Source organism: Nyctereutes procyonoides, unplaced genomic scaffold (genome assembly GCF_905146905.1).
Source record: "Nyctereutes procyonoides isolate TBG_1078 unplaced genomic scaffold, NYPRO_anot_genome, whole genome shotgun sequence".
In the NCBI taxonomy this organism is placed as follows: Eukaryota; Metazoa; Chordata; class Mammalia; order Carnivora; family Canidae; genus Nyctereutes; species Nyctereutes procyonoides.
This window is the reverse complement of record NW_026575146.1, coordinates 8052860-8159084: the sequence shown is the minus strand read 5'-3', so window position 1 is coordinate 8159084 and position 106225 is coordinate 8052860. Positions and strand designations below refer to the sequence as shown.

General features: G+C 40.5%; 1 protein-coding gene across 5 annotated transcripts; it reads right to left on the bottom strand.

Moving 5' to 3' along the window:
- Positions 1-3053: 3053 nt before the first annotated feature.
- CCDC170 (coiled-coil domain containing 170) lies at positions 3054-101815 on the bottom strand. Of its 5 annotated transcripts, XM_055311556.1 has the most exons (13): positions 101718-101815; positions 79608-79722; positions 61423-61551; positions 59425-59681; positions 55141-55285; positions 48619-48804; positions 38909-39226; positions 30944-31144; positions 24226-24399; positions 21470-21712; positions 7370-7606; positions 6129-6165; positions 5063-5081 (listed from the first exon to the last, which is right to left on the bottom strand). In XM_055311556.1, the coding sequence occupies exons 2-12, from the start codon at positions 79638-79640 to the stop codon at positions 6145-6147; spliced, it is 1944 nt and encodes a 647-aa protein (XP_055167531.1). In that variant the 5' UTR covers positions 79641-79722; positions 101718-101815; the 3' UTR covers positions 5063-5081; positions 6129-6144. The 5 variants fall into 5 exon arrangements, with proteins under 5 accessions (XP_055167528.1, XP_055167529.1, XP_055167532.1 ...); XM_055311553.1 differs by lacking the exon at positions 6129-6165 and having other exon boundaries at positions 3054-5081; XM_055311554.1 differs by lacking the exons at positions 6129-6165; positions 101718-101815 and adding an exon at positions 85193-85242 and having other exon boundaries at positions 3054-5081.
- Positions 101816-106225: the final 4410 nt, after the last annotated feature.

The window sequence follows — 106225 nt, the reverse complement described above, 5'->3', positions numbered from 1 at the left end:
TAGGTTCTTAGGACTACAATAACAAAATCCCAAAAACTGTGTGGTTTAAACAACATAAACGTGTTGTCACAGAGGTTTGGAGGCCAGATGTCTGAGATACCAGCTGAAACAGTAGAAGCAGAAACAGAGGGAAGTTGAGTCTTCATGGCATCAAAGGAAACCAGGATGTATAGGACAAGCAAGAGCATCCAGCCATGAGAGCCTCACTGTATCCTGCATTTGGCAGTTGTTGGACCGTCAACTACATTCTGGTTTCTGAGATGTTAACTGATCCTCACTGAGTTCTGACTATGAGGTCAAGATTCCCACCCACACTTATATCCATACTTCTCCTTACTTTAAACTTTCATTTCACTTCTGCTTCTTATAACCTTAAAATAATTTGACTTAAGCACCCAGAGAGGCAGGGGGATATAAACGAGTGAAATGCCGCATCATAGAAGCTAATGAGAAAGAATGGTTGAAGAAGGAAATGGTCAATTGTATCAAATGTTACAGAAAGACCAAGATAAGCACATTAAAACTAACAGAGGTTTGCTAACAAAAAATGTGAGAGCTGGGTGAGTGAAGACCAAAGCCATGGATGGTGGCAGGAACCAGTTGACCAGAAAGACAGCCACAGAAACCACTTTCAAGTACCTTGACTCTGAAGAAAAAGAGGGAAGTATGGTCCTACATAGATGTTGTTGCCGAGTAGAGGGACTGATTTAAATGAATACATTTAAATGCAGAGGGCAAGGAGGCATAAACAAACATGAGGTTGAAAACACTTTGGAGGGAGGACAACTAGGGGGTGAAGTTGCTGAGGATTTGAGCAGCTGGGTGGAAGGAAGAGTCAGAGACAGGAATGGGGAAGGAGACAGTGATGGGTGTGCACACACAGCAGGCTATTTTAGGATCTGATATTGAAGATATTTCCTGTAATGACTTCTATTTTGTGGGTGAAATAGGAGACGAGATTATCTGCTGACAGTGAAGAAAGAGACAGATTAAGAGCCTTGAGGAAGTGAAGAAGATTTGCAACAGTCATTTTGGAAAATGGCAGTGAGCTCTAACTGGAAAAGTGTGAAAGATTACCAGTTAGTACAGAGGGCTCAGGTGAGACCACAGGCTTGAGTCTGGCATGCCCACTTGTGATTTCGTTCAACTTCATCTGACAGGGAGGGAAAAGCAGCAGAAACATTGTTAGTTGGGATTAATTGAAATCTGAGGGGAAAGGGGCTAGGGCACAAGGAGTTCAAGGTGTTGGGAAAAGAAATAATTGAAGAAAGGAACCAGAGTATCTAGACAGACCCCAGATGGCAAGGCTACTAAAGAGAAAATATGAGAATCAAGGAGACTCAAAGAATAGCTGTGTGGGAGTAAGAGATAGAAGTCTGCAATAAGACTTTACGGAAATTTGAAGATTCCAGAGGTGGAGAAGTTGTGATTAGAAAATCCTAAATTTGACCATGTTTCATAGATGGGTGCTGTGTGCCTGTCCAGCTTCTCTTCCTTTGGGGAGCTTTCCTTCTGTCATTGCTGAACAGATCACCCCAGAACCTCACCCCACTTCACCTCTGCTACAGAGGGGTTGGCATGGGATGCAGGCCAGTGAGTTCATCCCCTGGCTAAAGTGCTTAGTTCAGGGATGAGTACATGACTAAGAAAAGATGACCACACTATTCTTTCCTGACATCCCTTCCCTGAATGTTGGAGGTGGACAGTCTCCCATTTTCTAAGCTCATGAGTTGTAAAGACCATGTAGCTACTTGTGACCAACTTTCCTGGCAGCATGGAGGAACTACCTCCAGAAGGAGAAAGTGAGACCAACATGCAAAGATAAGCAATCAAGGAGAAATGAAAGATGGGTAGAATCAAGAAAAATCCAAATAGCAATTTGAAAGTGCTAGATCTAGCCATGCTGAAGCTAGTCTACCCTCTGAATCTTTCCAATGAGCACCCCCCCCCCCGCCACCACCACCAATTCTCTGGCTTTAGGTAGTCTAAATTGGATTACTATAAAACTGCAATCTAAGGTTTAAATAACTGAAACAAAATGAGGTAAAGGTCTGAGGGTCAAGGTCAAGAAAGCCAAGGAACTAAAGACAGAGTGTTGTATGAGTTTTCCTTATGGGCACTAAAGTCATCCAAGATGAAGGCAGTATTTAGTGGGGGTGAAGAAGACACCTCTGAACCACCTGAAATGTCTTAAGTAGGAAGAAGAGACAGGATGTTAGTAGGTAACTACAATGAGGGCAAGAAGAAAGTTATATATCAGTCAGCAGGAGCCTCAAATGAGCAATGGTTTTCATACAAATGTGCGGGCATAACAGTATGGAGGCTGCATAGGAGAGAAAGAAGTGTCCAAACCCCACTTACTGACAAGAAGCTAAATGGAGTTGTGCATACAGTGGGCAGAGCCTTCCTGATCCAAGGTTATATAGCCATGAAATGCTTCCCAGTGAAAAATAAACTCCACTTCTAAGTACTAAGTATTATAACAATATAAATAACAGACACCCTTTAACCACTTTTCAGTCCACCACACCTTGACCTTGAAACACTCATTGCTCATCTGTAAGACTAGAAGGTAGAACAGAAAATTTAGATGGCTGAGGCTTAATTCTTTTTTTCTTCCTAATTGAGGTTTTTATGCATACATTTAAATGTCTCAGACAATGACCAGAATAATAATCTCAAAGGCAATTATCACTCAAGTGTATTCGGTAGGAGAGTTAGTGTTAAATATTTTAAAGCTCTATTTAGAAAAATCTCATCAGCCTAACACATTTTATTGGCCAACATAAAATATACATGGACATTATGGAAGAACAAAATCTAACACAAAAATGTGAGGCTGGGCTGCCAACTCCAGAGTGAATGCCACAGAGAGAAAGCCAATAATCAACTGGCATTTCAACAAGGAGGGAGATGGATTTATTAGGGATTTCAATTTGTCCAAATGACAAATAGTTAATGTGCATATGGCCTATATACATAGGCAGAACTTACCTTTCTTATGCCATGTAGTCTTTCTGCCAGAAATGGAAAAAAAAAATTATGACAGTTGATGTTTTTTTCTTAAAGATTTTATTTATTTATTCATGAGAGACATAAAGAGAAAGAGGCAGAGACACAGGCAGACGGAGAATCAGGTTCCATGCAGGAAGCCCGATGTGGGACTCAATCCCAGGACTCAGGGATCACATCCTGAGCCAAAAGCAGATGCTCAACCGTTGAGCCACCCAGGCATCCTGACAGTTGATATTTTTAAAGTGATGTTGTCAAAAGTGTCTTTGAAGAGTGTTGAAGATGAATTTACGGAGAAAAGAAATGAAGTTCATTAAAGATTGTATTTGGAAAATGAAAACAGAGGGAAGGTATAAAAACAATCCCTGCATCTATAAACACCTCCACCTTTCCATGGTGTGGAATGAAGCAGAGCTATTCAGCAATTCAGGCCTCCAGAGACCCACATGGTAAAATCGCTTCCTCCACTCTGGGTGAATGTGGCTTCGAGCAGCAGCCACTGTATCTCTGGATCATGTGAGGGGTCTCCAGAGACTGCAGGTCTTCTGCTGGGAAAATACAAGGCCACCTCTCCTGCCTGCTGCAAATCTAGCTCATGTCCTCAATCAGGGCTGTGCAGGTATGTGTATTCTATCATAAATACTATTTCATACTGTCCTTGCACAAGAGGAAGAGGCTGGGTGACCATGATCCATCCCCCAGGGAACACATCCTTGATCACTCTCCCTCTGTGTGATCTGTCATTCAAACTCTAAGTGTCAAATGCATTTCCTTTCCTCTAGAATTTGCTTTTCCTCTTAATTTTGGGTCTAATCTATTTTCCCCTTTCCCTTAATCAGACCCTAGTGCTTTCTTTAGAGACTCTTAAAAAAATTCCATATGGCAAAAATAAGACAATCACCCCCAAAACATAAAAATTTCTGTCAATAAAGTTAAGAATACAGTTTCCTAAAAAAATACTTGTGGAATAGAAATTTAAAAAGAATGCAGAAAGCGATGGAAATTCATAATAAAATCCCGATCCTTAAAAAGTACTCTTGCCGTCAGTACATGTGATATATTGGGGAATAAACCTGTGCAGGATTCCTTCATTTTATAAGGTTTCACATTAAAGGTTTCATTCTTAAAGGACAGAGACCAACCCTATTCAAACATGAAAAATTACCACCAAAGGCAATCTGGCAGCAACATTTAAAACAGGTAAGTTTCCTATAGGACCTCAGACCTATGTATGTTTTATCCAAATAATTAGGTATACTGCTTTTTAAAGAAATCATATGGGTAGCAATCATGAATCTCAGTCACTTTTCGGACATCCTCAGTCCCTTATGGGGGCAATTTTCACCAGGATCACAGGATCTCGGGAGAAGCTAGAGGAGCGTGGAATAACAGAGAAGGCACAGCCTTTGATTCAGAGCCAATGTGGTAAGACTGTTGGTTCAATCACCACCAATTGCGATCTCAGAGTAGGTAACACCTTCTGAGCCCCAGAGAGGTTGTAAAATGAAACATTAAAGCTTCTCCATGTGGCTATTATGAGAATTAAATTGGGTAGTAAAGCCCCTAACTTATAAAAGTAATCCCATAAATGTTAATTCCCAACTGCCACTGCCCATCTAGATATTCAATCTACTGGAATCCTTCTGGGTCCCATAGTGCTAGCAAATAAAATAATAGGTGTTTTTAGTGTGAAACATTTACCTACAGCTGGAACCTCTGAGATCTTCTTTTGCAAATGATGGATTCTCACTCCATCATCAAAGTATATGGTATTCACACACTGATCACATTTCAAAGGTTTGGGGAATTTGTGAAATCAACAGTTGCATCCCATCTCTTAGCTCCACTTCCCCCAAGAGAGATGGTGTTTAATGAAGAAGTTTTAAGTGGCTCTGTGTGTGCCTCTCTCCTCTAGGTGGCACATCTTGGAGGCAGGCACAGGTGACAAAATAATGCTGATGTGAATGGATCAGTCTTTCAAGACATCTGATGATTTCATAGTCAGGAAGTGCAAGACTGGTCATGTTCAAGCCCAGCATCTTGGAAATCACCTCTCTGAAGTCCACCAGCTGCAGTATCAAACACACACATTAAGGGTGAGGACTACTGCTAGTCCAAACAAACAAACAATTAAAAAAAAAAAACCTGTGGAAAACCCAGGTGTGCATGAGGTAGGTAAATTACTCACCATCTTTAACCTTAAAATAAGAAGGCACATCTACTAAATTACCTCTAAAATGCTTTCATCCCCAACTTTCAGTGATTTCATAACTTCTTTTCTGATGAGCCAATTAGTGTAGCATTGGCTACCAAGTCAAGAATCTCAGTTAAGCAACCATGAATGAGATGCTCCATATTCTCACTTTCAGGTGGGAATAACCATATGTCTACTTCCCAGGGATGTTCTAAAATTTGGATCAACTGAAACAATGACTATGTATGTGTTCTGCATATTAAGAAGTGTTTTACGAAGGTGTGGTTGTGTCCATGGGTGATAAGTACCTACCCACTGGAATTTTATTTATTTTTTTAAAGACTTAATTTATTCATTCATGAGAGACACAGAAAGAGAGAGAGAGAGACGGGCAGAGGGAGAAGCAGGCTTCATTCCATGCAGGGAGCCTGACTTGGGACTCGATCCCAGGTCTCCAGGACCACATCCTGGGCTGAAGGCAGCTCTAAACCACTGAGCCACCCAGGCTGCCCTGGAATTTTTTTTTTAAGATTTTATTTATTTGTTCATGAGAGACAGAGAGAGAGAGAGAGGCTGAGACAAAGGCAGAGGGAGAAGCAGGCTCCATGCAGGGAGCCCAACCTGGGACTCAATCCTGGGTCTCCAGGATCATGCCCTGGGTTGAAGGCAGGCACTGAACCACTGAGCCACTCGGGCTACCCTGCAGTGGAATTTTAACTAAGCATGGAACTTTTTTTTTTTTAAGACTGATTGATTGACTGATTGATTTTAGAGAAAGAGAGCACATGCATGAGGGAGAGGAGAGGGACAGATGCAGAGAGAATCTCAAGCCGACTCCATGCTGAGTGTGAAGCCTGGTGTGGGGCTCGATCTCACAACTGTGAGATTATGCAAGAGCCATAAGCAAGAGTCAGACACTTACCTGACTTGAGCCACCCCTATGCATGGAATCTCTTAAACTAAAAGAACAAAGGGCAAGAAAGTCTTAGCTGATAAACACAGAAGGACTTCTAAATAATGACCAGATCACATCACATAAACAGCCTCCTTCACAACCCATAACAACCATCCATCATGAGAGGAAAAATGAAGAGGTAGGGGGTTGGAGACAGTGGATGAAGATGTACCTCATACCCCTTCAAATTCTCGTATACTGGTTGCTGTGATTCTGTGCAAAAACGGAAGCAGGTAAGTCAGGGCTATCTGGGTAACCTCTTGCTAGGGGTACCTTCCATTTTAGAAAAGATGCAATACGACAGATGTTCCCCTCCAGGAAAACTGCCTTCCAAACATTTTCACCATGTGTTCATTCACTTCCCAACCTCCTTCCTATGCTGAGTCCAATTTAGGGAACATAATACTCTCTCCAGCCTAATGTCCCTGATGAAAATGTTCCCCTCAAACTTTTCTCCACTTTCAAATACAGTCAAAGCTCTTAATTCCTGGGAGGTTTCCCTCTGAGAACACGCACTTTATAGTTTAGCCTTCCTCAACTTTGCCTGACACATGAGCCAAAGCAGAGGCAGTCAAAGAGAAAAAAATATCCTAGGATCAGAGTCCACTCCCTGCCCTTTTCAGCTTCAGAAAGAGAGGGAGATAAAAGCCAAAAGCAACGGGGGTCAGGCTGCCCAGTACAGTCTCTTTATGACTGACCTCCCGATGTGCTCACCAGATAAAACTCTCCTCCTTGCAACCAGCCAGCGAGTACTGTTTTATGGCTTACATCTGGGCTAGATTGGCCATTGAGTCTCAGTGCCACTGTTTCAGAGTTGGGACTGTTTCCTGCCACTGATCTCTCCTGGAGATAAGCTTTCCATCCTAAGGTTGAAGCCTGGGATGATGCAAACTTCAGAGGTCATCAGTGAACATAATCAAAACCTCTCCACTACCAGAACCTGGCTCTCCATAGGCTTTCCACTGCTTTGATGAGAATGTCTTTTTGTTTCCTAAGATTCGTGTCATGAAAATGTGAATTGCTTTTCTTAGCAGAATAAATCATAATGGTTATTTTAATTCTAAAAAGATGCTAGAGGGCAAGTAGATACATTGGAATGATAAAGCAAGCTTTGTAAATTGTTTTTGAAGAAACCTATGAATAATTATCTAGCTTTCGAATTGTCCTATCTTTCCTAAACAAGATTTCACCCCCAGATTTCTACCCACCTGCTTTTCTCTCCTTTCTACTTCTTCCAGAGATTTTTTTAGTGTCTTCATTTCGCTGGTTACCACTTCTATCATGTTCTTGGCTCTCTCTTTCTCCTCCTGAGCCTCGCGCTCTGTGGTATCCAGTTCTGACTTGACAGACGTTAGCTTTTTCTCAGCTTTCTCCTTCATCTTCTCAAGTTTGTCTCTCGATTTATTTAGATCTTCAATGGCTTTGGTCTGTTCCAAAGTTTTAATCTAAGAAATCAAGGGAATTCTAATAATTTTTTTCATATTTGTTTATGACAATTGTATCAACAGGATACACTAGAAGTCAATGAGATTCATTTAATAACTTCTTTATGAATTAAGAATGGAATCCATCCCAGTTAAACAGACTTTGTTAAGCATACACACTGGACAAACATGTCTTAAGGCAGTTACAGTTTATCAACATGTCAGAGGACCATTATTTGGAAAATCAATGAGACAAATGATTCTGGGGTTAAATATTAAAATAACGTCTGCTGGTACTTATACAGACTCTCATGAGCTCCATAGGCAAAAGCAACTTGTACTTTTGGCCCTACCAAAGGGTCATCCCTGCCATAGAAACACTACAACAGTAAAGTATCTCCCCTCCAAGTAGTCTATGACAAGGAAGCTCATCTAAAATCCCCTCAGTTAAGTCTTCATTACTGATGTAAGGAAAACTTAGAACAGTGATATTTCAGAAGGTCTTCTGAGTTTACCAATGAGTATGGAAGGCTTGAGGCAGCCATAGCATTCCACTGCAAACAAGGGGGGAGGGGTCTCTCTCTAGGAAGCTGTCCCAGGATCTTAAAGCCAAAACAAAGAGCATCCTGGAGCATGAGGTACATTTTCTTTATTAGCTTAGTATTTAAATTTTTGCCACATCTGTTTACAAAAAGAATTTGAATTTGAATTAAAAAGAATTTGAATTAAAAAGTTGAAATTCTGACAAAATTCAAAATTCTGACAAATACTACAACATGGATGAACCTTGGACATTACAATAAGTAAAATAAGCCGGACACCAAAGGACAGATATTGTATAATTCCATTTATATGAGGTACCTAGGATAGACTAATTCATAGAGATAAAACGTGGAATAAAATTCCATCCCCACGGGAGGAAGGAGGAGTTATTTAATGGAAACTGAATTTCAGTTTAGGATTATTAAAAAGTTCTGAAAACGGATGGTGGTGATGGTTGCAAACACTGTGAATATACTTATTGTCACCAAATTGTACACTTAAAATGGTTTAAATGGTAATTTTTATGTTACAGATATTTTACCACAATTAAAAAAAAAGAATTGGAAGTAGTTTTATATATCTGACACAAAATTTTTAACACTGACCATTAAAAATAAAAATGAATGGGCTACCATTTAACATCCACTATGGCCACAGTCAAAAAAGATAGACGGTGACAAGTGTTGGCGTGGGTGTGGAGAAATCAGAACCTTCACGTTCTGCTTATAGGAAGGCAAAATGGTGCAGCTGTGAGAAACCATTTACCAGTTTTCAAAATAAACACAGAGTTAACACATGAGCCAGCAATTCTACTTCAAGGTTTATATATTCAAGATAATCGAAAATGTCTGTCACACACAATCTGTACACAAATGTTCACAGCAGCACTATTCACAATCATCAAAAAGTAACAATAACCCAATATCCATCAACCAATGAGTAGATAAATAAAATGTTGAATATCCATGCAACAGAATATTACTCAACAATAAGAAGGAGTGAAGTACTGATACCAACTATGGATGAACCTTGAAAACCTTCTGCTAAGGGGCAAAAGCCAGTCACGAAAGACCACTCCTTGTATTATTCCATTCAAATGAAAGATCTAGAAAAGGCCAGGGACTGGAGGGAGGGGAGACAGGAAGGAACTTGGGTTGTTTTCAGGGATGATGAAAATGTTTTGAAATTGGATAATGGAAATGTGCTTTCATCTACTATCATACACACAACTTAAGATATTTAGCTCCTTTTCCAGCAGACAGGAGGCCAATGGCAACCATACTTTGAACAAGTTCAAAGCTCTGAACTGATTTCATTCAGGAGAGAGGAAATCCTTGGGAAACTGCCAGCGGCCAGAAAGGTGGAAAGCACCACTGCAGCTTGAGAAATCTGCCAGCAATACTATCCCAACAATAGTTGGGGGAAGGAACACGGACTCAGTTTTTGAGCCAATGATGTGACACTAGAAGACCCAGCACCTGAGCCAAGTTAATGCCACCCACTAAGCACAAGTCTATGAAGCTGACCTTGAAGATCATTCATGGATTCCAAGCTATCAAAACCCATACTGGAAAATGAACAGCACGATGGACACAGTATAATAAACAATTGCCCCAGCATTGCTTCCTGGGTATGACGATGTATAGGGGTCACATCGGAGAATTCTCTCCTTCGTGCCACTGTTCTATAGATGTGAAATTTTTCAAAATAAAAAATCAAGAAAGGGAACTGTCCCATGCATGACCAATACAACGTGAATCCTGCCAGTAAAGATTTTGAATATACATGTATGTTTATTTATAAATTACATAAGCAACTGTTCTAAATAATATAGTCTGTAGATTATCAAACATTTTACAAATTGAGGGACATTACTTGAATGAAATCTTTATCAATTTTAAAACAAAGTTATCTCACTTTAAAATAAGGAGCTTCCCTTCGTGTGCAAACTATCACACTGTTGCAAAGAAAATATGTGGCCAAGTGGGAAGTTGCTGGGAATGGAATATTGAATTCAAAACCTTGTATTAACAGATATGTTCAGCCTTTCTGCTCAGATTGGAAAAACATTTACAGTGGGCTATCTACCAAAAGTGATGGAACACAGCTTGGAGAGCTAGAAGTCCATAAATCAGGTCCTAATGAGAAGAATCCATAGCCAAGAATGTCTGAAAAATATGAGACTTTATCACAATCTTAAGGGCTGCCTCAATACTTGTCATCAGTGAGCAAAGGCAAGTAATAGAGCTCTGAGCCAAGCCACCAGAACAGAACTGAAAGCCCGGGGATGATAGAGACCTCGGATTCCTAAATCAAATCCAACAAACAAGATTCCTGGAAGTGGGGCGTGGCTAAGGAGCTTCCCAGATCCAGCCCAGAGTTCAACAAGAGCCTGTGCCCCTAATGTTCTTCTAGGGGGGGCCAGAACTGGTCATAAAGAAGACCAATGTGCCACCCAGACCCCCCAGCAGAGATGGAGAAGGCTCCAAGCGTGCTTAACTTCCAGTAAACACCATATGTGGTGTCAGCCTCCTGGAGTGAAAAAAATTCCAAAATCTGGTGAATAATTTTCTCTCACGTTAAAAGGGCCCAAGGCCCTGAAAGAGGTGGTGATTGAATTTAAAATGTAGTGTGCTGAATCCCCCAGAGGATCTGAAGCCTCTAGCTGGAGGGTTTGAAAATGCAACCCTGCAGGAGTGAGGCAATGTCCACAGGCTCCCTGAAGACAGTGGGACCACCAAGTGGGAGACTCTCCCCTAGGCCCAAATACATGCGGTGTCCCTACTAAAGAGAACCATGAAGATTTTACCAGAAGGAAACTGAGGCAGACCACAAAGGAAGGTGTTTGACTTTGCAGCCTAAGCACACTCCCATACCATTCTACAGCCCAACGTTCTTACTGTAGGGTTCTGCTTGGTAGGGAGAGCTCAAAGCAAGTCCAGGTCCAAGATGGTAGATTACAAAAAATGCATATAAAGAAAGGCTGCACTGACTGGGCTGGAGAAGTTCTAGAGCAGAGAAGGAGCATGGGGAGCAGCTGTCTTGCGTGGGAGATTATCAAGAGAGGTAGCAAGGGGAAGAGACCTTTGCTGTTGGCTAAAGGATGTTATTCCCTTTCAGTGTTTCCTTGGGATACTACAGGGAAGATAACAATGACTTTCCACTAGTTTCTGGTTGTCTGGCTACTGATTTGGGGGCACAGCTCCCTACTAAAATCAGGCCATGTGATACAGACTGAAGCTGACACCTCGCCACCAAGTATCTATTCTTTTGTTCTTACTGCCCAGGATAGATCCATTTCTCAGCCTGATTTCATCTCAGTGAGGCCCAGAGACGAAGGTCTGGCTAGTGGGATACAAAGCATTGTACTGTTCCTGGAAAGTGGCCTACAGCATGTCCTCCCACCTCTCCTCCGTGCTGGTGGCTGGGATGAGGCCAGAGCCCCAGCAGCAAGCTTGTGTTAAGAAGCAGCATTGAGCAGGCACCTGGGGACTCAGTCTGTTAAGCATCTGCCTTCGGCTCAGGTCCTGATCCCAGGGTCCTGCATTAGGCTCCCAGCTCCACAGGGAGCCTACCTCTCCCTGCCTCTGCCTCCTTCTCTCTCTCTGTCTCTCATGAATAAATAAAATCTTTCAAAAGAAGAAGAAGAAGAAGAAGAAGAAGAAGAAGAAGAAGAAGAAGAAGAAGAAGAAGAAGAAGAATTGAGGATGAAAGCTATCACTAGGACAGTGAAGGAGAAAGAACAAGCCAGGGTTGCTGATGACCATAGAGCCATCCTGCTAAGCATGGCAGGTCTTCTTTTCGGTGAGAAAGTAATAAATATCTCCTCTGCCTAAGCCACTGTTATTATGAGATGTTTAAATAATTTTAGTGGAAACAAATCATAACCAATGCAGGCTAAGGGGCAACTAGTGTTATATGAGTCACACAAAGCATTTTCTGGATCCTCTGGAGTTCTATCATATGATTTCAGTGTCTGTATTTGCATTTGTGCAAAAATCTGTTTGTGCCAATTAGTAGTACTACTTTAATTATTCTAGATTAATGAGAAGAGCAAAGGTGGAGTTAATACATAAATAATGTATTCATGCCAAGTGAAGGCCAAACTATGTCACGGTACATATACAAACAAAGTATCTGCAGCATTCCATTAAAGCACAGAGTAGAAAAAATGCTCTGTCCTTAGACAATACAAACCACAGGCATGCCAAACTCAAAAGAACCTGTACCACAAGCAATTGATACCACACATTCTTAATGGTGACTGTAGTGAAATAACATAATCTAGCATATTGAATCAATAGCATTAATATTTTTAATTTGATTTTTACACTTCATTTTGTTTTCCAAATTGGTTTGAATTTTGTAATGGTAAAAAATTAGCAAGATTGGAGCATTTATGTGGCTCAGTCAGTTGGGCCTATAGCTCTGGGTTTGGGCTCGGGTCGTGGTCTCGGGATCATGGGATGGATCCCCATATCACACTCCATGTTCAGCAGGAAGTCTGCTTGAGATTCTTTCCCCTTTCTTCCCCCTGCCCAACTTGTGTGCTCTCTCTTTCTAAAATAAATAAAATCTCTAAAATGGTGGGGGGGAAATCTGCTGACCACTTTTAAAAAATGTAGCAAGATTAAGAAATTTTTTAAAAGATTTATTTATTTATTCATGAGAGATAGAGAGAGAGACAGACAGACAGACTGATGGACAGAGGGAGAAGCAGACTCCATGCAGGGAGCCCAACGTGGGACTCAATCCCAGGTCTCCAGGATCAGGCCCTGGGCTGAAGGTGGCATTAAACTGCTGAGCCACCCGGACTGCCCAAGCTTAAGAAATTTTTATATGCTATTAAATTTGTATATATGAAAGCAATACTATAATAAAATTATTTTGACTCAACACAGAAAGGGCAATCCATGAAAGAATATTTTTCTTTCCAAAAGAGATTTTCTACAATCATCATGTTTGCCTGCCAACTTAAAATTTAATAGTTTATCTGGAAAGGTCCACATTTTCCTGGTTGAGAATTCAGGGAGAAATGTACTGCATGAGTCTTAAAAAGGAAGACTGGGATGACCTAGAAGTCAAGGTCTTCAAGCACAGTTTTGCAACAGAGAAATGCACACAAAAACTCCATACAAATGTTCCTAACAGCCTTGCTCATAATAGCCAAAAAATGGAAACAATCATGTCCATCAGATGCTGAATGCATAAATGATGTATGGTATATCCAAACAATGGAATATTATTGAGCATAAAAAGGAACTGTGATGGCTAACATTACATGTCACCTGGGCTGGGCCACAGAGCCCAGATATTTGGTGAAACTTGGATATTTCTGTGAGGGTATCCAGGAGAGAGATGAACATTTAAATTAGTGGACTTTCAGTAAAGCAGATTTCCCTTCCATCGTGTGGGTGGGCTTCATCCAGTCAATTGAAAGCCTGAATAGAACAAAAGTGACGCGCCCAGAGCAAGAATGAATTCTACAAGAATCCAATCTTTAGACTTGAATGGCAACATCAGCTCTTCCTGCCCGTCTATTCTATAGATTTTGAACTTAACAAATTTCATTATAATGTGAGCCAATTTCTGAAAATCAACTAATCCCTGTCGCCTTCACTATCGCCCTCCTCTACTTCTTCCCTCCCTTTCTCTCTGATATAATATATGTGAAATATATATATATATATATATATATATATATATATATATATATATTAAGCCTGCTCCTCTGGAATGTTTGGATGAAATACATGTTTCATATATATATCAGAGATAGATAGAAGATATAAATAAGTATATAGAGAAAAACCCTATTAGTTCCTACATATCCTATTAATTCTGTTTGTATGTAACAGACAGGGTGGGGAGAGACAGACATCTCCTATTAGTTCCGTATCTCTGGAGAGCTCTAATATAGGAATGAAGTCCTGACATGTGCCCAATGTGGATGATCACTGAAAGCAAACTAAGTGAATGAGGCCAGAGGCAAAAGGCCACATGTTGTACAAAACATTTATAGGAAATGCCCAGAATACGTAAATCTATAGAGACAGAAAATAAATTAGTGGTTTTCAGAGGTTGGGGAAGGGGAAAATAGGAAGTAACTGCTACAGATATGAGATTTTGAGGGGGAGGTGGGGGCAGAGTAGAAATGTTCTAGTGTTAGGAAGTGGTGATGTCTGTACAACCCCATCAATGTATTAAAAACCAGTGAATTGTGGGGCACCTGAGTGGGGCACCTCAGTCAGTTAAGTGTCTGCCTTCAGCTCAGATAATGACCCCGGGGTCTCGGGATAGAGTCCTGCATCCTGCTCTCTGCTCAGAGGGGATCCTACTTCCTGCTTCTCTCCCTCTCCCTCTGCTCCTCCCTCCCACGCTCTTTCTCAAATAAATAGAATATTTTTTAAAGTGAATTATACATTTTAAAATGGCAAATTCTATGGCAAGTAAGTTATATCTTGACTTTTTTAAAGGCACAGAAATGTAGTTCAAATTATTATCTTTTGGGATCCCTGGGTGGCGCAGCGGTTTGGCGCCTGCCTTTGGCCCAGGGCGCGATCCTGGAAACCCGGGCTCGAATCCCACGTCGGGCTCCCAGTGCATGGAGCCCGCTTCTCCCTCTGCCTGTGTCTCTGCCTTGCCCCTCTCTCTCTGTGTGACTATCATAAATAAAGAAAAAAAATGTTTAAAAAAAAATTATTATCTTTTATATCAACCTCCATAAGTGGTGAAATTCATTTTTTTTGGAATATGAAATTTTTTAATTTAAGTTAAATTTGCCAACATATAGTGTAACACTCAGTGTTCATCACATCCATGCCTTCCTTAATGCCCACCACCCAGTTACTCCATCCCCTCACCACTTCCCTTCCAGCAGCCTTCAGTTTGTTTCCCATAGTTAAGAGTCTCTCATGGTTTGTTTTCCTGATTTTTCCCCATTCAGTTTCCCCTCCTTCCCTTATAGTCCCTTTCACTATTTCTTATATTCCACATATGAGTGAAACCATGCAATTGTCTTTCTCCAATTGACTTTGGTGAAATTAATTCTTAACTTAATAAGTGTAGTGAGCTGAAGTGTGTGTCTCCTTTCTCCCAAATAATAAATATATATCCATCCAGAACCTCAGAATGTGACCTTATTTTGAATAAGGGCCTTTGGGGGTATCATTAAGGCAAGGATCTCACGATGAGATTATCTTGGAATAGGGTGGCCCGTAAAACCAATGATGGATGTCCTTATAAGAGACAGAGAAGGAGGGACACACAAGTGGATGGTCATCTACGGGTGGCAGCAGAGAGGAATCCTGCAGGTGCAAGCTGAGGACTGAAAGCAGCAAGCAGAAGTCCAGAGAGAGGATGGAGCAGATGGGCCCTCAGCCTCCCCAGAAGGAATCAACCCTGCCAACACCTCGATGTCATATTCCTGGCCTCCAAAATTACGGAAGAAAAAGTTTCTATTGTATTAAGCCACACAATTTGTGATCACTGGTTATGGCACCCGTAGAAAATTATACAGAAAAGCCATCTTTGCTAACATTCAGAAATGTTACCTTATGAATAATAAAGTCAATACAAGGACAAGCACAGACAACATACAAAGATAAATAGTTGATATTATTAGTCTGTCCTGAACACTAATATATGTCTCAAACAAAAAAAATAAAAAGTCATTTGTAGCTAAGATCTCTGACAAATTCATGAAGTCAGCATTCACCATGTTAGTAAGTTAGAGAGATCTCTATTCTCTAGTGGAAGGCAGACTTAGCATCCTATTTGGCAAAGGCCTGAATAATTCCTGACTCAGTCAAATCACACCTCTCCTACACCATTCCCATAATCTTAGCTATAAAAACGTGTGGATCTCTTTATGCAACATAAAGCAAATAAACAAACAAGCCAACTTTATTTTCCCGACTCTTCCCCTTTTCATCCAAGTATCCCAGAAGAGCAGGCCACTGACTTTTGTTTCTATTTCTCCTTCATCCTTCAGCATACTGGAATTTGGTCTATTCTCAATGCCCTCACCCACAATCCCAACTATCTACACTACAGGTGCTTGAGCCATAGGTGTCCCAGCGCCAAGTATAGTGGATAGTTGTTCAACCTCTACCTTACTGCTGCACATGATGCTGTTGGTCACAGCCTCATTCTGGAGACCCCCTGCTCTCCCATGTCTCTGTTTCCTTTTTCATAGTCTCTTCCCCAATGATTTAACTCTCATGCCTAAAAGTCTGCAATGGCTTTCAGGAACCAGAGGACAAGTCCAAGCATCTTAGGAAACACATGAGGCCCTGTGTGATCTGGCCCCTATGTGCTGCCCAGCTGCTTCTTCCACCACTCCCTGACTCTGGATATCATCCTGGTATCAGCAGCAACTGGCCAGAGCTTCTGTTCACCTGCTTACTGCATCTGGTTATCACTGGTATCATTCCCTTCTCCCATCTATTTGTCTGTAGTTCTGTTACTCCCATTCCACACTCACAATTCTTCCCATATCCACATACCACCTATGATGATAATTTTTTAACTCAACCACCTTTTGAACTTACTCAAATTTATTTCTAGTAAAAGGAATTCTGTATGATTTCCATAGAATTTTCCACAACTGGAAGATAACAAAAAAGGAAATACTATACAACATACCATGGGGAGCACTGAGTAATGTATGGAATAGCTGATCACTATATTGTACACCTGAAACTAATGTAACTATATGTTAATTATTCTGGGATTAAAATGTTTTAATACAAAGAAAAATGGGTGCCTGGGTGGCTCCGTGGTTGAGCATCTGCCTTTGGCTCAGGTTCGGGGTCCTGGGATCGAGTCCCACATCAGGCGCCCCACAGGGGCCTGCTTCTCCCTCTGCCTATGTCTCTGCCTCTCTCTGTGTGTCTCTCTAAATAAATAAAATCTTTTAAAAAGAGAGAGAAGAAGAAACCACTGTATAATAAAAATAAAACAGTATTACCAGGTACTATTGCTTGTTCCCAGCACTGAGCTTAAAGGCTTATTCTTTATTTAAAAAATAGACTAGTAAATGTTCAAGGGGCATAAAAACATAGTAACCTCTACGATTTTTCTCCTTCATTGTGAAAGAATTGGAAGAAAAATGAAAGGGAATCCATTTTTCACCTCATGACTGAACTCTATAATGCACCACCTAGAAGCATTTTATATGCCACAAGAGCTATGTGCCCCACACTTGAAAACGTTGCTTTACACCACTAACACTGGCATAAGAAATTGTTAAGCCTGACACTGTCAATAGAACTACATGTTGTGTAATCACATCACCCAAAGAGCAAAATTTACTTACAAGAATCAAGTTTGCTTGTGAAAGGTTAAGTGGAAAGACCACTTGTACATAATTACAGTAATCCAGGGAAAATATGATACAGATGTGCAGCAGATGTTGTTGGGACCAAACAGGAACATATTCGAGAGATACAGGGCTCAATTCCCACTAGCTGTTTCCCTTCTTCTGCTACAGAAGAAAGTGTGGGCTACTCTCTCCCCAACACCACTTCCAGTTTATGGGGCTGTCTTGACTAAGGGTTCCCAGCACTACTCTCAATACACTTAGCCTAGAAGACCCCCTCCTCAGACCTACACCCCCAATGGACCCCCCCACACTGCCATTCACCAAGAGCTGCCCCACTTCTAAAACCACTCTTTATCCATTCTCCCCCAGCAGATGCTGGGCCTGGTTCCTGGGTGTTACCTAGGGGGAATCTTTTGTTCTGTCATTACCTCCTTAGTGGCTGAACTGTGTGGGCTGCTACACTCCACACAGGCCAATCTTACTCAGGATCCTCAACTGTGGCAATTCTAAGGGCTCCTCCAACAGTACAACTGCCACCCTCGGCAGTGATAAAATTAGCTATAATGGCAACTAATGTTTGTACCAGCTTTTATAGTATCTTCATTCACCATATGATTCTATTTTAGCTTTCCAGTATCTAGAAACATGCAGAAAATGAGCTGGAACCTGCAAGGTAATGTCACGGAGTCCTGACAGCCCTTCTTGGGCCCAACCCACTTCATCCAGAGACGGAATCTCCATTCTTAGCAACTGGCAAAAAGCAAGGCAGGGCTCTCCTACCAAGGGAAACAAGGTTCTCTGTGATTATAAGGGGATGGGCGGAGTAGAAAGAACACAACAGCCACCCAATTATGGAGAATAGATGCTCAGCCACGGAAGCGATGCAGATTTCACAACCAAGGTTAGCAGTAAAATACACAGTGAGGTTGAGTCAACCCTGACTTTTTCAATTAAGCTTCTTAATTTCTCCTGAGGACAGAAAACCACAGTATATGAGAAGGGAAAAATTTGTTGGTAGGGACCAGATGTCCCTAGCTATAGGGTGGAGGGAGCTTGGGATAAGAAACCAGGCAGCTCATACTGTACCTTCCAGAACCACTGCACCTTGTTTCAGAAACACAGTGTGGTCATTTTTTTTTTTTTTAAGATTGTATTTACTTATTCATGAGACACACAGAGAGAGGTAGAGACATAGGCAGAGAGAGAAGCAGGCTCCCTGCAGAAGAGCCTGATGGGGGACTCAATCCCATGACCCCGGGATTAGGACCTGAGCCAAAAGATGCTCAACCACTGAGCCACCCAGGTGCCCCACAGTGTAGTCTTATTAGGAAATCCTCACTCAGGCCCTTCCTCTGGGAAGTGCTAGTGCCCCCCCCACCACTGCTTAGTTATCCTTAGCAATCACTCAGATTGTTCCATGTCACTCCCTTCTCCTTGGGCTTTGTGGAGTTCTGCAGCTCAGTGTATAAAAATCCCCAGTGCTATTTGCCCTTTCTTCCTGTCACAGATTTCTTTGAAGAATTTGAACTATTCCACAGATATATGCTTACAGTGAAACATGTCCCTTCCTTTATGGCTGAATTTACTTCCCTGTTTTCAAATCTAAGTTCACTTTGTTTATGCTTCTAGTCTGTGTTTTGCTACCTGCATATTTAACACCAATTATGGGAACTGTTCTTATCTTTCCTTCACCACGAGGAAGCCAATGAAGAGAACAGATTCTTCCTAGGCCCAAGGCCAGTGGTACAGCAATAGTAATAGTAAAGACACAATAACTTCTAATTAACATTTTCTCCTTGACAATGGAAGAATTAGAAGAAAAAAATTAAAGGAAACCCATTTATCATTTAAGGACGGAACATTATATTATGCCCCATCATGCACCACCTAGAAACACTCTGTATCCACCATAGGACATTTGAAAACCTGGCTTTACAACACAGATGCTGCCTCAACACCTCCTGCAGCCCCTTCCAGACCTTGCTGGGAGGGGTGGCTTGCTGACTCCCCAGCACACCGCCACCCTCCCCCACCCCCACTGCAAAGATCAGTCTCAAGGTGTGAGAGGGTGTGGAAGACATTTACCCTGATATTTGCTCACCAGCTTTTGCACCCCATCAGATGCTTGCTTTTCCTTGCTTCTTGCTTTCCTTATTTTTAATTCTGTTCCCTCCCATGGCCTATGTCTGCCCTTTTTTCTCTAGGGAAATAAGCCTCAACTTAGAACGGTTTCAGAGGAAAAGAGCTAATGATTCAGGAGAAAAAATACAAAAGGAAATATTTCCTAAAATAATGTCCCCACCACACATATTTAAGTGCTAACTTAATACCAGATTCCCGGGCAGCCCTGGTGGCTCAGTGGTTTAGCACCTCCTTCAGCCCAGGGTGTGATCCTGGAGACCTGGGATCGAGTCCCACATCAGGCTCCCTGCGTGGAGCCTGCTTCTCCCTCTGCCTGTGTCTCTGCCTCTGTGTCTCTTGTGAATAAATAAATAAAATCTTAAAAAAAAAAAAAAACAGATTCCCTTTCCCTACTAGTCTGTTTCCTGATTCAGAAACATTCCAAAAGTCCAGTACAGAGCACTCATCTGCGAAGAACCAGGACATTTTTCGCATCTGTACTCACAACACGCACATCAGCCAGAAAGGATATGTGCATATGAAGTAACACATTCTTTCCAGTGGCACGCATACAGGACATTTCAAGATTTTGATTAAATTCTTTTAAGTTTTCGGGACACCTGGATGGTTCAGTGGTTGAGCATCTGCCTTTGGCTCAGGGCGTGATCCCAGGGTTCTGGGATCGAGTCCCACATTGGGCTCCCTGCAGGGAGCCTGCTTCTCTCTCTGCCTATGTCTCTGTCTCTCTCTGTGTGTCTCTCATGAATTAATAAATAAAATCTTTTTTAAAAATTCTTTTAAGTTTTTTTTTAAAGATTTTATTTATTTATTCATGAGAGATGGAGATAGAGAGAGAGAGAGGCAGAGACACAGGCAGAGGGAGAAGCAGGCTCCACGCAGGGAGCCTGACATAGGACTTGATCCCGGGTCTCCAGGATCATGACCTGGGCCGAAGGCAGGCGCTAAACCGCTGAGCCACCCAGGGATCCCCTAAAAATTCTTTTAAGTTTTAATGCCTTTCTTATCCATAGTGATTAAGAGTAGAACCTTCAAAAAAAAATTAAAAATAAAAATAAAAAAAAGAGTTGAACACTTCAAATCCAGGAAGACACTGTCCCGACCTGGGTACCAGCCTCACTTCATGGTGCAAGTCATCGCATGGAGCTCATGAAACACTGTTACCTGGCTGACTTCTCAGTGAAGAGGTGTGCTCATTTGCTCATTTCTTCCTGAGCAAATTCCTACATAACTCCCTACATGATCCCAAATATCAGTTACCCATATTAGGAAGAAACATTTATATTTTCTGTACTTAATATCACCCCCTTTTTTTCTTTTCTTTTTCTTTTAATTCCAGTACAGCAAATATGCAGTGTTATATTCCTTTCAGGTGATAAGACAGTGATTCCACACTCCCATAGCTTACTCAGTGCTCATCACAGTAAGTGTCTTCATCCCCTCTACCTGCATCACCCTTTTTTTCACGTAGCAACTATGGCTTCATTTCAAATATGGAAGAGACACTCAGTTGATCTCATATGCTGATTTGTGGGCACCTTGGTGGCTCAGTCTTTTGAGCGTCTGCCTTCAGCTCAGGTCACGATCTCAGGGTCCTGGGATCAAGCCCCACATTGGACTCCCTGCTCAGGAGGGAGCCTGCTTCTCCCTCTCCTCTCTCCTCCACTCGTGCTGTCTCTCTCTCAAATAAATAAAATCTTAAAAATAATAATAATTTGTTGATTTGTGTAGCTTTTGCATTTCCCCCACAACTCTAGAAAATCAGAGGAAGATTTTGTCCCTTTTTCTCTTCTGGTTGTTGTAAGACTGCTGCTCTTTCACATAAACTAAAAGAGTAACTTGCAAAAAGCAATAAGGGAAGGAAGCTGAGCACTTGCCTTAAGCTCACTGGTGTCAGCCAGCTTGGCTTTGAGCTCCGTGTTCGCTTCTCGACACACACTCAGTTCCTTCTGCAGCCTCTCCACCTTCTTCTGCAACTTTCTTAGGGTGAGACTGGCTTCATCTCTCTCCACTGCTAGGGCCGAACGCACCTGCTTTTCCCCCTCCAGCTGGGCGATTTTCTGCCGCAGGAGGCTCATATGCAGTTCTTTGCTCTCCAGTCTTTCTTTCTGAGTCCTAAGCTGATTTGATATAAACAGGGTTTTTTAAAAAATAATCATTGAACAGGGGAACTTGGGTGGCTCAGTCAGTTAAGCATCTATCTTCAGCTCAGGTCATGATCCTGGGGTCCTGGGATTAAGCCCTGCTCAGTGGGGAGTGTGTTTCTCCCTCTCCCTCTGCCCATCCCCCTGCTCATGCGCTCTCCCTCTCTCTCCCTGAAATAAATAAAATCTTTTTTAAAAAAAATAATAACTGAACAGTAAATATAAATGAATCACTCAGATAATGTTGATCTTTATCTACACTTCAATCAGACTAATTGGTAAACCATCAAAAAAAGGCTATTAGATTTCTTTTCCTGGTTGCATTTTTAATTCTTATTTTTCCAAGAATTAATTTTGTAGCTGGAAAGGATGAGACAAAAGAGCCACAGAATGCACAAAAAAGTAAGCTTTCAACATGTGATTCCTTCCAACACTACGTACATCATAACAGACATGTAAAATTACTTTTAAAACTACTAAAGACCAGAATAGGGTAGAGAGACAAAATCCTCTCCACCACCCCATGGCAACTACACTCACACTAGTCTTTTTAAAAGAAGAGAGAGTGCAGGTTAATACCAAAAACCTAGACTAATTTCAATCCCTTAGGTCCAGACCGAGTGACACCAAACATGAGAGTTGATATATCTGTAAAGTAAATAATACCAGGGAGAATTTAAAGAAAGCTTTGTTTCATGTTTAAAAACTCTGAAATAGAAGGGACTTCAATAAGGTTTTAATTGGTGTTTATTATATGCCTGGCCTGTATCATCCACAAACCAAGCAGAGAATAAGTTTTTCAAACAGCACTTACCATTCACACTCAAACTTGATGAAGGAAATTATAGTGGTTTTTAGAAAAAGATTATGGACTCTAAGGGTGGAAAAAACCCTCTTAGGCTTCAAATATCACAATTAGTGAGTAGAATATTAAATGCAGAAACCTCTTTCATCTGTTGCAAACATCAAGCTTTGGAATCTAGAATGTTAGAGCATAAGACTGTCGCATTTTCCCTAATTATATACTCTGCACACTTGTAAAGTGTTCAGAGATGTGCAGGGCAGACTGAAACACAGGCTTATAGATCTTGTCTAACCACGACAGCATGGTCTATACCCAGATCCATCTTCAACAAAGCCCTTTTCATGTTTCTCTAACCAAGTTCCCTTCCTTGAGCTTCTTCGCGTCAAATTCCACTCGCCTACAAAATTGTACTGGTAAGTTCTGTACACTGGTAATTTTAATAATTATATAATACTTAAAGAACAGTGTTGGATATCAAGGAAGAAATCAGTGATCTGAGAACTGAAAGAACTGTAGCTCAATTCAATGTCTCTGGTGGTAATGGGGTTATCTACTTTCTTTTATAAAATATTCTTAAAAATCTAATAAATGGAGAGTAGGTCAAATGTGAATATAGTACAACCTATAAGCCAAGAGTTTAAAAATGTATTTTATTAAAAACGAACAACCTCACAAGGAAGACATTATCACTATCTTAAATATGAGGAGACAGAGAGGTATATAATTTGCCCAAAGTCACACAGCTTGGTGGAACCAAACTGGGGTCCCAGATGTGACTCATTACACAGCCTGTACACTATAATTCCACCATAGAATTTTCTCCTAAGAACTATTATAAGAACACATCTGTGTTTTGCTCTTTCTTTCACCAATGCCAATAATTATATAACTAATAATTATATTTTTATCCTTTTCATCTACTCATTCATTTCTTTCATCTAAACTGTTTCTAACTCTTCTTTTGGGTGAGTGGAAAATAAGCTCTTCTTGCTTTACTATCCAAAGCAAGAGGGTTTATCCAAATGGAAACTGCTACATGTTCCCCAGTTCTCCTCATCCCTCTTAACAACAGAAACAGTGAGTTTCTTAGCTAGGCAGGTGGCTACCCAGAGTAAAGACGACAGATTCCAGCTTCCCTTGCAGTTAGTTTCAGCCTTCGGAACTGTGGAATATAAATACAAGTTCACATAGCAAACTTTGGAAGGCTCCGTCAAAAGACAGCTCACACATGCTTTCGCATCCTGTTCTTCATCCCTTCTCCAAACTTCTGTCTGGAACACAGACATGATGGTTCTAGGCACCATTCTGAACCATAAGGATGGGGACCACCCTAGGGATGAGAGGTTAAGGAGCCGGCATCAACCTGACCCCTTGACGACTTTACAGAGCAGACCTACCGCACTCACCCTGAGGCCTACCTCCAGAAATTTATGTGAAGTGGGGGAAGGGACCACTTCTAGTCATTTAAGTCACTTTTATTTGGGGTCTCTATTACTCACAGTCAAATATAACCTTAGGTGATATACTTACCATCCCTCACACTTGAACAGAGACTCTAATTCTAAATACATATTTGCATGTTTCCAAACTACAGTGGCAAATATGAAGGAGTAAATTATTTCTCAATATTTAAGTCTCTCAGCAATTCCTTCTATCAACACTAGCAAGTTTCAACATCCCCTACCTTTCTCTGTAAATTGTAGGCAAGTGTCTTGTTTTCAATAACTGCATTGCTCTCAAGACGGACCAGCTGCTCCGTGCGAGCTAAAACTACATCCAGACGCATGTCAAAGCCAAGTTCAGCAGCCATCTGGTCCAGTTTCATTTTCTCTGAGAGCTGATCCAGAAACTTAAGATACTAAACCCAAGAACAAAAATAAAAATGAGACACAAAAACAAAGTTAACTGGTGATCTCACAGCATCCTTCTCTTCATCTGAAGCTTACAGACTGGTCTCATTAAACCCAGCACGTAGCTTAGCTCCTGAGCCCAGTGTTTGGTAATGAAAGCCTCAACATCCTGCCACTGCCCTGACTACATCTACACATCTCTGTTTAGGCTACTTGCTGCTGTCACTATGCCTCTTCCAGGTTAATCCAGCCCCTGGGATCTACTCACCCACAAATCTTCCAAGGCAATTTTTCTCACCTAAGTGGACTCTGGCCTCAAATGTGAAAAAAAAAATGACAACAGTCACCACTGTACTTTCCTTGGGTTCTACAGATCACTCCAAAATCAAAGCTCTCCATAAAAACACACGTGGACAACATTTTTGCTTTTTTAAGTTAAAATCCTATACCAAAGAAAATGTCTTTAAGAATCTTTAATGTAGGAATCCCTGGGTGGCGCAGCGGTTTGGCGCCTGCCTTTGGCCCAGGGCACGATCCTGGAGACCCGGGATCGAATCCCACGTCAGGCTCCCGGTGCATGGAGCCTGCTTCTCCCTCTGCCTATGTCTCTGCCTCTCTGTCTCTCTCTGTATGACTATCATAAATAAATTAAAAAAAAAAGAATCTTTAATGTATCACACTTTAAGGAACACCACCATAAAATAGAGCCGTATTGAGGAAGTCAAGGTTCATATTTTAATAGGTTAGCATTACAAAACTGTTCTAGGATCTTTATCCACTTGATTTCCTTTTTTCTTCTTCCAAGTTTTTCTTTAAATTCGTTAGTTAACATATAGTGTAATATTAGTTTCAGGTGTAAGATTTAGTGATTCATCACTTACGTACAGCACCCAGTGCTCATCACAAGTGCCCTCTGTAATGCCCATCACCCATCTAGCCCACCCTCAACCATCTCCCTTCCAGCAGTCCTCAGTTTGTTTTCTATAATTAAGAGCCTGTTTGATGGTTTGCCTCTCTTCCCCCCACCTTATGTTCATTTGTTTCTTAAATTCCACATATGAGTGAAATCATTTGGTATTTGTCTTTTCTGACTTATTTGCATAATACTCTATAGTTCCATCCATGTTTAATTATCTACACACACATACACACACACACACACACACACACACACACTCCCCTCCCCACATCTGCTTTACCCACTCACTAGTCAGTGGACATTTGGGCTCTTTCCATATTTTGGGTATTGTTGATAGCACTGCTATAAACACCAGAGTGCACGTATCCCTTCAAACCAGTATTTTTTGGGTCCTCCATTTGATTTCTGTGGTTTATCTGGCCATATCAGACAGAGTAATGCTTCCTAAATGCTTACTGGATGAGTGAACCAATCAATGAGTTTTCTGTATCATCACTTCATGATTTGGGTTCTTTGAGCTTTCTTCTCATTGCAGTAAATCCTCATCTATCTGGCATTTTTGAGGCATTCATATGTTTAAATAAGTATAATTTATTGATGACTAAAGCATGCCAGTGTGAAGCCCAGAACTATCTATACTTTTAGGCATCAAGATGAAATTGTATTTTCAAATTTTGCTGAATGGCATATTTAAAATTTAATCTCTTATTCGAGAGGCACAGCCATAGCAAATATTGTTTATTTTCTGTGCTACCAGATGCAGGTTACTGTGTTGTGTTATAAGACCATGGGCTCCCATGTTGTGCTACAAGACCACAGGTTGCTTTTGTTTCCACGTTATCAGTTTATGACTTCTTAATGCTCTTAGCTCTCCCCTTGGAATTACTCATTTATTTTCTTTTTTTTTCCTTAAGAGAGGAAGAGATCCCATATATAAGTTGAGGTGAGGGCAGAGAGAGGGGGAAAGACAGAAACCTAAGCAGGCTCCATATCCAGTGCAGAGCCCAATGCAGGGCTCCAACTCATGACCCTGAGATCATGACCCGAACTGAAAGCAAGAGTCAGATGCTTAACAGACTGAGCCACCCAGGTGCCCTTGGAATTATTCATTTCTAATATGTATGAATGAACGGAAAATAACTACTATTGTTTGTTTTATAAATAAAATAGAATCAGTACCTTTCACGTGGAGGTATAAAGCCTTTTTTGCTATGTCTATATGTGACCCATCCACTTAGCATCCAAGGATCTATAAGAGGCAAAAAAGGATAAAGAAAGGTCCAAGCCAACACACCACAGAACAAGATCCTATTTCAAGGATCTTGGCTGTGCCTAGAAAGCTAGGGTTACTAGAAGGATTTGCTGTACATCTTGTTTCTTTGAGTCACAGATTAGGATAAATATATTCTATTCAGTGTGAACTTCAATCATCTGTATCTAAATCTAAACTCTGTACAACTTAGCTTTTTCAGTTTACAGTTATCTACAGACTATTCACCAGGATGGAATCTGTTTACATAATTTGCTTTCATAACTGAGAGTTCTTTTGACACAATCTCAATTAAAATTAATGAGTCATTTCTATGAAAAAAAAAACAGGAAAGAGACATCAATCTACCTAAAATTCCTGCCTTTTATTATGTTTCTTCATAATTTATTTATTTTTATTTACTTATTCATGACAGCACAGAGAGAGAGGTACAGAGACACAGGCAGAGGGAGAAGCAGGCTCCATGCAGGGAGCCCGACACGGGACTTGATCCCAGGTCTCCAGGATCACACCCCAGGCCAAAGGTGGTGCTAAACCGCTGGGCCACCGGGGCTGCCCTGTTTCTTCATAATTTAAATACTATTTATTGACCCTTCCCCCTTAATGCTGGAGAGACTTAGAAAACAAATATTTCCCCTGGCCTCAAGAATCTTGGAGTTGACTAGAGAAAAACAATTAAAAACTGAATACAAGATGTGGGGGAGGGCCTGAGTGGCTCAGTCAGTTAAGTGTCTGACTCTTGGCTTCCACTCCATGGTGATCTCAGGGTTGTGAAACTGTGTCTCACCACAGGCTCCACGCTGAGCACAGAGTCTGCTCAAGACCCCCTCTCTCCCTCTCCTTCTGCGTCTCCCCCCAAACACACATGCTTACGATCTTCCCCCCCCCCATAAATAAATAAATAAATCTTATAAAGGACAGTGAAGACTTAAGTTGGCAAAGTGCTGTGATAGACATAGGTGTGTGTTGCCTGAAGGAGAACCAAGACTCTCTCTCTCTCTTTTTTTTTTTTTTAAGATTTTATTTATAGGGGATCCCTGGGTGGCTCAGCAGTTTGGCGCCTGCCTTTGGCCCAGGGCGCGATCCTGGAGTCACAGGATCGAGTCCCCCATCCGGCTCCCGGCATGGAGCCTGCTTCTCCCTCTGCCTGTGTCTCTGCCTCTCTCTCTCTCTCTCTCTCTCTGTGTGTGTGTGTGTGTGTGTGTGTGTGTGTGTTTCACAAATAAATAAATCTTTAAAAAAAAGATTTTATTTATTTATTCATGAGAGACACAGAGACATAGGCAGAGAGAGTAGGCTCCATGCAGGGAGCCAGATGCAGGACTCGATCCCGGGACTCTAGGATCACACTCTGGGCTGAAGGCAGATGCTCAACCACGCCACCCAGGCGTCCCAAAGGAGAACCAAGTCTCTACAGGACTCCCAGAGGAAGTGATACTGGAGCCACATCATCAAGGGACAGCCACAGTTGAAGAAGATAAGAAGGACATTTTCTCAGAAAGAATAGCAACATGCAATATGTAATGCTACAGGGGCTCTCTCTTTTTTTTTTTTTCTTTTTGGCCAGGAAAGTATTTTTTACAAATTTGAATGTGGATATCTTTGGACTCAATCACCACACACCCTTGCGGGGCCCCGATGATTCTCAGAGGCCTTGAGTTTGCCATCATGGGCTGGAGAGATGGCAGGTGATGGGCAGCCTGAAGAGGCAAACTGGTCAGGTCACAGAATGCTCAGCCATGGAAAGAAGGAATCTGTAGCTGAACCTGAGAACCACAGAGAGCCCCTGGCCAGTTTTAAGATGGAGAAAGGTAAGATGAGACATACATCTTATTGAGCCCTCCCCAGCAGCAGTGGGGAGCTGTTAGAAGGTTGTTTCTGTAGCCCATGGAAGTGATCATAATGCTTGGAATCAAAGCACTGCAAATACACAGTGTATAAATATACAGTGGGAGTGAGGGAGTATGTGAGATACATTAAGAAGAAATTTATAGTGTTTAGGAATTGGTTAAAAAGAGGAAAGCACTAAGGATGACTCTGGGGCTGTCAGCTCCAGCACCTGGAGGCAGATTACCTCATCATCACTGAGGCAGGAGGGGACAAATTTGTGGAGAAGTGATCACTTCCATTTGGAAAATGTTTAGTCCAAGGTGTTCATGGAACATCTAGGTGGACAGTCCAGCAGTCAGACTTCTTCCAGTTTAACATATTGTATTCAGATGCAACGTGTCCTTTCAAACTCAATATTTTAACCAACACACCTTTTTCAGGTAGCCTTCATCCTCCCAAAGTTCTCAAATCTGCTCCTTCATTCATAAAACCACTATTTGGTCCAAATAGTTATTATCTTCTATTCTGCAGTTCTAAGAATCCCCTAGCTGGGCTCCCTACCTTTAGTCTCTAGACCCTCAGAGCCTGTCTGCCTTCAGAGAAACCTTTCTTTTACTCAAAAACTTTCTATGGCATCTCATCACTCATAGGATAAAGCCTTGGGTAATTAATTAGCCTTCCATATCCCAGTTATCCCTCCATACCTCAGGCCTCTAGAGCTACCTCATGCCTCTGGCCTCACCATGTATTGTGTTCAATCTCCCAAGCACCCTGTCACCCCTCTGTTCCTTTATCCCTCCTACTGTTCCCTGTACCTTGAACCTCTTCCCTACCTCTTCTGCCTGACAAAGTCCTACTCCTTCTTTAAAGCCTCTCGTGAGGGACGCCTGGGTGGCTCAGCAGTTGGGTGGCTGTCTTCGGCTCAGGTCATGATCCCGGGATCCAGAATCGAGTCCTGCATCAGGATCCCTATGGGAAGCCTGCTTCTCCCTCTGCTTATGTCTCTGCCTCTCGCTCTGTGTCTCTCATGAATAAATAAATAAAATCTTTTAAAAAATAAAATAAAAAATATAGCCTCTCGTGAATGCCGCCTCCTGTGTGAAGAGGGTTTACTTCATCACACACACAAATAGGAAACTTTATCCAAGCTCCTGTTGACTTGTATGCCTATCTCCATCAATTAATTATTATGTCCTCATTTACCTGTCTCATCCACTGAGACTAGGATTTTCTACAGACTCCTTACGCATCTTTGCCTCGTATAAGGTATATGTGTTGCGCCTTTGCCCAACCCTCAATGCAGGCATGATGCTTCCTCAACTTTTTTAAGTACACAAAAATGAGAATGAATGAGTTTCCAGAGTACAAATTTTTTAACCTAAGAGCACTTTTCATGCCAAATGAAATCTCATTTGTCTTTTTCTTCCCCTGCAGACTCCTGTGACCCACAAATATGTACCTTCCGGTTCCATCCATTAAAATCTTTCTTTGGTCCTCCTGCTAATGCCTCTTTTTCTCTGGTCACCAGACTTCATAAGAATCTACTTCTACAGGTGTGCCTGGGTGGCTCAGTCGGTTACATGTCTGCCTTCAGCTCAGGTCTTGAGCCCTGAGTCCAGTAGGGCTCCCTGCTCAGCAAGCTGTCTGTTCCTCCCTCTCCTTCTATCCCTAGATAGATAGATAGGCCTCTTGAAGGCCACAGAATATCTTCCCATGGTCAAATACATGGGGATCCCTCCTCTTCTCATTCTCTCCTTCTCACCCACTGGGTTTGCACCATTAGCATTTCTGAGTCTGAAAGTTTGCACTTTCAGCCTCACAGTGACATCATGCCAACTTTCTAAAACATCACAATGCTCAAAGTCACTTACAAAGCAGAGAATAAAGAATCTTCATAATCCAAACCATTCTTGCCTTCTCTCCTGCCACAGCCCCATGAAGAGTGCTGTGCTGCAGCCAAACTAGAACAATTGCTCTGGACTGACTGTGCTATGCACCTACAGGCTTTCATTCCTTTGCTCAAACAATTTGCCCTTCAGAATCTGCTCCCTCCCCCCACTAAAATCCTACTTCTTCAAAGATGAACTTCATTATTCTCTCTCCTGTAAAAATCCTCCTCTTATCCAGAAGTATTCAATCCCTTCACTGAGCTCCTATAGCATGTCATCAATCAATACATCTTACAACACATACAGCTTTATAGCCACAGCAAACTAATATGTCTGTCTCTATTGAATTATGAGCCTTTAATGATCAAGAACTCTGTGTTATTCATACATCAGCCCTCAGACCTTCAGGGTCTCATATAGAATAAGCAACAAATATCTGCTGAGTTTTAACTGGATTATTTTGACTCAAGAAAGACCCCAATAATAGGAAGACACCCCAAGACAATATCTGTTGTTCCTTGACATTTACTCATTACTCAGATGTAACCATTCTACTAAAGTACTATAAATTTATAATATTTTCAGGTAAAATTTTACAATGCAACAGCTGTTTTCTACCCATGGATGTACCCTCAGGTTATTACTTTTTGTTTCTCAAAATTCAAGTTATCTCGCAAAACATCTCCAGAAACCAGCTCTCCCTCCAGGTGTGTCAGCTGACCCTGAAGAACCTCCAACTTGTTTTCTGCTTTCTGGGCTCTCTGTAGAGCTTTCTGGTGAAACCCAGACTCCTTTCCCAACTGTTCAACAAGCTCAGATATTTGGGCTTCAAGCTGGGAGACCATCTGGAAACAAAGAAACAGACAAGGATAAGCCTTGTTTTAGATGCAACAAAGTGTTAAAATCTAGCGCTCAGACCAAGCAACATAACTATTTATAACATCAACTTCCAGATTCTTTGTAAAATTTTAATAAAAAACAGGTAATGTGATAGCTGTATTTGCCTCTCCTTAAAAGAAATCTGCATTCATTATCTAACAAAATATTTTATTGGTATTTTTTATTTTTATATAATTTCTTAAACAGGTTACTCAATAAATATTTATGGATAATATTTACTTACTCCTAAACTGCCATTAATTTAAGAGTTTCAAAGCTTAGCTAGAATAAGAAGTTCAGACAGAAAGTGCTTTTAAACCCGTGTGTCATTCTCCAGAAAAAAATCTTCCACCATATATACTGTATTAAAGGTTATACAGTGAGTTCATTCTGATAGTAAACTTATCAGGAATTCAAATGCATAAAGATATTTTTCAAGCCTTTTCAATTTCCATTGAATATTGGTTATTCACACACCAAACTTCAGTGGTGCTACCTCTGAGCTGCGTATTTATGTAGTGATATTATCATTTTAGCACTTGAAAGGTCACATTTAATACAGCGACTCTACATACAAGAAGGCAGGAGAATCTGATTACTACCTCCTTTCCTACAAAATGAAATCACAGTTTCTCCATTAAAAGTCCCAATCCTCTTCACACACCCCTAACTTGCCCAATGCTTCCACCTTTTCCTGAAGTTTCTCTTTTGCACCCATCTTCCCTTAATGAAGAACATTAGTTTACCAAACATCTCAGGTACACTCTGAGAATACTCATGAGAATTGATTCTACCAAATCCAGTTTTTATGAAACACTGAATTCAATAAAAACACCAGTTTGGGGTGATAAAATTTGTTTTGATGGTTTGTTTCAAAAGAGGAAAAGAAAAAAGATATTTACATAATACTCAGGACCATTCTTACAAAAATTGAAATATCTTGATGGTTTCAGGTTTACAATTTCAGTTTCAAAAAAATTCTGATTACCTATCAGTAACCATTTTTCTTTTTTAAGTAAGCTCCATGTCCAATGTGGGGCTTAAACTCATGACCCTGATATCAAGACCTGCACACTCTCCCAACTAAGTCAGCCAGGCACCCTATCAGTAACCATTTTTAAAAGCAAGAAAACACTCAAGCCATCCTCAAATATTTTGAAAGGCTATTATATGGAAGAACAATAAGGTTTGTTCTGAGTTGCCCTCAGAGCTTAAGTTAAGGACCAACAGACAGAAATCAGAGAAATGATTCCACTTCAATATAAGGAAGAATTTCTCCTGGTCCCCATAATTACAAAGTAATACATGCCCACTATAAAAGATTCATTAAGGATAAAAAAATATATAAATAAAAAAATAATAATCTCCACCCAGAAGCAACAACTATTAATGTTTTCAAATAGGATGCCTGGGTGGTTCAGTTGGTTAAGTATCTGACTTGATTTCAGCTCAGGTCATGATCTCAGGGTTGTGAGATCCAATACCACATCTTAAGCAGGATCTATGCTTAATATTCTCTGTCTCAAAAAAAAAAAAAAAAAGATTCTCTGTCTCCCTTTCCTCTCTCTTTCCCTCCCACCCTAAAAAAAAAAAAAAGGTATTTAAATTTGTTTATGCGCTGTTAAGACAGAGTTAAGATACTATATTTGCAATTTTATGTCTGTGTTTACCTCATTATTTTAAGCATCTTCCCATGTCAGCTAGTGGACTCCCAGTCACCAGAGATGGTAGGAACTGGCCAACCATGTGTTAACAGTGTTATGGAGAGAACTGAAGTGCTCCAATCAGGAATGGTATACTACTGGATCTCTAAATGCTCTAATCCTGTGCTTCTATGGCTCTCAAGGTCCCAGGCCTATAATTCAATTAATTCTACACTTCTGTTGGGGCTTGAAATAAAATATTTGATGGCAAGCTGTTAGCATCAAATCCAAGGAATTATATTCTCCAAGGAAATTTCAAATTTAATTACAGAATATGAGCCTCAGAGAACCCTCATGTCATATTTCCTACTGTTCGCACTTCCTAATAACAGATATGATCTTAATGCAAGAGAAAGGTGTGCTTGTCTTGGTACAATATACAAAGTAACCTACAAAACAACAGCCATCAAAAAACACTCCCAAGATACTGTCTTGGGGTACCGGGGACTGTTTAATGATGTTATGTTACACAAGGTATGGCCCGTGATTCTGCACAGTAGGAAATGTGGTTTCATATTCCACGAGGAGGAAGTGAGTCTTTCCACCTGAAGGTCCTTCAATACTTCTCGTATCTCACAGCCAACCTAACAAAGAGAATGAAACCAAAGAAAAAAGAGACACAGGGAGCCTCAGCTAGAGAGACAGAGGACCGTGTGACCACTGCACCACCATCCACACGCAAAGGACCTTCCCTGAGGAAAGCAGTGCCTATCATAGAAACTGATCAGTAAAGACTCCATTAAGAAGATGACCCCTTAGGCACCTGCAGGAAGTTAGGCTAAGAAAGTGGTAATGACCCTGAAGAAAAAAGATGTCTCGATGGAGACCAGACTGCAGCATGGTGTCTTTGGAGTCAGATAGTCCCAGTCCAGAGTTCCTTCCCACTCTACTACTCACCAGCATGTTAACTGAAGCAAGTAAATCACCTCTCTGAAACTGTGTCTTTGCCATGATGATCAGATTATAATTTTTTTTGATCAGATGATAATTTAGATCATTTGAGTAGCACAGTATTTTACACCCAATTGAAGTTCAACACACTGCATCCCTTTTTATCATCAGCATTACTATGCCAGTATGCTGGTTCAGTCAATCCTATGCTTTTGTCATAGGGAGTTAAAGGGGCCCTTCAGGAATTGTCCTATGTCAGGTTTCTCAAACCATTTATGGCCTAGAGAGCCTGTTTTTCAAGTAAAAACAAATGAGCAGTGACAAATAAGGGACAATGTGCTAAATCAAAGATGAAAGCGTTCCTCCTGTATCCCCACTCTGTGTGGACCCAAGAGTGTTCCACAAAACCTGAAGACTCAGCAGAGTATAACTTTTAAAACCACCAGTACGGGGATGGCTGAACAGTGCAGAATCTACAAACTGCCCTGCCAAGATTCTGGTGTCCAGAGAAGAGCAAACAGCTGAGAAGCTCTTCATTTTCTATGCATCCCAGCACTAAGCTTATTTAGGTCTCAGTACATGTAATATCACAGCATCTTTTTTCAGAGATAAATTTACATAAATTTATTCAAATAAATTAACATTCCAATCTGACTTCATCCTTGGGAACATCAAATGTCAGTGCCTGGGTGAACATACAAGTCTTGCCAAAACACGTTGCATTGTTTTTGCGTTGTGTTTTTCACACCAAGAACTCCAAAGGACAGTAACCTTTTCTTTCTTTCCTTTTATTTTTCTTCTTTTTCTCAGTATCATCTGTTAATACATCCCTGATATTCCATGGGACAAAATATGTAAAGGATTTCAATACTAGCGATGTAAGGCAGGGAGGGGAATTATAATAAAGAAAACATACTTCATTTTTTAAAAAACAAAAAAGACACTGAAGTAAATCATATTTCAAAAACAAGCTGACTTGGGATGCCTGGGTGGCTCATGGGTTGAGTGTCTGCCTTCAGCTAAGGGCGTGATCCTGGTCTGGGGATCAAGTCCCGTATCAGGCTCCCTGCGAGAAACCTGCTTCTCCTTCTGCCTGTCTCTGCCACTCTCTCTGTGTCTCATGAATAAATAAAATCTTAAAAAAAAAAAAAAAACAAGTAGACTGGTTTTTGGAAGTCAAGTCATAATGCCCTAAAAGAATCCACTTCCCAAGGACAAGTAGTTGTCAATTTCACAAGAAAGGCACTTTTGTCCTAAAATTAAGCCAAATGGAAGCATAAGACAGTGGCTTTTAGACAAAAAACTCTTTTATTATTCAAGCTATAATTTTTACTTAGGAAATATATAAAATATGTTGTCAGAACCCAGCAATAAAACATCAATCAAATTCTCCTTCCTTCATATCAGTTTATATGGCCAGCCCTACTGACATGCTATCCCTACTCCCTTCATCTTTGTGCATGTCAACTTTTATTACAGATTAAATGGGGTCCTCCAAAAAAGAGGTACGTTCAAGTCCCTGGGTACCTCAGAATGTGACCTTATTTGGAAATAGAGTCTTTACAGGGCTGGGCCCTAATGCAATATGACTGGGGTCCTTATACAAAAGGAAAAATTTGGACACAGAGACACATACAAATAGAAGGGAAATAATGTGAAGATAGAGAATGCCACCCATAAGCCAAGGATACCTGAGGCTACCAGAAGCTAGGCAAGGGGCCTGGAACAGATTCTCTCTCACGGGCTCAGAAGGAACCAATCCAGCTGACACCATGATTTTAGAATTGTAGCCTCCAGAACTGGGAGACAATACACTTCTATTGTGTAAGCCACCAAGTAAGTGGGACTTTGTTATGGCCATCCTAGGAAATTACTACACTGTAGATGCTAGGAGAGCCAAAATCTCTACCTTTTCACTCTCCCAGATGCTCTTGTAGCCAGGTGTGACCACGTCACATAAATTGGAGCAATGAAATGTCAGTGGGAGTCCACCAAAGCTGGTATTGAAGGATTAAGAACATAGCAGAATGATCAGAACAAACGAGGGAAGCAGGGGGAGGAGGTGGAACACATCTCTGGTCCTTTAAGGCATCAGGCTGGGTCCCTAGAGCTCCCACAGAGCCACTGGACCAAGAAACACTCCAGTGGGGGAAATAAAGCCCTATGTGTGCCTAAAGAAGAACAAAAGAGCCATGTAGATAAACATTTGTGAGCTTGCATGAATTCTTTAACGTAGGAAATGACATAGAAATCAATCATGGCCATGTACTTTCTGTACATAATCATTTCTCATCCAGAGAATTAGCCAATTAGGAAATATCTAAAAGGAAGACAAAAATGTTTGCCTCAATTGCACACTAAAATGTCGCAACTTTCTGTCATTGTGCAAGACATCATCATTTCAAAAACACCTGTTACAAAATGTACTGAAATTTCAAGGCTAAATAACATCTATGCTCATTTAAAATTGCTAGGAACCTAACAGTAGGGCATTCCTCGAAAAAAGTGGTTTCCAAGTGGGGGCAATTCTACTGTCTGAGGATATTTATCTGGAGACATTTTTGGTTGTCATAAATTGAGGGGAAAAGTGGTGCTACTGATACCTAGTGGGTAGATGCCAGAGATGCTGCTAAATAGCGTACCATGTACAGAATGGGACCCTGACAAAGGATCATCCAACCTGAAATGTCAATAGTGCTAAGATTTAGTAAAGCTTTTAAAAAGAGAATGTGGTTTTGCTCTAAGCAGAAAAAACCAATTGAAAAAGTCTGGGTGGTGTCCGAATTCTGAGAATTGCAAACATAGGGGAATCAGAATGAGTAGCAACTAGGTAAACAAGAATAGCAAGGTTCAGAAAGTAGGAGTTGACCTGAAGCCACGAATTTGTCAGGCCCAGCTTAAACTCAGCCTTGGGCATTCCCATGGGCATTACTCAACCGCTGGGTGTGCGTTTAACCATGACAGCTGGCAGGGGTGCACAGCCTCCTCAACAAACAGGTTCATCCATCTGTAGAGCTCCCATTCTGCGGAAACATTTCTCAGACAATATATGAAATCCATTTTCTCCTGATTTCACTCGAAGATGAGTCACACAAGACCTCAGCTATATGCTTGATTTCAGGCTTTTAAATAGTGAGAAGAGCTATTGAAAAAAATTACATGGTAGAAAAGGCACACAAAGACACTAAAAAGACTCTGAATCATTCTGATTTTTATGGGGGGCTGGGGGAGGCATAGCCAGCTTAACCAATTTACATCATTTACTTTAGAAAATAAACACATACATCATGCTGACAATTTTATGCCATGTTTCACATGCTGAATTAAAATAATTTTGGGAAAACAGAAGAGGGAAGCAATAAAACGAAATGGTAAAGAACCATTAGCGATTGACGTACATCAACTGCTAGTCAAAGGGTCACTTGGGTTGCTCCTAAGAATATACATGAATTTCGGAAAAAGAATTTTAAAGATTTATTTATTTGAGAGCATGTGCACGTGCGCACACATGAGGGGAGGGGCGGGGGCGTGGGAGAGAGAGAGACAGAGAGAGAGAAAGTGAGACTTAAGCAGGCTCTGTGCTGAGTGGGAAGCCCCATGCAGGGCTAAATCTCATGATCCAGAGATCACGACCTGAGCCGAAACCAAAAGCTGGACATTTAACCAACTGCGCCACCCAGGCACCCCAAATTTCAGAGAATTTTTAAAGAGAATTTAAAATATTTGATCATTAAATATTGTCAAATGCAATCCCAAACTCTGAGTGAGTGGTTGCTCTGGGTATATTAGAAACATCAAAAGAGAGAGGAAAAAAAAAAAAAAAACAGTTTCTCCTTCAAACCAGCATGAACTCAGAGAAGAAATTGATCACAATGGAATTATACCATTGGGTATAATTTACTTGGGTATTATTGAATTGGGTATTATTTACTTTAAAAACTCATTAATTAGGACTTCAATAATTTGGATTTTATGGTCATTTAAGCAGAGTCAGGCTGAAGTTGACTCTGCTAAGCAAAGCTATAGAGTAAAGAAGCATTATTAATAGTATAAACGAGATAACAAAATTCTACAATCTTCAGTCATATACGTGAATTAAAACATCTTTCTCCACATGTTAAATAACTTCCTGAAAAGGCTGTTCAGGCACCATTACAAAGAGGAGAAGAGAGAGGAGGACAAGCAGGGGCAGCAAGAGTTAAATTTATCATCATTATTGGCCAGGCAGTGTGTTAAGGACTTCCTAACGATTTTTTTATTTAATATTTTCAATAAACAATAACCTAGCAAAACAGGTACTCCTCCAGGTCTATGAGTATCTTATCTGCAATTCCAAAATTCAAATGCATCTGAAAACTGATGGCTTTTTCATAACTCTCTGATAAAGGGTTTGGCAGCAAAGCCTGACCCGAAATGACAGGAACCTCTTCAGTCCCGCTACATTCGTGTGATGGAGTTGCCACGGGTTTGGCTGCAGAACGATGAATGTGGCTGAGTATGGAGTGCTGCCCCAGACCCCACCGAGGGGCAACGTGCAAGAGCGTTTCCACCATTGCCATTCTGTGTTATTATTTTACCTTTCTGGGTCCTGAAAAATTCTAAATTCAAAAACACATTGCACCCCAGGGGGTTCAGATGAGGAGTGTGGCCCCAAAGCCTTCTCTGTCCAGTAGATTAGAATACAGAATCTCAGGGGCAGTCGTCTTAGGAACCTGTCCATGTCACACCTGGCATGAGCAAGAGTGCAGTAGAGACAGGATTCAGCACAGGTAGCTCTGACTCCAGAACCCTCCTCCGTAGTCAGCTGTCACTTAAGTGACTCTCTAGGCTCCCTAAATATGATATATAATTGAAAGTAATAAAAACCACTGGGTGGCTCAGTGGTTGACCATCTGCCTTTGGCTCAAGTCCTGATCCCAGAGTCCTGGGATCAAGTCCCGCAACAGGCTCCCCACAAGGAGCCTGCTTCTCCCACTGCCTATGTCTCTGCCTCTCTCTCTCTCTCTCTCTCTCTCTCTCTCTCTCTCTCTCATGAATAAATAAAATCTTAAAAAAATAAAGTAATGAAAACCACATTTAAATGCTACAGCAAATTACTGTCCTTAAGAATCTTACAAGTGGCCATTTCCCACTCGCCTTTTTCCTGCTTTCCTCTTGGCTGGTCATTTCTCGGATCCTTTCCAAAATGGCATCCTCCTTTGGCCCAGTCGTGCCCCAGCTGCCTCTAAGCAGGGCTGCGACTTTCTCCCTAAATGAGAAGTACTGGCTTCGCGAGGCTGCAGCCGCATCCACGCTGGCCTCTAGACTCTTCTCCAACTCACAAGACCTTTTCTTCAAGAGGTTCAGTTCCTGCTTTGAAGCATCCCAGACCTGCTGGCCAGCGAGCAGCCTCTCTTGGAGGATCCTAACTTCCATCTCAAGAGCTTCCTTTGTCTCTACAGCATTGAGCAAGTCCTGAAACAGTTACAGATAGTGAAGACAGGAATATTAGCGACCATTGAGGGACACCTGCATTTGCTTCTCATTTACCTTGCTTACAGACTTCAAGGAGTAAGGATTAACTTCATTACATTGTTTACTTTTTAAAATTTTATTTATTTATTTGCCAGAGAGAAAGAGAGCACAAGTAGGCAGAGTGTTAGGCAGAGGAGAGAGAGAAGTAGGCTCCCCAGTGAGGAGAGAACTTGATATGGGGTTCAAGCTCAGATCCCTGAGATCATGACCTGAGCCAAAGGCAGATGCTTAACTGAGCCCCCCAGGCACCCCTACATTCCCAGTTTAACTGTAAGTTCCCCACCATCTCATCATAAAGTTATTGAATTGTAAAGGCTATGTCAGGTAAACTTAGGTGCCTAGGAAAGAGAAGGGATATAAAATCATGGCTAGGAAAAGAAGGAAACTGACATATAACCCTCTTCTGTGTGGACCTTGAGAAAGAGTTAATAAAAACATATCGCTGACTAGCATGCTGGTAGAGGCAATCCACAGATAGAAATGTTTACAGAATTATCTGTTCTAGGGCACCTGGGTGGCTCAGTGGTTAAGTGTCTGCCTTCAGCTCAGATCCTGATCATGGGGTCCAGGGATCAAGTACAGCATCGGGCTCCCTGCAGGGAGCCTGCTTTTCCCTCTGCCTATGTCTCTGCCTGTCTCTGTGTGTCTCTTGTGAATAAATAAATAAAATCTTAAAAAAAAGAATTATCTTCTCTAAAGCTTGATATACATGGAAATTGATTCTGAATAAACCATAAACCCTTAGAGTCCTACCTACTAAAAGTCCTACACACTAAAAATTGTTTAAAGAAAGATGCCTCCTTAACACTATTCTAAGTAATAGGGTGGCATTTTCATAAAAACATCAGTGCATAAAGGAGAATCATATCTTTCTTTCAATACTCACTTACTGTGTATCTCCTTGTCTCATAAAACTGATAGAACCTAAAGAAAAGATACAGAAATATCCAGCCATTTGGTGGGTGGGAGAATTAAAAGTGGAGGGAAATAAAGTACCACACCAAAAATAATAATTTGAAAGAATTATTATTGAATTATTACATTGAAAGAATATAATGTGTATTGTTAGGTTCACAAAAATAAATGAAAGGCATAAAGGAGGCTACCTGTGCACCTACTTCTATTTACTATAATCTAGAATGGTCAAAAGAGGCATAAAAGGGACATCTTTAAAAGTAATTTTAAAGGGGCACCTGGGTGGCTCAGTCAGTTAAGCATCTGTCTTAGGCTCAGGTCATGATTCCCAGGGTCCTGGGATCAAGCCCTGCATTGGGCTCTCAGCTCAGCAGGGAGTCTGCTTCTCCCTCTGCCCCTCCCTCTGCTCCTGTTCTCTCTCTCAATGCTCTCTCTGTCTCTCTCTCTCAAATAAGTAAATAAAATATTTAAAAATAGTTTTAAAAAACTTGTTGATATCAATTTTTAAAATACATGAGTTCACATTAAGTAAGAATAAGTAACTTTTTAACCAGCATTGCTACAGTATTGTAGCCTAGTTAGCTGGCAAAAAAATAAATAAATAAATAAAATTTTTATTTAAAAGAGCATGTTAGGGTCAAATATCTTTGAATAACAGATTCTACCTCTAAACAGGCCAGTAACATTTCAGGCTGCCAGTTAAAATACACTCATCCCTTTTGCACCAGAACTGGACTTTAAAAGGAATTTATCTCCACCAACAGCTTGGAGACAAGAAAGACGTTCCTTAAAATGCTACTTCTTTACTTTTTATTTTATAAAAAGAGAATATCTTACCTTTTTTCTGGTGATTTTTTTTTTAAATCAAGGAGTCTCTGGCATCAATTTGAAATAAAAGTCATCGAGTGTGGATAGGTAAGTTAGAGAAGCCTGGCCTTCAGAAAAGTAATGGCTAAACTAATTGTGGAACCTATTTTGTGAAATGCTTTGCTCAAGTCCTGGCAGCAGCTCCCAGTTTCGCCATTCCCTTTCGATACCAGTCATCTTTGCAGAGAAGCCCCACTGCTGCTAATTAAATCACGGCCCTCGAAGTAGAGTCAAGGACACTTTATCCCAAATACAATATTTTAACACTTTACAGATTTCTTTTCGGAGAGTAATACAATAGCTACTCAATTCAAGTAACCAGGATCCGTACTAATGATAATAAATTAGGCCCGTGTTTCACTTAGAAACGACCATCTAACATGCGGTTAGAAAACTCAAGGTTCCAAATTCAATGATATAAAGATGAAAATTAATACTAATCCCCTTAAAGCTCTAGAATATTATATATTAACTTTTATGGAGAGAAGACCCCTAATGCAAAAGACAAGTTTCCATGACCCAGAGAGTGACATTTTTGACTAAGTACAAAAGATCCTCAAAATACACACACAAAAAAATATATCATTCATTTGAGTACTATAGATTGTCAGTTTGGAGTGTACTAATCAACTGGCAGCTCCGCCCAGAGACCAATAAACATGACACTCCCTAACAAATCCAAAGCAGAAACCCTTACGACTGCTAAAAATCAGAAAATGCATGTGTGGGCATAAAATACAAAGGCACATGGCAGCAGGCCAGACTTCTTTTCTGGGCACGTTTCAGCCCAATGAACTGTATGGTGCTTCTCACATGCAGTACAGGCCTTGGAAGCCACTGACAAGGCCTTAGGGATGGCTGTTTCCTCAGTGCTCTGATTAAGTGATTCAGGATTTAGAAGCACTAAGCCGATCTGCTGGAAACAGATGTCCTCAGACTACAAATGCAATTACCCACAGAGCTAGCAGAGACAGTGCTGGAGTGGAATCTGGTTGCATGGCTACCTCAAGGATACACTCAAGTAATGTGACATCAGTATCACTGGCCAGGTCCTGAAGACTGTTGTCAGACCAGACTGACACACAGAATAAGAAACAAGTAGCTCCCTCAGAGCAAAAATCAGGGCTGACCTCCACATAGGAAATCACATTTGCAAAAAAGGACAGCCCTTATAGAGATAGTGATAAGGATCACCTGGTAAACAAAATTTTTTAACTTTTCATTTGTCTTTAGCTTTAGACCTACCAAATGCAAGAAATGAATAATGACCCTCCCTTCACAATTACTTTTAACAAAAACGGTTGTAAATAATATGATTAAGGCATTCAATTTACCTTCCCAATTAAATGCATGTCTTTATCAATTCCCAACGAAAATCCATTAAGTGATGAAACCATTCAAAGGTTTTGTTTTGTTTTTTAATGCAATCATTTCCTATTTTAATGGTGCTAACTATTATGTGGATTTGGATAGGCCTGAGATCAAACTGCCTCTCAAAAATACATGATTAATTATCATCCAGTGGAAAACCTCCAGCTTGAGTTTAATTCATCCAACCCTAGACAAATTTTATAAAATTAAAAACCAGTTGATTACTTTTACCTACTGCAGTTAAAATTAACAAATAAACTTAGAAATTCTGCCCAAATAGGTGCTCTTATACATTGTTAGTGGGAATGTGAATAGGTGTTATTCTGGTATAAACATATACCAAAAAAAAAAAAAAAACATCTACCAAAATAGAATATGCACATACCCTGTGGTCCAAGAATAGATCTGTAGGATGGATTACTAAATGTGGAAAATGACATATTTGCAAAGCTCTTCCATTAAAATACAGCAAAAAATTAGATACTACACAAATATTCACTGATATGTGGGACAGGTGGGTGGCTCAGTGGTTGAACGTTTCCCTTTGGCTCAGGTCGTGATCCCGGGGTCCTGTGATCAAATCCTACATTGGGCTCCCCGCAGGGAGCATAACCCTCTACCTATGTCTCTGCTTCTCTCTGTATGTGTCTCTCATGAATAAATAAACAAAATCTTTAAGAATAAATGAAGTGCTGAGTCAATTGTGATAGGAACACACACATACACATACACCCCTTAGGCTGTCCCACTAGCATCATCAACCTTTGAAAATACTAAGAATTCAACTTAAATTTGAAATTCCTGTTATTGACAAACACAACACAAGTTGACAACGAATTTGATTGCACATGAGGCCAACGAGTTCCTGGGCTTCACTACCATACTGAAAACAGTCTGCCCTAAACTGGTCAGTGTGCCTGGAGGACCATGGACAGTTCCCAGCTGGAAATTTTAAGAGGGACGTTGTCAAAATGGAATGGATTCAGCATCACATGCTAGCATTAAAGCTGTAATAAAAATATTTATTGTAATTGTGTTATCTAAAATACTATTTTTATTTATTTTAAATGCATAGAATGAACCTAAGGCAAAGCTTGGAAGACTCAATTATAATTATAAAACAAAATGTAAATATTACAAACCTTGACAATGTAAATACAATAATAAAATAAAGGGAAGTAGAGAGGGAAGTAAAAAACTAAGAGGCATTAAGTTCCTCTAACACTGTAGCAAAAAGTCTAAAACTACTATCTCACGTCGGTGAATCAGTAATAGAAATGTATTCCTTTAAAAGTCTCAGTGGTAACTATCAGAAGCTAAGACATGAATGCCCCAGTAAGGCTAGAAGTGGAAGCAGAGAGGGTTTTAAATTTTACTTCAGAGTCTTATAACAGTTTAATGTTTTATAATATGAGCAGATATTATTTTAGTGTTTATTTTCGTTTTAATTCCTCACCCAGAGGCTAGAATTTTCCCAACCTCACACAGATGATAAGAAAGAAGGTTCAAAGTCTGAAAAATACAGGCTGTTTAACTGAAAGAAAAGACTTAGAAATCCATGATAAATGGCTTCAAATGCTTTAAAGTTAGCCATAAGAAAGAAATTTTATTTTATTCTATGAAGTTTCATTAAGGAAGAACCAGGATGAGGATGTAAATTATAGGGATGCTGATCCTGACTTGCTATAATGAAGAACTGTCAAACAATTAGAACTACACAGAGAGGGGCAAGGCACCTGGGGGCTGCAGTGGGTTGAGCAGTCGGTTCTTGATTTTGGCTCAGGTCATGATCTATAGTCATGGGATCGAGCCCTGCATCTGGGCTCCTAGCTCCATGCAGAGTCTGCCTGGGATTCTCTCTCCTTCTCCCTCTTGCCCCTCCCACACATTCTCTCTCTCTCTCAAATAAATATTTAAAAAAGAAGAAGAACTATAGAGAGAATATAGACCTCCTTGTCCAGTAGTGAGTTCCCTGTCTCTGGAAGAGTTTAAGGGAAGGCTGGAAATTAGCTAGACAGTAACATTTTAAAGATTCTGATTTCACATACAGGGTTATGTGATCTAGATTCTAAAAGGCCTTAAGGTCACTTCCAATGTCGTGAATCTAGGATAGTAAAGAGATCTTCTATTCCTTTAGTAATTTATCCTAGTAAGTCCTCACTTCCAGGAACTTATTTCCATATGCCCGTACCCTTAAAATAATTTTTTCTTTGGATCCCTAAGTAAAAGTACATAAGTAGGAAAAGGAAATAGGGCAGCCCAGGTGGCTCAGAGGTTTAGCGCTGCCTTCAGCCAAGGGCCTGATCCTGGAGACCCGGGATCGGGTCCCACGTCAGGTTCCCTGCATGGAGCCTGCTTCTCCCTCTGCCTGTGTCTCTCCCCCACCCTCTCTGTGTCTCTCATGAATAAATAAATAAAATCTTTAATAAAAAAAGGAAATAAAAACACTAATCATCAATTATGTGATGGGCATGTCCTGACTACTTCATGTATGTTATGTCATGCAATGCTAAGAATAATTGTAAGAGATAGATCCTTAAATTATTTTTCTATTTTACAGACAAGAAACTGAGGTTCCAAGAGGTAAGGTCATGTGCCTCAGATCACACAGCCAAATGATTCTGGATAAAAACCTGACAGCCTAGACTCTTAACCCCTCTACTCCCTGTTAACTGTTTCATTCTGTTCTCTCTTTCATTCACTACTTTAGAGTAACAAACCAAAAAAAGCAAAAGGGACATCCTTCCAAACCAGACCTGCCTGACTCCAAAACCAGTATTCTTTCTTAGCTTCAATGCTAGCTAGCAGAATTAAAGGAAATGTGAGCAGTAAGAAAGAAATGAAGCTGTCTGAAATCCCATAAGTAAGTTTAGTTTCTGATCTGCTGATCTGAACTTGTACAGTCTATAGAAAGTGCATGTGGCTTGTGTAAGGAAAGTGCCTATGTTTTTCAATACTAGATTATTTCAAAATAACTGAAAGAAAAAGTGCCAATCTTTGATAGTTGTTAAAACATATTTCAATATTAACTCAAGATTTTCAAGTAATATATTTTCCATACATATAATAAATCATCTTGATTTTTACTTGGGAAATTTTCATAAAGTAAAAGTCATTAAGTGAACAGAGCAATTAAGAAAACTGACAAAAGTTGAGTTTCGTAAAAATGGCACCCCAGCCTGCAAATACTACTACTTCTGAAGTCATTCTGGGCTTCACTAATAAAGCAAGTTTCCTAGCTCAAAAATAGAGCTTTAGAAAGCATTATGAAGACCCTTCCTAAAGTCATTAATGTGTCACTAAAACCACATGACAGTATTTTTCAGTAGTAAATCTCTGGAGTCATAATCCTATGAATGAGCACTTTATTAAAGACCTCAAGTTTTTTATTGCCCATATATTTTTTTACAATTTTTATTATTTTGGCAGGAACTTCATTCCAAAATGAGTATGTTTCCAAGTCTGAACAACATGGTATCATTTACAAGTAAAGACACATATATGAAAAGAAATAGTTCTGGTTTTTGTTAAGGTGCTCTTAACACATTTTCATTTCCTACTGCTAATCTTCAGAAATGTATTCGTATAGATAAATATTAAATTCTTCCTAATTTTCAAACCTTGCTAATTTAATAATTACTATTTGTAATTGAATTAAAGTCATTCATTCACTAAGGAAATCTGCATACCTACTTGTTCCACCAACAAGTAATTTTTGGCATCAGACTGGTATGTAAGAGATAGCTGTGAATGTACATGGCAAGGGGTTACTGATGATAACATAATCATGTAATGACCAAGATTAAAATCCCAGCCTTGCCTCTTTGCTGCTATGTGAACATGGGCAAAGTACACTTAGCATAATGACTGTGCTAATGGTAAATGATCGATAAATGGTGACCATGTTAGTAATGACTGCTGATAACATTATGCAAAAATTCTGAGAGCCTTAAACTTCACTCAGAAGGCTAGCTGGTATGTAAAATATTAAAAGTTTAATTTTGAAATAACTTTATATATACTGTAAGGCAAAGCAAACGAGTATATATTATGATTAAGATTCAAAAGATATAAAACAAAAAGATATTTTAAAACTCTAAATATTGCTTTTAATTAAAAATACCAGTATTGGGGTACCTGGGTGGCTTAGTGGTTGAGCATCTGCCTTCAGCTCAGGGTGTGATCCCAGGGTCCTAAGATAGAGTCCCACATCAGGCTCCCTACAGGGAGCCTGCTTTCCCTCTGCCTATGCCTCTGCCTCTCTCCGTGTGTCTCTCATGAATAAATAAAATATTTTTAAAATAAAAAGATAAAAAATAAAAATACCAATATTAGTTTACTACTAAAAATGTATTTCTAGCTTTTTCCACCAAAAGAAATGATACCCCAACAGCAATGAGCACACCTACAGCCTAAATCTTGGTTTTAAGCACCATTCTCCAGTAAAAGGAACTAATGCTCCCTACGGAACAAGTTGATTTTAGTTTTGTGGTCTGAAAATTCTAAGTGAGCCTAAAATGCTGTCTTTGGTCAGAAAAAGCAAGAAGTGTTAAAGGACTAGAGTCAGGTTACAAGATCACAGAGACCATCCAGAAGGGGCTGCTGCTGGGCCAATTTAGTGAATCTGGAGTACAAAAAAAAAGTGATGGTAACATACTAAATAAATAAAAATCCATGTGTCCATAGAACTGAAAAGAAATAAAAAGCTATTCTTTACAGGAGAATAGAGCTAATAAGGAAAAGGAATAGTAAAATTATAATACTACCTTTTTGCAATCCATGATGTAAATTAATCCAGGCAAGAATCAATGATGATAACACCACTTAGTAAAGTTAATGAGGAACAGAAATAACCTGCCAATTATCAGAAATAATGTCCCTTTATGCTAAAGAGATGGGCAATCAAATTTAGTGTCAGCCAATGAGTAATAACTAGCATTACTTGCTTACAACATGAAGTATACAACTTAACCTTTGAAATATCCTTGCCAGAAACATTTAACCTGAATCCAGTCTAGTCATTACCTAATTTTAAACTACATCTCCTTGGGACACCTGCGTAGCTCTGCAGTTGAGCATCTGCCTTCGGCTCAGGGCATGATCCAGGGATCCACTCCCACATCAGGCTCCCCAGAGGGAGCCCGCTTCTCCCTCTGCCTATGTCTCTGCCCCTCTCTCTGTGTCTCTCATGAAAAACTAAATAAAATCTTAAAAATATGTATATACTACATCTTCTTTACCTCTTAATTGTCTCTTATGTATTTTCTTAACTGATTGCCCTGGCTCACTTTCACTTTTGAAAATTCATCATTATTATTAATCCCATTATTAGTTTCTTTGTTGCAAAAATATAAAAATATAACTGAAAGATTATAGAGTGTTCAAAAATCATACAATTTGCATGCTCAAACAGGGTTTTAGGTAATTTGAAAAGAACAAACAATTCATTGTGCAAATAAAGGTCTAGTTAGCATTGAGGCACTTCCTTTTGACAGTATCTTCTAAATAATACCTATATCCTTCGTCCTCGCAAGTATATGTCAAGGGTTTTGTCTAATTATTGATACATTCTCATGCATGACAAATAATAAATGATTACGCATAGCAGCCTTGCTCATAATAGTGCGTGGTATATTACCATTTTATATTAAAGATAAATATAATGCAAAAAAGAAAAATATATAATGCAGAGCCTGTTGCCATTTGTATTAAAATTAAATAAAAAAGAATAAGTATATATATCATAGAACATATCTAGAAAGGTATATATAAAATAATTGTTGACAGAGAACAAATGGGTGGGTGGCGGGAGGGGGTAGGGGAAGATTTTTACCATATACCCTTATGTCTATTTGGAATTTTGTATCTGCTGTATGCATTACCTATTAGTCCAAAAAAATTAATGTGTGAGTTTTAAAAATCCTTCAAGTCTAACTGAAGTCGGACATAGTCTCAACAAACTCTACTTTTAAGTGTGTTGTATTTCTTTTTTTTCTAATTAGGGAAAAACTGTATCAAATGGCCTGCTCAGGTCACTGAGTTCCCCCCACAGCCCTCCTGCTGACAGCAGCCTTTGGAAACTGTGGTCAGTAATGCCAGTGTGCTCACCCACATCTGGTTTTCAATTTCTGCTTCATAAACATGATCAGAGATGCACACTCACACTTCACATACTGTACCTGGTTCAGCTTGCCTTTCTCTTTAGTGCAGGAGACAGCTTTTTCCTGCGCTCTGTTTACTTCTGAAACCAGCCTCATGATGGTTTCTCTGCTAGCTTTTGCTTCCATCTCATGGACATTTATAGTCTCTTCAAGAGTAACAATCTGTCCTTTGACGAATGCATTTTCTTCACACAGCTCTCTAAGCTGAAGAGAAAGCAATTACAGCTATCCTATAAAAATTAACAATTTCATACCGCTTCCTCCAAGCAACTCTGATCTACATACCCTGCTGACTGCATTATCACATGAAACCACTGAAAGCACTATTCCTCCCTCCACTCAAAAGAACACATTTTCAAATGCAGCTTCTAAACTCTGTTGTTATGCACAGACCCAGTGATCAAATTAAAATTAATCAAAAGATAGCTCCAGGGCAACATTGCTGAGAGTCTTGCCAAATGCTTCCCAACAGAGCCAGCGTCAGCAAGCCCCCAGTTTAAATAATCAAGGAAAGGTGATGGTCTACAGAGATTACAGCGGGCGAGGAAGCAAAGGAGTTCTTCTATTTTGCCCACGTCCACTGGCACCAACTGCATGCAAGGCACTACCTGGCACAGGGAGGAAATACAGAGAAGAAAGCCAGACTCTTTTTAAAAAGAAAATCTTTCTAATTAATACAAGCACAGAAAAATCCTGAATAACATGCTCATACAGTGGCTCCCATTGGGATTAGCAGAGCTTTTCACTCTCTATGTTGTGCATTTGGATTGTCAGCTGAAAGCATTAATAAGATTTGTTAAGATTTACAAGTAGAGAAAATGAAATCAGACACGCTCGTTGGCCCAGGGAACCAGCCAACAGCTTAGCCTGTTAAGGCCATGAGGACGCCTACAGGAAGAGCTAGCACCCCACATTACAGAGTCAGTATCTGTGTTATGGCACTCTGGGGGAAGGAATACAGCTTTCAGCCTCAGCACCTGGCCAACATGGTGCCCTGCTCCCAACTCAGGGCTGTTTCCACTCTCTTAAATACATTTCCACATATGTGTATGCTCAGTCCCCAACATCTTCCAAAGTCTCAACTTCAGAAGGCAAGCTGGTGCAGCCACTCTGGAAAACTGTGGACTTGCCTCAGGAAGTAGAAAACAGAGCTACTCTAAGACCCAGCAATTGCACTACTAGGTATTTACCCCAAAGATACAAATGTGATGATCCAAAGGGGCACTTGTACCCCAATGTTTATAGCAGCAATATCACAATAGCCAAGCTGTGGAAAGAGCCAAGATGTCCATCGACAGATGAATGGATAAAGAAGATGTGATATATGTACAATGGAATATTACTCAACTGTCAAAAAAATGAAATCTTGCCATTTATAACGATATGGATGGAACTAGAGGGTATCATGCTAAGTGAAATAAGTTAATGAGAAAAAGACAAATATCAGATCACTCATATGTAGAATTTAGGCACAAAACAAAGGTTCATAGGGGAAGAAAGGGAAAAATAAGACGAAATCAGAGAGGGAGAAAAATCATAAGAGACTCTTAATCATAGGAAACAAACTGAGGTTGCTGGAGGGGATAGGGTGGAGGATGGGGTAATTGGGTGATGGGCATTAAGGAAGGCATGTGATGTAATGAGCATTGGGTGTTATATAAGACTAATGAATCACTGAACTCTATCTCTGAAACTAATAATACACTATTGTTAATTAATTGAATTTTAAAAATAATTTTAATAAATGTCCCTCCCTCAAGGGGCACTCCTCACTCAGCCTGTCTCCCTAAACTAGCCTGCCATGCCTCTAAATATGCCTCATTCTCTATCCCCACATCCCCATTTGTTTTTCTTCACCTTTACTATGTGGGATATTAGTTATTTATTTCTTCATTATCTCACAGTAACAAACTTCTAGAAGAGCACAGATTTAGTCTTATCTCATTCACTGTGGCACCACCAGCACCTGGGACCTCATCTAGCAGAGAGTAGTCACTCACCAAATATCTGGAAAATGGGGGCACCTGGGTGGCTCAGTTGGTTAAGCATCTGCCTTCAGCTCAGGTCATGATCTTAGGGTCCTGGGATCAACCCCCACATCCCTGCTCAGCAGGGAGCCTGCTTCTCCCTCTCCCTCTGCTTCTCCACCTACTTGTGTACTCTCTCTCTCTCTCTCAAATAAATAAATAAAAACTTTCTTAAAAATAAAGACAAATAGATATCTGTGAAATAGATCAATGTCAAATAAGTCCTTAGGAATGCCTTCTTGGTTTCTTGGGAGCGTGTGTGCACATGTGGTTAGGAAACCATTAGGAAATGGTTTAAAAACTGAAGGAGTGGTTTTGTTCCCTTCTCAGGGGAACTCCTAGTAAATATTGATCAAGACAACAGCCTTTCTGCTCTTGGCCAGTGACTTTTTTTTTTTTTTAATTTGAGATGCTGAAGCCCTAGAATCCCAGAATCTGTTTTAAAATATAGTTTCTTCTGTTATTCAGGTACAATGAGGTGAACAGATCTAGAGAGAGCCGCCATTGAAAAACCATGTGTTACTCACAGTTCTCAAGAGGAGGGGGCACAATCGCTTCTGGGCCTTTTGGCTAAGATCAAGTGTAGTAAGAAGAGGGGGCACACCATGCCATAGCCACACAAGGAGGCACCGGGTCAGTCAGGAGATTTGGACAGCAAGAGAAAACCAGGGGCAAGAGTCCCTATTGCAGTTTCTTTTTTTTCTTTTTTCTTTTTTTTTTTTTTCGTATTGCAGTTTCTCCGGGAAGGAGTAAGTGAGGTGAAGGAAGCAGGTTTGGGCCTGGCTAGTTTGAGAAATCTGAGGGGTGCAGGGACTGTTCCTAGTTGTCTGGTACCTAGCCCTGTGGTGATTAGGGGAGCTGGACAGTGGCCCAGAGCCTGAGACAGAAAATGGCTGCAATGTGGGAGCAGTTCGTTTGCATATTGAAGCCCTGCTCCTGGGAGAGTCATTTATAAGGAACTGGCTAACCCTCTGAGTCAGTCTCTCCTGGGTCAGCAAGGAGAATGTCAAAGCATTTGAAATACGGAAAACAATGAGGCATAATTCATACAGTATCAACTCCCAGACTAGCATGTGGAGCTAGGCTCTGATGTGGGGAAAGTGTGTCATAAAAGGAGAGGTTCTTCATTCTCTTTTCCCCATCATGTGGCTTTACAAACAATCTCCCAAGCTACACTGCCCTGTGGACTTTTAGAGCCAGGCTCCTGGTCACTATTGAGCAACAAGGAAGAGGAGATGCATCCAGAACTCTCGAGGTTATCAGGCCTGAGCTTTCAAAACCCATCAGTGAAGTGGAACACTTCTTGAAGTTAACTGAAATGATTTTACAGCTTTCAGGAAATACAGTGGGGAAGCTTACTAATAAAAGTCTGAGAAGTGACCTTTAAGAATGGCTGCGTAGAAGAAAGAAATTGAAGAAGACACAAATAAATGGAAAGGTATTCTGTGCTCATGGACTGGAAGAGTTAATATTGTTAAAATGTCCCTATTACTCAAAGCAATCTATAGATTCACAGTCTCTTCAATTTTTTTTTTTTATTTATGATAGTCACACAGAATGAGAGAGAGAGGCAGAGACACAGGCAGAGGGAGAAGCAGGCTCCATGCACCGGGAGCCCGACGTGGGATTCAATCCTGGGTCTCCACCAGGATCGCGCCCTGGGCCAAAGGCAGGCGCCAAACCGCTGCGCCACCCAGGGATCCCTCACAGTCTCTTCAATAAGTGGTGTTGAGAAAACTGGACAGACACATGCAAAAGAAAAAACTAGACTACCATCTTATAGTTCATACAAAAATGAACTTAAAATGGATTACAGATTTGAATATAAGACATGAAACCATAAAATTCCTGGAAGAAAACACAGGCAGTAAGCTCCTTGACATCAGTCTTGGCAATGTATTTTTTTTTTTTTTTGATCTGACTCCAAAAGCAAAGGCAATAAAAGCAAAAGTGAACAAGCAAGATTACATCATGGCAAAGAAAACCATCAATAAGATGAAAAGGCAACCTACTGAATGGGAAGAAAATATCTGAAAATCATATACCTCATAAGGGGTTAATATCGAAAATATATAAAGAACTCATAGAGGAAAAAAAACAGGCAGAGGACTTGAATAGCCATTTCTCCAAAGATGACATACAAATGGAAAAGAGACCCATGAAAAGATGTTCAACATCATTCACCATCCAGGAAATACAAATCCAAACCACATGAGGTTTCAGGTTACGTTTGTCAGAATGGCTAATATCAAAAAGATAAAAAAATAACTGTGGGAGAAGATGTGGAGAAAGGGGAAACGTTGTGCGCTATGGCTAGGAATGCAAATTGGTGCAGCCACTATGGGAAACAGAATGGAGATTCCTCAGAAAATTAAAAATAGAATTACCATACAATCCAGAAATTCCACTTCTGAGTATTTATCCCAAGAAAATAATAACACTATTTAGAAAAGATTTATGTGGATTGCCTGGGTGGCTCTGTAGGTTAAGCATCTGACTCTTGATTTCTGCTTAGGTCATGATCTCAGGGTCCTAGGATCAAGCCCCACATGAGTCTCCATGCTCAGCATGGACTCAGCCTATCCCCCTTCCTCTGCTCCTCACCCTGCTCATGCTCACACGCTCTATCTTTCTAAAATGAATAAAGAAAATATATATGCACTCATATGTTCATTACAGCATTATTTACAATAACTGAGCTATGGAAACAACCTAAGTGTCTATTTGGGATCCCTGGGTGGCGCAGCGGTTTAGCGCCTGTCTTTGGCCCAGGGCGCGATCCTGGAGACCCGGGATCGAGTCCCATGTCGGGCTCCCGGTGCATGGAGCCTGCTTCTCCCTCTGCCTATGTCTCTGCCTCTCTCTTTCTCTCTCTGTGTGACTATTATAAATAAATAAAAATTTAAAAAAAAAAAATAGATGAATAAAGATACATGTATAAAAATTACATATATATGTAAAATTATATACATATAAAAAAGTATACATATAAAATCTGGAATACTACTCAGCCATTAAAGAGAATGAAATGGAGTGCCTGGGTGGCTCAGTCAGTTAAGCATCCAACTTTGATTTTGGCTCAGGTTCATGAGATGGAACCCTAAGCTGGGCTATGTGCTGGGCATGGAACCTGCTTAAGATTCTCTCTCTTCTGGGATGACTGGGTGGCTCAGTGGTTGAGCATCAGCCTTTGGCTCAAGGCATGATCCCGGGGTCCTTGGATCAAGCCCCACATTAGGTTCCCTGTGGAGTGCCCGCTTCTCCCTCTGCCTGTGTCTCTGCCTCTCTCTGTGTGTCTCTCATGAATAAATAAATAAAATCTTCAAAAAAAAAAAAGATTCACTCTCTCCCTCTCTCTCTGCCCACCACACCCGAGAGAGAATAACATTTTGCCATTTGTGACAACATGGATGGACTTTGAGAGTGTTATGCTAAGTGAAATAAGTCAGAGAAAAATAATTACTCTATGATTTCACTTATATGAATCTAAAAAACAAATGAGCAAACAAAACAAAAGCTCAAGAATATGGAGAACAAAGCAGTTGTTGCCAGTGGGGGGGAGGATTGTGGAGTGGGTGAAATGGGTGAAGGTGGTTGGGAGGTATAGACTTCCAGCTGTGAAATGAATAGATGATAGAGATGTGGTATGCAGCATGGTGATTACAGTCAAAGGTATCATAGTACATATCTGAAAGTTGCCAGGAAAGTACCTCTTGAAAGTTCTCATCCCAAGAAAAAAAATAATAATTTTTTTCTAACTTTTCATGGTGACAGATGGTGACCAGACTTATTATGGTGATCATTTCACAGTGTACACAAGTGTTGAATCATTACCCTGTACCCCTGAAATGAATATAATGTCGCATGTCAATTACACCCGAATTTTAATTTTAAAAAAAATTGGCTGCAAGAAGATCTGTCAGGAAGCAAAGGTATGAAAGGTGAGAAATGAGCAGACATGGTGAGAGCTCCAACACTGTCAGTTTCCCTAATGAATCACTATGTGCCAAGTGAATTATTCACTTGATATAACTAATTTCCTTCTTACTGGCAACCTACCATTAAAGTAGGATTTCTATTATTTGGTTTCAATGGAAAATTAAAAAGTACTTTAGAACTAATCTTAACCTTATACTCAGTTAGTATCCCAAAGCTGACACAGTTGGTTTTGGTTTGAGTTCTATGTATATGTCCTTCTGTTTGTAACTAAAATTTTAAAAAACTCCCTAAAACTCATTGCTATGATGAATAATTAATTGTATTTGGCAGCGTAAATGTATTTTGGACAAAACAATCCTTTCCAGAGAGTATTAATCCCAAATAATGATAGAAAGGATTTTGGAACTCAGCTCAGAGACGTAATAAGATTTATCCCAGGTTGCACAGTCAAGTAATGCTATGCTTGGGCTACTATCCCACTCTCCTGCCACACACAGACTCAACCACAGCACTTCCTTTCATGGCACATGTCAGAATGGCCACTACATTTATCGTCTTGTTCATGTGCATACACCTTTAGAATTAAATCTTCATATGATGCCTTTTCATTCTTCTTGTCTGGATCTAAGCAGTCACCAAGTTGAGCTAGAAATTCTTCATGTTGCCTGCAATTCTTTGAGACTTGATTCTTATTCTCCTCATTTTCCTTTAAACACTTTCTATAAGGCAAATAACACATAAGTCAAGTTGTAACACAACAGAAGAGATCAGTCATCAAACAAAGTTCAGCACTTAAGCTCTCTGATCCAATCATCATTTTTATCATAACGCCAATTTCCTGGACACAGAGCACATCATTGTCACGCAAGCTCTGTGAGGGAAGGAGAAAAGTGAAAAACAGGCACCTACACTTTGCAGAAATGTAGAGAAATCTTCATGGCATCTTAGATCTAGTAACAGCAGAGGAGATAGACTCTGCCTCTTATCTCCTACTATTTAGAATCTGTAAAAGTGGCAGTAAATCTCTAGGTCACAATGGATGTATCTAGTTGTGAGTCTCTGTTGGGTCCTCATGAAGGACAGTGCTGCTGTATTTCTTCTATTCATTTGTTTTATTTTCAGATGTTATGCAGTGATCTATATGGGTTGCTTAGGGCATACCCTAGGTAATGGCCAAGCATAACTATAATAAAAAATATAACAGGAGCAGGGGGATACTCTCCCTATAGAAAAGAGATGTTCAATCATCAGCAAAGATCATTATTAGTTTTCACACATCCAGAGTTTTTAGAGTATTGATATGGGCCAGTCAAGGAAAATCCGTTGATTATACTCTGCTCTGAATATTTCATTTCAAATCTCAGATATGTTTGCTGAAATAGCACAGGTCTATTTCTAATGAAATGTCAGAGACTAAAAGATCATAAAAAAATGAACATACTTTAAAAGCAAATTAGAATCATTTTGGTAATCTGGTATCATTCTTTCAGTATCCAAGATAATAAACATGATTATTGCTTTCCCTTTTTACCATGTTAAGTGTTTACTGCAAATTCTTTCACTCTATTCAAAGATTAACAAAGCATATAATTGCATACATTCAAAAGCATATATTTCTAGTTAGAAAAATGTAGAACAATAAAAGACCAACATCAATATATCTCTAAGCTCTTATCTGCAGCATTTAAAAGGTAATATTTATTCAGTCTCTCTGACTCACGAAAGGCACAGCTAATGCTATGACATGGGTTGATTTATGTGTATGATTCCACCCATTCACTCCAAGACTTCAATCTTGCTTTCTTCATCCTAAGGGTGGCCGAACTATTCTCACTTCTATTTGCATTTCGCTTGGACCCAACAAAGTTCTAGGAATCTACCCTAAGGACATAATCACATAAATATGAAAATATGACTATACACGAATATTCATTGCATCTTGGTTTATTTTTTTATTTTTTAAAGATTTTTATTATTTATTCATGAGAGACACAGAGAGACAAGCAGAGACACAGGCAGAGGGAGAAGCAGGCTCCACGCAGGATGCCCAATGCGGGAATTGATCCCGGGACTCTAGGATCACGCCCTGGACCGAAGGCAGGTGCTAAAACCACTGAGCCACCCAGACGTCCCATGCATCTTGGTTTATAATAATTTTTTGAGTGAAACTAATTCTATAGGAAATAACAAAAAGAATTGATAAGTAAATTACGATATTTCAGGCATTGGGTACCATGGGCCATTGAAGATGATATAATGAATGACTTTTTAAAATATCTACAACATAAGGGCAATTGGGTGGCTCAGTTGGTTAAGCGTCTGACTCTTGATTTTAGCTCAGGTTATGGTCTCAGGGTCGTGAGATCAAGCCCCACATCGGGCTCCATACTCACTGCAGAACCTGCTTGAGATTCTATCTTTCCTTCTCCCTCTGTCCCTCCCCCTGCTCCAGATCTATAAATAAATAAATAAATAAATAAAATCTTTAAAAGTATATATCTACAACATATTATTCAGTAAAAAAAAAAAAGAATTCATTACATGTCGTCATAGATGTACAACTATCTGAAAACCCGTTCACTAAAATCTGAAGTATGGCTTCTCAGGAATCATAAGGTCTTGAGTAATTTTAATATTTTTGGCAATTTTATATATCCTAAAAATATTTTTTTACAATTAGTACGTATCATTTGTGTTACTCATTTATTTGATAAATATTTATTGGGTACTCACTATGCATCAAGCCTTATTAAAGGTACTAAAAATACAATAGTTAAAGAACAGATGGACATCCTTGCCTTCATGGAGCTTACGTTCTAGTTGGGAAGAGGGATAGTAATCAAAATCAATGTATATGAAATGTATACTGTTACCCAAAAAAAGCTGGAGAGAAAAAATTAAGCAGGAAAGGGAGTAAGAAATATTTGCGGTGGGGGGAGAGGAGCAGAGTAAAATTTTAGATGTTGTCACTCATAGAAGACCTCACTGAGAAGGTGACTTCTGAGTGAAGACCTAAAGGGAGCAGAGGGACAGCCATGCAATATTTAGAGGAAGAGCTTTCCAGGCCAAGTGATTAGTGAGTGAAAAAGTCCTGAGGTAGGAATACACCTCTTACATTCAAAGGACAGCAAAGAAGCCAGTGAGCTGAAATGGAAAGAATAAGAGAGAATGGAAGCAAAACCAGGTCAGGATGAGTCTTCTCGGTCATAGAATATCCTTTGTCTTTTCCCTGAGTAAGAAGAGAAGTCACTACAGGCCTTTGAGCACAGGACCGACAAGATCTAATTTGTGTTTTTACAGGATCACTCTGGCTGTGAGGGGCACAGGCAGCAGCAGGAAAATCACTTTGGAGGCTAATGCAAAAATCCAGGAGAGAGATGGCAGTCCCTTGAATCAAGTTAGTGGCAATGAGGGCAGCAATGGGAAGTAGTTAAAATGTAAATTTATTTTGAAGGTAGAGATGAGGGGACTTGAAGGAACAGACACAGGGTGTGAAAGCAAGAGGACCAAGGATGATGACCAAGATTGCTGACCTGATATCTAGAGGCATGGGATTATCATTAGAGACAAGGAAAGGAGCAGGAGGGCTCTGTGGGAACAACAGGAGCTCCGTCTTGCCCATGTTACGTTTGAGATGCCCATTGAACATCTGCGTGACAATTCCCACCAGGCAGTAAACCATGTGGGTCTTTCTTGAGCTCTAAGAAGACATCCAGGAAAGATAGAGAAACTTGGGTGTCAGTAGCATTTAAATCATATTTAAAGTCATGGGACTAGATGAGATCATCAAGAGAGTGAATTTAGATAGAAACCAGAAGAGATTCAAAGATTGAGTGCCAGAGCACTCCAGTCTTTGGAAGTCAATAAGATGAGAGGGGGAAAAACAAAAGAGACTACAGCACGGCATCTAGAAAGGAAAGATACAAAGCAGGCATATGTCATACCCTGGCAGCCAGAAGAAGAAGGTGGTTCAAAGAGAGAGACCAACTGTGCCTGATATACTGGTGGATCAAGTGAGATAAAGGCTAACCATATCATCTGCAATGTGTGGTCACTGGTCACTGTGGTGAGTGGTTTTGGGAGAGGAGACCCAAGAGAGAAGAAAGGAGAAGAAGTGGAGACTGTGAGTCTATGCAAACATTTTAAGGAGTTTTGCTGTCAGTGGAGAGAGAAAAAGAAAAAGAAGACAAGAGTTGGAGGTATTGTTTTTTTTTTTAAGATGGAATAAGTAAAATAAAAATAAGATGGAATAAAAATATAAATAAGTAAAATAAATATCAAGTATCATATTATTAAAGTTATTTAAGTTATTACCTGTAAAATTTTAAAAGTATATTTTAGGAACAACCAGTTCCCAGTTTTGTCTCAAAATTACCTTTTGCCAGAACTAAGTGTGGAAAACCCAGGTCTCGTGAGTTTTCTGCATATAACCTGCAATAAAACCTAATGAGGAGCATTCGGGGTGGTCTGGAGTGGTCTGGGCTTCCAGGGTAGTTTTTACAGCTAGCTTCTGAATAAACACCTCCCTCTGTGTGCTACTCTACCACCTCTGGTTAAACCTCTACTTACAGAAAATCTTCCAAATTCTATATATGAACATTTGCAGCCCTAATCAATCGTACATAAACATGCTTAGGACAATGCCTTGTTTGTTAAGATCCCTCATAACATTTGGAAAAGAGCTTGAGAAAAATTTTCAAGACTCCAAAGATATTTGAGGTTCAAATTTTTTTTTTTTTCAAATTGAGTTTCACGGCCAAATACAACAACAACACACCAGTACCTTCCAAGGCGTATCCAGCTACAGGAGCTAGTATTTTAATGCTAACAACTAAGAAATATATTGAAATACCCTTACTGGAAGCTCTCATCTAGTTCTGCAACTTTCTTCTTTAACTCCTGGTTCTCCTTGATTGCAGTGTGAGCTGTGATTTCCGTTCTAATTTTAGAAGCGGTAAGTGCTGCTGATTCTTCTTCCAGCTCCTGAACTCTGTCTCTCAGAGAGGTGAGGAGAGATGATTTTCTAGCATTATTTTCTTTGTAATTCTCCATTTCAGCTTTCAACTCTTGACAGAAGGCTTCTTTAGAAAGCAGCTTGGAGCGGAGGTCTCGAAGCTAACACAGAAAAAACATAAAAAGGAGGAAAACGATTTCGATGGCCTAAGTATGATGTACTTTTAAGGAACCCAAAACTGTAATTTCAAATCTCACTCTTTCGTTCGTCACTTAATCCAACTTTCTTTTTTTTTTTTCATATGTGTATTTGCACCACCAGATGGGTACTTTTGCCCAAATAATGGACTTCGTACTCTGTCTCTTTCGACATCAATTGAGCAATGTCTTGGGATGATTTAGTGTCACTCAGAGACATTTATGGTATATTTTGCAAAAAGCAATGGAATATTTTGCAATGGTAACTTGTTTTCTAAATCTATTGCTGGGGCACCTGGGTGGCTCATTCGGTTAAGCTTCTACCTTCAGTTCAGGTCATGATCCCAGGATCCTGGGATGGAGCCCAAGTCGAGTTCCCTGCTCAGTGGGGAATCTGCTTCTCCCTCTCCCTCTGCCCCTCCCCCTGCTCATTCTCTCTCTCTCTCAAATAAGTTAATAAAATCTTTAAAAAATAAATAAATCTGTATTGCTGCTGACAGACAACGAAACAAGAAACCTACAAGCTGGGATCCCCATGTGGCTCAGCGGTTTGGTGCCTGCCTTTGGCCCAGGATGTGATCCTGGAGTCCCGGGATTGAGTCCCACATCAGGCTCCCTGCAGAAGCCTGCTTCTCCCTCTTTCTGTGTCTCCACCTCTCTCTCTCTCTCTCTTTCTCATGAATAAATAAAATCTTTAAAAAAAAAAAAAAAGAAACCTACAAGCTAAGATATTTGTTATTTCATGGCCACAACTGGTTCCTAAGATACAGACTGTTTGATATATCACTGTATTTCTCCCACTTGCCTTCTGGATGGATCCTTATTGTGGATGGTAAAAATATATATATTAATAATAAAAAAATAATATTCAGATTTCTGAGAAAAATATGGAAGAAAAGGAAAATCCTTATAGAATTTATATAAAACAAGCACTTTAACTTTCATGAATTCTGTGGCATCAAAATACTTAACAATGTATGTACCCCCTATTAAGATGTCAGGTCCACCCTATGTGAAGACTTTATGAATGCATGTACTTCTTTGCAACTGTGAGTATACATGCATACAATTGTTCACACACACACACACACACACACACACACACACACAAGGTATAAAATCATCTCTCAGTGGATTCCTGGCAGCACTCGTTACCTCACAGGCAAGCTTAGGATGTCTCAGGGCCACCAGGCTGTGAGCAGAATGGATCTAGAGAGACTCTCTCAGAAACTCCACAACAGACCTGATCCAGCCCAGAGGATAGATGGATCCCAATCATCGTCCTAGAATCTCCCCCAGCCAGTCAGAACCAGCACTAGAAAGGGACCCAGAATTCTATCCTAAGAGATCCAGATTGCCAAGCAAACTATATTAAATGTACATATTCAGGGTGATGCTAAAAGTGCCCCAATGCCAAGCTTCAACCAAAGTCATCAGGTGTCCCCAGGTCTCTCAAGGTTGTGAAGCATCTCTGACCTCTAGGATCCAGCCCATGTCATCATGCTTTGCACCATGGCAAATGCATAACCTTTCAGGAATTCTCTACAGTGAGGGGAGCAGGCGCACCATAGGAGTAATTATCACCTTTGCCAAAAGATATAAAGCTGTGTCCTCCCATCCTATTTCTACTCACTTCTACATTCTGCTTCACTCTGTAAGACGCTAAAATGGCCCATTTCTAAGTCATGAAGATGCATAGTCTTACCTCAGACTGAGCACATTCAAATTTGACCAAAGTTGCCGCCAGTTCACTTCGAGCGTCTTCAGCCACATTCCGATAGTGGTTTAATTGGTCCCGAGAGACTGGGACTTCCAGGAGATGGTCATAAATTTCCTGACAGGGTTCCCCCAAAAGACAGAATGCAAAAAAGAGTTTTAAACAATCTTTTCTAATGCAGCTGTGCAAAGTAAGATAAACAGAGCATTCTTTGTAGTGCAAATGTCTCAAACATGCTGCCCAGGGAAGTGTCTCATCCAGAACATTTCATTCTCAAAATTCTGAAGGAGGCAGGAGGCAGCCCAGGAATGAATGATGTGCTCTCCCAGGATGGCATTAAAGTATTGGCCTTTGAGGGGCACCTGGGTAGCTCAGTTGGTTACACATCGGCCTTCAGCTTAGGTCACCATCTTAGGGTCCTAGGATCAAGACCTGCATTGGGTGCCCTGCTCAGAGGAGAGCTTGCTTCTCCCTCTCCATCTGCCCCTCACCCCCGTTCACGCTCTCTCCCTCTCTCTAAATAAATAAATAAATAAATAAATAAATAAATAAATAAATAAAGAGTTGGCCTTTGCCACTTTAGAGAGCCTCCTTCTACCCAACTCAAATGCCATTTGACCTCTGACCAGAACCAACAGAGTCCCCAAAGAACTGTCAGAAGAGACACAATGTGACAAGGTCCACAGCAAAGAGGCAGTTTTCATTGTCCTTCTGTTTCCAGACTACAAAAATTATCAACTTCTCTCATCTTTCGAATGAAATGTGTCATTTATCAAAGAGATCATCTGAGTTAAATGCAAAAGGCTCTCTCCTTCCTAATATTTCATTATACCACTTATTCTCAACCCCATAGTCCATCTTGGGATCATGAAGGTGACACAGATACAGGAGACCAGCAATAGTGGGGCAGTGCTTGAGGAGTCCTTGCTCTGGCCACAAGGAAACAGCTCTCCGCTCCATTGATGGCTGCCAAATGCAGGAACAGGGATCCCAGCATGGCCAATTTTTTTTCCAATTTTTCAAGACAAGTTATATATTCAGAATTTTTGAAGTAAAAATTCACAGTTTTTGCAGCTTGGCAAGGAATTTCAATGTTTAAAAAAGAAACACCATATGATCCAAATAAACACATCTGCAGAGCAGATTTGATGGGTTTGGCCTGTGGGTTGTAGTCTGCAACCTCTAGTTCTTTTTCCATCTTACTCAGGCCATGAAGCCTGCTTCCTTCAAGAATTATTCCTGAGCTTGGACAGATACCTATGTGTCTACCTCTGTGAAGTTTTTAGGGCCCATGGTCTTTGCGAAAGACACACAGGAAAGCCATTCCTTTTTGAAGGAATATGAAAGAGGTCACATAAAGGAGAGTTTCCTGGAATTATCCACAAGGCCACAGGGGACACACTAGTAAAACTGGTTTATGACTGCTCAGCTACTGAACTGCCAAAGACTACTGTTTGGAAATACTCATGAATGCAAAAGTCATCTCAAAGTCCTTAACTTTACAACAAGCGTTGTCATGACTAGTGTGTTTCAATGCACAAAATGCCAAACAAAACCTTCAGTGCACCTAGTAACAGCCCGTATTTGCCAATCACAACATATCCCAGAAAATGGTAGGTATGTATTCCTGGGGAGAACACATAAAAAGTTTAACTACATCATAAGAGAACCACATCCAGTTCAGCCTAGCTTTATATTCAGAAGTGATTTCTCCACCCTAACCACCACAGCAAGATTTCCTACAACAGGCCACATAAGGACCTCTGAGATGTTTGAAGTAGAGTATGCATGGCACATCATTTCGTTTTATATTTTTAAAGATTTTATGTATTTGTCTATTGGGGGGGCAGGAGGAGGAGGGGCAGAGGAAGAGAGGGAATCTCAAGCAGACTAAACACTGAGTGGGGAGCCTGATGTAGGGTTCAGTCTCACGATCCTGAGATCATGACCTGAGCTGAAAACAAGAGTTGGATGCTCAACCAACTGAGCCTCCCTGGAATCTGTATGCACATTATTTTATAAAATTCATCAGGAGAGTTAAGTTTTTCAATAGCTATGATTATTTCTTTCGATGACTAACATCCTTTTTCAGGAAATGATATAATCATTCCATAATCTTATATTGCCTTCTTATGAAAAAATAGTATCCTTGGACATGATATTAAAAGCCATACAGGACAGCTCAGATATGGCTCTTCATTGTAGGAGGTTACAATCTAATGCAAAACACTACCAAAAATCACTTACATCTTCAGATGGGCACAGGTGAAAGAAATAACACATTAAGATCTCAGTACCATGGACACCAGAACAGGGCCCACATTGTGCAGACTCCTGAGTACTGAGTTCAGAGGAGAGTGGTGGGTCTAAATCACCCTTCAAAGTCCAGCAGAGAGGAGATTATTTGCCAACAAATATTTACTGAAAACTTACAGTCAGGCACTGAGCTTACACCCTACTTAGAAAAAGAGCATTTATCAGACAACAACACTAATCGTTGCATAATTACAAACTGAAATGCACACAAGAAAAAAAGAAGAGAACAAAGGAAAGTGACTTATGATCAGAGAAATGGGAAGGAAAGATTTCTCTAAAGGAGTGATGACTGAGCAGGTATTAAACAGGCAAGAGGTAATGAAGCAGGCCAAAACGTACATCATGCAAGTAGTCAAAGTCTGAGCGAGGGTCCTGTGGCAGGAACATGCATGGTCAAAGATCTGAGCAAAGAAAATGAGGCTGAAGGACAAGAGCAAGTGGGAACAATGGCTTGAAAGGCAGCTAGGAGCTCAATCACACACATTACTGCCAGGTAGGGTTGCTTTTTCAGAATATTCCTGGCTATTCTAACTTGTGCATTCTGTTATATGAAATTTAGAATCCACTTATCAAATTCCCAACAATCCCGTTGGTATTTGTATTGGGATCGTGTTAATTTTACAAATAAACTTGAGAACGGACATTTTTAAATACTAAGGCTTCCAACAAAAATCACTCTTTTTCCCATTTGTTCAGGAATTCTCATTGGTCTCCTAGTAGTCGGGATGATTCGTTTTCTGCGTCAACTTGACTGGACCACAGGGTGTTCAGATATTTGGTTAAACACTATCGTGGGTGTGTCTGTGAGAGTGTTCCTGGTGAGATGAGTAACTGAATTGGTAGCTTGAGAAAAGCAGACTGCCCTTCCCAGGTGTGGGTGGGTCTCCTTCAATCCACTGAAGGTCTGAATAGAACAAAAAGGTGGAGTAAGGAAGAATTTGCTCTCTGTCAGACTGGCTTCCAGCTGGAACATCAATCTAGCCCTGCCTTTGGACTCAGACTCAGACTAAAAGTCACACCATCAGCTCTCCTGGTTCTCCTGCTTGCTGGTTGCAGATCATGGGATTTCTTAGCTTCCGTTAGGCACAAACCAAATCCCTTTCATAAATTTCTTTCTATGTATATATATTGGAAGAATATATATATATATATATATATATATATATATATATATATATATAAAATCTAGAAAACTCTGAGCGTTAGAGATGCCTCTGTGCTGAGAGGGCTCTGGAGTATGCCACGGATATCCATTCCTTCAAGACACTCGGAGGTAGCCTGAGTGAGAAGAAATGAATCTCGGTAGCAGGAGAGGGTTACAGAGACAAGAAAAGACAATACAAGAGCGGCAAAGAATAATACCTGAATGTATTTCTTTATGACAAAGCTCTTCAGCACCCCCAATGGATCCTTCCGTAGCATTCATACTATCTCCTAGAAGTCTCCCGTTTGGTTTGGAATTCTTCTTTCACCTGAGTTAAGAGCTTTGCTATTGTCACGGCTCTTTACTTGCCGGGTTTGTTACGGATTTCTACTTCCATAGAAGTAGACTATGCTACTTCTACTGCACTCGGAGCACCTGGTCCACATTCGGGGCTGATGCTCACTGGTGTACTTCAGTGAGGTGGGCCAAGTTCCACTCAGAACTAGGTCTTTTCGGACTGGAAGGTACCTTTGCTCTACCAGCCAGGACCTATTTTCCCCATCATCCTTGTCTATGTTACTTCTACTTTGGGGAATTTCTTGAGGTTTCTGTGAATGCTCAATTTTCTAAATGTTTTAGGGGCACTTGAAAAGGTGTATTCTCTGTCTTCAGGGCATGGAGTTCAACATCTGTCAATTCTACCTTACTTATTATTTTAATTGGGCACTTCTGGCCCAACCTCATTTCTATGCTTTACTCTCTCATGAGCTGAGAGGTGAGTTTAACCTCCCAGCACTACTGTAAATCTCTATCACCTTGTACCGCTGTCTTCTTGCTTTAGGGGTACAGAGCTTTATCTTATGATGTAGCATCATAACATGCTCACTTATTCCTTTCTGTTCTGAACCCAGCCTCTTCTCATATTAAGACCATGATCCCTGACTTCTTTTTGTTTGCATCTGATGACATATGTCTTTGATCCACATTTTATCTTCAACTCTCCTGGATCACTTTGTTTTTGATGTCTCATATGTAACACAGTTGGGTTTGGCTTTGTCATCAATCCTAAAATTCTTCTTCCCACACTGGATGACTCCACCTTTACACCCGTTCACATGACAGATAAGTTTTGGTGTTAGCTCTGTTGCAATATTTTATGTTACGCTTCTTGTTTTTATCGCTCTTTCAAAAATCTTTCACCACGAATCTGTTTGCTTTACTTTGTTTGGTCTGATCATTGGGAAGGTTTGTATTTTTGTTCTAGATTTAAGTTTAAAACTATAACCTTTGGGATGCCTGAGTGGCTCAGCTGGTTAAGCAGCTGCCTTTGGCTCAGGTCATGAACCCAGGGTCCTAGAATTAAGCCCCGTGTTGGTCTCCCTGCTCAGCGAGGAATCTGCTTCTCCCTTTGCCCCTCCCCCTACTAGTGTGTGCATGCTTTCTCTCTCTCACAAATAAATAAACAAAATGTTTTTTTTAAAAAAAACTGTCACTTTAAATAATACCTTTTAGACAACATCTGTTAATTCATTACAAGTGGATCTTCTCTTCCTTGCTCTTCTCGTTCTTCCTTTACGACTTCTAATTTTTGATCTCTATATTCTCATTCTAAATACTTGCTAGTGTAGCAGCAAGTTATTAGATGGAAGAAACCAAAATGCTTACACTACCTCTCCCCCTTTCTTCCTCTCTTATGGTGGTGTCTCCTTTTCAGAAGAATTATGCACAGGCTTATTAATCTCTTCTGTATGTATTGCATTTCACTCACTTCCTCTCTGTTCCTTTCTATTCTTTATTTCCATTCCAATTCTCTTATTCTTCCCACTTTTTTTCTATACTTGCCTGCCTCCCTGTGTACCTTTCAGTCTTGCTGTTATTTCTGTGATGGCTTCACTTTTTTTGTCTTTTCTTTCCTGAGCCCCGCCAGGTATGTTTTATCTTCTCTCCTCACCTTGCTGTATCTTTCTTGAAGTCCTATAGCTCTTGCTTTCTGAACACACCTCAGGTACATGTTGGCTTTATTCAATTGTTGTTTTGTTTTTATTCAATTGTTTTATTCATGATGAATGTTTGGTCGTTTTTCCTTCAATCACAGCAATAGTTTTCTGGTGGATATTCTTCATCTGTCACATCTTTCCTATTCTACCTCCTTTTCTTCCTGGGGGGGGGGGGGTTAGGAGGATTTGTTGTATCTTTAAGTAATTCCTGTGTTGTTTCCTTTTTGATTGCTCAGAAGGTGAGTGCTTGCTGGGCCAGCTGTGGAAGAGGTTAATGTGCATACAGGGATGGGAAAGTGGAGTCACTCATGTTCCAGCCAAGCAGGAGTTTCCCTAAAACACAGGATTTGTGTATAACTTCATCTGACCTGCTGTCATTCTGCCCATGGAGAGAGGCAACCAGAGAGCTTATCACAATGCAGACTTTCCACAAGTCCCCGGCTCCACAGCTTCCTATAAATCTGGTTTGTGACATGGTTTTTATTTGGTTTTCGCTCTCCTACTTTTTGGAAGCCGGGAAACTGCAGAGAAGCTCCCATTGCCAGTCCACACACCTCCACCCTCTCCTGCAAACAAGAGATTTTGGCTTGATTCCTCCGAGTTTGCCATTCATCTTTGCAAAATAAGCTTTCCCAACAATTCCCACGCTCTGCAGCCGTGGTGTGTCCCACATGCACCTCCCCTCAATATCTGCTGCTTTAGAAAGGCCTGCCACCTACTTTGTGTTGCAAGATTTCAGCCATCTCCTCCTGGATGTGCCAACAATGGAAGTTATTTCTCATTTTCTTTGTTGCTTGTGGCTAGTTTCCAGGAATAGAATAGAGAAATGATACCTGCGTATCATCACTTCTAAACTAGAAATACCTACACAGATAGATTTTTTTTAACTAAACAGCCCTTTGCTGGATTCGAAAAAAATACCCTTTTAAAAATTTTCATTTAAAAAAAAAATCAAAAACAATCATACTCAGCAGGAAATCAACAGAAAGACCAATAGAAACCCCAGGAACAGTCTTTAGTCTCTAGCGCTCAGAAGAATTTAGTGTATGACAAAAGAGGTGATGCTTTAAATAGTAGCGGAAAAATACCGGTCAAGGAATAATAAAGCTGATTACTAAAGAAAAAAATTTTAGAGCTGCATTACACATTATAAGCCAAAATAAATTTAAGATAGACTTGAAGTACTGAATATTAAAAATGCAATCATAAAAAGTACTATAAATTTATATGTATCTTATCTTGAGAAGAATTTTCTAAGCATAAAAGCAATGAAAGAACATCAAGAAAAAAACATGACAACAAAATTCTTAAACTTCTAGATACTAAAAAGATAAAGACTTTATTTAAAAATATAAAAACAGAATTTAAAGTGAAGAGCAAACTGTAAAAATATTTGCAAAAGTAATTTAAAGAGTCAAAACTGTAATATGCAGGGGCGCCTGGGTGGCTCAGTGGTTGAGCATCTGCCTTCGGCTCAGGTCATGATCCCAGGGTCCTGGGATCGAGTCACATCAGGCTCCCTGTAAGCCTACTTCTCCCTCTGCCTGTGTCTCTGCCTCTCTCTGTGTGTCTCTCATGAATTTAAAAGATAAAAAACATAAAAACTATAATATGCAAAGAACCTACTCAAACCAGTAAGAAAACAAATACCCTAGAGAAAAATTATATAAAAGAACTAACAGTTATCCGAAGAACTATAAATGGCTAATAATTGAGAAGTATCCTTCTTCCTTGGTCATCAATTAAGTACAAATTATTCTATCAGTGAAGTATTATTCCTGATCTTTAAAACTGACATTTTAAATATACTTAATAATCAGCTATATTAAGAGATAGTTCTAAAAAAAGAGAGAGAGAGAGTTCTGTGAGAAAGACATGCTGACATACTACTCATGTAAGCTGGTACAAAATTTCCATAAAAAAATTTCATAGTATGTATCAATGAAATTTAAATTAATATTATTTGCTCTGAGTTTCCCTCTTATAATCTTATCTAAAGAAATGGAAATACACCCAAAGATTAAATAAAAGATAAGATTAAATAAAAAGATATTCAGAAAAGTAATCATTGGCAAAATTTTCCAAAAATATTCAATAGCAAAACTGCAGACACAATTAAGAGCTTAACAACAGAAGCATGTTAACATGAAGGAAAAGGGATCCCTGGGTGGCGCAGTGGTTTGGCGCCTGCCTTTGGCCCAGGGCGCGATCCTGGAGACCCGGGATCGAATCCCATGTCGGGCTCCCGGTGCATGGAGCCTGTTTCTCCCTCTGCCTATGTCTCTGCCCCTCTCTCTCTGTGTGTGTGTGACTATCATAAATAAATAAAAAAATTTAAAAAAAAACATGAAGGAAAAAAGAAGAAAAATAAAATGTTATATTCACACAATAAAATTATATTGTCATTAAAAATCATTCTGTTGGAGACTCTTTAGTGATAGGGGAAAATGCAATATAATTTTAGTGGAAAAAGACAAAATATAAAATTGAACATACAGTTTCATCCCAATCATGTTCAAAAATTTATACAAATCACTAAACAACAGACTGAAAGAAATTGCTTTATATGTACCAGATGAAGGATTAAAACATAGAATATTTTTTAAAGATTTATTTATTATTTTAGAGAAAAAGAGTGAGGGGGTAAGGGAGAGGGAGAGCAAGAATATCAAGTGACTCTCCGTTGAGCACAGAACTAAAACCTAGAATACTCTGAACACCTACAAATTAATAAGAAAGTCACAACCCAAAAAAATAAGTATACAAATAAATAGAGAATTCTCATTAAGACAAATACAAATGGCTGAAAAATATATAAATAGATCATCTAATCTCCTTAATAATCAGGTGAATAAGATTTAAAACAAAGACACGCCATTTTTGGTACATCAGTTTGGAAAAAATAAAAGGTTTATAGTAAGTGTTAGCAGTATAAGGAAAAGGTTATCTTCACATGTAGGGGCTAGGAATATGAAATGGCTAAACCCTTGGATGTTCTACTGGTTTGGCTGTATTAAAATCAATGTATTGAGGTGTCTGGTTGTCTCAGTTGGTTAAGCATCAGACTCTTTTTTTTTTTTTTTTTTTTAGAGAAGTTTTTTTTTTTTTTTTTAATTTTTATTTATTTATGATAGTCACAGAGAGAGAGAGAGGCAGAGACATAGGCAGAGGGAGAAGCAGGCTCCATGCACCGGGAGCCCGATGTGGGATTCGATCCCGGGTCTCCAGGATCGCGCCCTGGGCCAAAGGCAGGCGCCAAACCTCTGCGCCACCCAGGGATCCCCAGGCATCAGACTCTTGATTTTGGTTCAGGTTGTGATCTCTGGGGTCATGGGATCAATACCTATGTCAGTCTCCACAATGAACGGGGAGCCTGCTTGGGATTCTCTCCCTCCTTCTCCCTCTGCACCTCCTCCTGCTCATGCACACTCCCTTGCGCTCTCTCTCTCAAAAATTAATTAAACAAATAAATAGAAGAAACCGGAGTTTAAAGTAAAATAAAATAAAATCTATGTATTTTATCTATTAAATGTAAACACCATTGGACTAAACAGCTCTACTCTCCAATTATCTCCCCATGAAAAATATTCATACATGTGCATAAAATATGTATAAGGATAGTCATCATACCATTAGTTATAACAGTGAAAGAAGGAAGTGAGAAGGGCTAAAACCATATAAATTCCCCTTGACAGGGAAATTACTAAAACAAGGCATCTCCATACTATGGAATACCATGCAACACAAAATGTGAACTAGATCTGTATGTTTGAACATAATAATATCTCCAAAATATACCATTAAACAAAAATAAGAAAGTGTCAAATAAATAAATAAAACCTTTTTTAAAAAAAAAAGAATGACAAAAAAAGAGCAAGGCCAAGAATAGATTAAAATCACAAACCCTACTATGAAGTGTCTTTATAGGGAATATGAACACAATGAAGCCACTAGGCAGCATAGAAGGCTCAACACATGTGACAGCAGACATTTCAGGGGATTTACTCTCTTAATTTTCTTTGTAGTTGGCAATAGTTTTTTTAAATTCTTCAACTTTTTCTAATCTCCACTTCTAAAAAAACTAATTTTACCCTATTCAAAATGGCAAGATTAAAAATTCACCCATTTAGCCTCACGTGAGGATAATATAGTTATTAAGCATCTCTCAGCTAAGCCATGAAGCAATTTCATATTAATTTTAGAAAACCAACTACATATTATTTGAGTCTGCTACTGATATTATTATGATAATGACTGAAATTGACTCCCAGGGTGGCTCATAATCTTTTCAGAATAAAGGATGGTTCCAAACCTCAATGGCATAGAAGAGATATAAATTTATTCATAATTTAGTACATAATGTGCCCAATTATCTGACCTGAGGACAGCATCTTGGGCAGTCTTACCACTATGATACTTAGTTGTCTTATTACCCCATGAACAAAAAAAATGACAAGAAAATCACTGCCAACCTGTGACACACAAAAGCTCCTAATCCATTCCTATCTCCCTAGGCCATACCTAATCTTCCCTTTGTTCCAGCATTATCCCATACCGCAGTGCACAAGTGTGTGACCAAGGCTCCCCCAGTATGGACTGCTTCCAGTAGCCGTTCTCTCTCTCCCTCCCGCTTCTTCAAGCTTCCAATGCTGTGTCAATGAGCAATCTCATCTCTAAGACCCTCTCCTCTGCTCTCCAACTTCTTCCCACAAAATAAAGTTTCTTCCCTAATTTCCAGTGTATAAATTAAGTCTTGCAAGTTGTATTTCTCTAACATAATCAGTGCTCCGGTTGATTTTTGACCACTCATTAGTTCTTATCCCTAATTTGAGGGACTTTTCTGGTCCTGCTACTTTTCTTTCTTTGTATACGTGGATTCGGTTCCTGGGGCTCACAAGTGCCTGTAGGGCTTAGTGTGATGGGTGCGGCATCCAGGAAATAAATCTGAGCAGCTATGGGAAAAGGTTCAGAAGAAGATATATCTACAGAAAATCAAGTTTTGTGAAAAAACTTATCTATTGCTTTTACATTATTTTCCAATTTCTTGCCACTTGGATATCATTCTTGTTCATTTAAAAACCCTTCTGAGGAGGATGGCAGAGTAGGAGGGCCCTACATTCACCTCATCCCATTGATACAACTAGATAACAGCTCCATCAGTGTAAATGACCTAGAAAATGACCCAAAGACTAACCAAACACAGTTAAATGTAGAGAGGAGGCCACATGGAAGAGGGTAGGGAGGGCTGAGACAAAGTTGGCAGGAAACAGACCTACAGAATTGACCCCAGTAGTGAGAGTCACCACAGGTGCCGAAAGGGCAGGAAAACAGACTCTCACAAGAGGAAGCCTGCACAGGGAAGATTAATCCCCATAACATCTGGCTTTCAAAACCACAGGGATCAAATTCTACAATTTATTACAATCAGTGGGACTTAGGGGCACCTGAATGGCTCAGTGATTGAGCATCTTCCTTTGGCTCATGGCATGATCCTGGGACCCTGGGATCAAGTCCTGCATCAGGCTCTCTGTAGGGAGCCTGCTTCTCCCTCTGCCTACATCTCTGCATGTCTCTGTGTCTCTCATGAATATATAAATAAAATCTTTAATAAAAATAAAAAGCAATCAGTGGGGCTTAAAACCTAGAACTTTAAAAATAGTAGGTTTGTGGGAGAACCAGGAGCACAAGAGGAAACTGATCCCCTGCACTTTAAGCAACAGTGCAACCATAACCCCACAGAGATAGAGCATGGAAGCAGGAATTTAAGAATATCTGGGGTATATGGAACAGAGATTTCTTTACTAATCTCAGAGCACGGGCTAGTGGGGCAAGGGCCATTGGGAGACTTCTCCAGGAACACAGGAGCTGGTGGCACACATCATTTCCTACCCCCCTTCCTCCCAATAACCACACAAACACCTGTGGGAACAAGCCCTGAGCCAACATTTGCTACCTAACTTGCTATGTTGCTCGCATATTGTCCTGTGGAGCCACACCACTGTAGAGAGCATTGCTAACACCACACATCCAGCCACCACACATCCTGCAGAGCCAACCCAGATGCAGCTCCTCTCCCACTACTACAGATGTTGCTAGCTCTGTGCACCCCACCCCCACACTCTCCTGAAGGTGAGTGCTACTGTATCTCTGTTAAACACCTAGTCTGACTTAACTTAAGCCTGAGGTGGCCTCAGATTGGCCCACTAACACCACAGGAACCAAATACTACCCACAACAGGCAAAGGGAGCCATTGCAGATGACCAGACTAATGGTAAACAGAGCTCAGCCACAACAGCAGGGTGCATACAACACACATAGGAGATACCCCTGAAGCTCCAGGTGCTGATGACATTGAGCTGCAGGGCACTACAGGACATCTTCTTCATAAGACCACTATTTTCACTAGCAGAAGACATAGCTGACTTTCCTAACACATAGAAACACACACAGAGAGTTAGACAAAATGAGGAGACATAGGAATATGTCCCAAATGAAAGAACAGGACAAAAACCATAGCAAGAGATCTAAACAAAACAGAGATAAGTGATGTCTGATAGAGAAATGAAAGTAATAGTCATAAAGGTACTCACTGAACTTGAGAGAAGAGTGGAGGACCTCAGAGAGACCCTTAACGAAGATATAAAAAAACATAGAAAAGAACCAGAGATGAAGAACTCAATAACTAAAATTTAAAAACACTGGATGAAATAAGTAGTAGACTAGAGAAAGTAGAAGAATGAATCAGTGACCTGGAGTAATTGCTTAATGGAAAGCAATCAAGCTGAAGAAGAGAGAGAAAAAATAATAATAAAAAAATGAAAACCAACTTAGGGAACTCAGTAACACCATCAAGTGTAATAACATTTACATTATAGGGATCTCACAAGGAGAAGAGAGACAAACAGGGCCAAAAAAAAAAATATTTAAAGAATAGCTGAAAACTTCCAAAATGTAGGGGAGGAAACAAAAATCCAGATCTAGGAGGCACAGAGAATCTCCAAAAAAAATCAACCAAAGGAGGTTCCCATCAAGACACATAGTAATTAAAACAACAAAGTGTAGCAATAGGGGAGACTTTTAAAAGCAGCAAGAGAAAACAGTTACATATAAGAGAAATCCCATAAGGCTATGAGCTAATTTTTCAGCAGGCACTTGCACGCCAGAAGGGAGTGACATGATATATTCAAAGCATTAAATGACAAAAACTGGCATCCAAGAATATTCTATCCAGTAAAGGCTGGATCATTCAGAATAGGAGAAATGGAGAGTTTCCCAGATAAACAAAAGCTAACAGAGCTCATGATCTAAAAATGTTAAAGGGGACTCCTTTAGTGCAAAGGAAAAACCATAAGTACGAGTAAGAAAAACAGGAAACCCAAAAGTAGTAAAAATAAGCATATCTATAAAAATCAGTCAAGGAATTCACAAAATAAAAAGATGTAAACTATGACATACTATACCTAAAATGTGGGTGAAGAGGTGAGAGGGTTGAGTGGGTGAGAGGAGTGAAGAATGGGTTCAAACTTAAGTGAGCATAACTTGACTGCTATATGCATAAGATATCAAATAAAAACTTAATAGTAACCACAGACCAAAGACCAGTAATAGATATGCAAAAGTAAAGAGAAAGGAATCCAACTATGTCACTAAAGAATGCCAGCAAACCTGGCTGGGAGAAGAGATCAAGAGAAGAAAAGGAACAGAGAAGAACAACAAAACAACCATAAAACAAGTAACAAAATGGCAATATGTACATACTTATCAATAATTACTTTGAATGTAAATGGACTGAACACTCCAATCAAAAGACATAGGGTGATGAAAGGGATTAAAAAAACAGGACCCAACTATATCTTGTCTACAAGAGACTCATCTCAGACCTGAAAGCAAAAGGATGGAAGACCACTTATCATGCAAATGGAAGCAAAAAGAAAGCTGGGTAGCAATAATTATATCAGACAAAATAGACTTTAAAACAAAGGCTGTGGGTACCTGGTGACTCAGTCGGTTAAGCATCTGCATTCAGCTCAGGTCATGATCTCAGGATCCGGGGATCAAGTCCCACAGCAGGCTCCCTGCTCTGCTGGGAGCCTACTTCTGCCTCTCCCTCTGCCCCTCCCCCCCCTTGGGTACACTCTCTCTCCCTGTCAAATAAATAAACAAACAAACAAACAAAAAAGACTGTAACAAGAGATAAAGAAGGACATTATATAATCATAAGGAGAATAATCCAACAAGAAGATATATCAATTGTAAATATTTATGTACCCAACATGGGAGCACCCAAATATACAAAACAGTTAATAAATATAACAGAAGTAATCTATAGTAATACAATCATAGTAGGGGACTCTAACACCCCACTTCCATCAACGGATAGATCATCGAAACAGAAAATCAACAAGGAAGCAATGGATTTGAATGACACATTGGACCAGATGGATCTACCAGATACATTCAGAACATTCCATCCTAAAATATCAGGAAACATATTCTTTTCAAGTGCACATGGAACATTCTCCGGAATAGATCATATATTAGGCCACAGAACAAGTCTCAACAAATTCAGAAAGACTGAAGTTAATGTCATAGAAAAGTTATCTTTTCTGACCACAATGCTATGAAAATAGAAATCAACCACAAGAAAAAAATCTGTTAAGAATATAAATACATGGAGGTTAAAGAACATGCTTCTAAACAATGAATGGGTCACCCAAGATATCAAAAAAGTAAATTAAAAAAATACATCAAGACAAATGAAAATGAAAACACAACAGTCCAAAACCTTTGGGATGCAGTAAAAGCTGTTCCAGGTGGGAAGTTGATAGCAATACAGGCTATCCTCAAGAAGCAAAAAAATCACAAATGAACAATCTAACCTTATACCTAAAGGAGCTAGAAAAAGAACAAACAAAACCAGTAGAAGGAAGGAAATGATAAGGTTAAAGCACAAATAAATGAAATAGAAATTTTTTAAAAAAAGAAGAATAGATCAATGAAACTGGGTACTGGTTCTTTGAAAAGACTAACAATTGATAAAACTTTAGCCAGAGTCATCAAAGAGAGAGAGAGAGAGAGAGAGGACTCAAAATCAGAAATGAAAGGAGAAATAACAACCAACACCACAGAAATACAAAGGATTATAAGAGAATATTAGGAAAATGAAGTGCCGATAAATTGGACAACCTAGAGAAAATGGATAAATTCTTAAAAACATATAACCTCCCAAAATTGAATCAGGAAGAAATGAAAATTTTGAACAGACCAATTACCAGCAGTGAAATTGAATCATTAATCAAAAAACTCCCAGCAAACAAAAGTCCAGAACCAGATGGCTTCACAGGTGAATTCTATTTAACATTTAAAGAAGAGCTAATACCTGTTCTTAAACTATTCCAAAAAATAGAAGAACAAGGAAAACTTCCAAATTCATTCTACAGGCCAGCATTATACTGATACCAAAACCAAATAAATAGACTAGAGACAGAGACAGAGACAGAGAGAGAGAGAGAACTACAGGTCAATATCTCTGATGGACATAAATGTAAAAATCCTCAACAAAAATTAGCAACCAGGGGTACCTGGGTGGCTTAGTCAGTTGAGCATCTGCCTTCAGCTCAGATCACAATCCCAGGGTCCTGGAATCAAGCTCCATCAGGCTCCCTGCTCAGTGAGGAGTCTGTTCCTCCCTCTCCCTCTGCCTCTACCCCTGCCCATGCTTCTCTCTCTCTCAAATGGATAAATAAAATATTTTATAAAAAAAATATTAGCAAACCAAATCCAACAATACATTTAAAAAATCATTCACTATGATCAAGTGGGATTTATTTCTGGGAAGCAAGGGTGGTTCAATATTTGCAAAGAAAATGAAAACACTAATTTTAAAAGATATACACACCACCTATGTTTATTACAGCATTATTTACAACAGCCAAGATAAGGAAGCAACTCAAACATCCATCAACAGATGAATGGATAAAGATGTGGAGTGTGTAAAGGAATATTATTCAGCCACAAAAAAGAATGAGATTTTTGTCATTTGCAACCACATGCATGGACTTAGAGGGTGTGATGCTCAGTGATAGAAGTCAGACAGAGATAGACAAATACCATATGATTTCACTTATATGTGGAATCTAAAAAACAAAACAAACAAGCAAACAATCAAAAACCAGACTCTTAAATACAGAGAACAAACTGATTGTTGCCAGAGGGGCGGTGGGTGGAGGGATAGATGAAATAGGTAAAAGAGATTAAGAAGTACAAATCTCCAGTTATAAAATAAATGAAGATGAAAAGTACAGCACAGCGAATATAGTCAATAATTTTGTAACAACATTGCATGTGATAGATGGTAACCACTCTTACTGTGGTGAACATTTGAGAAATTATAGAATTGTCAAATAATTGTGCTGTATATTTGAAACTATTCTAACATTGTGTGTCAACTACACTTCAATAATAATTTTTTAAAAGCACACAATATATATATGTATAGGAACAGTACTATAAAGAAATGTACCAAAATATATTGGTAACGTTTTTTGATTGGTAGTAATGGGGGTGACTTTTTAATTGCACAGAGAATTATTAACCAAAATAGATAAAATGAGATGAGGATGAAGGCTGAAGTGGCAATTGGAATAAAAATTTCTTCCTGGGTGTCCCATGAAAACTATGCAGGAAAGCTAATTCCAACTCTGGTCAAGTAGAAAAGGAGCCTGGGAAGGAGGGCAGAAGGCACCATGGACAAGAAACAGTTATACTTAAAGATACATGGCAAGCTTAGACAAATCTAATCTCCCAAGTGACTGAAGGTTTGGCTAGATATTAGACGCTGGTAACGTGATTTGGCTGATCCAAGGAGCCTTTGTATTCTTCACCTTGTCTAAAGTGGACAGCACTTGTCCACCAGAGGAGGGACCTAATCAAGTCTGCATGTCATTGTATCACCTCTGTGGTGTTGAAAAGATTAGATCAGTGCAAAGGGAGATGGAAGAAAGGGAGAACAGCCAGGAGGTGATTGCATCAGCCTACATTTATTTTTGGATGAAGCTTTGGCAAGGACATTTTCAAGCCTAATGTTGAAATGCCTTACAATCATTACATCAGTTTAGAATATATGCCATAAGTTGAATTTAGACAGATGAGCCCTCTACCCTCAAGTGACAGGATATACTTCCCTGTTTGTCAGCAGGAAGCCGGATCCAAATGATGAGGAATGCAGCCTTCATACTCAGACAAGAGGTTCAGAAATATGTTTCTGATATTAACCAAATTAATGTTGTCAAGTGGTATTTAGAGAATTGGCTGAAGAATGTGCACTCATGCATCCTAGGCTCTACTTCAGAATTATCCTTGAAAAGCCAAGAACCTCAGAGGGATGTCTATTTGGACCCCATTGCTTTGACTCTGCTATAAAAGTGCTTTTATAAAAGTGCTATAAAAGTGAACAATGGTTTACATTAGGCCACTGAACTGTTTCATGGGTTTTGAAATTTGTCAAGATTTCCTGTAGTGAACAGGTATGCTGTTACTGAGCAACTTGTCTGCTCCACCTTGTGGTCTTAGTGGATTGTGTGACTCCTGCTGATCTGCTTGGAAGAGCCAAGTCAAACGGTGGCGTACCTTGCATAAATGCACAGCACCAGTGGCATATGCGTGATACTCTTTCACATCCTCTCATGCTTTCCCTCTTTTAATATTTTTTAATATTTCTTTATTGCCATTTACTGTCTCCTCTTTTTTTTGACATTGGATGAGAAATAAATCTGAAACTTTGGATGGAAGTCAGAAGTTACTCTCTGAGAGTGAGACCTTCGGTAATCTGCAAAGATTATGGGAAAGGCTAGCAGGGTGGGGACTTGCTTTTAGTTTATAATCCTGCCATGGTATAGAAGCTATTCGGTTACTGGGGAGGATGTTTCAGAACACCTGCAGAGTTAAAAGGAAGGCAAATTTGGTTTGTTAATGCCACTGGAGAGGGACAGGGTGAAATGGGGCACAGTGTTAGAATCTGCGGGCTTCCTAAACCAGCCCACTGCTGGGGCAGGGGGTTCCAAAGAGGTCAATCAACTGCACAGGCTGATGGAATTTGGTACAGCGGAGGAGAATGAGATGAGGTTGTAGGATGAATCAAATGGGAGGACTGGGGTACTGGTAAAAAGGAGTGGTCATCTACCCATCCATTCATTCACTTATTCTACAAATAATTGTTGAGCATTTTCATTGTGAGGTCCCAAGTAGCGCTAGGGACGACTCCGTGAACTTCGCAATCTTCTGAGGGAGGGAGTCATTAAATACATAATTACACATATAATTTATTATTTGCCATTGTGTTAAGTGCTGTGAAGGAGAAGCCTTGGTTGCTATGGAGAATAACTGAAAGACAGCAGTGTGGTCAGATTGGTCAGGTTCTGTGGAAAATTAGAGGGAAAATGGGTTAGGGAGACTAATTTTAAATTGCAAATATGAAAGGAGGGACAGGATTGCTAGTTAGGTGAATACACTGCCCACTAGGGGACTTTTTTCCTTGGCTTTGATCCCTCCTTCTTCTGCCTTGCCCAGCAACCTCCTGCTGTGCTCAGGTCAGGCCTGCACTGAGGGTGTGATAAGGTCCTGGGGAGAAACGCTCCCAGGAGGAGCTCCAGTTATAAAGGAGATCAAGGGCTCTATGTTTCAGAAGAAAGGGCTTCCCAAATGGGAGTCTACTCACTTTAGTCTGTGCTACACAGCGTGCCGAGGACATCCTTAGCCTCTGCTTGACAAGCCACGAAAGTTGCTCAGCATGGAGGTTTAGGATTTGAAATCAGCCATTAATCCAATCTTTCCTGGACAGAAAAGAGAGAAAAATTAATTCTAAAAACTTAATTGTGGATCTGGCTTTGTTTCCCTGCAGAGATGCTTACAGGAAGGTGAAACATGATTTGATTTCTTTCTAAAGTGAAACCTGTGGGGATTATATATATTGATAACATTTCCCTGCCATCTTTTTTTTTTTTTTTTTTTTTTAACAAAGCAGGCCTCTGTGGAGGCTGTGTTGCTATCAGGAATGTGTAAACTGGACGTCATGGCTTCCTTCTCACAGAACAATGCCACTAGAAGTAATGAAGCAGCAGCATTTTTTTTTTAAAGCAGCAGAATTTTTATTGAGTTTTCTTTGGGCCGAGGTAAGGGCCAGTCACCTTGGAAGAGAAAGCAGGGATCTAGCGGCAACACACAAGCTATGTAGGTCACATTCTCTCTCCAGCTTGTCCTTTGTTAGTTGAAGATGTTTTTACAGTTAATGAAAATATTAGAAATCACTGAATTCTTGTTTTAATCCTTAAAGACACTTACTACTTAGGCTATACCATTTTTTATATTCCACTTATTTTCATGGTGAACTTCCTGTCCCAAATGTAGTCAAAACGATGTACTTGCATAACAAACACATTCCAAGTATTGCTGGGAACTCAGTGATTCTGCTTCCTGCCTCTGCCTTCTTTGTGCACACTGAGGTTCAAGTTTGGGGTTTCCTGTTGCCTCTGCAGCCAGGAAGGAATGCACAAACATAATATTCGGTTTCTTAAGGCTGGAGATTGGGATGTGAAAATTGAGAACCTAGTAAACTAGACTCTTTAAGCATACTTTCAGTTGTCTTTGACTTAATTAAGAAACTAATTTTAATATTAAAATTAGAGTCACTTTTCTTTTAAGAATTGGAATATCACAAATGGAGCTATAATTTCTTTTCTCCATGATCTCTAATCTTTTTTTTTAAGATTTTATTTATTTATTCATGATAGACACAGAGAGAGAGAGGCAGAGACACAGGCAGAGGGAGAAGCAGGCTCAATGCAGAGAGCCCCCCCCCCCGCCCCCGACGTGGGACTCGATTCCTGGTCTCCAGGATCACGCCCTGGGCCAAAGGCAGGTGCTAAACCGCTGCACCACCCAGGGATCCCCTATGATCTCTAATCTTGACTCTCTTCTTCCAGTCCAGAGGTAATTATTTGATAAGTTCATTGAGTATCCTTCAGACCATTAAAAAAAAGTATTTTGGGTGAGTGCCTAGGTCACTCAGTCAGTTAAATGTCCAACTCCTGATTTTGGCTCAGGTCATGATCTCAGGGTCACGTGGGGCTCTGCGCTCAGCGGGGAGTCTGCTTTTCCCTCTCTCTCTGCCCTTACCAAACCCCATCCCCCCCAAAATAAATAAATAAGTCTTTAAAAATATTTTTTTCTGGGGCATCTGGGTGGCTCAATGGTTGAGCATCTGCTTTTGGCTCAGGTCATGATCTCAGAGACCTGGAATAAAGCCTTGTGTTGGGCTCCTGGCTTAGCTGGGAGTCTGCTTCTCCCTCTCCTTCTGCCCCTCCCCTTGACTCATGCACTCTCTCTCTCTCAAATAAATAAATAAAATCTTTAAAAAAAAAAGAGTGAATGGAATTAGTTTCTGGCTCAGTGAATATTAGTTATGTGTGTGTGTATATATATATATCTTATACATATATACATCTTAAATACATATCCTATATATATAATGTGTTTTATACAAACACACACACACACACACAATATACGGGGATTTTTTAGAATTACATCAGGATGATATATATATATATGAATTACACCAGAATTAGCATGTGAAACAAATCTCCCAAAGGTTTGGCATCTCAGTTTTTCTAACTGCAGCTCCTCCCCACCCAATGAAAAGACTCAATTTTTTTCAGTGGACACTTGGGCTGCTTCTACAATTTAGCTATGTAAATAATGCTGCAATAGACATAGGAGTACATATATCCTTTTGAATTAGTGTTTTTATAAATACTCAGTAGTACAATTACTGGATCACAGGATAGTTCTATTTTTTCTTTTTTGAGGAACCTCCGTACTGCTCCCACAGTGGCTGTACCAATTTACATTTCCACCAACAGTGCAAGAGAATTTCCTTTTCTCCACATCCTTGCCAACACTAGTTGTTTCTTATATTTTTTATTTAAACCATTCTGACAGTGTGAGGAAATCTTATTGTAGTTTTGATTTGCATTTCCCTGATGATGAGTGACGTTGAGTATCTTTTCACATGTCTGTTAGCCATCTGGATCTCTTCTTTGGAGAAATGTCTGTTATGTCTTCTCTCCATTTTCTAGATTATTCGTTTTTTTTGTGTTGAGTTGCATAAGTTCTTTATATATTTAGGATACTGACATTTCATTGAATACGGCATTTGCAAATATCTTCCCCCATTCAGTAGCTTGCTTTTTTGTTTTGTTAATAGCTTCCTTCACTGTGCAGGAATTTATTTGGTGTAGTTCCAAAAGTTTATTTTTGCTTTTGTTTCTCTTGCCTGCAGAGACATTCATAAATATGTAGCTAACACCAATGTCCAAGAGATTACTACCTATGTTTTCTTTTAGGAGTTTCATGAATTCAAGCCTCATAGTTAGGTATTTTATACATTTGGGATTTTTGTGTATACTGTAAGAAAGTAGTCCAGCTTCATTCTTTTCCATGTAGCTGTCCAGTTTTCCCAATACCATTTAATTAAGTTGTGTGGGGTTTTTTAAATTATATGTTTAAAAAAAGCATAATTGGGATTACACTATAATTTTATATCCTATCTTCTTCACTAAATATTACTATTTCCCCAAGTATTCTTTAAAAATATTTAAAGCTGTACAATATTCCATCATAAAGTTGTAATTTAAACTGCTATCCTCCTATATTTGGACATTTAGTTACTTTTTTCCTATCAGTCACTATTATAAATCTATTAGAATTCTGATTGTTTCCTTAAGATAAATTTCTGGAAGGGAAACAACCGGGTTAAGGCAAATAAAAATTTTAAGGATTCTGGTATATAAGTGTATAAAAAGTAGAACCGATTTACATTCCCAGCAATAATTTATTATAACAGTTTCATGGCACTAGGGTCACAGCTTAACCAGTCCCTTCTCAAAATTCTCTTTATCACTTTGAAAATGCCTGTATTTTAATATTGATCACATAAATAATAACAATAGTAACATTAGCCATCATTTTTTTGAGGATTTGATATAAACAGACACAATATAAGCACTTTACTAACATTATTGCAGCCTACCCTTACAACATCTCTGTAAGGATGTAGAGCTCTGGCTAGCCCAAGGACCCACGTGTAGTAAGTGATGGAAACTGACTTCAAACTCATAAGTCCGTCTAATTCTAAATCCATGCTTTCCTATCTCTCTCTCTGTCTCTCACGAATAAATAAATAAAATCTTAAAAAAAAAAAAAAAAACGGTTTAGCGCTGCCTTCAGCCCAGGGCGTGATCCTGGAGACCAAGGATCAAGTCCCACGTTGGGGTCCCTGCATGGAGCCTGCTTCTCCCTCTGCCTGTGTCTCTGCCTCTCTGTGTCTCATGAATAAATAAATAAAATATTTAAATAATAAATAAGCAAATAAATCCAGCTTTCATCCTGGGGTCTGCAAATGTTTATCAAGTATGAAATTAATGAATTTAAATATTTATTTATGTATAAATGGTGTACAAGTACTACTATCCAGATTAGGTATATTACCAAATATATACAAAAATATAAATAAAGCAAGATGAGATTAAGATAAATAAAAATCAAAATATTTTCTTCCTGAACCTCTCATAAATAATTTTGTACACTCCCTGTAGTCATCAGAGCACTTTAGGAAGCACCATCCTAACCTTCTACACTTGTTTTCAGGTCTACCACTTGAATATAAACTGCCCCAGGGCACACCCTGTGTCTGTGTCCAGTGTCTACTACAGGGCACATCCTGTGTCCAGTGTCTACAACAATGCTGGGCACAGAGAAGGCATTCATGAAATATATGTAGAGTACTAATAAATGAATGAACAATTTGGCTACAAAGTTGTACGTTTGAAGGCAAAACCTAGAAATCAATTATATTTGTATCCCTAGAACGAGGTACCTTTCCTAGGACATGATGAACACCTCCATAAATGTCCTCTGAGTGGATGTCTATTCAATATTTGTGGAATAAATGAATGAATGGAATAAATAAAACAACAGAATGGAAAGGCTTCTTCCCCTTTGTTCACATCTCTAAGGTTAACATATTAAACATAAAAATATCTCATTGAACTTATTTACTTATTTCTAATAACATCTTACTAGCACTAAACCATGGCCCCTCAGAAGAAGTATAAATGGAATTTCACTCACCTCTTATAAAAATAGAAAATAATAGACCTCATATTTTTAAAATTAACCCTGGCTAGAAGTCAACCTAGAACAGAGAGATGAGCTTTAGAAGAAGTTGGAGAGGACAGGAGATAATTAACCAAGGTATAGTGGGGAGGAGAGGCCATGAATTGTTCATCCACATCTTGTCACATAAGGATAAAAGTACAAAACATTTATAAAATGCTTCCCTTGAAGGAACCAAAATAATGAATCTTAATCCTTGTTACAATGAAGGTCCATTACAATTTAATTTATAATTTTTCTGGATTTTTTTAGGAAAATATCTTAGCTAACAAGTTTGCAATTATTTCTTTAACTCATCCTGCCTTTACAAGCTTGCCAGGGCCCAAGCAACAGGCAGTCTTGATCTTGAGGTTTTACAGATTAGATGGATAAAGTTTTATACATGGGAAATTACATCAATCAACTATAATTTCAGTATCTTTATTCTGTGACCTTGCTGATATGTCACTTAAGTTCACTCAGAAAGCATTAAGATGTTTTGCCTTAATGAGAAAAAGTCTTGCCTTTTTCCTTCAGTTGTGACTGTAATGATTAACTCATTTCTAAAATTACTAAAAATGTAGAACTTTTCTCTGAAGCTCTTTAAGCAACTGTCAGCCCCTCTTTGCTTATTTCCATTCCTACAGTGGAGATTATCACCTCACCAGAATGTAAACTCCATGAGGGCATTATTATTATTATTATTATTATTATTATTATTTATAGCCACCAGGTAGTAAATACTTATCATGCTAGGTCTGTATTAAGCATGATTCAAATACAATGTTATTTGATTCCGAGAACTATATGCAGCTGTTACTCTCTGTCTCTCATGAATGAATAAATAAAATCTTTAAAAAAAAAAAAAAAGGAAAACACTGATTAAATCTTACAGCTGTATTTTTGACTCATCCCCTCCTCTCTCAGTCTCTTTATTCTGGCTCCCTCTACCCAGCCACCTTATGGTCTGCTTTCATTCCTTACACTGGCCTTCAGGAGCCTCAATCTAAATTAGTTCTTGTGTTATTTGATTTCATGACACCCAGTACTTATCCTTAACCATTATTTGATTATTTATTTCATACTCACTTCCCCTGCTAGACTATGAGATCCATAGGAGGCAGAAAAATGCCTGTTTTTTTCACCACTGTGTGACTGGGTTTCGGTTAAATACTAAAAAAAAAAAAAAAAAAAAAAGGAATGAAGGACTGAATGAAATGGCACAGCCAAAATCAAAACCAAGGCTGTCTGACTCCAAAGCCCATGCTTCTAGTCACACCTCTGTTGTCGCATATATATCTCATTAAATGTTGAAACGATCATTTTTCTCTAAACTGAATTATTTTCTCACTCTCAATATTGCTGTCTGCAAATCCAGCAGTCGTAATAATGAGTTGCATTTCCATAAGTATGTCAAGTTCAAAGAATATAACTTTAATAAATTCATAATTAAACTTTCCAACTACATTTTGGAAGGTGCATTCTGCTTTCTACAAGTTCATAAATATTGTACAGGTCAAGTCCAGGCAATCCAGCCAATTTAGAAGCTAATACTTTAGTTCAATATAAAGCTCTGTGAAGTTGTTTTAAATCTATTTACATTAGCAAGATAACTTCTCAGACTGAATGCAAGGAAAATCACAGGCAAATTAATTAACTTCAGGCAGTATTTTAAGTGCTAGCAGTTTCTCAGCATTCATATTGAATACAGCCTCATGGGAGGTACTGGGTTTGACTGTCAAGACTGATAATGAATGCAGATTTGAAAACATGCCACATATGGATTAGTTTTTGTGAGAGAAATGGTGGAAACAGAAATCTCCATTGACAACCAGGTGGGATACTTTATTTGTTATTATCATACATATATATATGTATGATATATATGTATGATATATATATGTATGATATATATATATATCTTTTCACATGTTAAAGATTTAGAACTCTTCCCAAATGAGATTTCTTCACTCTACCTATTATAAAACACTTGGTAAATAAACTATTGTAAAGCGAAAAAGATTTCAAGATGTAATATTTTAGCTGCTATGCAGAGTAGTGTGCTTCAAACTTTAAAAAGCTGTTTACTCAAACAGGCTTCTCAGAAATATTTCCCTTGTAAGAGACTTGAGACATAGTTTATCCCATCTTCCAAAAAATCAATTCTTTAGCTCCAGAGAACTGCCATGAGGAGACTTAATTCCTGTGGGACCTCATTTCAGTACTCAACAGCTCTATATCAGCCTACGGAAGGAGCAAGCAATGTTAAGATAATTTTTCCATTACCTATCTCTTAGCATTACCTCTTCTATTACTTATCAATGCTTTCTAGACAGTGCTTCCATACACAGTTTCATCTCCCTAATGTCATAAACTTAAATACATAGAAATATTTTACTACTGCTTTTAAGGAAATGCCAGCCTACCCATTTGCCTTCATGAACAGGAATCTAAGAAGTCTAAGTCTTCTCTACCCAGATAGCATGATTTTAAAATCATGAACCAAAAATGGATGTAAAATACTTGGCTAGGGGCACCTGGGTGGCTCAGTAGTTGAGCATCTGCCTTTGGCTCAAGGCGTGATCCCAGGGTCCTGGGATTGAGTCCCACATCAAGCTCCCCACAGGGAGACTGCTTCTCCTTCTGCCTATGTTTCTGACCCTCTCTCTGGCTCTCATGATAAATAAATAAAATCTTTAAAAATAAAAAAATAAATAAAATACTTAGCTAATTATTGGGGCACCTGGGTGGCTCAGTTGATTAAGCATCCAACTCTTGGTTTCAGCTCAGGTCATGACCTCAGGGTCCTGGGATGAGCCCTGTGTTGTATCAGGCTCAGCACTCAGCAGGGAGTCTACTTGCCTTTCTCCCTCTGCCTCTTCCTCCACTTGTGTTCTCTCCCTCAAATAAATAAAAATCCTTAAAATAAAATCTTAAAACTTGGTTAATTACTATCAAAAAAAATTAAGAGTCACTATGGCCAAAACCATAATCATTGTTTTGGGCAGCTATTCCCTAAAATTCTAATTGTCAATTCTAGGTTATTCTATCCAGTAAGTCAACTCATTCCATTACTTGGGAGTACATCATGTGAGTAGATACTGCCGGTGGGTCCATGAGCATGTAGCTCAGGCCCATATTTAGAGGATCCAGGGAAGCTTTCAAGAGCTATCATGGGGATGCCTGGGTGGCTCAGCAGTTAAGCATCTGCCATCGGCTCAGGGTGTGATCCTGGAGTCCTAGGATCGAGTCCCACATTGGGCTTCCCGCATGGAGCTTGCTTCTCCTTCTGCCTATGTCTCTGCCTCTATCTCTATGTCTCTGTGTCTCTCATGAATAAATAAATAATCTTAAAAAAAAGAGCTATCATGTTCTGTGTTTTCAGAACTGGGCTTTCTGAAAGAGAATGATTTAAAATATTTAAAATTTCAAAAGCACAGCTTTGCATATAAATAACAAATCCTTGGGATTCACAGCACAAAAATTATTCCTTTAAATTGTAGAGAACAGTCCATGCTGGAGAATCATTTTCCCACCCAAAAGAGGATGTGTGGCTCCAGTACCTGGAAAAAGGAGACATGACCAGTGCCTAGGTATTACCTGCCCTCTTGGGACCTAACACCTGAAATAAGCAAGGAGAATAATAAAAACTCCAGCTAACTCCCTAGCTTCCCACGCTGTTGCCCCTGAAGATGGATGGCTGCTGGAGAGCCCTACAGGCCGGAGCACAGCTCCTGGGAAATGAGTAACAATGTTTGAATGATATGCCCATGGGGCCTGCAGGCAGCTCTGCCTCCTATATTCTTTTTTTTTTTTTTTTTGTGAGATTTTATTTATTTGAGAGAGAGAGTACCAGCAGGGGGAGGGACAGAGAGGGAGGGAGGGAGATGCAGACTCCCCACTGAGTAGGGAGTCCTACACGGGTCTCCATCCCGGGACCCCAGGATCACTACTTGAGCTGAAGCCACCCAGGTACCCCCAGAATTCACTTCTCAAGCAGGGAAGGGAAACCATAGCCTGGTTCCCCATTTGTCCCAAGGAAAGCAAAATGGTAGACATAAAGAAGACTCTAGACATAAAGGGGGTTGAGGTGGGAATAAGAAACATGCCACACCAATGGACCTTCAGAAGCCAGAGCGAAGCAAAGGACTTCAGCAGAGACTGAGATCCAAGTCAAGGGATGGTGGGGAGGGTGGTCTTCAGCCCAAAGTGCCAAGATCCTCAAAACCACACCCATTCCCACCTGCAGAAACTTTGTTCACCTCAGAGAGAGAGTGAGGAAAACAACTGGAGTAAGTTCCTCTGAATTGACAAGATGGTATTTTTCTTCTAAAGGGAGGAAACAGTGTCTCCTGAGTTAAGCCAAGTTGTTACAAAAAGTTTCATTTTTACCAGCCTAGGTGACAACACACTTTATGCTCACCACCTATGTAGTATCTGTACTTTAGGCACTCACCTGAGAGAGCCATCGATCCTCCGCTAAGTACCAAAAACTTAAAAATTTAAATATAAATTTTAAAAAATATCCTCATGTGAGCAAGAAAGTAATAGAAACAGGTTAACTAGATATTGCTCAGGTTCTCTACATTAGAGTGGCAAAAAGTATTTCACCAGAGAAGTAACTTCTTAAGGCACAGGTGAATGTGCTTCAGCTTTACGGATAAATGTGATGAGAAAGCTTCCCACGGAGAAAGGTTCTGCACTGAAGACACCATCCGTTGTGTGTCATCAGAACACTTCGTCGTATCTGTTTGGAAGGTTGTGGCCCGAAGTGGGGAGGGCTGGGGGTGATTTCTGAGGATGTGAGTGGTTAGGCTAACTTTTGCAAAGACTGCCTATTCATCAGGTGGACTGCTGTAACGAAATACAGGTGGACTGGGTGGCTTCAGATACAGATATTCATTCCTCAGTTTCTGGAGGCTGGGAAGTCCATGATCAAGGTGCCAGTTGACTTGGTTCCTGGTGAGAAGTCCCTTCCTAGCTAGCAGATGGCCATCTTCTCATAGTGTCCTCAACAGGCAGAGAGCTCTAGTCTTTTCCTCTTCTTACAAGGACACTAATCCCATCATGGCGGCCCAGCCTCACGACCTCATCTAAATCCAAATACCTCCTGATGGCCTCATCTCCAAATACCATCACACTGGGGGTAAGGGCTTCAACCTATGAATTTGGGAGGGACACAAGCACCCAATGCACAACGGACTGCAAGCTGAGTTTGCACAGAGTGGGAACAGATAAATCCAAATTATTTTTTTTTGATAAATCCAAATTATAAGCAGTTGTGGGGCGCTGGGGATTTAAGTAGTTGATCCACATCTCCAATCATCAATTATTTCTGCCCAATTTCTGCCTACTTCCTAATAATCTATATCCACATTTGCCAATTCCAAGCATGGAAGCTTCCAGAAGTTTCTGGGAAGAAAAGTTCTACCTCCACTGCTGCCTTCTCCTCTGTCACTGATATACCTGATGATGCCACTGCTTTTATATTTTCCAGAATGGGCACACAAACACACACACACAATCTGGTCTTATTCCCAGCAGTCTTGGGAAATTATGCTGTTTTTAATCTTTCCTCTTTTAATTCGGTTCAGTGAAGCAGTGGACATAAGCACATGTGCTCAGTCTATCTTGAGTGAAAAGCCCATATCAAGTGTTCATGCGCCAAAGAGGACAGTGAGGCCTGGAAGGGTTAAGGGACGTTCATAAGGTCTCACCTTTAGCAATCAGTGGGGCTGACTTATACCATATGTTCTAACTTACTATTTTATATAGGTTTCTGGTATAAAATATTTTGGAAGCTATGATTAGTTTATTAGTATTTCTTAGAAAATTTGAAGTGGAAGTGAATCTGACAACATAAAGAAACCAGACCTGTAGAGATTAAGTCAGCTTGTTTCAGAGTCAATAATATCCGGGTCTCTTCACTCCAAGGTTAATATTCTTTTTAGGCCAGCAAATATTTGCTCAATAAATGAATAAGCTGATGAGTAAACAATTTTCCTTTTTATAATTTTTTAAATTTTATTTATTTATTGGAGAGAGAGGGAGAGAGCTAGAGACAGCATGAGCTGGGGGAGGGGCAGGTATGGAGGGAAAGGCAGACGCCCCGTTGAGCAGGGAGCCCAACATGGGGCTAGATCCCAGGACCCCAGGATGACCTGAGCACCTGAAGATACCCAGGTGCACAGTAAACAATTTTCTTAATAGGTGCCTATGACAGGAACAATTTATTCCCTTCAGACCTTTTCAGTTTTCCTGTCAGCTCCCCCTCAACCATGACATGGTCAAATTCAATGGTTTAAAAATTCCTCCTCACTATCTCCTGAGAAAACCTCTTACATCTCAGACCTTCCTGTATTCCTGACTTCAAGACCCACCTATGTGCTGAGGAGCCTCAAGTATATGATGATCACTACCCAAAACCTCTCTATTAGGTTCAAGATCTAGATCTAACTGCCCAGTGGATATCACCCAGATAACGCAGACACCTCCCATCCAACATGTCCAACACTGAACTCATGCTACTTTCCCCTAACTTGTTCTTTCTCCATCTCAGCAAAAGATAGCAAACACCCACCCAGTTCCTTGGGCCAGAAGCCCATACTTTACAATCCCTCTCTCTCTCTCCCTCTCTCTCTCTCTCTATTTCTCTCTCTCTCTCTCTCTCCTCCCAGTTCCAAGGCCTCTATCTTGATTCTCACACCTAAGTAACTGTTGACTTTCAACATCTGTGCCTGCCATGCTACTCTAGATTACCACAGTAGCCTCCAGAGTCTCCCCAACCTCAGACTTATCCCCACCCTACCCCACAACAAGGTGCTAGTCCATTTGTAGCTAAAGGCATCTTTTTATTTTTATTTTTTTAAGTAGGTTCTAGCCCAACACGGGGCTTGAACTCTGGACCCCAAGATCAACAGTCACATCCTCTACTGACAGACCCAGCCAGGTGCTCCCTAAAGGGATCTTTTTTAAATGCAGAACTGTTCAATATATCCCAAGACTTAAAATTCTCCAGTGGCATCCCTCGCCCTTAGGGCAAAATCCAAACTCCTATAAAGTCCTATATGATCTGACCCTTGCCTACTTCACCAGCTTCTTCACCCATGACTGTTCTCACCTCACTATGCTCTCCAAGCACACTCCAGCCACACAAGCCTCCTGCAGTTGCCTGAGGGGACTTTGCTTCCTCCTCTCCCATAGCCATCAGCCATGCTTTGTGCTATCCAGAAGACATCCAACACAACCATCCCTGATCCTTTGCCTCACCAACTCTTACCTTGCAAAGCTCAGCTTAAAATTCACTTCCTGGGAGAAGACTGCCCTAACCACCAAACCCAGGGAACATTTTTTAAGTCAGGGGTAGAATTTTGTGATTCATCAGTTGCATATAACACCCAGTCCTCATCACATCTAGTACCCTCCTTAGTGCCAATCACCAAATTGCCACATTTCCCCACCCACCTTCCCTCCAGCAACCCTCAGTTTGTTTCCTAGAGTTCGGTGTCTCTTATGGTTTGCCTCCCTCTCAATTTTAATCTTCTTTTACCTTCCCTTCCCCTATGATTATTTGTTTTGTTTTTTAAATTCCACATGAGTGAAATCATATGGTATTTGTCTTTCTCTGACTTATTTCACTTAGCATAATATCCTCTGTGTATTGCAATTGCCAAGATTTCATTATTTTTGATGGCTGGGTAATATTTCATTGTGTATATGTACCACATCTTCTTTATCCATTCATCTGTTGATGGACAACTTTGCACAGTTAGGCTGTAAACATTGGGGTGCATGTGCCCCTTTGGATTACTATGTTTGCATCCTTTAGATAGACGCCAAGTAGTGCAATTGCTGAATCACTGGGTAGCTCTATTTTTAACTTTTTGAGGAATCTCCATACTGTTCTCCAGAGTGGCTGCCCCAGTTTGCATTCCCACCAAGAGCGAAGAGTGTTTCCAGGGAACACTCTTGCTCCTCATCTGACCTGACCTCCCTCTGGCATGTGCCACACAATGCACACTCTCCTTGAACCCCTCTTTGTCTCCCATGCCTGCATTGCTTCCTCCTCTGACTTCCTGGCCCTCATCCTCTGTCCCTCCTGCAGCTCATCATCCTTCACTACTCTTTAACCTGATGGGGTTCTGTCCTCAACCCTCTGTTACTGAAGAGGGTAACTCTTTCTGGCCAACTTCTTGAACTGCTGAGATTTCAACCATTCCCAGTGTCTGATGGCTCCCAAACCTGCACCTCTGGCTAGAGATTCCTATTTCCACTGTCTACTGAACAACACCTACATGTCCTGCTGGTACTTCAAAGTCAACATCATCTCCCCGCCATCACCAGAAGCAAAACTTGCCCACCTCCATCCTTGCCCCTGGTCTACTAGAGAAGACTGTGTAATTGCTTTTGTATTTCCTGCTAGATCCTTTTCTGAGACCATGCCTTTACCCCGGGCATGCATTCCTCCAGCCTTTTTAAAACTTTTATGTATTACCATTCTTGTTTACTTAACTACACTGCAAGCTCAATAGTTAGAAAGTGTCGTCTACTTTGTCACTCCATTTGTTGCAGGCATATGTCTTTTAAGTTTTGTTTCAGTCTCACAGAAGAGTTGCAAGAATAATCCAATAGGGATCCCTGGGTGGCGCAGCGGTTTGGCGCCTGCCTTTGGCCCAGGGCGCGATCCTGGAGACCCGGGATCGAATCCCACATCGGGCTCCCGGTGCATGGAGCCTGCTTCTCCCTCTGCCTATGTCTCTGCCTCTCTCTCTCTCTCTCTCTCTCTCTCTGTGACTATCATAAATAAATAAAAAAATGTTTAAAAAAATTTAAAAAATTAAAAAAAAGAATAATCCAATAAACCCAAGTATATGCTTCACTTAGATTCACCAACTGTGAGAACATTTTGCCACATTTGATGATTCCTTCTCCATAGGAATAGTGTTTATTACAACTATGATCACTGAATCATGGGTAATTTGCCAACATCATGGACCTCACTACCAAATACTTCAGCATGTATCTCCTAAGAACAAGAACATCCCTTTGCATAAAACAGTCAAATTTGCAAAATTTGACAATGACATCATATTATTTACCAATTATCTCAATAATGTTCCTTGGAGCAACTACTATCTGCATGGCATGTATTGTCAAGTACCTTCAGCCTGTCTGATGTGCAATAGGTCCTCAGCCTTTCTTTGACTTTCATAACATCAGCAATGAGATAAACTGACATAGGGCTCCTAACATAGTGTACTGAGAACACATCTCTCATAGAAAATTACCATAAATGCCAAAAAGGATTGAGCTGAATCTATGCAGGAACACTGGACATACCCCAACTGAGGAACATTCTACAAGCTGGGCTCTTTTTAAGCACATGGCCGTCATTTCCAGTGACAGTTTCAGAATACAGCCCCACTTTATAGCTGCTCAAGTAAAGAATTTATCTTCTGTGCCTAACAGAGAGCTAAGGATTCAATGGGAGATTGCCAAATAGGTGACTAACTCGATGTATAATTCACTAAGCAGAATATTTCTGATTCAGATTTCCTCTCAACATCTCATTTTTTGCTTACATCAAACATTCATAAGATGTCAACACTGAGGGGCACTTTGGTGGCTCAGTCAGTTCAGCATCTGCCTTTGGTTCAGGTCATGATCCTGGGGTCCTGGGATAGAGTTCTGGATAAGGTCCCCTCCTTAGCAGGGAACCTGCTTCTCCCTCTCCCTCTGCCTGCCACTCCCCCTGCTTGTGCTCTCTTTCTTAATAAATAAAATCTTTTTAAAAATTTTTTTAAAAAAAGGTATCAACATCAACACTTCCTTTGAAGTATTCTCCACTACTACCCATTTCTTTTACCTCGAAGTGGAAGAGACTTAGGGAAATGTGATAATTATAGTGAAACATAAATATAGTCTGAAAACTTCCCCTTTGCACTGACACTAAGGTTAGGCTATGATGGCCTGACTAAGCTGAAATATGCATTTCTGTACAATGTTAACAGGGAAGATTCAAGAGGGAAATCACAGGGTAAATTCAATGAAAAGGAAGTTATTTCGGTTACTCAAAAATAGAAGGCATCTATTTGTTTTTATAAGCAATATTTAAGATATTCTATTCAAGCACTATCTAAATACATAGTAGAGAAGCCATAATCAATAGGTATGCTGGTATCAGAAAAAAAAGAGAAAGAAAGAAAGAAAGAAAGAAAGAAAGAAAGAAAGAAAGAAAGAAAGAAAGATGCTACTGGTCCACCTCAGCAACGCCTCTGAAGTTCTCTGCCTTAGATCTAAGCCACCAAAGTACTAATTTCTAAAAGAAACTGCAAGCAAAACAAAGAAAAAAAAAACTTGGGTAAAGTACATAGCATGAATAATTCCTGGCGCGGCAAAGGTAAATCCCTTGTTCAATTAAGTGTTTTTAAGTTGTCCTTCAACACAGAAAAAGAAATTCTTCATAATGAGTCAACCTAATTCAAGTACAAACCAAGGAGCACTCACTATGGCTTCAAATACATTACACATTATATTTGGGAACATTAAGTAAACACACACACATTTAAAAATATGCAAAGAAAAACTTGCTCTGTTTGGTGTTCAAAAAGCTCTGCTACCTGTCCTTTGAACTTATCCTTAGGTCTTAATGCTGCATTCTAAAGCCGAACTAAGTATTGTAGTTAAAAGAAACAAAATTAGATATACAAATAAACTAGTTATTTATTTTTAAAAAATTCTTTTTTTTAAGGTTTTATTTATTTATTCATGATAGACACAGAGAGAGAGAGAGGCGCAGAGACACAGGCAGAGGGAGGAGCAGGCTCCATGCAGGGAGCCCGACGCGGGACCCGATCCCGGGACTCCAGGATCGTGCCAAGGGCCAAAGGCAGGAGCCAAACCGCTGAGCCACCGAGGAATCCCCTTAAACATTGTATTCTGAAATAGTTTTAGACTGAGAGAAAAGTTGCCAAATTAGAAGTTTCTGTATATCCTGTAGTCTGCTCCCCTAATGATAATAACTAGGATAACCAAGGCGTCTATTAAAACAAGGAAACTAACATCGGTATGGTACTATTAATTAAGCGACCATTTTTTTCACTAATGTTCTGCTTGTGGTCCAGACACCGGTCCAGGCCCCCACATCCCATGTAGTATCCTGTCTTCTTGATATGCTCCAATCATGTCTTTCACACTTCAGAGTCCTTTCAGTTATTTTCCTTCAAGGTGGGTGCATCTACTGTTTTCATTGATCAGACTGTCATCATTTGTTTTTATTTAAGATTTTATTCATTGATTTGAGAGAGAGCGAGCAAACAAGAGCACTAGCAGAGTCAGAAGCAGACTCCCCACCCAGCAGGGAGCCTGACAAGGGGCTCAGTCTCAGGACCCTGGGATCATGACCTGAGCCAAATGCACATGCTTAACCAACTGAGCCACCCAGGCGCCCCTCATCATTTACTTTTGATAGTAGAAAGTCCTTACTTATTTACAAGGGAAAAACATCTTATTATTTATCTAGTTCAATCCCTACCAATAGAGTATATTTTCTAGGATTTTGTCCAGTTGATTCCTAGTCTAATGGTGTTTTTCTCCCTTGGACAAAAAGAAAAAGTAATCCTGTTAACTTTCACAGCCACATCCCAAATATCTTATACATTTTAATTCTACTTAACCAAGTTTGTATCTTTAGTAAGTAGCTCTCTTACCAAATTTTTCCCTGGTTGCTATTTCAGATAATAACAGAGGAATACTGAAAAAGTTCTACTCTAGTTTGATTGCCTATATGTCCTTACAGATTTTTGCTTCTGACAATTTTTATTTTAGAAAGAAAGACCTGGCAGGGGCAGGCAGAGGGAGAGAAAGACATAAGCAGACTCTGAGCTGAGCCAGGAGCCCACATAGGGCTCCATCTCACAACCCTGAGAACCTGAGGGGAAACCAAGAGTCAGAGGCTTAACGAACTGTGCCACCCAGGCACCTCATGCCTGATGAATCTTTTTATACACTTTGCTTTCAACTTCTCCATGTACTTTTGTTTACATGTCTTTCACAAATATCACGTGCCTAGATCAAAAAAATTCAATCTGACAATTTTGCCAGTTGACTGAGCATTTCGTCCTTTCACCTTCATTGTAATTACTAATATATTTATTTCCACCATCATTCTGGGGTTTTTTTCCTCTGCTTTTTCTGTTTCTTTTTTCTTTCTTGCCTTTTTTGGGGGATATAAGCTTTTTTCAATAGGGATGTTTCTAATTAATCTTCTAATCACGAAGAAGATTAGATGTCTTCTAATCACAAAGACAGGTGATTAGAGTCATGTCTTTTCTTAAACTTGAGTTTGATTAAAAAGAGAAGGGGAAACAAAAAAGCAAACCAGAGAGGGAAGAAATGATTCTTTAAAAAGTAGAAATGGAGGAGCGCCTGGTGGCTTAGTCAGTTAAGCATCTGTCTTGGGCTCAGGTCAAGATCCCAGGATCCTGGGATTAAGCCCCATGTCAGGCTCGCTCCCTGCTCAGCCTGGAGCCTGCTTCTCTATCTCCCTCTGCCCCTCCCCCTGCTCATGCTCCCTCTCTCTTGCTCTCTCTCAAATAAAAATACTATTTTAAAAAAGTACAAATGGATACTGCCTTATACCTATTAGGATGGATACTATGAAAAGAAAAAAGGAGGCAGGAAAGAAAAATGTAAGTGTGGATGAGGATATAGAGAAATGGAGTCTTCGCACACTGCTGATGGCAATGTAAAATGGTTTAGGCTACTATGGAAAGCAGTATGGTGGTTCCTCAAAAAATTCAAAATGGAAACATCATATCATCCAGCAATCCCAAAAGAATTGAAAGCAAAGTCTTGAAGAGATATTTGTGCACCCGTGATCAAGCAGAATTACTCACTAGAGCCAAAAGGTGGAAACAACCCAAGTGTCCACGGACAGATGAAAGGATAAAGAAAATGTGATATATACATACAATAGAATATTATTTGGCCTCAAAAAGAAAGGAAATTTTGCATGCTACAATATGGATGAGTCTTGAGGACATTATTTTAATAAAGCAGTCACAAAATGACACACTGAATGATTCCACTTATATGAGGTACCTTGTATAGTCAAATTCAGAAACAGAAAATAGAATGGGGGTTTCCAGGGCCAAGGAAAAGAGGAGAATGGGAAGTTATTGTTTAGTGGGTACAGAGTCTGTTTTGTAAGATGAAAACGGTTCTAAAAAAAAAAGAGTTCTAGAAATGGATGGTGGCAATGGTTGCAAGATAATATAAATGTACTGACTGCCACTGCACTGTACACGTAAATATGGTTAAGATGGCAAAGTTTATGTTAGGTGTATTTTTTCATAATTTTTTACAGTTGGAAATAGTGGGGAAATAAAGGGAAAACTGACTGTACTTCCTTCATAATTATACCTGACCAGCTCCAGGGCCTTTGCTTTGAGGAGCTATAGCTGTTGATAATCTGTGTTGCTATTTACATCTTCTTCTCATAACAACCCCATCAGACAGTTAGCAAACCTGTTTTACAGAGAAGAAAGTTGTTCAAAGTCTCAAAGGTGCTATATACGAGAGCCTCAACTTGGTTCAGGTCTTTTAGGTATGTGAAAACACTAACAGAGCAGAGCCACCATATATTTGTGGCCTATGATACCAAATCCAATCACTTTTTACCAAATGGCTGATACACCTTTTTGCTAACTGGTATTATTTTAATAATCTGGTAACATTTTTCAGCTTCCATTCCTTATTTCTCCCCCGCCCCAATACCTTATTTCAAACACCACAACAAAGTTAACCTGTTCCGCTCAAAGCTATATTTGTAAATTTCCCCAAAGGGTGCTTCTGCCCTCCATGCTTGAGCGGTTAGACTTCAAGTCACATAATACCACTTGCAGTATTCACAACATTTTCTAGTCTAGTACAGCTCTGCTGATGACTTGATTAGAGGTAAACCCACCTTGAGAAAAATGCAGCATTAAATTTGGTTCATGGATGATACCAACAAAAGCCATCTGTTTATGTGTCTGTTTCTCTTGATTATGAACTCTTGATTCTTCACTGAGAGCAGAAACTATGTCAAATTCATTTTTTACCTTCAGTACCTTGTACAAATCCTCAATTACTGATTGTTGAGTTGGCAGTTGTGGAGTAAATGCTGAAGCATATTCTGAAAGTTACAGAGAGATAGCTAATATTAATAAGCACTTACTCTCGTTCTTGGATGCATTATCTATATTAACCGTGAAGTCCCAAAACTACGCTCTGTGGTAAGTTCTCTGATCCCACGATTCAGATGAAGAAACTAAAACTCAGAGATACATGTAATTTCTTTGCCCATGTCATCACAGATAAGGGATATAATCAGGACTGCTTGAACCCCAAACTAGCACCTTTGGTCTCTGCAGTATTTTACTTCCTCATATAGCTGCATGCTATTATATTTTAGTCTGCTTTTCAGTGCATGATAGTGTGGTCAGAAAAGTACTAAACTTTGACAAGATGTTTAAGAGGGATCCCTGGGTGCCTCAACGGTTTGGCACCTGCCTTTGGCCCAGGGCGCGATCCTGGAGTCCCGGGATGGAGTCCCACATCAGGTTCCTGGCGTGGAGCCTGCTCGCTCTGCCTGTGTCTCTGCCTCTCTCTCTCTCTATGTCTATCATGAATAAATAAATAAGTAAATATTTAAGAAAGAAAGAAAGAAAGAAAGAAAGAAAGAAAGAAAGAAAGAAAGTAAGTTTAAGTCCCAGCTACATCAGCTGCTAATTGGATAAGCCTAATACATCTATATAATGGGAAATTCTTGCCTTGCTTACCTGAGTTATAAGATTATCTCAGATATAAGTATTTAGCAAACTGAAAGATGAACTATGATAAATGCTGCTCTTTCAGCTTCTACTTTTTGTCTCAGTAAAATTTATTTTTTTAAATCTTTTTTTTATTTTTTTATTTATTTATGATAGTCACACACAGAGAGAGAGAGAGGCAGAGACATAGGCAGAGGGAGAAGCAGGCTCCATGCACCGGGAGCCTGACGTGGGATTCGATCCCGCGTCTCCAGGATCGCGCCTTGGGCCAAAGGCAGGCGCCAAACCGCTGCACCACCCAGGGATCCCTGTCTCAGTAAAATTTAGGTCTTTTGGGTCAATTAAAATCTTGGGCTTGGTATTTTCCTTTTTTTTTTAAGATTTTATTTATTTATTTATTTAGAGAGAGTGCATGTGTGTGAGTACAGGTGGGGGGAAGGACAGAAGGAAAGGGTGTGAGTTATCTCACACTGACTCATCCTGAGCATAGAGCCCCAGACGGGGCTCAATCCCCTGATGCTGAGATCATGACCTGAGCCAAAAATCAAGAGTTGGACACTTAACTGAGCCACTCAGGCACCCTGAATATTTTCCTTTATGTAGGTAGTAAAATTTATCCTAAAAATCTCAACATGAATCAATAAGATTAATCAATATGATCACTTATTTATTGCTAAAGCTTATTTTCCCCACTTTTACAGTGGAAAACTCTGGCAAATACCACCCCCATCAGGATCACCAAAAGTGGGACCAAGTGACATCATGCACCTCCTGGTGTGATACACTAAGGCACATCACTTTATAGTATTTACCAAAAATCTTTTTTTTGTAAGATTTTATTTATTTATTCATGATAGAGAGAGAGGGGGGGACAGAGACAGAGAGAGAGACAGAGAGAGAGACAGAGGGAGAAGCAGGCTCCATGCCAGGAGCCCAACGCAGGACTCGATCCCGGGACTCCAGGATCGCGCCCTGGGCCAAAGGTGACACTAAACCACTGAGCCACCCAGGGATCCCTCTACCAAAAATCTAATGAAAACCAATCAGACAAACTTACTCTGCAAGACAAATGACCTAGGCTCTAAAACTATCAGTATCACCAAAGACAAAGACTGAGGAACTCTTCCACATTTATAGACTAAAGATACATAACTAAATACAATGCATGATCCTGAAATGAAAAATATTCTGCAGCAAGTAGTAGTATTGGGACAACTGGCAAAATTTTTGTGGATAGTGTACATTAGATAAAGTTACTGCAACAATGTCAAACACCCTGGATGTGATCATTGCATTTTGGTTGGAGAATGCCCTTGCTCTTAGGAGATACCTACTAGAATATTTGGGAATGAAGACCCATGATGTCTATAGTTCACTTTCAATTGTTCTTCCAAACAAATATAAATAATATAAAAACACTATATACTTATGCACAGGCTAACATCTTTTTCCAAGACTTATTTATTTATTTATTTATTTGTTTGTTTGTTTATTTCAAAGAGAGCACAAGCAGCGGAGCGGCAGAGGGAGAAGAGAATCCTCAAGCAGACTCTAGCTGAGCAGGGAGCTGTGGTGGCTCCATCCTAGGACCCTGAGATCATTCCCTGGGGAAATCAAGAGTGGGCCACTCCGTGGACTGAGCCACTGAGGCGCCGCTAACATTCTTAATTCACAGAGGATACCATATTGGAATAAAATTTGCAGATGTCAAATGGAAACAATATCACTTTTATTTGTACAGTATATTACTAATTTTCCACAATAAGCCAGGAAACAGAGAAATCTAAACACAGGTCCCATATAAGGCAGCAATCAAAGTTTCTAAATATTAGAATTCCTCTAACATGTTGGAGAATCCACCCTATGCTTGACTCTGAGAGAGTCCCCGAGATTTCTGAGGTCAGTATGCTTAGGCTGAGGACAACTCCTAGGTTAGCAGCTTTGCCCAACACAACTCCTCCCCTGGCTCTGGCAACACCACTAACAAACTATGCGTGGTGGGACCCTGATGCCAGGTCCAAAAGGGGGTACTTTTTTTTATTTTTTTTTATTCATGATAGTCACAGGGAGAGAGAGAGAGGCAGAGGGAGAAGCAGGCTCCATGCACCGGGAGCCCGACGTGGGATTCGATCCCGGGTCTCCAGGATCGCGCCCTGGGCCAAAGGCAGGCGCCAAACCGCTGCGCCACCCAGGGATCCCCCCAAAAGGGGGTATTTAACGGGGCCAAGCCAGCCCTAACTTGATGTGTTTGTCTTAGAGCCCGAGGCCCAAATCCTCAATGCCTAAGCACCTCCTGAGAGTAACTGAGTAACCGGATCCAAGGACAACTGAACGTCTCTAGGGTCACCAGCAACCAAGGCCAGCGACTTCGCTGGAGCGTCATTAACCCAACCACACCAGATTTTGAAGACATTGCTCTGAATCACTTCTCAGTAGGCGAGTAGTGTAAGTGCAATGAACGGGGGCGGGGGGGGGCGGGGGTCGCGGAGGGGCTACAGGCGCCGTCTCTCGAATTCCACCCGTCTAAATGCTCGGAGAAGCAAACTGGTACCAACTACAGCTGAGAGGCACTTCACAGACTCACAGCCGGCCCGTAACTTCCTCGCAGTAACCGGCCGCCGGCAGCCTCAGGCCGCTTCCAAGGCGCAGCCATGCCCACGAGGCACCCACGCCCTGGGACGGAGAAGTCTGCAAGGACCCGGCGCCCAGGCGCTCGGCGGCGGTCCCTCCGCGGTGCTCCGCGGCGTTCCGGGAGGCCTCGGGGCCCGGGCGGGCGGGCGGGCGGGCCGGCTGGGACGTACCTCGGGCGCGGGCGGCAGGCGCTGCGGGCGGCAGGCGCTGCGGGCGGCCTCGCTGGCCGGGTCGCGACGCCTGCAGCGGGAGGAGCGGCCGCGGCGGACCGGACGGCGCGCTCGGGGCGGGGCGGGGCTCGGGGCTCGGGGCTCGGGGTTCGGGGCGGGGCAGGGGCGGGCGGCGCGGGGCGGGACGGGGCTCGGCTGGGGGCGGGGCTCGGGGGCGGGGTTCGGCTGGGGGCGGGGATCGGGCGGGGTGGGGCGGGGCTCGGGCGGAGTGGGGCGGGGCGCGGGGCGGGGCTCGGTTGGGGGCGGGGCTCGGGGCGGGGTGGGGCGGGACTCGGGGCGGGGTGGGGCGGGGCTCGGGGCGGGGCTCGGCTGGGGGCGGGGCTCGGCTGGGGGCGGGGCTCGGGGCGGGGCTCGGGACGCGGAGCGGGGTGCGGGGGCCGGGGTGCGGGGGCCGGGGCGGCCGGGGCGGGCGGGGCGGGGCGCGGGGCGCGTCTCCTCCGGCAACCAGTAAACACGGCCGGACGGCTCACCCCGGACGCCGGCGACGCTCGCAGGACCCGCGGGGCCCCGCACCCTTGAGCGTCTGAGATGCGCCCCGCGCGGCGGACAGACCCGGGTCCTCCCGACGGGGTCCTGGGCGGCGCAGGCGGCCCGGTCCGGCCAGGCCGAGGCTGGTCCCGGGTGTGAGAGGCCGGTCTTCGCCGTGGGACTCCCCCGCGAGCGCGGTTCCAGGTCGTGTCCTGCCAGGCAGGCACAGGGGACAGCGAGTGGCCAGGGTTAAGGTCAACGTCGCCGTGCTGGCGCGCTCGAGCGGTAGGAGCGTGCTGACACAAAGGTCAGGAGCATTTATCTAGCACCTACTGTGTGCAAATGTTGCAGCCCTTCAAGCCCTGGGGCGGGGGCCGGGCTTCCAGGGCGCGCGCCGAGCGGAGCCACGGCACAGGCTCTGTGCTCCGGGGAGTCCCGCGCTTGGTTTAATGTTGGGCTGTACCAGCCTTGACATGCTTAATGATGTGTGAACACGGGACCCTACATTTTCATTTCGTACTGGGCTCCGCAAATTAAGTAGCCTGTCCTGGTGAGCGTTCTTGCTTTTGAGCTTCTCAACAACCTGCAGGAAAACATAATAGTAATACTAGTGTTAGCAACAGCCATAGCTTCTCGTTACGAAATACTTAGGTGTTCTTACAAGAGCTATTCTAAGTGCTTTCAGGTGTGATCTTATTGAATAAAACAAGATTATGAAGTGGACATTAGAATAATCCATGCTTTTAAATTTTTTACTTATTTATTCATAAGAGACACACACAGAGAGAGAGGCAGAGACATAGGCAGAGGGAGAAGCAGGCTCCCCATGGGGGAGTCTGATGCAGGACTGGATCCCAGGACCTCTGGATCATGACCTGAGCCAAAGGGAGATGCTCAACCACTGAGCCACCCAGATGTCCCTAGAATAATCCATTTTTAAGGTGAGAAAACAATCACAAGGAAATGAAATAAATTGGTGAGTATATAGCTGGTCAGGGGCAGAATGAGGATCAGACCCCAGACCACAAGACTAAAGCACAGAGAAGGAGAGTATCCTGCCAAGGTTCCACTCTTTGTAGCAGAACGTAAAAGTGGAGCCCCACTCACCTCACTTGTAGGCATGGTGGGCCTGTGTGCTATACTGAAATTAAACAAAATCGGAGAGAGAGCAGCTCTCCTTGGATTCCATCCAGGTATCTATCCTACATGCATCCACTGTTGGCTGAGGATTTCTTGGCCGTGACAATGGCTTCTGTTTTTACAGTCAATATTGCCACATATCCAGTCCATAATCATCTCAAAGATTTTCACTTGGAGCACCATTAAAAAAAAAAGAAGAAGAATCCTTGAGGGAAACTAAGGCATTCAGAATTCTCCTGTTAATGGTATAATTTTTCTTAAAAAAAAAAATTTAGCATAGTATAGTTTTTAATAACCCATGTTTTCGAGTTGCAGTTTTTCCTTGCAGTGGAATTACTACACACTTTTTAAATTTTCAGGGAAAAGACACCACGGGGGGAAACATAAATTGATGAAACCCCAAGACATCTGGCAGAGAACCAAGCTGAGAAAGTCCCTTCTCTATTAACTCTGCATCTAGTTATTTCAGAACTCGATTTTATGAAGTCTAATTCTGGTCACTGTGGTCAACCTTGTAATTCTTCCTCCTGACAACACAAGATATGAATTCCCACAATCTTTTTAAAAGTCAGCATTGGTTGGGGTGCCTGGCTGGCTCACTTGGTAGAGCATGCAACTCTTGATCTTTCAGGGTTGTGCGTTTGAGCCCCATGCTGGGTGTAGAGGTTACTCAAAAATAAAGATCTTTAAGAAAAATAAAAGTCAGGGGCACCTGGTTGGCTCAGTCAGTTAGGCATCCAACTCTTGATTTCAGCTCAAATCTTGATCTCACAGTTATGAGTTCAAGCCCTGGATTGAGCTCCACACTGGACATGGAGCCAAGTTTAAAAAAAGAAAAATCAGTGTTTGTGATGGATGCATTAATTAACTGGATGGGAGGAATCCTTTCACAATGCATACATAGATCCCTACTGTGCACACTTTACATATCTTACAACTTTACTTATCAATTATAACTCAGTAAAGCTGAAGAAAAACAAATATGCACAATAAAAAAATTAATCAGTGTTAAAACAAACTTTTCTCTAAGTGATAGCAATGCACTTGTGTCTAAGTGGGAGCAAAGTGCTTGGCTGGCCTCTGCCCAGCTGCCTTTGAACTTTCTGGGATGTCAAAGCATGAGCCAAGTGAGTCTTCAAGACAGCATCTGATGATGTGTCTTTGAGGGTTGAGAGGGAGGACAGAGTCTGGATTTAGGTCTGAGTTGGACCCTTCCAGGGGCATGATGATAGTGGCATGATGATAGAAAATGCAGGCTGGCAGTGGGCGCGGTGGGGAGTGCTGGACATGATGACAGTTTAAGCAAGGGAGGGAGGCGAAAATGCACAAAGCAAGTTCCAGGTCCAGATTTCTCACAAAACTGCACGCATGGACAATATATTAGGATCCATCATACCTCCATACAGACTTCTATTTTTCTTTGTAATGAGAAAGAAAGCTACTAGCCGAGTACACCTCATATAACTGCTCCTTCAGCATAAGATGCCAGGCTGAGTTTGGGCCATGGTGTCTAGGCACTCTTCTGCTGCTCAAGTTTTGGAAGAGCAGCGTTGGGAAGCTGCACAGAAAGTCAACAGAGCAACAGGAGGCAGAAGATGTCGGAGGAGCTGGAGGTGGAGCGAGGAGGTCTTCCAGAGGAGCTGTCCTGGAGCCCCTGAGAGCTGGCACTTGTGCCCTGGGGATGGAGATGAGGAGGAGGGGGGAGGATGTGGACTCCGAACTTCCAGCCCCACTAGGAATCGAGGGAGGCCTGAGAAGCAGCAAGGAGATAAAGTAGAGGAAGGAGGAGAGAAAGAGTTCAGCTTGGGACAAATTTAGTCTGAGGTGCTGATAGGAAAAAGGCAAACGTTCTGCAATTTGGGAACAGGAAGTCCTGGGCACATCCAGGTTAAACCAGAATTTCCAGCTCATTCTATAATGTTAAATTTTTATCCTGAATTGTGTTTATTAAACCTGGAATTGCTGAGGTATATGTTAAATAAACAGGCTCTCTTATAATGTCTCAAATTTATTGCTCTGGTTTCTCCTTTTGTTAGTTTGCTTGTTCGTCTTGCAAATATATTTCTCATAGGAAAATTTGTAATACGATAATAACTGGGGGCTTTTGACTTATATTTAGAAACCTGTCACTGAAACCACCCCTATGACATTTTAGTTGTCTAAAGGTTGTTTAAAAAGACTATATTTGATTTAAATATTTCTCTAAACAATGGAATGAAACGTTGGCCAAAGGCTGCAAACTGTGTAGTTGAAAGCATCGTATTATGAAATTGTAAAAGTCTCTGAAGAAAAATGAAGCAATAATGCTTAGAAAAATATTTTGTCTGTTGTACAACGATATACTCTTTAAAAGAGAGGTTTACAATATTGAAAGACTATTGCTGCCATATTATTTCAGTAGATGTATTACTGAAAAATTAGAACTTGATCCATGTAGTTGGCAGATTTTTCCAAGACAAAAGCCAGCCCTCCTTGGGAGCTGGAAATAATAGACTACCAAGTGAAAATGTTGTAGGGTCAAGCATTTCCCCTGCTGTAACAAAATTGGCAATCAGTAGATTCACTCTTAATTGAAATCAGATTATAAATGAGATCTAGTTCTTTTCATATATATAGGGGAAGAAAAAGTACCAGTAAAATATAAGCTTGTGTGAGAGATCTTTTTGTTTTTTAAAGATAGTAAAAGTCCTTGGGTTTATCCCTGGACTTTAAGGCCCTCAAATAGAGGTCAAGTGGATGGACCCTGGAGTCAGGCTGTGTGGGATGAAATCCTGGCTTTGCCATTGCCTAGCCTTAGATCTTAGGTATATTTCTCTGCCTCCTTGGGCCTATTTCCTGGT

Excerpts from the sequence above, each read along its gene's own strand:
- CCDC170 (XM_055311553.1), bottom strand. The coding sequence starts at position 79,640 with ATGTCCTCGGCACGCTGTGTAGCACAGACTAAA. Across the intron at positions 59,682-61,422 it reads TTGAATGTGCTCAGTCTGAG|CTTCGAGACCTCCGCTCCAA; the intron begins GTAAGACTATGC and ends TTTCTGTGTTAG. Across the intron at positions 21,713-24,225 it reads CCTACAATTTACAGAGAAAG|CTTAGGACTCAGAAAGAAAG; the intron begins GTAGGGGATGTT and ends ATATCAAATCAG.